Source organism: Rhinoderma darwinii, chromosome 4 (genome assembly GCF_050947455.1).
Source record: "Rhinoderma darwinii isolate aRhiDar2 chromosome 4, aRhiDar2.hap1, whole genome shotgun sequence".
Lineage (NCBI taxonomy): Eukaryota > Metazoa > Chordata > Amphibia > Anura > Rhinodermatidae > Rhinoderma > Rhinoderma darwinii.
Window position 1 is genome coordinate 225,119,970 of NC_134690.1, and position 121,896 is coordinate 225,241,865.

The window sequence follows — 121,896 nt, forward strand, 5'->3', positions numbered from 1 at the left end:
TAAGGACTTAAAATGTCAGGGGAAATAGCCCCAATACATATGTCCCCCCAAGAAAATGTGTGTGGGTGTGTATGTGTGTATAGGAGACAGCATATCTGTAGCACTATGACCCTATAAACTATGGATAGAATTAGATACAGTGGCTCAGCAGACTGTATCACACATGATAGGATTATATATAAGGCCCAGCAGAGAGTATCACACATGATAGGATTAGATATAGTGGCCCAGCAGACAGTATCACACATGATAGGATTAGATACAGTGGCTCAGCAGACAGTATCACAAATGATAGGCTTAGATACACAGCTCAGCAGACAGTATCACACATGATAGGATTAGATACAGTGGCTCAGCAGTCAGTATTACACGATAGGATTAGAGATAGGGCCCAGCAGACAGTATCATACATGATGGGATTAGATACAGTAGCTCAGCAAACAGTATCACACATGATAGGATTAGATACAGTGGCTCAGCAGACAGAATCACACATGATAGGATTAGATATAGGGCCCAGCTCACTGACATTGCGGCTCCAGCGCTGGACCCAGGAAAGGTAAGAATAATAATTGTTTTGCTTCTTTATGTGTTACTAAGTATTTTTGTGTGTTTGTGTTTTTTTACAAGTTCGGTTGTTGGACTACTTCGGATTCGAGGACTACTTCAATGACAGCGTTTTTTTAGTCTCAATAAAATGGTTAATGGTGGTAGTTTTTTTTATTTCAATAAAATATTTTTTCTATGTCCTTGACAGCCTCCATTACTAAGGTGGGGCTTAATGTTAGCAGGTGCAGAGGCTAACACTAACCCCCATTATTACCCCGGTACCCACCGCCACCAGGGGTGCCGGGAAGATCCGGGTAGGAACCAGTACCCGACCATCTGTAGTGATGGTCAGGCACCGGGGCGGCCGCAGGCTGGTAGTATTAGGCTGGGGAAGGCCAAAACCAGTGGCCCTTCCTACCCTGGTAATGCTGCCTGCTGCTGCTGTGTTGTATCTGGCTGGTTATGAAAATTGGGGGGGACCTCACATCGTTCTTTCCAATTATTTTTTATTTTATTATTTTTAAATGACGTGGGGCCCCCCCCCATTTTTCATAACCAGCCAGATAGAACATAGCAGCAGCAGTCAGCATTACCAGGACGGGAAGGGCCGCTGGTTCTGGCCTTTCCCATCCTGATAATACCAGCCTGCGGCAGCCCCATTGCCCAACCATCATTACAGATGGTCAAGTACTGTATCATACCCGGGTCTTCCAAGGAACCCTGTTGGCGGAGGGTACCGGGGTAAAAATGGGGGTTAGTGTTCGCCTCTGCCTGCACCGGCTAACACTAAGCCCCGCCTTAGCAATGGATACTGTCAATCAGCCGGCGGCCATTACTAAGGCGGTAGTAATATAGTAGAAAAAAAAACACAAAGACATAGAAAAAATATTTATTGAACTCAAATAAAAAAACACACAACCCTCATTGATAATAAAAAAGCCGTCATCGAAGTAGCCCTGGAATCCGACGTAGTCCAACGACCGAACCTGTAAGAAAACACAAAAAAAACTATTTACTACGATTTACATGTGTTAGGCTTAGATATAGGGCCCATGTGGGGCTCTGTATCTAAGCCTACTGTGTGGTGGGCTTATATACAGGGCCCATCAGACAGGATCACACATGGGCCATGTATCTAAGCCTACCATGTGATTGGCTTAGATACAGGGTCCAACAGATAGTTTCACATATGGGCCCTGTATCTAAGCTTATCATGTGGTTATGGTAAGATGCTTAGATACAGGGCCCCAGCAGAAGGTAATCTTATACAGTATAAGATTACTGTCTGCTGGGGCCCTGTATCTAAACCTACCGTGTGGTAGGCTTATATACAGAGCCCATCAGACAGGATCACAGATGGGCCATGTATCTAAGCCTGCCATGTGATTGGCTTAGATACAGGGCCCAGCATACAGCATCACACAATCTGTGATCCTGTCTCATGGGCCCTCTAAGACTGCTACATCATAGGCTTAAAGAGGTTTTCCAGTCCCTAAACATTGATGGCCTATCCTCATGATAGGCCATTAATAGCTGATGTGTCGGGGTCCGACTCCCGGGAGCCGGCCAATCAGCTGTTTTGAAGGGGCCGCAGCACTCGTACGAGAGCTGCTTCCCCTTCATTTCACTTACTCGCTCACACTGTGAATCGCCGACACGGATTCACAGTGTGAGCAAGTGACCGGAATGAAGGGGAACAGCTCTCGTACGAGTCCTGCGGCCCCTTCAAAACAGCTGATTGGCCGGCTCCCGGGAGTCGGACCCCGAAAATCAGCTTCAGCAGATAGGGATATTAATCTTACCCTCCTCTTCAGCCGCGGCGGAAGTTCTGTCCTGACTCTATCCAGGATCACGATGTTGTGCGCGGCGCATAGCGTTGTGACGTCATGCGCTGCTCTGTGACGTCAGGACCTCTGCTGCGCTCTGGAACCAGGAAGGTAAGTACTGTCAGTTACTATAGTAACAGGGTCCCGTGGCCCGAGTTACTATAAATTTTTATTGATGTGGTGCGGGGGGGCTGAGGGCCCCCTGGCTTCGGGGCCCGGTCGCAATTGCGACCGCTGTGACCCCTATAGCTACGCCACTGGTCCTGGATTACCTACATAAGGCCTCATGCACTCGACTGTAGCCATGTGCATGCCTCTGATTTTTGGATCGGCCGGCCTCGGAGTGTCACCTGCGAACCGCCCACAAATCGCGGGCCATGCACATGGCCGCGTCCATTATTTTCTATGAGCCCGTACTGCAGAACACGGCCGTAATAAGACATGTCCGTTCTTTTTGCGGTCCAGGCTTACGTTAATGCTAGCTGACATGGCGGGTTTTTGGAAAGAAGTAATTTACTTTAGTGCTAGCTGTATCAGGGTGACAGAGTTTCTTTTTAAAGGGGGCATTTACGTTAATGCCAGCTGAATCAGGGTGACATGGCGGGTTTTTGGAAAGGAGGCATTTACGTTAATGCTAGCTGTATCAGGGTGACTTGGCGTTTTTTGTTTTTTTTAAAGGGGGCATTTACGTTACCTTAAGGTGATGTTTTTCAGGAGAAATACAGCACCTCATATATGTGTCCTGAAGAGTGATTCCAGGATGCACGGCCTCCAGCCGACAATCAAAGGTGATGATTGACATATGGCAGAAATTTTTCTGGGTGCTGCCGCAGGTCACGAAACAGGGTTTGGAAATGCCCTTTAGAAGCCTGTTGGGAGACAATGGGATGAACCCAATATCTCCTGCTCCTCATTGGTTCTTCTTCAAGCACAGCAGATTGCTGTCCAAGGCACCGTGAAAGAAGCCAGCTAAAAGGACACGATCAATTGGTTTGGAGCACATGTTTTCTGTCAAAAATTCAAAGCACGCCAAGCAGAGGAATCTCAAACTGTTCTTTATGCTCTGAAAGTTACCGAAAACAGTAACAAAACGATCATGTGACATTCCTATATGTGTTCCCTGTGACATGTTCAAGTTCATTTTAATACCTTCTGCTTAAAACGGAAGCACAACGTCCATTAAAAACAGAACAATAGAATGGATGCGAAGTCACAACGAAAACCACACGGAAGACATAACGGACACATGGATCAGTTTTAAACGGATGTGAAATTGGTGAAGGATGTGTGCAGGAGGCCTAAGGGCCAGAGTTTTTCTTGTTTGGAACTTCCATGCCCGTGACACGTGAGGAGATCATCGCTGTCAATCAGAGTGCATTGATTTTAATGGTAATGCTTCCGATGCAGTTGGTTTCCGTTTGCTTCCGTTCCGTAAAGTTTCCTTTTTTTTTGCAGAAATGATAGCATAGTTGACTATATACACATATATACATATATATGTATACACATATACACACACTCATATACACTACCGTTCAAAAGTTTAGGGTCACTTAGAAATTTCCTTATTTTTGCAAGAAAAGCACAGTTTTTTTAAATGAAGATAACATTAAATTAATCAGAAATATACTCTACACATTGTTAATGTGCTAAATGACTATTCTAGCTGCAAACGTCTGGTTTTTAATGCAATATCTACATAGGTGTATAGAGGCCCATTTCCAGCAACCATCACTCCAGTGTTCTAATGGTACATTGTGTTTGCTAACTGTGTTAGAAGGCTAATGGATGATTAGAAAACACTTGAAAACCCTTGTGCAATTATGTTAGCACCGCTGTAAACAGTTTTGCTGTTTAGAGGAACTATAAAACTGACCTTCCTTTGAGCTAGTTGAGAATCTGGAGCATTACATTTGTGGGTTCGATTAAACTCCCAAAATGGCTAGAAAAAGAGAGCTTTCATGTGAAACTCGACAGTCTATTCTTGTTCTTAGAAATGAAGGCTATTCCATGTGAGAAATTGCCAAGAAACTGAAGATTTCCTACAACGGTGTGTACTACTCCCTTCAGAGGACAGCACAAACAGGCTCTCACCAGAGTAGAAAGAGAAGTGGGAGGCCCCGCTGCACAACTGAGCAACAAGACAAGTATATTAGAGTCTCTAGTTTGAGAAATAAATGCCTCACAGGTCCTCAACTGGCAGCTTCATTAAATAGTACCCGCAAAACGCCAGTGTCAACGTCTACAGTGAAGAGGCGACTCCGGGATGCTGGCCTTGAGAGCAGAGTGGCAAAGAAAAAGCCATATCTGAGATTGGCTAATAAAAGGAAAAGATTAATACGGGCAAAAGCACACAGACATTGGACAGAGGAAAAAAGTGTTATGGACAGACGAATCGAAGTTTGAGGTGTTTGGACCACACAGAAGAACATTTGTGAGACGCAGAACAACTGAAAAGATGCTGGAAGAGTGCCTGACGCCATCTGTCAAGCATGGTGGAGGTAATGTGATGGTCTGGTGTTGCTTTGGTGCTGGTAAAGTGGGAGATTTGTACAAGGTAAAAGGGATTTTGAATAAGGAAGGCTATCACTCCATTTTGCAACGCCATGCCATACCCTGTGGACAGCGCTTGATTGGAGCCAATTTCATCCTACAACAGGACAATGACGCAAAGCACACCTCCAAATTATGCAAGAACTATTTAGGGAAGAAGCAAGCAGCTGGTATTCTATCTGTAATGGAGTGGCCAGCGCAGTCACCAAATCTCAACCCCATAGAGCTGTTGTGGGAGCAGTTTGACCGTATGGTAATCAAGAAGTGCTCATCAAGCCAATCCAACTTCTGGAAGCATGGGGTGTAATTTCTCCCGTATACCTCAGCAAATTAACAGCTAGAATGCCAAAGGTCTACAATGCTGTAATTGCTGCAAATAGAGCATTCTTTGACAAAAGCAAAGTTTGAAGGAGAAAATTATTATTTCAAATAAAAATCATTATTTCTAACCTTGTCAATGTCTTGACTATATTTTCTAGTCATTTTGCAACTCATTTGATAAATATAAGTGTGAGTTTTCATGGAAAACACAAAATTGTCTGGGTGAGCCCAAACTTTTGAACGGTAGTGTATATATATATATATATATATATATATATATATATATATATACATACATACACACTCACACCATATTGTAGCAACAAATACATCCAGATAATCCAGACATGGGGTCGCTAATCATTTCTTGGAGATCACAATCGCAATAAGAGGATGTGTGGCACAGCCTACGTACATGAGGTTAATTGATAGGGGCATTAATAATCCAGACAATCTTTTATTTAAAAAAAAAAATTTGTAACACAATCTGAAGCAGTGAGCCAATTTACCTCCCATCCCCAGAACTCATGGCACTTTTCTGGTCACTGGCATATTGGGTGCCACACCAATCCTGTCTTAGCTTCCCTATGTACCAGACCACTACTTCTGTACATGGGACATCTGGTATCAATAACACCCACTGTAGTAAGGACTGAAGTATTAAGGCCGAGATGAATTATAGGGAGGACAAATGGGGCAATTGCCCCCCATAGTGCTGATCGATGACCCAGGCATATTATAGATGAATAATAATGAATAATGTACAGCATTCAGTTCAGTAGGCGCTGTCTATGGATCGGACCCCTATTGGCTGCAGAGGGCTGTCCAGAGTTTTCCACCTAACAGTTTTTTTTAGCTTGGTGCCCTGAGCTAAAGAGAAATGCTAATTTCCATTCATGGTGTGGTTTACATAATAAAAAAAAACTAAGAATGGAAAATCTAATAGGATGTACACTTTATGAATTATGTTTGAAAGTATTTGCCCATCTGATCTCTCCCTGCACAAAAATGTACTGCACATTATCCCTGATGTTCTTGTACAAGGTGAATCTATTGAGCTCTGATTTCCCTGTGGTACAGCACGAGCAATATGTCCTGGGGATACAGTTAGCAGAGGTAACAAATTCATGAAGTATTGTGGAAGGATACATTCTTACTTTCACAGTTTCACAATTTCAAGGATATGTCCCAGTGGAGAAGCTTTGGAGGTTGTACTTTCCATGAAATGCCTTTTTAGTTCCTGGATGAGAAGTGCTAATTTACACTATTTTTTTTTCTTATAAATACAGCAATGTCAGCTATCTTAGAGATCTGCCTTTACCACTTGCTATAAATAGCTAAGTAACACAGGTTTAGCAGCAAGCATGGATACTTGCCAGCACTTCTCTCTATAACAGTACATCAAACCTGCTTAACTGTCATCCTCTATGACCCTAAATAGTGTTTTCAAGAAGAATGGACACTGGCCAAAACAACTATTAACAGAGAACCCAACCAATTGATAAGCATTATGTTGGGATAAAAATAACACTTTGTTTTCTGATGTAAAAAAAACATTATGTAATTTATATTCACATCTGCGTTGGAGGCTTAGACAGAAGCCTCCATTGCAGATCCAGTCAAAAATGACTGACTATGATTTTTTGTAACACCATTACGGAAAGCCAGTGAAACCCATTAAAGTCCATGGGTTCCATTGTGCGTCATTGGTGGATCAGGAACTTCCATTTTTCTTTTTCTTTTTTCTGTTCCTAGGACAGAACAGAAAAAACAGTGCAGATGTGAACAGGGCCTAATGCCATGCATAAACCTAGTAAAATGGTAAAATGTTTTTTAACGGCCCGGATTGATATAACTCTGATCGGTCCATTTAACCCCTTAATGCCACGGTCAATATCAACAGTGGCATTTAAGTGGATTGACAGAATGAAAGACCTCTTTCTATCACTCATCGTCGGCCCGCAAACGCGATTGCTGGCCACCAATGGGTTGTCATGGCATAACAAAGGCCCACAGGCAGTATGCCTACTTGGGCATTACAGGCACGGCCTATTAGATTGTCTGTCAGTTTTACACTCACCGGTAGTAATGATTTGGTATACTGAGTGTATCAAAAACATTATTTCTGCAATCAAAAGATCGCTTTATGAAGTCCCCGATTTACTAAAAAGTCAAGTGAAATAAAGTTTAAAGAATAAAAAAATGCAAAGTAAAAGAATAGAATACAACAATTTTTTCTACATAAAAAGTTGTTTTCTTTTGTAAAGGTGTAAACCCCCCCCCCCACATATATAGGATTGCCATGATTGGAATGACCCGTTAACATGTTATTTATACCACATGGTAAACGCTATTAAAAAAAAAAGGCAAAAAACAATTTTCTTTCCACCCCCAAAACATAACAAAAGCTAATCAATAAGTCCCATGTACCCCAAAATGGTATGGCCGTAATTGTACCAACCCATAGATTAAAAGTAACCTTATTTACGCCGCACGTTGAAACAACCCCATTCAAATTAACCCCTCCCTGATCTGCCATATATATAATGTGGAGGTCATGTGGGGGAGTATGGAGCAGGTTGAGCATGTCGGCTGTGTGTCCCACTCCTTTAAACACTAAGATGCCGCAGGGGGACGGCTACCTCTGACGTGCCATCGCCCCCCCCCCCCCGCAATGAACGCCCCCAGGTCTACCATTCTTTTACTCCTTCATAGGAGACTATCAGTATAACGATATACTGCAATACATTAGTATTGCAGTATATAGTGCAAGTGATTTAACGTTCGCTGGTTGAAGTCCTCTAGAGGGACTAGTAAAAAAAAATCTTAAATTCAGTTAAATAACGTTTATTTAATATATATAAAAAATAAATAATTATTTTAAGTGCAAAGAAAAAACATTTTCCCCCAAGCACAATGTACATTTTTATTTTAACATAACTGGTAACGCCACACCCATTAATGTCTAAACTATTACAATACAACATTTGTCAACCATCACGGTGAACGTTGTGAAAACAAAAAATGTAAACGCTGGAATCGCAGGTTTTTTTGTCACTTCATCTCCCACAAAAAATGGAATAAAAAGTGATCAAAAAGTCTTATGTACCCAAAAAAATGGAACCAATATACACTACAGCTCGCCCCACAAAAAAATAAGCCCTCACACCACTCAATCGACAGAAAAAAAATCCAGTTATGGCTCTCAGAATATGGTAACAAAACACAAATTTTATTTTTAACAATTATTTTTTTCCTTGGCGATGTGGTAAAATATTAAAAAAAATATATATAAATTTGGTATAGTCATAACCGTATTGACCCGCAGAATAAAGTTAGCATGCCGTTTTTACCACATGGTGAACGCCGTAAAAAACAAAACCCCCTAAAAAAATGGAGGAATCAATGTTTTTTCCCCATTCCACCCCACAAAGATTTTTTTTCCCAGTTTCCCACTACGTTATATGGTACAATAAATGGTACCGTGAAAATTTACAACTCGTCACATAAAAACAACCCCTCATGGCTATATAGATGGATAAATAAGGTGGGGTTAAAAAAACTAAACAGAAAAGCCGAAAAATTTATTTAGGTGAAGGGGTTTATTTTTAGTTGCAGAAATTTCTGCAACAAATCAGCATATGTGAATAGATCCTTAGAATGCAGTCACACGTGGAATATTTGCCTTGTATTTACGCAGCGTAAAAATATGCTGTGGAAAACTGTACAATGCCTAATAGGAAAGATATTTTACTCATAGTCCTAAATACACGATGTGTGATTGTCCCCTTAGGCCCCATGTAGAGATGAGCGAACCGGGACAACCGAACTCTGTTTCGGTCCGAACATCGGGAAAAGTTCGGTTCGCAGCGAATCCGAACTTCACCGGGTTCGGCCGAACACGTTTTGACCGAACCCGGTCAAAAATATTATACAAATCGGCAGCCACTTGTCTCTATCAATCACTGATAGAGAAAAGAGGCTGCTGATCAAAAATAAAATAAAAAGCATTTCATACGTACCCGGTCATTGTCTTGGTGATGAGTCCCTCTTCTTCCTCCAGTCCGACCTTCTTTCCTGACGCGGCAGCCTGTGATTGGCTGCAGAGGCCGCTGCAGCCTGTGATTGGCTGCAGAGGCCGCGGCAGCCTGTGATTGGCTGCAGCGGTCACATGGGCTGTAACGTCATCCAGGAATGTAGGGCCGGATGTCGAGAGGGACATGTCACCAAGGCAACGGCCGTGAGACCAGATTGGAGGAAGCAGAAAGTTTTCGGTAAGTATGAACGTCTTTTTTTTTTACAGGTTACTCTATATTCTGGTCGGAATTCACTGTCCTGGGTGCTGAAACAGTTACTGCCGATCAGTTAACTCTTTCAGCACCCTGGACAGTGACTATTTACTGACGTCGCCTAGCAACGCTGCCGTAATGACGGGTGCACACATGTAGCCACCCGTCATTACGGGGCCTCATGCACACAACCGTAAAAACACCCGCGGGCCCATAGACTTCTGTTTTCTCACGGGAAGGTGCCCGTGCCGTTAAAAAGATAGAACATGTTCTATTTTTTTATTTTACGGGCCGTGCTCCTATACATTATAATGGGAGCACGGCTCGGAAAAACGACCGGCTGCCCGTGGCCGGCCGTGCTCATCTCCTGAAATACTCTGTGCTGCCTTAAACTCTGTGGACAGGTCAGGATCCTGTTTCTTTTAAATGCTGCTGGGGAACCCGCTTGATCCACTATATAAGGCTGCGCTACAGTGCTTGGGAATAAGTGACTGGGGCAGAAGAGGATGGAGGCGCATCCTTATATAGTGGATCGAGCGGGTTCCCCAGCAGCATTTAAAAGAAACAGGATCCTGACCTGTCCACAGAGTTTAAGGCAGCACAGAGTATTTCAGGAGATGAGCGTGCGGATCTTGTGCGGGGTGGTGACTTGCCAATCATGTGAAGGTGTTATTGAGGACAGGAGTGGAGGAGAGGTAACAGACTGAGAGCTACGTAATGGTAAGAGCAGAGTTCACAACAGCACAGAATCTGCACACTCCTCTCCTGAAATATTCTGTGCTGCTGTGAACTCTGCTCTTACCATTACGTAGCTCTCAGTCTGTTACCTCTCCTCCACTCCTGTCCTCAATAACACCTTCACATGATTGGCAAGTCACCACCCCGCACAAGATCCGCACGCTCATCTCCTGAAATACTCTGTGCTGCCTTAAACTCTGTGGACAGGTCAGGATCCTGTTTCTTTTAAATGCTGCTGGGAAACCCGCTCGATCCACTATATAAGGCTGCGCCTCCATCCTCTTCTGCCCCAGTCACTTATTCCCAAGCACTGTAGCGCAGCCTTATATAGTGGATCGAGCGGGTTCCCCAGCAGCATTTAAAAGAAACAGGATCCTGACCTGTCCACAGAGTTTAAGGCAGCACAGAGTATTTCAGGAGATGAGCGTGCGGATCTTGTGCAGGGTGGTGACTTGCCAATCATGTGAAGGTGTTATTGAGGACAGGAGTGGAAGAGAGGTAACAGACTGAGAGCTACGTAATGGTAAGAGCAAAGTTCACAGCAGCACAAAATATTTCAGGAGAGGAGCGTGTGATTGGCTGCAGAGGCCACTGCAGCCTGTGATTGGCTGCAGAGGCCGCGGCAGCCTGTGATTGGCTGCAGAGGCCGCGGCAGCCTGTGATTGGCTGCAGAGGCCGCGGCAGCCTGTGATTGGCTGCAGAGGCGGTCACGTGACGTGCGTGACCGCCACTATAGCCTGTGATTGGCTGCAGCGAGCGGCGACATGGATGAAACGTCATCGCTGGAGGCCGGACAGGAGGAATGTAAGTATGAACGTATTTATTATTTTTTTTTATTACATTAAAATTGTATTTTCCGGGCGCCGAGCATGGTACTGTCAAGGTTGCTGAAAGAGTTAGTGCAGCCCATTAACTCTTTCAGCACCCTGGACAGTACCATGCTCGGCGCACGGAAATTACAGGTTCGGTCAGAACTAGTTCGGTCCGAATCGAACTTTTTCGTGAAATTCGGCGAACTAGCCGAACCAAACTTTTCATAAGTTCGCTCATCTCTAGCCCCATGCATATGACCGTGCAGTATTTCCTATTTTTTGCGGCTCATTTCTATGCCCAGTCCAGTGGCGGACCATCATATGTGCCCAAACTTAACATAGTTTCAAAAATCACTGACAGAACTATGCAGCGTGCCAGCGCTGCTGATGAGGAGGAGGGACAGGCAGACGATTCGCATGGGCGGGATGAGATGGAATAGGGCCGCTGCTGTTGCGGAGGGACAGCAATTGATGGGCCAGGATAGGGCTAGCAGACGTGCAGGACGATAGGCACATCTGCTAGTGGTAGAACACGACTGATGCTGCACGCACCGCCAACAGGAGAGCAAGGCTGTACTCATGAAGTGAGGTTTTTGTTGGACTTGCCTCCTGCCCCAGCCAACATTAAATTGATTGGTTAATGCTAGGGGGGGGGAATAATTATACAGCAAGGGGTGGTCCATCTAACTCACTGTAGAGGGCTCTATGGGGGAATAATAATTTCCCCCCATAGAGCACTCAGCAGTCAGATGCTCAACCCCACGCTGTTGTATAATAAATTTTGAGGGCTCATAGAGTCCTCTGCAGTCACTTAGATGGTTAGACCCCCATTTCAGCAGAGGCGTAGCTGGGTTCTACTGCACCCGGGGGAAAGATTCAGATTGGTACCCCCCCCAACTTATTTCCCGACATCTCCTTCCCCCTCGCCATGTTTGCTTTCTCTACCAATCAATGAGGTGTATTTTTTTTTCACAAATTTTTTTTTAAATGTAACTCGAGCATAAAAGCATTTCTACATTTTACACAGCCCCTGTAGATAGCGCCACACGGCCCCCCCCTTGTAGATAGCGCCACACAGCCCCCTTGTAGATAGCGCTACACACAGCCCCCTTGTAGATAGTGCCACACACATCCACCTTGTAACACCTGTGTAACACCACAGATAACACAGTGATAACTCTCTGAGTACAGATAATGTAGTAGATGTTGCCTGCAGTCCTATGTAACACCACAGATAACACAGTGATAACTCTCTGAGTACAGATAATGTCGTAGATGATAACTATACCCACAGACACATATAAACGCACACACATACAGAGGCATATATATATAATTGCAGGAGAGTATATAAGTGGCAGCACGGTATATAGGGGTCAGCAGGGTATATAGGGGTCAGCAGGGTATATAAGGGGCAGCAGAGTATATAAGGGGCAGCAGGGTATATAGGAGCAGCAGCGTATATAAGGGGCAGGGGTATATAAGGGGCAGCAGGGTATATAGGAGGAAGCAGGGTATATAGAAGACAGCACAGATATCTGCATTTTATCTGTTCTACTTTAATATTGAACACACACTTTTACAAAGAGACATAAACACATGCATAGACATATACATACACACACACACACACACACACACACACACACACTGTAACATATACACATACAGAAACACATACTGTATACCCACTACACACACATATACACACACACACACACACACACACACACATAGACACTCACCATGTCTCCTTGCTGACAGGATCACAGGTTTCTTGCAGGACGGGCTGTGGGCGGAGCTTCCTCCTTTGCTTCTCGGCTGTTATTTACTCTGTGTGTATAACAGCAGAGCACAGAGTAAAGGAAGAGCCCAGTGGCGCCCTCTACATGCCGGGAGGGTGCAGCACCCTGTGCGCTCGCACACCCCTAAGGCCAGCCCTGGTGACAGTCCGGGAGTGGACCTGTCCAGTCACCTGACCTCAGTCATCTGACCTCATGTCGCTGACGTGAGGTCAGGTGACAGGTCAGGTGACTGGACTGGTCCACTCCCTGGCCGTCACAGACCCCAGTCAGAACACCGCTGCATGATCACCTGGTTCTTCCTAAAGCTGATCGCTGCTGCAGGTATCCGACATACAGGGCGCCTATCAGCAGCTCCCCCCTTTCCTACCACCTAGTTGCACCCGGGGCACATGCCCCGCCTGCCCCCTAGCTATGCCCCTGCCTTTCAGTATAATCTCCCTTCCCATAGAGCCTTCAGTAGTTACTAGATTGCAAGGAGAGGTCAGATTGTCTGACTGACTACTCGGGGCTCTATAGGGGGGTTTTTGCGACTAACTGCTGAGGGCTCTATTGGAGGGATATCCCCCCACAGGAACATCAGAGTCAGACACACAGACCCCCCTATAGAGCCCTCAGCAGTCAGTCAGACAATCTAACCTCTCCTTGCAATATAATCCCCCCATACAGCCCTCAGTAGTGATTTTACTACCAGGGGAGGGGTGTCTGACTACTTAAAGGGGTTTTCCCATGAGGGACATTTATGACATATCCACAGTCATAAATATCAGATAGATGCGAGTCCCACCTCTGGGAGCCACACCTATCTCTAGAACGGGGCACCCTAAACCCCGTTCTGCAGCTCTGTGTTCCCGGCCACTTCCTGACTATAAGGTCGGGAGTTACAAAAACAGCTTAGCTCGCTGAGCTACGCTGTTTCCGTAAGTCCCATAGAACTGAATAGTAATTACGGAAACAGGAAACAACATAGCTCGCATGCTACACTGCTTCTGTAACTGCCATTCACTACTATGAGAGTTACGGAAACAGCGTAGCTCAGCAAGCTATGGTGTTTTCGTAACTCCCGACCATATAGTCAGGAAGTTGCCAGGAGGCAGCGGTAACACTGAGCGGCACAACAGGGTTTAGGGGGCCCCGTTTTAGAGATAGGTGCGGGTCCTAGCGGTGGGACTCGCATTTATCTGACATTTATAACATATTCTGTGGATATGTCATAAATGTCCCTCATGGGAAAAATTTAAAATGCAACTACACTTCTACAAAACTTCTGACATGTCATAAGGAAATTTCAGAAGTTTACGTGTCAGGGGGAAAGAGGGGGCACAAGTTGTGTCAATAGCCCGGGGTCCATGTACACTTACTATCTGCCACTGGCTGGGACACACACCCATAAATATACGGGAAGATGTCCGTGGCCGATAGAAATGAATGTGTCCATAATTGCGGATAAAAACTTCAGTCGTGTTCATGGGCAGTGGCGTAACTACCGCTATAGCAGCTGTAGCGACTGCTACGGGGCCCGCAGCATGAGGCTGCGCTAGCAGCTACTATGGCTGCTACAGCGCAACGCCACTGAAGGGGTTGTTCCTACAAAAGACATGCATCCCCTATCCACAGGATAGGGGATACATGCGTGATCGCGGGGACGCCCAGCAATAAGGAGAACGGGGGACCGAAAGTCCCCCGAAGTTCTCCATGACAAACCTCGGACTTCTGGGGTCTGTCTGCAGCTCCATAGAAATGACTTGCGTACCGGTCGCGCTTGTGCGCATGCGTGACCAGCGCTCCTTTCATTTTTATTGAACTGCGCAGACGCCGGAAGTCCGAGGTTTGTCATGGAGCACTTCGGGGGACTTTCGGTTCCCAGTTCTCGTTATCGCTGCCAGCGATCACACATGTATCCCCTTTCCTGTGGATAGGGGATACATCTCTTTTGTAGGACAAACTATAGGCCGTTTTTTTTTTGGGGGGGGGGGTATATGGCGTTATCTAAAGGGGGGGTCTGTATGGCGTTATCTACGGGGGGGTTCTGTACGGTGTTATCTACAGGGGGTCTGTATGGCGTTATCTACAGGGGGGACTCTGTATGGCGTTATCTACGGGGGGACTCTGTATGGCGTTATCTACAGGGGGGACTCTGTATGGCATTATCTACAGGGGGGACTCTGTATGGCGTTATCTACAGGGGGGTCTGTATGGCGTTATCTACAGGGGGTCTGTATGGCGTTATCTACAGGGGGTGTCTGTATGTCGTTCTCTATGGGGGGTCTGTGTGGCGTTATCTACAGGGGGCTGTATGGCGTTATTTACAGGGGGGATTTGGGGCTGTAAGACGTTATCTACAGGGGGGATGTATGGCGTTATCTACAGGGGGGCTGTATGGCGTTATCTACAGGGGTGCTGTATGGCGTTATCTACAGGGGGATTTGGGGCTGTAAGATGTTATCTACAGAGGGCTTTGGGTCTGTGTATGGTGTTATCTACAGGGGGCTATGTATGGTGCTATCTATAGGGGGCGTTGTGTGGTGGAATCTATAGGGAGGCACTATCTACAAGGGGGGGGGTTGTGTGATACCCAGCGGAGGCGGGGCCTCAGTCAAAAGTTTGCTATGGGGCCCAGTCTTTCCTAGTTACGCCCCTGTTCATGGGGCCTTATAGTCCAGAGCTACATTCACATTTTTCAGGCTTACTGGCTTAAAGGGGTTTCCGGGATTTTATTCAGGACAGGCTATGTATTATTGGGGGTTTGTCCCTATCGATTAGCAGAAAAATGCTAGAGCAGCGTGGCAAATTCATTGAAGTACCTGAAACAGCAACTTCAGACAAATGTGGCTGTGCCTGGTAGAGCAGCTGAGCCCTGCTGAGCCCCGTTTATTTGAATGGGCTGAAATACAGTACCTGACACAGCCATACGCATATGAAAGCCCTAGTGTTGGGTTCTGCAGTTAAGGGGCCTAGGTGTTCCAGTGAGTGTCACTGCCCCTTATTCTGAAAATCAATGTAGGTTCTGGGTATCAAAAACGCAGATCCATACATTGATAGACTATCCTAAGGATAGGCCACTAACGTGAAACCCCAGAAAACAACTTTAAATCTGCAAGCACACCTTGTTTGCTCAGTATCTCCATGGTGTATGTGCTCAACTTGTTTGCAAGCTGATAAATGTAATATTTACACCAGTAACTGCATTTATAAGAGCTAAGGCGCGGCTGAGCATTTATGCCCCATCGTTTAAGCAAACAGTCGGGGTCTCAGTACAAAGACCCGCACCGATCAAAACTTCTGACATACACTATTAAGACACTGGGGCACAGTTGTGCTGGAACAGAAAAGTGCCTTCCCCAAACTGTTCTTACAAAGTTGAAAGCATAAAATTGTCGAAAATGTATGCTGAAGCATTAGGATTTCTCTTCACTGAAGAAAGGGGCCTAGGCCAACCCCTGAAAAAAATCCAAATTTTTACCCCAGATAACGCTCTCCCGGCATTTACCAAACCCAGACTTATCCATCAGACTGCCAGAGAGGGGTAATTCATCATTCCACAGAACTCCTTTCCACTGCTCCAGAGACCAGTGGCGGCGTGCTTTACACCACTCCATCCGATGCTTGGCATTGTACTTGGTGCTGTAAGGCCTGCATGCAGCTGCTCGGCCAGGGAAACAGTCATGAATTTCCCGTGGCACAGTTTTTGTGTGGATATTAATGCAAGAGGTTTGGAACTCTGCAGTTATTGAGTCAGCAAAGCATTGGCGACTTTTATGCACTATGCACCACAGGACTCCGCTCTGTAACGTTACGTGGTTTGCCACTTTGCGGCTGAGTTGCTGTGGCTTCTAAATGCTTCCACGCGATGAGAACAATGGTGAGGGAAACAGAAGCTGAGGTTTCAGTTTGCCTTTCTGTTGAGGGGTTACCCGATGGAGACCTCCTACGGAACCCCTCAACAGAAGGGCTACGGTGATGTGAACAGGCCCTTACTAATGTTTTATTTTTGTGTTTGTGTATTTTTACAGGTTCGATCGTTGGACTACGTCGAATTCGAGGACTACTTCAATGACGGCTTTTTTTATTCTCAATAAAATGGGTTAACCTATTTTTTCTATGTCTTTGTATGTTTTTTAAACTTTATCACTACCGCCTTAGTAATGGCCGCTGACTGATATACAGCATCCATTACTAAGGCGGGGCTTAGTGTTAGACGGTGAAAAGGCTGGTTATGAAAAATGGGGAGAACCCCACGTCATTTAAAACTATTTTTATAACCAGCCAGATACAACACAGCAGCAGCAGACTAGCATTGCCAGGGTGGGAAAGGCCACTGTTTTTGGGCTTTCCCAGCCTGATGATAACAACCTGCGGCCGCGCCTGTGCGCCTCCGTCACTACAGATGGTCGGGTACTGGATAGTACCTGGCTCTTCCCGGTACCGGTGGGTGCCGGGGTAATAATGTTAGCATCTTCATGTCTAATACGGTTTATTAATGCACATTGTCATTCAGCCAGCAGCTATTACTAAGGCCCCATGCACACGACCGTAAAACCGCGGACCGTAGTATGATCCAGGGTTTTACGGACCTATTCGGTTCTATTGGCCGTGGAGACCTTGCTGTAGTGCTACGGATGGGTGTCCGTGTTGTAGAACCGTGCCGGGAATTATGGAACATGTCCTATTTTTCGGGCTGTGCTCCCATACTTTGTATGACAGCCGGCCGTGCCCGCAATTACAGACACGGCGGGCTGTGATTACAGACACGGCTGTGTGCATGGGGCCTTAGGCGGTAGTTCTAAAGTTTTAAAAAATACAAAGACATAGAAAAAATATTTTATTGAAATAAAAATCCCACACAACCCTCATTAACCCCTTAGTGACCACCAATACGCCTCTTTACGGTGATCACTAAGGGGCCTTAGGCTAGGCCATCGCCTTTTCATGGCGACCCAGTCTAAGTCCTGCATGGGTGTCCCGTGCAGGCTGGAGCGAGTGCTCGGCTGTCTGATGACAGCCGGGTTCCTGCTTTAACAGCCGCGATCTAAGTTTACTTAGATTACGGCAGTTTAACCCGTTAAATGCCGCGGTCAATAGCGACCGCAGAATTTAACTTGTTTACAGAGGGAGGGAGCTAACTCTGTCACCCATCGGCGGCACGCAAATGCAATCGCGGGCCTCCGATGGGGTGTCATGGCAGCCGGGGGCCTCATAAAAGCCCCCAGGTCGGCCCTGGGCATACGCCTATTAGGACGCACCAGAGGCACGTCCTAATAGATTGCCTGTCAGTTTTACACTGACAGGCAATAATGCTTTGGTATACTAAGTATACCAAAGCATTATAGCAGCGATCTAAAGATCGCATAGTAAAGTTCCCTAGTGGGACTAAAAAAAATAAGTAATGTGAGATAAAAATTACAGTAAAAAAATAAATAAAAACATTATTTCCCATAAAAAGTGGTTTTATTTTGTAAAAGTGTATAAAATAAATAAAAGTACACATATACGGTACCGCCACGACCGTAATGACTCAAACAATAAAGTTAATATGTAATTTAAACCGCAAGGTGAACACCGTAAAAAACCCTGCAAAAAACAATGGCGAAATTGCTCTTTTTTTCCTTTGCCCCCCAAAAAACTTATAATAAAAGTTAATTAATATACCCCAAAACAGTACCCATCAAAACTACGTCTTGTCCCGCAAAAAAACAAGCCGACGTATCACTAGATTGACGGAAAAATAAAAAAATGACGGCTCTTGGAAAGCGACGATGCAAAAACAAATAATTTTAGTTCCAAAGTGCTTTTATTGTGCAAAAGTAGTAAAATATAAAAAACCTATACATATGTGGTATTGTCGTAATCATACCGACCGATAGAATAAAAGTAAGTTGTTATTTATGTCGTACAGTGAAAGGCGTGAATTTAAAACGCAGAGAACAATGTCGGAATTTCAGGGTTTTTTCTATTTCCCCCCAAAAAAGTTAATAAAAGTTAATCAAAAAATGATATGTGCCCCAAAATGGTGCCATTAAAAAGTACAACTAATCCCGCAAAAAACAAGTCCTCATACAGCTATGTCGACGGAAAAATAAAAAAGTTATAGCTCTTTGAATGCGACTATAGAAAAATGAAAAAAAATAAATAAATAGCTTGGTCATTATGGCCTAAAATAGGCTGGTTTCTAAGGGGTTAACCATTTTATTGAGAATTAAAAAAACGCGGTTATCGAAGTAGTCCTCGAATCTGAAGTAGTCCAACAACCGAACTTGTAAAAAAACACACAAAAATAATTAGTAACACATAAAAAAGCAAAACAATTCTTAGGGTATGTGCACACACACTAATTACGTCCGTAATTGACGGACATATTTCGGCCGCAAGTACCGGACCGAACACCGTGCAGGGAGCCGGGCTCCTAGCATCATACTTATGTACGATGCTAGGAGTCCCTGCCTCACAACTGTCCCGTACTGTAATCATGTTTTCAGTACGGGACAGTAGTTCCACGGAGAGGCAGGGACTCCTAGCATCGTACATTATTATGATGCTAGGAGCCCGGCTCCCTGCACTGTGTTCGGTCCGGTACTTGCGGCCGAAATACGTCCGTCAATTACGGACGTAATTAGTGTGTGTGCACATACCCTTATACTTACCTTTCCTGGGTCCAGCACTGGAGCCGCAATGTCAGCGAGCTGGGCCCTATATCTAATTCTATCATGTGTGATACTGTCTGCTCAGCCACTGTATCTAATCCTATCTATAGCTATGGGGTCGTAGTGCTATAGATATGATATATATATATATACACATATATTTACACAAACATATGTATTGGGGCTATTTCTCCTGATGTTTTAAGACCTTAGTGACGCCCCTGGCTGCTAGTGCTGCATTGCTTGGTCACTTGGGAGACCCAGCAATGCAACTGGGGCCCATGAACCTTTAGCTACGCTCCTGTGTACATGGCAATCTGCTGCTTTGGCTTTCAAATTGTCAGGCTCCTAGCTAGGGGAAATGTCTCACCCTTATCCCTCTCCTAATGCCCAGGCTCCCAGCCTCTTTAATCACCAACACACACACAAAAAGGGCAAGAAATTATAAATAATTCAAATTTTATTTTAGAATTTTAGAATTCTGGCCACAGAAGTAACGATCAGGCAGCCTGGATGTCCCACAGAGACAGATGTAGAGACAGCCAGGCACCAGAGGCAAGCAATTGATGGGTTGTTCTAGAGTTCAGAGTAGTGAAGTGGCCACCATTCCAGTCCCCAGCAGCTTGGTCAGTCTCCTCAGTTGAATAATACAGCGGATTTCTCCGGACTGAGGTGCTCTGTGTATGGGGTGGCTGCCGCAGCAATCACCTGTTGGTAATAAGCTTCTCCAGTTCTGTGTGCCGAGCCAACTGGGTGGGCCGCTGTGGCCCTGTGACTGTTTGTCTAGGCTGGCACCACACGCCCTGATTGTGCCCGGCGCACATGCTCCGCCTGCCCCCCTAGATAGGCCTCTGGATTCATATATCTAAATCTGAACACACAATATGTACCTGTACTTCTTGCCAGTGTCAGACATAATGTAAATCAAAAGTAAATTGTGCTTTTCTCTGTCTCCAATTTTTTTTTAACTGTGTACAAAATGTGATATCTGCATATGTTTCAAAGTGAAGATACTATATTTCATATACGAAAATAAACACAGATTTTTTTTAGTTTTTATGATCATTTACTTTCCAAGAAACATTTTCCTCAAGGACTTTGGTCACTTCTGATCTTATGGCAGCCTTTGGAATTTAGTTGCAAGTGGATATGCTGGCTGAAACACATCATCCTCAACGCCTTCTTCAATTGGCTTCATCTTAGTGGACGTTCTCATGCAGGGGGATTGACCTATCAAGATGGTCAAAGAAACATTATTTCTTTACACATTTCATGTATTGTGCAAACACTCAGTTTGGAGTTTTACTAGTTAAAAAATTGCTCTTCTTGGACACACCTATAGATGAGCCTTCTCAAATTCCTATATACAAAACATTACGCACATGATTGGTATTTGTCAACATTGTAAAATGAATGTACTTTTATAGATTGCGTAAATTTGGGAAAAGAAAATGTAATAGTGTATATAATAAAGGGTCAAAACAGCATATTCTATAAATCAGCCTGAGCCAAAGTACCTTCTAAACAGGCAAAAAAAATAGTCTACGATTTTTTTTATTAAGCGCAGATAGGGTCGGGACTAGGGAGAAAAAAAATAGTGAAAGGTCATTTGTGTGAATTTGATATAACATATTCTATGATATAAACGCATTATTGTGTGGGGTGTGACTCGTTTAAGGAGGGGTTGAATTTGTTTCAACAGGCTTTTTATTTATTTTCATTGTTTCCATTTTTATTTATTTATTTTTGCTTTACATTTACTTTTTTTCCCCCTGGGGCTGGAGGAGGCTGTGATAACATGATCTGTATTATCCCGACATTCCTGCTGGCCATTAGATCACTACAAGCAGTTATCAGCATACAAAGGAATGCTCATAGGACACACAACATGTCATATACATACTGTAGAAAGTTAAGTACCAGAAGAGCAACATTTACATTTACCAATACCTCTAACTACAATAATGTGCTTTTTTTCTGTACGCTAAGGCTAGGCAATGTTGGAATGTTGGATTTCAAACACAAGCATGCTCGGCCAAGCATGCAGGTGTTTTTAATGGGGACAGGTATATGAGTGGCGGACAGACACCTTCAACATTCCATTCCCTCTTTGTCGGGACACCCCAAAACACATTAGATTGTCGGCCGGACCCGCCGAAATCTGGGGGTTCGGCCAACTTTTATCTAAAGTGTATGGGCATCATAATAGAGCTACTGCAGAAGAGAACACAGATGTAAGGATATAATCCACATACAGCCCCATATTAGGCACTTATTATACCATGTAAAGGCCCCAATTTATCACTTAACTGAAGGTTTGTTTTAAACGGAACAAATTCCCTGGCACTAATTGCAATGTACAATATGCTGATATAGGAATCTGTTGTTTGCCAGTATGACCTATTGAAGGAAAAAATAATAATTAACTTCTAGATGGTCTCAATAAGTACTGCACATTTTAGCCAGGAAATATATATATTTCTCTTTAATAGCTTACAGTTACACATGTAGCAGTGTAGATTATACACGCTCTCGGACAACTCAATACTTTATTAATTCTGCTTTATTCTGGTTATCAATATGTAAATTGAAGTCGATAATGGTAATTCAATCTCAAAGTCAGCTTCTGTTAATGGCATGAATAGGAAAATGCAGTAAATGTGAACTCTCTTCCTGGCAAGTCTAATTGATTCCTAGTCCCATATATATGCCACTTAGAAATCTAACTAAATCCATTTTGTTTGTAATAGGTCCACCTTTTCTATTTTAATATGCTATGCAAACAAGCTCTTCCTGTTGGTTTTCCCTGTTCTAGAATACGTTGTTCAATTAAACTGCAGATCTGTTCTTTGACAAATATACACATGGATGACTACAAGTACATTTTCGTTTTTTCAGGTACAGCTAATAAAATGACAAAATTACCTTAAATCTGTCACAGAGAGGAGTTTGCTACAAAGTTGTCCAATCTAGACTAAAAATATTAGGAGCACAAATCTATCTTCTGTCTTTATAGTCTGCAACAAAGTATCAGTTAAGGATAATATGTATCTGTCGACAATCCAGCTCATGGAAGATTGTCTAGACTCGATACAATTGTAGTAACCTCTCCGCTATAGAAGTATCAATTGTGTGTGTTAATTTTATAAAAGGGCCCAAATTGGAGGCTATGTACACCTTTGTAAGCAATTTTTTTAAAATTAAATCAATGTGTTTCGTGTTTAAGAATGCAGCTTCTATGTATCTTGTAGCTACTTAGAAGCTGTATCATTCTCTCTCAGTCGATTCTGTCTGTTCAGGTCCTGTGTTGTCTCCAGCTAATATCGATCTCCTCGAAGTTCATAAAATTCTGTCCAGGATTAGAAAAACATGGCTGCTTTCTCTCAGGAACAATGGCACACCTGTTCATGGGTTGTTGGTGTTATTGCAGCTCAGCTCCATTAGGGTATGTTCACACGATGAGAGGCATTTACGTGTGAAAAGACAGACTGTTAACAGCTGCCTCGTTTCACATGTAAATGCTCCTCCTCGCATTTTGCGAGCCGTCTGAGACGCTCGTAAATCTTGAGCTGTGCTTCATTGAGTTCAATGAAGAACAGCTCAAATTACGTGGCAAAGAAGTGCCCTGCACTTCTTTGCCGAGGCAGTCCATTTACGCGTCGTCTTTTGACAGCTGTCAAACGACGACGCGTAAATTACAGGTCGTCTGCACAATACGTCGGCAAACCCATTCAAATGAATGGGCAGATGTTTGCCGACGTATTGTAGCCCTATTTTCAGACGTAAAACGAGGCATAATACGCTTCGTTTACGCCTGAAAATAGGTCGTGTGAACCCAGCCTTAAAGTGAACATGTGTGGTGCTGTTTTTGGAAGAAAGCAGTCGTTAAGGACTTAACGCAACACAACGTACTGATATGTTGTGTTGCTGATGCGGGCTCAGAAGCTGAGCCCGCACCATCGCCAGCGGGTGTCAGATGTATATTACAGCTGACACCCTGCTGCATGGCCAGGACCGGAGCTAGCCTCCGATCCGGGCGATTAATCCCTTAGATGAAGCGCTCAAAAGCGAGAGCTGCATCTATGGTCTTTCCTAGCAGATCGGAACCCCGCAATGCCAATCGTGGGGTTCCGATGGCTGTTCTGGCAGACCGGAGGCCTAACAATGGCCTCCTGTCTGCAAAGTATGGAAGCCTGCTGGTCCCGCCCGGAGGTGGAGCCTAAAAGGCATCCGGTCGCAAAAGAAACATGGCGCAGGCTCAGAAGCTGAGCCTGTGACATCAGCCGCCGGTGTCAGCTGTTTGTTGCTTCTTCCCTTCAAATGGTGCTTCTTCCCTTCTGAGCTCTGCCGTGGGTCCAAACAGCAGTTTACTACCACATATGGGGTATTGCCGTAATCAGGAGAAATTGCTTTTCAAATTTTGGGGTGCTTTTTCTCCATTAGGCCTTGTAAATATTGAAGATTTCTAAATTTTATTGGAAAAAAATGTAGATTTTCATTTTTACATCCTAATTCCACTAAATTCAGCAAAAAACCTGCTGGGTTAAAATGCTCACTTTACCTCTCCTTGATAAATTCCTTGTGGGGTGTAGTTTGCAAAATGGTGTCTTTTTGGGGGGGTTTACCACTGTTTTGGCACCACAAAACCTCTTCAAACCTGACATGGTGCCTAAAATATATTCTAATAAAATGGAGGCCCAAAATCCACTAGGTGGTCCTTTGCTTCCTAGGCTGATGCTTCCGTCCAGTAGCACATTAGGGCCACATGTGGGATATTTCTAAAAACTGCAGAATCTGGGCAGTTTCGTTTCTCTGGTAAAACTTTGTGTTACAGAATTTTTGTTATTAAAACAGATTTTCTGAAAAAAAAATTAATTAGTACATTTCACCTCCACATTGCTTTTATTCCTGTGAAACACCAAAAGCGTTAAGAAACTTTCTAAATGCTGCTCTGAATACATTGAGGGGTGCAGTTTTTAAAAAGGGATGTTTTATAGGTGTTTCTAATATATAAAGCCCTCAAAGCCACTTCAGAACTGAACTGGTCCCTGAAAAAATAGCCTTTTGAAATTTCTTTAAAATGTGAGAAATTGCTGCTATAGTTCTAAGCCTTGTAACGTCCTTGAAAAATAAAAGAATGTTCAAAAAACAATGCGAACATAAAGTAGATATATGGGAAATGTTAACTAGTAACTATTTTGTGGTATTACTATCTGTTTCACAAGTAGATACATATATTTTGGTATTTTTCACAAATAAACACTGAATGTATCAACCAAATTTTACCACTAACCTAAAGTACAATATGTCACGAGAAAACAATCTCAGAATCATTTGAAAAAATAAAAACATTCCAAAGCTATTATCACATAAAGTGACACGTCAGATTTGAAAAAAATGGCCTGGTCCATTAGGTGAAGACAGGCTGTGTCCTTAAGGGGTTAAAGAGCTGTAAGATGCAAAGCTGCCAAATCATCCATTGCAGTTTTTACTAAATCAAAACCTAGATACATGTCTGTAAGCTAAATTTAAAAAGTTGATTCCAACCTAACAATATATGCATTTGTTAACTAAAAATCATTTTTCCTTAATTGTTGCATATTCCAGACATGAAGTCTAGTAAGCATCTTTCAAACAAATATTGCAACAATGCGACATCAGCGATTTGACAAATCTAAGGCCCCATGCACACGAACGTGCTTTTGCGGCCGCAATTCCCCCGAAAATCCACAGGAGAATTGCGGCCCCATTCATTTCTATGGGGCCATGCACACGACCGTAGTTTTTACGGTCTGTGCATGGCCCGGAAGCCCCCACCGCAGAAAGAACGGACATGTCTTATTACGGCCGTCTTCAGCGGTCCGGGCTCATTGAAAATAATGGCCGCGGCCATGTGCATTGCCCGCGATTTGCGGGCGGCTTGCGGCTGACAGTCCGCTGCCGGCCGACCCAAAAATCACGGCCGTGCACATGGCTACGGTCGTGTGCATGAGGCCTAAGACTTTTCATCTTTCTGTAGATAAAAAATAACAATAAAACATGGGAAGAAACATATTATAAACACCAAGCCATCAGAAGTGAATAAAGCCAGCATCTCTAGGTGTATAATACCGATTAACCATATTCTATAATCAAAATCCAATCTAAACACACTACTTTATAAAGAAAATCAAAGTCTGTGTCAGAAGGTGATTAGAGGCATTCAACATCCATTTAAAGGGAAGGTGTCATGATTTTTTTTTTATCATATTGCTTTTAATATGATATTAAAATAAATTTTATTTATTTGTGTTCTCATGTTCTACTTTTTACTGTGTTCTTACTTTTACTTCTCTATGGGTCTGCCATTTTTTTCATCTCTGTATGTGTCGATTAACGACACATACAGAGATGGAATACGGCACATACAACCCCATAGAGAATGCGAACGGGAGCCATTCCATTCTCAGAAGCATACACCGTCTGTGTGGGAACGTCGCATGCGCAGCTCCCACACAGACCAATACGAAGCTCGTTCGCAGAGTGAAATCCGGCGCCATTTTCCTGTGGACTGGAAACCGCTGCCGGACAGTCAGATGACGACTTCCGGCCGCGGCTTCTGGGCCATATGTTCAGGCGCAAGGAATAGGAGCGTAGACCAGCGGAGGCGGCAGGTAATTTATGTTTGTGTATGTGATGTGTGTATTATGTTCGTGTGATACTGTCTGCTGAGTCCTGTATCTAATCCTCCTACACTGTGCAGTCGCTCAGAAAATGGCGGCACACAGTGTAGAAGGTTTGAAGATTCATACCCTTCCTTCTCCTGGCACAGAAGAAGGGAGGGGGGATTGTGTGAGGACACTAGAGCGAGTGTGTCCACCCCAAATTTGCAGCATAAATCAATGAGGTTGCTTTACCACATTGACCATACTGCAATTTTGGGAACTGCTCCCTCTAGTGCCCAGCACATGGAAATGTTATAAATTTGAATCTAATTTATAATATTTCCTGACTTGTGAAAAAATGTAAAAAAATTAAAACAATGTGTAATCACTTAAATAATAATTGTTTAACTGAAAAAAGAAAATTCTAGCGAAACATTCCCTTTAAGTACATTTTTAGATACAATTATCAATGATAATAAGAATTGTTATTTTATTTGACGTGCGTTGTATTCTAAGAAGGTAGCATTGAAGTACAGCTGTGAATAAATGATTGATACATACAATGCGATCTAGTGCATTACCTGCACATAGTAATCTGTCTGCAAGGAATATGATTTTCCATATTGATATATAGATTATTATTACACAAAATATTTATAGATCATCTGGTGGTAAGACTAAATAATACACTTTTCCTAGTGAAATTGAATAAGAAAAAATACTGGTGGTCTATTTAGTTGATCAGTTCAGTCTAAAATCTGGTTTCTATTAGCAGATCCAATAATTTTTGGCGGGCTCTTAGGGCAATGTAATATCTATGAGTGCTGCCAGATAGTCATTCAATATCTAGGAAAACAAGTGTCAGACATAATGGATGTTTCCTCCAGTAAAAAGTGGTGCCAGAAGTGTCACTCTCCTCTGCTGAAATAAAGCTTGATTCACACATGCCTTTTTTGGAGCCAAAGCCAGGAGCAGATACAAAAGAAAAAAAGTTTAGAGGAAAGACAGTGTATGTTCACACGCAGTGACCAAAAACGTCTCAAAATACGGAGCTGTTTTCAAGAGTAAACAGCTCCTGATTTTCAGACGTTTTTTGTGCCACTCGCGATTTTCATAGTGTTTTTCACTGCATTTTTTACGGCCATTTTTGGAGCTTTTTTCAATAGAGTCTATGGAAAACGGCTCCGAAAACGTCCCAAGAAATGTCCTGCAATTCTTTTTCGCGGCCGTTTTTTTAAACACAAAAAAAAGCTGCGAAAAATGCTCTGTCGGAACAGAACACCGTTTTCCCATTGAAATCAATGAGCAGATGTTTGGAGGAGTTCTGCTTCCGATTTTTCGGGCGTTTACGGGCCGAAAAACGGCCGAAAATAGGCCTTGTGAACATACCCTAATACTTAACCGCTCTTTTGTATTCACTACTGGATTTAGAGGGGAAAAAAACAGCATCAAAAACTGCACAAAAAAATTGAAACAAAACTGATTATGTGAATCTAGCCTAACATGTGCATGCAGCTAAGCCAAACAGGCATGTTAATAGGAGAGTTGGGACTGAAGGCTGTTCAGCCACCTGCTATCTAATGTCAATGGATAACATTCGAACACTATATGAGTTCAGTTATTTGCACACCTTGTATACAAAAAAGGCATATAATCTATTCAAATTTGTACATTGTAATACAATAGATCTATTCCTTTCAGACAGTGAGCGGGCAGTTTTTTTGTGATAGCTATGAATTTTGTGATAGCTGATGAATAGTCCATCATATATAGAATAATTAGAAAATCACAAGTGGAAAAGTAGTTAGCAACATGAAGCACACTGTTCACACACAACTGGAAATAGTAAAAATCAGAAATAAAAAGTTTTAAAGTGGAAGATCAAGTACAATGAGTTACAGTTAGCTTTTTTTTGTACTCCATACATGCTGAAAATAAGAAACATAACATGTTTTCCTTAACATTCACTTTACACAAAGGGTATGTTCACACACCCTATTTACGGACGTAATTAGGGCGTTTTACGCCTCGAATTACGTCCGAAAATACGGCTCCAAACATCTGCCCATTGAAATCAATGGGGTTACGATGTTCTGTGCACACAGGTTTTTTTTTTACGCGCCGCTGTCAAAAGACAGCGCGCAAAAAGACGCCCGCGTCAAAGAAGTGCCTGTCACTTCTTGAGAATAGGAGCCGTTTTTCATTGACTCCATAGAAAAACAGCTCCAATTACGTCCGTAATTGACGCCGCCAAAAATGCGAGTACGAGCAATTACGTCTGAAATTCAGGAGCTGTTTTCGCCTTAAAACAGCTCCGTAATTTCATGCGTACTGGACGCTGCCGTGTGAACATACCCTTACTCGGTTATCTTAGTACTTTGGAATTAACGGACTTAACGGATTTGTACTCTTGCAGCAATGGACTAGTATGGTAACTCCACTACTTAAAAGCCCCATAAACAATGTTCTAAGATGTACCCATTAGTACCTTGTGAGTAGTTCTTGTATTTTTTTAATGAAGTTATCAACAGAAAACATCATGCGCCACACGACCCATTCCATATGAAATATAGAACTCTTGGTGGTTATTTCCTTAATGTAAAAGCAAAATGTTAGTATTCCTTAGTCAGCAAACACTTAAAGAAGCACTCCTCCTGCTAACTACTGTATTATTTATGGCACCTCAATTACAAACAGGGGGACCCAAAACATTTAGCTGGGAGTGCTTCTTTAATACACATTAGTCTTGGCATTACAACACTTAAAATAGCAACCTGTAAAAAAAAGAAAATGTATGAATTAGCTCTAATTGATTAATCATAGTATGTGAGCATGTGGCAGCTAAATAAGATCTAAATGAATAATTTAGAACCCTTACCTGACGTAGGCACTTTATAAACTATATGAAGATGGGGGTAGGGAAACAGACAAGTGAGCCCTAATCTACACGCCACTCAGTCCCTGCCTACTTGCAACGACCCGCCCTAGGCGACGGGGTAAAACTGGGCGACGGTCCCTACGCTCAATAAGTGCATGACAGACAAACATACAAGGGTACACAGAAGCTAAGGGAAATGGGGCAGTTGCCCACGGCAACACCATGAGCAACAAGAGTGGTGAACGAGCCGAGTCAAACCAGGAGTGTACGATGTACCAAACGCAGAGCAGCAGAGTAGTGAACAAGCCGAGTCAAACCAGGAGTGTACGAGGTACCAAACGCAGAGCAGGAGAGTAGTCAGTAAGCCGGGGTCAATATGAAGCAGGGTCAAATCGTTCAGAAGCTGCAGCAGCGCCAGGAAACCAAACGAGAAGGATCACAAGCAAGGAGGAACAGGAAAGGCAGGTATAAATAGACAGAGGGCGAGAGCTAGCTCCGTCTGGCCAGGCTGTGATAGGCTCTCCCACTCCTAAGCCTGCCATCCTGAGTGGTGGAAGATGGAGTCAGTTTCACAGACATAGAAGCAGGTGCAGACTGATTACCTATGGGCGTTGACACAGAAGCTGTACCTGGCAGATCCTTTACAGAAGTTATGCATTTTTTCATAGTCTAAGTTGTTGTTCTAAAACATTGGCGGTACACAGGACATATTGTGGAGGCCTCAAATATTCCCCCTGACTACATCAAAGGTTTTCACATCATAGTTAGCCATCGCTGGGTCAAGGGGTAGACATGTACACAAACACCTCATCCAACCCCCTAAATAAAGTTTTGGAAAAATTCTGGGTTGAAGTAGACCGAAATAGATTAAAGTATTTTGTCATTTGGGATTCAAATGTTGGAGCACCTGTATGATTTTTTTGTGATAAGCGTTTTACCTTATATTTAATGTCGTTTAAAACAGGTTGGACAAATAAAAGTCTCAAAATATATTAAGGGTCCTGAGTGCTGGAAAACGAAGTACAGGAGCAGGTCTCATTTTTGGTTGCAGGGTGTGTATGGTATGTGGGTAAGTGTTAGCACATGCCTGTAAAATTCAAAAGTCCATCATTGCTGAGATTTGCCACATAACATTAGGGGGTAAAATATTAGAAGTTTTGATCGGTGGGGGTCTGAGCACTGAGACCCCCACTGATCGCTAAAATTAAGCGGTACAAGTGCTCGTGTATGCGATGAGTCGCCTCGTTTATGATCTTTTTTTTTTTTTGGGGAAGTTGGAGTTGGTGTACGGGCTCATAGACTTTCTATTGAGTCCGTACACTGTTACCTCGGCTTTCCGAAAAAAGCCGATCAGAAACCAAGCGGCTCAGCGCTCACCCGAGCATTTGTGCCGCTTCATTTTAGCGATCGGTGGGGGTCTCAGTGCTCAGACCCCTATTGATAAAAACTTCTGACATGTCACTATGACCTGTCAGAAGTTTTCTGAAAGTTTAGTTACCCTTTAAAAATTCTCAGTGCTGGAGTTCAGAATCTGACTGCAGACTGCCACTTTCTCACCATGTGTTTTCTAATAATAATAATCTTTATTTATATAGCGCCAACATATTACGAAGCACTTTACAATTTAGAGGGAACATGAAACAAACAATATCAAACATTACATAGTGACAAAGCTAATTTACAATTATTATGTCATGTGAGGGGGCAGTTTGTAGTCAGATTCTAAGCTCCTACAATCAGAATTTTTATTGCCATGTGGCAAAGTTCATTGAAGTTGGACTTGCACTTTAAAGACTAACTTCAAATGGTTAAATAAACATAGAGCTGAATTTAAGGGGGTTTTAAGAAAAAGGTGTTTTTTCCTCCAGAAAAAGTGCCAGTCTTTTCCTTGAGCTATGTCTAGTATTAGAGCTTAGTAACATTCAAGTGAAGAATTATGTGAACCATATGGCATGCTAACATGAATAGTCTTTATGTATGTAGAAAATAACTCAGTATCACATGTGACATGAACGTTGGGTACAGTTGCACAAACAGAATGCTGCTATAAGCCTCTAGAAGACTATTTTCTATGTCCCATAGATGTATTCATCATGGATCACAAAGCAGTATTATCTATTCTTAACCAATTCAGAACTTAACAATGTCCATCAAGCTGCTTAATAAGCCTTACAATGTGCAGTTATTCATTGCATGACCATCTGTTCACAAACATGAAGACAGATGCTGACATGAAGATTTTTTCTACCGGGGCACTTACGCAAAGAAGAAGCTGTTGATGTTCCTCGAAGAAAGTTATGCAAACCATCCTCACTGTCACTTGAGCTAGCCATGCTGTTTCTCATCTGCATGACAGACAATTGGGAGGAGAGACTATGCTGGCGGTCGATTTTCTTTGCTACCTAAAAGTAGATAGGACATTTTTTCCATCACTTCTATTTTACAGCCATGCAATCTTCATAAACAAACAAGAACTCAGGCACATTACGTTCTATAGCATGACAGCATACACGGCCTTATACAGTCGGATTGAGGATTGTCCGATAGAGCGATGTCATACTTGTCTGGTGTCATGGTGTTAGTGCTGCTCCACAACGTTTATTTTTAAATGGGACACTGTCGTAGGATGCCACCTTTGCCACAAGTCAGTTTGTGAAATTTCTGGTCTGCTGATCTCTCCTGTAATTACTAGAGGAAGCGTCTAAAAGTAACAACAGCTCAGCCACGAAGCGGTAGACCACGCAGACTCACCGTGCTGGGCTGTCGAGTGCCAAAGCGCGTGGCGTGTAAAAATTGCCTATCCCCTGTTAACTCACTACAAAGTTCCAACCTGCCTCTGGGAGGTGACATCAGCACGAGAACTGTGTGTCGGGAACAACATGAAATAGGTTTCCAGCTGCATACAAGACTATGTTTGAAATGGTGTAAAGCACGCCGCCACTAGACTCTGGAATAGTTGAAACGAGTTCTCTGAAGTGATGAATCACGTTTCCCTATCTGACAGTCTAATGGATGAATCTTGGTTTGGCGGATGCCAAGAGAACAATAGCTACGGAAATGCATAGGGCCTACTGTACAATTTAAAGGAGGGATAATGGTTTTGAGCTATTTTTCAGGATTTTGGCTAGGATCCATATATCCAGGGAAGGGTAATGTTAATGCTGCAGCATACAAAGACATTTTAGAAAATTGTATGCTTCCAACTTTGTGACAATAGTTTGGGGAAGGCCCTTTTCTGTTCCAGAAGGAGTGTGGCCCTGTGTGTCACCGTAAAAAGGCGACACTGTGGCATAAGTGCACTTGATGTCTGCCGTGAATAGGCGTATGGATGGTCATTAATGGGTTAAACACTAATGTTTTGCTTGAGACAACTCCTGTAATGTCAGTCAAGTCGAGCCATAAGTGTATGTTAATGACGGAATCAGGGCTGATCAGCCAACAGACAAATGACAGAAGATTTACTTTGTTTAACCCTAACATTATAGATACACTTCAGTATAAATTAGTAAAAATATTCCAATGTTAATTATTAATACTTAAAATCATATTGCTCCAATATTATGTAATAAAGTTCATACCTTGTCACTTAATGTTGGGTCATTTAAGGAGTACAACTTGTTTGTAATGTCTTTACCAATCAAATATTTAAATATTTCATACAAGAAAGGTTCAGACTCCAGGAAATATGTTAGCCTTTCCCGAGACCAGCACAGAAACACGCAGTTATCATCTGCAGTTATTGTAACCTAAGAATGCAAAAAAAAGAGCAAAGACATGGTTAAAGAAAAAAGGTTTTTCTTACATAGGATTTCGATTTAACAATCCCCCCCAGTCTCGCAATCTCTTTTGTACCCCATTTTTGAACCTTTTAATTTTTTAGTCAAGTGGGGCCTGCTCATATTTGATACATACAGAAATTATTTTGTACTGACTGGGGTGCTTTATCACAACGCACATTTTGGATGTTATATATTTGCTGCCTGAGCATGTGACTAGATTAAAACGTACAAATATATGCATATTTTTCGACCTCAAATTCCTAAGATGATCATAACTTTTTTTTGTCATGTTTAATTAATCATATTTAATTTGTTAAAAATCCTTTATTTGTAAAAGTTTGCAATATAAAAGCAAAACCAAAGATAACCCGCTACCCAGTCTAAATTCCTAGACAGAGTGAGACAATACCAGAGCAGAGTATACAAATGTGCTGGTCTCTCTCCAGTGCAGTGTGCATCAGATTCATCATCTGGGCGCACAACTTGTTTATGACTCTGCCATTGCCTTAAATAAACACCAGGTCGGTGTTCCCAAAAATCACGTTTTTTAAAGACACTTTTCTAATTTGAAAAGTGTCAAATCTCTGATAAATTAGTTGCGCTTTGTGTGACTAAAGCCCTGCCCACTTTTATGACACATTCGAATGTGTCGGAAATAGTGGTGCAGGTTCTTCACAAATATGGCATTTGTCCCAAATGCCATACTATTCAATGGATTAATGCCAGAAACTGGCCTAAAGACAATGATAAATCTAATAAACATTAGTCTCACTAGGCATAACAACTCCAGGGGTGACAAAAGAGAAACTCCAAAATATCACAAAAAAAGAGAACAAGGAGTCATATACTATTTATAGTATGAAAATAGAAAATCTGAATCTTTATTATTACACATAAACAATGAAAAAACTAGAGAGGATCCAAAACAGGATTTAACTGTATACTGTATGAGCCCTATGGAATATATTGGTCTCCAGATGGTAACATATCTAGTGCATCGGTATCGCACAGTGCTAGATATATGATGTTCAATTGTGCAATGAATCTGTGTAGAAGATACCCTATTTGGGACAAATGGATTGCTTAATAATAAACACTGAATTTGAGCTATAGCATGCTAGTATGCAGGGCCGCACCGTCCATGAGGCAAGATCAGCATCTCGCCTCAGGCGGCGCCCGGCTGCGTCTCTGAGGGGGCGGCAGCACCACTGAAACCAGCTGCCGCCACCCCCTCCTGCACTATAATTGTACCTGCGTCTATAGGATGCAAATACAATTACATGCATACGCACTGAATGGCGGGACACGTTTCACGCCCCACTATTTAGCGTCTTTCACAGACGTAAGCGGCGTAATGACGTGCCGCTTGCGTCATTGAATGACAGGGCAAAGCAGCCTGCCAATCAGCGACTTTCAACGACGCAACGATAAAAGGCGCTGATTGGCGGGGCAGAATTACTTGCCCTGCAACTCAGCGCCTTTTGACGACGCAAGCGGTGCGATGACATAATCGCGCTGCTTGCGTTGTTCAATGACCGGGCAAGGCAGCCTGCCAATCAGCGCCTTTCAACGATACAACGATGAAAGACGCTGATTAGCGGGGCAGAATGACATGCCCTGCCACTCAGCGCCGCTCAGCCCCAGCAGAGCTGCATTGCAAGAAGACGGCAGGGGAACGGGTTTAGGTGAGTATGTAATGTGTTGTTTTTTTTTGCTAAAAGTGTGAGGGGCTATATGTGCAGCACTATATACAGGGCGTAGGGCTGTATGTGGTGGCTATATGAGGAGCACTATCTACAGGGGGGGCTATATGTGCAGCACTATCTATAGGGGGTAGGGCTGTATGTGGTGGCTATACGAGGAGCACTATCTATAGGAGGGGCTATATGTGCAGAACTATCTTCAAGGGGTAGGGCTGTATGTGGGGGCTATATGTGCAGCACTATCTACAGGGGGTAGGTCTGTATGTGGGGGCTATTTGAGGAGCACTATCTACAGGCGGGCTACATGTGGAGCACTATCTACGGGGGGTGGGGGCTATATGTGGAGCACTATCTACAGAGGGTGGGGGGATATATATGTGGAGTACTATCTATAGGAGGTGGGGGCTATATGTGGAGCACTATCTACAGGGGTTCTATGTGGGGCAATTACTACAGGGGGCTATATGGGGGCACTATCTACAGGTGGCACTGTGTGGGTGATAGTTTATGGTGCTATTATAATCAGGGACACAGTGTTATTATAATTAGAGGTGCAGTGTATGGCGCTATTATATTTAGGGGCGTAGCGTGTGGCACCATAAGAATTGTATCTTCGTTTATAGGTGCAGAAATGTTTGAAAAGTGAGAAGCTGAAGACAGCTGAGCGGAAAACTGCTGAAATGTGCCATGGCCGGGAAAAGTAGTCATAGAGAGCGGGACCGGATGATGAGTCACTTAATGTAAATGTTTATTATGCCTCTAAGCAGTAATGTAGTCACTGTATGATCTGCAGCGAGATGATTTTATTTTTTTGTGAGGCTGCTTGTGTTGTAGAACAGCATGGGGAGGGTGCCATTTCAATTTTCGCCTCAAGCAGCAAAAAAGCTAGAATCGGCCCTGTTACTATGGAATATATGAATAATACAAGATTATCTATAGCATATCCACAGAAGAAAGGGGTATACACTTATACATATGGTTGAGGTAAAAATTACACATGAATGGAAAAGTCTAAAATAGTCTGCCAATGGTGCAGTTCCCCAAATAAGAGTACCTATAAACAAAGTCCCATCGGGATACCAAAAAGCAAAGTGCCTTACCCATAAGTGGAGTACAGTCAAGTGGCTCAGAAAAGCGCCTCGCGCTGTATAAATATGTTGGGTCTTAAAGGGAATCACCACTTTGCAGAGTTTTACAGATTTATTCTGTACAGATACGTTATGTACAGTATACTCTGCATAAAAAAACAACAGATGCCCCCTCAGTTACTCTAGATATCCTTCCTGTTTAGGCAACAGGTAGTCAGTTTGCTAAATCCTATATTGTAAGGTGGCTGGACAATGGTGGCACCCCTAATGAATATTTATGAGTAGCCATTTCATTAAGATACATAGATAACATTCGGGCCAGCTTCAGGGTAAGTTACTGAAAAAAACAAACTCTTAGTCTTGTAGTGTAGAACATATTTATCATATGATTCTATAATTATTGTTCCAGAAATATAGAAAAATTGAATTTTGGGGACAGACTCTCAATAAAAGGGGTTGTCTGGTTTAGGCAAATAATTTTCAAATACACTATTAGCAAATTCTGAGCTAATTAAGGTTGGTCTGCCATTTAGGGGCCCCATTAATTACCCAGAGCAGAGAGTGACTGCAAGGAGAGTCTCTCTCTCTCTGGAGGACCCAATGTGTCTGTGCATTACATTGAAACGGGTGGATTACAATAAGCACCATAGGGGTAAAACAAAGTTCTATCATTTCTCCCATCCCTTCCCTTTTTCCCATCCTGTACTAACTATGTAACCATTTAATGCTTCATTTGCCCTGTGGTGGCACTGCAGGAAATTGCTATTCCGATTTCCAGCGATCAGCTGCAGTTCCAGCAGCAGGAAGCCCTGTAATCAACCTATAGTTGGAAGGTCCTCCTAAGAAAAAAAAAAAAAGATTGTCCAAAGTGGAAAGCCACTTTCGATACCAGAATTTTTATGCTACGAACACTCATTTATATAATATCCTATAAGATTTGCCAAACCAGTAGAATATGAATAACCCTGCTCACAAATAATTTTAAACTTTTATTGACCAGGCCATTTTTCATTTTAGTTTTTCCCTCCTCGCCTTCCAAGAGATGTACATTTTTTCAATTTTTCTGTTGATATCACTGTATGAAAGCTTGTTTTCTGCGGACGGGTTGTGTTTTTAAATGGCATTATTTAATGCACAATAAGATGTACTGAAAAAAATAAATACATTTGTGGAGTGGAATGGAAAAAATACAGCAACTCCCGCATTGTTCTTTGGGTCTTAATATTATAGCATTGACCTTTTTATTTAAAAAATGCCATTCAAAGGTTTACATAGCCTTTAAAACACAGCACAGTTCTAAAAGACATAATAAATTTCGTATCAAATTTTACCTACCGTTACATTTATTTTTCACCAGCATAAATTTTGGGAGTGTTTTCTTAATACACTAGACAAGTCTATGATTTTCATTTTCTTTAGAACAGAGAACTGCATGCGCTTTACAAAACTGAGCATCATAGCTTTATTGAGTAGATTAGATAGATAGATAGATAGATAGATAGATAGATAGATAGATAGATAGATAGATAGATAGATAGATAGATATATCATAAGATGTGTGGCGTGTGATAACTAGATTAGAAAAAAAACAAACAAGATTTTCTGATACTCTGTCACATAATGTCTATGCTATATGTGTCTTTGTGTGCTCACCCAGTGGTTGTGATATTGATTGGAATCTGTCAAGGGTTTTCTAGCAAGTTGCGATATTGTATTGAATTTGTTTAATGAAAAATTAGAGTTCTTAACCAAATTTAAGAAAAGGTAAGTGTGGACAGGTTGATAGATAGAAGTTTTGGTGCACAAATTTACCTGAAATGTTTCCCCTCTGTCCATTTCCGTTGATCTGAATTCCGGAGAATCAATATAAGCATTTGGATAAATGTTATGTAGAAAATGACCTCTATAGGAAACCTTCATCCTGATATTGCATGAATAAAACAAAACAGAATTTAATGTTCATTTTGTATTTCTGATTTGGTTGGTATTCACTTTTTTATTCCCCTAATAAGGGAGTGAGGAGAAACCTGTAACGCAGTTCTAGAAGTGTCCAACCATCAGATAATTAACGTTAACCCCTTCACGACCAGCCCACGTAGATTAACGGGCTGCCGTGCTGGGCTTTTCTCCTGCAGCCCGTTAATTCACGTGGTGCCAGAACAGAGTGCACAGCGCTCTCCCTGTGCTCTGAATCTCTCAGCACACGCTGCTACTAGCAGCCTAAGTGCTGAGAGAAGACATCAGGACCGGATTTGTGTCGGTCCTGATGACATGATCACCATGATAAACTTATCATGGTGTTCACAGCAAAGTTTGTTGCAGCAACAAACTTTCTGTGCTGTTCGTTACAATGTTTCTCCTCCCTCCCTGTCAGATCGTTCTGAGACAGTGGGGGAGAAGAAGCTGTGCCGAGCAGCTGCTGTGTGTCTCATATAAAGACACACCGACTGTAAAAACACACAAAAACACCTCCACATAGATAGTTTAGTGTAGGCAGCTAGTTATACACACGTCTATATTATATATATATACACACACACGTAATATATATATTATATATAGACATATATTTGAAATTTGTTAATACTAAAAATTAATAATTAGGGATGTTATATATCTATAACATCATATAGATATATACGTACATGTAATATATACGTATACACACATATACTTATATAAATCTCTTCATATATTTTACACGTCAAAAAATTAAATTGTATGTAAATTCTAAATACATTGATTCATTGTTAGGCTGTGTTCACACAGAGTTTTTTGCAGGAGGAAAATTCCTCTTGCAAAAACTGCTCCAGACGTTTTTTGCACAGTGGTTTGACAAAAACTCGCCATTTTTTACCCTTCTGACTGATTGAAATGGGGTTTTGGAGGCGGAAACCGCCTCAAGATAGGTCATGTCGCTTCTTTTTACCGCGATGCGTTTTTTTTGCTCACGGTAAAATAGCTTGTCCAACTCCCATTGAAATCAATGGGAGACATTTTTGGGCGGTTTTTGACGAGTTTTGCGGAGCGGTTTCCGCGCCGAAAAACTCGTAAAAAAACTGTGTGAACAGGGCCTTAGGGTTATTCATAAATTTATTGATCAATGGATTAGTGGACTTTTTCTTTGTTACTTTTATTAAAACTGTTACAAAAAATAAGTAAAAAAAAAAATACGTAAAAAATGGCACGCAAGTTATATACCACTGAAGAGGCATTTGCTCTCTTGGATTCTGATAGTGAATGGGGTCACTTTTGGGGGGTTTCTGCTGTTTTCGTCCCTCCAGGGCGTTGCAAATGGGACATGGCACCGAAAACCATTATAGCAAAATTTGAGCTCAAAAACCCAAATGGCACTCCTTCCCTTCTGAGGGCTGTAATGTGTTCAGATATAAGTTTATGACCACATATGGGGTATTGCCATAATCAGGATAAATTTCTTTACAAATGTTGGGGTGCTTTTTCTCCTTTATTCCTTGCAAAAATTAAAAATGTCTATGTTTCTTCAGAAGAAATGTAGATTTTCATTTTCACAGACTAACGCCAATAAATTCAGCAAAAAACCGGTGGGGTTAAAATGCTCACTATACAACTAAATAAATTCCTTGAGGGGTGTAGTTTCCAAAATGGGGTCACTTTTTGGGGGTTTCCACTGTTTAGGTACCACAAGACCTCTTCAAACCTGACATGGTGCCTAAAATATATTGTAATAAAAAGGAGGCTTCAAAATCCACTAGGTACTCCTTTGCTTCTGAGGCCTGTATTTCAGTCCATTAGCACACTAGGGCCACATGTGGGATATTTCTAAAAACTGCAGAATCTGGGCAATAAGTATTGAGTTATGTTTCTCGGGTAAAACCTTCTGTGTTACAGAAATGTTTCTATTACAAATTAATTTCTGCAAAAAAAATTACATTTGTAAATCACACCTCTACATTGCTTTAATTCCTGTGAAACGCCTAAAGGGTTAAGAAACTTTCTGAATGCTCTTTTGAATACTTTGAGGGGTGAAGTTTTTAAAATGGGGTGATTTATGGGGAGTTTCTAATATATAAGGCCCTCAAAGCCACTTCAGAACTGAACTGGTCCATGAGAAAATAGGTTTTGGAAATTTCTTGAAAATGTGAGAAATTGCTGCTAAAGTTCTAAGCCTTGTAACGTCCTAGAAAAATAAGAGGACGTTCAAAAAACGATGCAAACATAAAGTAGACATATGGGAAATGTTAACTAGTAACTATTGTGTGTGGTATTACTATCTGTCTTACAAGCAGATACATTCAAATTTAGAAAAATGCAATTTTTTGCAAATTTTCTCTACATTTTGGTGTTTTTTATAAATAAATACTGAATTTATCGACCAAATTTTTTCAGAGACGTAAAGTACAATATGTCACGAGAAAACAATCTCAGAATCGCTTGGATAGGTAAAAGCATTCCGGAGTTATTACCACATAAAGTGACACATGTCAGATTTGAAAAAATCGCCTGCGTCCACAAGGCCAAAACAGGCTCAGTCCTGAAGGGGTTAAATTAGTGGTTAACAAATACATTTTTTATAAATTGGCGCATCTATTTTTATTAATTTTTACTAGTTTTTCATGCGTGCCAAAATGGAAACTCCTCTCTGTGTACCATGGACAGAGGTCCTGCAGTCAGAAAGATAATTTTTTTCAGCTGGATGTTATCACTTACATACAGTTTCAAGCATTTATGCTAGAAAAACTTTATACAAACAGGCCCACCAGCACACTGCTCCTCTCTGTACACATCTTACCTGTCCCTCAGCCTGATGCCTGTGCATCTTTATAGCACGGTAGTCACCCAGTTATAATACTGTATGTACATATACTCCGATCAAGTTAAAACCTGGCAACATTGTTCGGCCATTGATCACCGCAAGTGAAAATGGTATGGTCTTATGGGGTTGTTGGTGACAGGGTTATGGGCGCCCAAGGTATATTGATGCATGGGCGCGAAGACTACTTTGTCTGGTCCGATCCGACAAGGGATCCACTGTAGCACAAATTGCTAAAAAAAACGTTAATGCTGGATAAGATAGAAAGGTGTCAGAACACACAGTGCATCGCAGCTTGCTGCGTTTGGGGCTGAGTAGCCATGGACCTGTGAAAGTGCCCATGCTGACCCCTGGCCACCGCCGAAAAGCACCTATAATGGGAAATTGAGCATCAGAATTGGACCATGGTGCAAAGGTAGAATGCAATGGTCTGAAGAATCACATTTTCTTTTACATCAAGTGGACAACCTGGGGAAGAGATGGCACCAGGATGCATGATGGGAATAAAACAAGGCAGTGTGGTGCTCTGAGCAATGTTATGCTTGGAAACCTTGGATCCTGACATTCATGTGGAGGTTAAGTTGACATGTACCACCTAACAAAAAATTGCTGCACATGTACACCCCTTTAAGGCAATGGTATTATCTCATGGCATTGACTTCTTTCCGCAGGATAATTTTCCCTGCTACACTACAAAAATTGTTAAGGAATGGTTTGGGAAACATGACAAAGGGTTCAAGGTGTTAAAAGCCTCCAAATTCCCCAGATCTCAATCCAATTGAGCATCTGTGGGATGTGCTGGAAAAACAAGTCAAATCCAAGAAGGCCACACTTCGTAAGTTAAAGAATCTGTTGCTAACATCTTGGTGCCAGATACACAGTACACTTTCAGGAGGTCTTGTGGAGTCCATGCCTCTGTGGGTCAGAGCTGTTTTGGCAGCATGAGGGGGACCTACAGAATATTAGGTAGGTGGTTTTAATGTTATGGCTTGAACGGTGTATAATTCCTGGAGTAAATACCAAATAGCCTACAATGTGTTTCTAAGTAAATGCACATATATGTACCTTTGAAAATATTCACCCAATTGGGCTTTTTCATAATTTATATTGTAAAAATAATGGGACAGATTTACTATTGGTGTTGCGCCAGAATGCTGGCCTAAGTTACACCTTTCTTTTGGCGCAAATAGTTTTTAGACAAATTCATCACTGAAATGCATCAAAAATAACAGATGTTTGCAAATCATTTGACAAAGTATGTGGCTAAGCAGGAAAGGGGCGTGACAAATTTTGGCAGACACAGCCAAGGTGTGCTATGAAGTTTAAAAGAAGTCTCTAAAAGTTTGCTAAATTTATCATTCAGCATGAGCCACTGTGATAAATGGCGCATCTAGTCTAAGTATAAGCTGTCTGAATTTAAGACAGCATTAGTAAATCTGCTACATTGAATGAAAAACAAATGGATTTAAATAGACACTGCACTTTGAACAAACTTTTGATAAATCAATAATACAAGCGAATATAAGAAGATTTGTAATATATGTTATTAGAGAAAAATGCCTCTTTCTCCACTGATCAGGCTACCCACTCCACCTTCTAACTGTTTGCTCACTCTGAATTTACTGCTTTTTCCGTCTCCTCAAGACAAGACAATCAGCTCATCGAGGGATCATGTAACAGCTGACCATGATGTCTATGGAGAAAGGAGGGGGAGTAGGTAGCAGGAGCAAAGGGAGAGAGAAGCAGAGAGAGACACAGACACAGAGGCTGCAGCTATCTTTTAGGTGTTATATTTCACCCCAGTGCTAAAATCACAGCTACACAACTCAATACTGATGTATGATGTCTTTCATGCTGCTGCTTCTTTATGTGATAGAGATAGGGGAGAAGGATTGTCCTCTACTCTGTGTGCAGTCCATAGAAGACACTTGGAAATTAGGTAGCCTTTGTTTGATGATCAATGTGAAAAAGCAGAGTGGATCTACATGGGAATACAAAAGAGGTTGGGTGTATATCTCCCCTGCATTGTGCACGCAGAAAATATATACATAACTATTCTAATATATAGAAATCAAAAATCAGGCAGCACTCCAAGGTATAAGCAAGGTAGAAAAAGGTGCTTTATTGGTCCATATACACACACGACGTTTCAGCTCAACACAGGAGCCTTTCTCAAGTGATGTGAGAAAGACTCCTGTGTTGAGCTGAAACGTCGTGTGTATATGGACCAATAAAGCACCTTTTTCTACCTTGCTTATACCTTGGAGTGCTGCCTGATTTTTGGATTCTACTACAGCAGGTCTGTTAGCCCTGACCTGGGCAGGTCGGCACCCACCTACGATTTACAAGGCTGTGCGGCTGACATTGTATTTGGACTATTCTAATATATATATATATTATATATATATATACACACGCTACCGTTCAAGTTTGGGGTCACCCAGACAATTTTGTGTTTTCCATGAAAACTCACACTTATATTTATCAAATGAGTTGCAAAATGACTAGAAAATATAGTCAAGACATTGACAAGGTTAGAAATAATGATTTTTATTTGAAATAATAATTTTATCCTTCAAACTTTGCTTTCGTCAAAGAATGCTCCATTTGCAGCAATTACAGCATTGCAGACCTTTGGCATTCTAGCTGTTAATTTGCTGAGGTAATCAGGAGAAATATCACCCCATGCTTCCAGAAGCCCCTCCCACAAGTTGGATTGGCTTGATGGGCACTTCTTGCGTACCATACGGTCAAGCTGCTCCCACAACAGCTTTATGGGGTTGAGATCTGGTGACTGCGCTGGCCACTCCATTACAGATAGAATACCAGCTGCCTGCTTCTTCCCTAAATAGTTCTTGCATAATTTGGAGGTGTGCTTTGGGTCATTGTCCTGTTGTAGGATGAAATTGGCTCCAATCAAGCGCTGTCCACAGGGTATGGCATGGCGTTGCAAAATGGAGTGATAGCCTTCTTTATTCAAAATCCCTTTTACCTTGTACAAATCTCCCACTTTACCAGCACCAAAGCAACCCCAGACCATCACATTACCTCCACCATGCTTGACAGATGACCTCAGGCACTCTTCCAGCATCTTTTCAGTTGTTCTGCGTCTCACAAATGTTCTTCTGTGTGATCCAAACACCTCAAACTTTGATTCGTCTGTCCATAACACTTTTTTCCAATCTTCCTCTGTCCAATGTCTGTGTGCTTTTGCCCATATTAATCTTTTCCTTTTATTAGCCAGTCTCAGATATGGCTTTTTCTTTGCCACTCTGCGCTGAAGGCCAGCATCCCGGAGTCGCCTCTTCACTGTAGACGTTGACACTGGCGTTTTGCGGGTACTATTTAATGAAGCTGCCAGTTGAGGACCTGTGAGGCATCTATTTCTCAAACTAGAGACTCTAATGTACTTGTCTTGTTGCTCAGTTGTGCAGCGGGGCCTCCCACTTCTCTTTCTACTCTGGTTAGAGCCTGTGTGTGCTGTCTTCTGAAGGGAGTAGTACACACCGTTGTAGGAAATCTTCAGTTTCTTGGCAATTTCTCGCATGGAATAGTCTTAATTTCTAAGCCATTTTTCTAGCCATTTTGAGAGTTTAATCGAACCCACAAATATAATGCTCCAGATTCTCAACTAGCTCAAAGGAAGGTCAGTTTTATAGCTCCTCTAAACAGCAAAACTGTTTATAGCGGTGCTAACATAATTGCACAAGGGTTTTCAAGTGTTTTCTAATCATCCATTAGCCTTCTAACACAGTTAGCAAACACAATGTACCATTAGAACACTGGAGTGATGGTTGCTGGAAATGGGCCTCTATACACCTATGTAGATATTGCATTAAAAACCAGACGTTTGCAGCTAGAATAGTCATTTAGCACATTAACAATGTATAGAGTGTATTTTTGAATAATTTAATGTTATCTTCATTGATACATATATACACATACATACATACACATACATTAGTGTATTAAATCGGCAATTAATCAGAAAAAATGCCAAAACTGAAATTCAGTGCAGATAACCGAGGTCATCGTGCGCATTTCGTGTTTTGTTTGTCTTTTTGCCCGGTATCTGCATCCTAAGGATGCAGATACAGTTGAATCCTATAGTAAAGCAGGGGAACGTTCATTTCCTGCTCACTATTCACTGTATAAACACCGGCCGCTCACGTCTCAGCGCTGACAGGCACGATGACATCACTTCCTCCCGCCTTTCTGTGCTGAGCCGTGACCGGTTCATCACAAATGTATGCACTTCTGCCATATACTGGCATTTCAGACAGCTTATTGGTCCACGGAGTCCTCAATCCCTGCCACATTTATTTCATGTTTAGCCTCAACGCCCGCCCCAATGGTATATACACGGATGATGGGGGTTATATACAGTGTTGATGGGGTCCCTGTACCTTACTCCCATCATCCTAGTATATAACCCCCATCATCCCTGTATGTAACCCCCATCAACGCTGTATACAGAGATGATGGGGGTTATGTACAGGAATGATGAAGGTAATATAAAGGGATGATGGGGGTTATATACAGGGATAATGGGGGGTAATATACAGGTATGATGGGGGTTATATACAGGGACCCCCATCATCCCTGTATATACCATTGGGGCAGGCACTGTTCGCTCGCCATGGCGCATGGTCATTAAGGCTAAATAATAAGTAAATAGGGTGGGCATTGAGGACAACGTGGGCCAATAGGATGCCTGAAATGCAGGCATATGCCAAAAGTGCAGTGGAAGCGGAAAATATGCGCCAAGCCACACAGGTCTCCTCCACTCGTTGTTGGAACAGGGTTAGGGGAGTATGTATTTTATTATTTTTATTAGACACTATTGGGGCTGTACGAAGGCATCACCGCGTGGGGGCAGGTATAGGGAAATTATACTGTGTGAGGGACAGTGTCAGGGGGTATATTATATACAGTAGTATACAGCAGGCTCATGAGATCTATATTAATTAAATGGCGTGGCATGCAAAAAGGGGTGTGGTTTATTAATCGTAATTGAGGTTACATATTCAATTAACCGTGATTTTGATTTAGGTCTGATTCGCCCAGTCTTATATATATATATACACACACACACATGTACATACATACACACACACACACACACACACACACTAGTCCTTGTCAATGAATTAGAGTATAATCAAAAAGTACATTTATTTCAGTAATTCAATTCAAAAAGTGAAACTCATATTATATAGATTAATTACACACAGAGTGATCTATTTCCAGCATTTTTTTCTTTTAATGTTGAAGATTATGGCTAACAGTTAATGAAAACCCAAAAGTTTGTCTCACAAAATTAGAATATTAAATAAGTCAATTTCAAAAATGATTTTTAAAACCAAAATGTTGGCGCCTACTGAAAAGTAAGCACAGTATATGCACTCAATACTTGGTCAGGGCTCCTTTTGCATGAATTACCGCATCAACGCGGTGTGGCATGGAGGCGATCAGCCTGTAGCACTGCTGAGGTGTTATGGAAGCCCAGGTTGCTTTGATAGCAGCCTTCAGCTCACCTGAATTGTTGGGACTGGTGTCTCTCATCTTCCTCTTGACAATACCCCTTAATTCTCTAAGGGGTTTAGGTCAGGCGAGTTTGCTGGCCAATCAAGCGCAGTGATACTGTTGTTATTAAACCAAGTATTGGTACTTGTGGCAGTGTGGGCAGGTGCCAAGTCCTGCTGGAAAATGAAATCAGCATCTCCATAAAGCTTGTCAGCAGAGGGAAGCATGAAGTTCTCTAAAAATTCCTGGTAGACGGCTGCGTTGACTCAGGACTTGATATAACACAGTGAACCAACACTGTTGCTCAGTGGTCCAAAGTCATGTTTCAAATTGAGAAGATGCTGGCTTTAAAATTTAGTGACCGCAAGGACGACTACATGATCAGCACTATCCATTCAAGTGCAACAGAAACTGTCTGCAAATAGACAAAAGCCTGTGTGTGTCATCGGTTATAACAAATTCATGGGTGGGGTAGATTTGTGCGACCAGCTGTTACAACCTTATCTGGTTAATAGGAAAACCAGAACATGGTATAAAAAAGTGGCAATATCAGGGCGCAGGGCAACATTCTTTGAATTTCATGAGAAAGTGATAGAAGATCTCCTATTTCAATCTGCAGACCAGAGAGTAGTCCATGAGTCAGAGGATCTATGCCGACTTGTTGAAAAACATTCCCATCCCTTCAACCCTGAACCAAAAATACCCCAAAATAAGGTGCCGGGTCTGCAGCAAACGAGGACAGCGAAGTGAGTCACGATATTATTATTCCGCTTGACCTTCCAACCCTGGTCTATGCATAAGTCCCTGTTGTGAAATATATTATACTGTCGCACATTACAACTTTTTTTTCTGAATTATAAGTTAAAATGCAGGATTTATTTAGGATTTTATTTTTCAGTACACCTCTTTTTTTCTTTTAGGGAAGCAACTGCGCTGTATATATAGGGGAGGCCAAAATGTATGGTTCTTTTAGGGATTTCTTTTTCTTATTACTTTTTTTTGGGGAGGGAGGGAAGTCTACTTTTCTAGATTGAGTCATTTTGGGATATCACCCAGTTATAGAGTGGTATAGGGCCTGAAATACATTCAAGATAAAATTGTGCCCTGAAAGCTTTTTTTTTTCTTTTCTGTTATGACTATGTCCTGCCATAAAAAGCTGTTTACTGGGGATACGGCATCATTTTTCTTTTTATTCGGAGGATTTCTAATAAGCGAGCTGTTCCTTATCAATACTCTATGGGCTTTATTAGGACACATTCACACGTGGCGGAATTGCTGTTGAATTCCGCTGCGGACGGTCCGCAGTGGAATTCTGCAGCAGCCGTTTTTTACATTTCTTTCTATACATTTTTAGGAAAGTTAATTCAGACGTTGCAGAAAATAACTGTGCGGAAATCAGACTGCGGTGCAGAATTTTCCCTCCGCAGCATGCTCATAATGTTGCGAAGAAGAAGCGGAATTTCACTGCAGATTCCAGCCTTTGCAATGCAAAAACTGAAATCTGTGGCAAGTCCACTGTGATATCTGCAACGTCTGAATTACCTGTCAAATATGCAAATGTTGGTGCAGATTCGTTGCGTAATTGCCCCAAATCGACACCAACATTTGCAGTGGAAAAATTCCACCCCGTCTGAACGTGCCCTTACAGTTTTGTTCGGGTTTTTGGTGGACCTCTTACACACGACAATCATTCTAGAAATACCGACATTAATTTGGAGAGTAGTGTTTCTTTACTGTCCCTCTAGACGGTGTTGGACACTGCCCCTTTATATATTCTGCAGATGATCTATTGTTTTGCGGACATTTCAGTTCCTACATTGCTGGGCAGGGACCTGTTATGGTGTATGTGTCGCTTGGCACGTTTGTCCCTTATATAGGGATTGCTGGCGCTAAAGAGACGTTGTATGACCAGTCACTTTGAATAATAAAGCCATTACAGCCCTACAAGTGCTCTTTCATCCAGTGAACATGCTCGAGTTTTCCACATAGCTGGATACATTCTTCCTCCTTTTTTTTTTTATATATTGCCTTTTTCCTCCAACACAGTTTAATTATTTTTCCCACTCTAACTTACTATATATCAGAGCGGGTTGATATACACAATGTCTATGGACAGACATGATTGCAGGCCAGCTGCTTTGTTAGTACGACATAGTCATATGGTGTAGGCAGTGTTAGGGACATATATTTCTCAATCTAGAAAAGTAGAATCCTCTCCTTTCCAACAAAAAGTTATAAAAACATTAAATCCACTTCACTCCTCCTTCTGTTTGTGCCCCAATGATAAGTATGCAGTATATTTATATACTACGGCATACAATAGTAATACGTTTAAGGCATACCTCACCAGTTTCATGCACTGTGTATGATAAATACATCCTAAAAATGAACTATTTGTTAAAAATATATTTATATTTATTTCTTTTTTACACCTTATCTCATGCTATAAAAACTTTGCAATCAACATGCCCACAACACCCCTAGATGAATACCATAAGGGGTCTAGTTTACAAAGTGGGGTAATTTATATGGGATTTCTATAGTTTTAGCAGTTCAATGCTTCTATAAATGTGTAATGGGGCCTGAAACATTTTCAAGCAAAATTTGTGTCCTGAAAGCCTACGGGTGCTCCCTTCCTTTTGGGCCCTGCCGTGTATCCAGGCAGCATATTAGGGCCACAATGGGGATGCTTTTGAACACAGGAGAAACAGGGTGATACATTTTGTGGTGTATTTCCTTGTTATCATGTTTTCTGTACGAGAAATCTGTCCTTAAAATGACGCATTTGTGAAAAAAAGTTAATTTTTATTCTCACCTGCTTGGCATTAGTTGCTGGGAAAACTGTGGGGTCAAAATACTCACTACACCGCTAGATGAATACCTTAAGGCGTCTAGTTTTCAAAATGCGGTCATTTATGGTTTTCTTTATCATCCTGACACCTATGAGCCTCTGCAAACTTGGCTTGGTGCAGGAAAGCAAAGTGTACGTTAAAATGTAAAAAAGTATTGTTAGATTTATAAGTGTCCTATATCGCTCAAAAAAAAAACAAAAAAACAACAAAAGTGCTGCTAAAATAAAGTAAGAGATGGAAATATATATTTGATAAAATATTTGTACAGTTTGTATGTACATATGTGACATATTGCTGTTGAATATAGGAAAGGAAGACAATTTTTAACATTTTATCAGTTTTTATTTTTTTATAATTTTTTAATAAATATTCGCAAATTTTATAGGTCTACTTTTACCACCAAAATAAAGTTAAATATGTGACGAAAAAACAATATCACAATTACTTGGATATGCAAAACTATTACAGAGTTATTCTCTGATAAAGTTACACATGCCAGATTTCCAAAATCTGGCTTGGTCATTAGGGCGCTTTCAGGCCTGGTCACTAAGGGGTTAAAAGAAAACAATTCTTGAAATATACTCTGTGTGTAATGAATCTATATAATATATGAGTTTCACTTTTTGAATTTAATTACTGAAATAAATTAACTTTTTGATTCTAATTCATTGAGAGGGACTAGTATAATATAATCTGGTACCTTGTAGTTTTGGAGGTAACCCAGAACAGCACACAGGACCCCCAGCTGGAATTTTGTAACGTCAGATACACAGCCTTTGTTAAAGGGGTTATCCAAGTTTATGAAAAATACAGAAAAGTACCTGTTTGTGTTTGAACAGCCACAAGGTGATGCAACCATAGCTCAGAAGTAATTATTTTCCATTTTTATTATGTTACCCAGCTCTGTGCAGCACTGCTGTTTTGATGCTGGCAAGAGCCTGTAGGTGGGATGATCATGTAAAGTACTAACAGTTTCCATAAAACTTCCTATCTCCTCTCACAGACATTGCCTCTATTAACAGCTGCCTGATTGCCCCTCTATTACAAGAAGCAAGGTAGTGCTATTTTTACTTACAGACTTCACACACAACACAGGCTCAGCTACTGACACTGCACGATCTGCTGCCCAGCATGTGAAATACACCAGGGAGGGAGGGGGGAGCAGAGTAGATTAAAGTCATGGGATATGTAATGTATTGTTCTTCAGAGGGGGTGAGAGGGCAGATACCCACGTGTTTAGAATGAGAAGCCTCACACCAGCAGGGGATAACAGCCAGGAGCCCGGTCATGTGACTGCATGTGAGACGTCTCATCTACAGCCACTATGGGACATTAATACATGATAGATCTTTCTGCATGTAAACCATCTGCACATAATTTAAAAAACCTGGATAACCCCTTTATTTTACAAACAAAATCTGTTGCCTCTAGAGAACATATACTTGCACTTCTTCACATAAACAGAAACGTAGGGCAACACAACTCAAATATATAACAAGAGAAAGGGTTGACTTTCACTAAAATTAGAAATGATATAGTTTGTCTGCTTATACAGTCCCTTTCTAGCACCACTTGGTGCCACATGCCATACAATTACAGGGCTGGAAGCCTGCTATTAACCCTTTCCCATCGCTGATCTGTAGATTTTCGTCGAGAAAGGGTCTTTAAATATGGCGCCCACTCAGAAGCAGAGCGGGCGCCATAGCTTTTAACCAAGCATTTAACCCCTTAGATGCCGGTGCAAGATATGACCTCCGGCATCTGAGGGGTTTTTACTGCCTCTTTTGCTTTGGGGCCGGTCACTGGCTCCCAAACGGCGAGATCGCGGGAGCCGGTGTACGCCAATAGCAACTGGGAGCCTTGTGAATGCTCCCATGCCTGCTATAGGAAGATTGCTATTGAGACCTGCCTGTGGCAGGTCTCACTAGCAATGAACTGATTTTGCCATAGACTGTAATATTGTGATCTAATCATCGCAGGTTCAAAAGTTTTTGAAAAAATATATAAAATCACCCCCCTTTCCCCAGATCACATATAAAAATAAATAAACATAAACACATTAGTTATCCCCACGTCCGAAAATGCCCAAACTATAAAAAAAATATTAATCCAATATGGTGAACGTCGTAGCGGGAAAAAAGTTAAAAATGGCCGAATCAGTTTTTTTGCCACTTGAACCCCCCAAAAAATTGAATAAAAAGTGATCGAAATGCCCAACATTCCCCAAAATAGTATTAATAAAAACTACATATTTCCACGTACAAAAAGACGACTTACACAGCTCTGTACACAGAAATATAAAAAAGTTACTAAAACATAAAAAAACTATATAAATTTGATATCACCGTGATCGTACAAATCCGAAGAATAAAGATAACATGTCATTTTCACTGTACATTGAACACCTTAAAAAAGAAAACTCTAAGAAGATGGCGGAACTGCTGTTTGTTTCCAGTTCCACCTCATTCTGAATTTTTTTCCTGCTTCCCAGTACATCACACATAATATTAAATAGCATTATTAGAAAGTACAACTTGTCCCGTAAAAATTAAGCCCTCATATGGCTGTGTCAACGAAAATATAAAAGGAGTTATGTTTTTTTGAAGGTGGAGAGGAAAAAAAGCATAAAAACGAAAATTAGTCTGGTCCTGAAAGGATTAAAGACCAGCAGCATAAATGTACAACAGAGTAAAAGGGTGATCTGTGACCATGCCTTCACTCTGCGGGAGGACGCTGTGATTAACAGCCGGCCTCCTGGGGTAACAGCCGGGATTGGAGAGGTCTCTGATCTCAGCCATTTAAGCCCTTAGATACCTTTTTCGATGAAAAAAAAAAGAAAAAAAGTCAAACCACGATAGTTTTGGGGCCTTTTTTATGCCATGCACCTTGTAGTAAAAATAATGTTACCTTTATTTTACAGGTCTTTACGATTCTGAAAATACCATGTATTAAATTTTTTATGGTTTACTATTTTTAAACCGTAAAATAATGTTTCATTAAAAAAAAAGTTTTGTTTTTTTATAACAAGTGTATATTGTTAAAATGTTCATGGTTTTTGAGGTTCGTTATTATTTTGTTTGTTTTATTTTGTTTTATATTGTTTTATGACGGAAACCTAGCTAAGGGTTTCTGTCTGTCACCATTGTGACAGAGTTCCGTCGTTTTGACTGAATCAATAGCGCAGTCGAAAACAACGGAACCCTGTCACAACGGTAAGGGCAGATACAGACGGACGTTGCGTTTTTGCGCGCGCAAACAACGCGCCATTTTGCACGCGCAAAAACCATTTGACAGCTGCGTGTGTCATCCGTGTATAATGCGCGGCTGCGTGATTTTCGCGCAGCCGCCATCATAGAGATGAGGCTAGTCGACGCCCGTCACTGTCCAAGGTGCTGAAAGAGCTAACTCTTTCAGCACCCTTGACAGTGAATGCCGAACACAATATCGAAAAACCTGTTGAAAAAAAAGAAAAAGTTCGTACTTACCGAGAACTTCCCGACCGTTGCCTTGGTGACGCGTCCTTGGTGACGCGCCTCTCGACATCGGGCCCCACCTCCCTGGATGACGCGCCAGTCCATGTGACCGCTGCAGCCTGTGCTTGGCCTGTGATTGGCTGGAGCTGTCACTTAGACTGAATTGTCATCCCGGGAGGTCAGACTGGAGGAAGAAGACGGGAGTTATCGGTAAGTCAGAACTTCGTTTTTTTTTTTACAGGTTTATGTATATTGGGATCGGAAGTCACTGTCCATGGTGCTGAAACAGTTTAACTCTTTCAGCACCATGGACAGTGACTATCTCCTGACGTCGCGTACCGATAATTTTTTTGCCGGGTTCGGCCAAAACGAGTTCGGCCGAACCCGGTGAAGTTCGGTTCGGTTGTCTGGGTTCACTCATCTCAAAGACACTCCGTTTGGATGTTTGGAAACAGAAAAGCACGTGGTGCTTTTCTGTTTACATTCATCCTTTTGACAGCTGGTGCGCTGTTTTAGACGGTTCGCACGGAAGTGCTTCCGTGTGACCTGCGTGGTTTTCACGCACCCATTGACTTCAATGGGTGCGTGATGCGCGAAATACGCGGAGATATTGAGCATGTCGCGCTTTTTGCGCAGCAGACAAACGCTGCGCAAAAAGCACGGACTGTCTGTACTGCCCCATAGACTTGTATTGGTCCATGCGTGCCGCGTGAAAACCACGCGGCCCGCACGGACCGAATACACGCTCGTGTGAATCCCCCCTAACAAACGGAAACCATTACCTAGGTTTCCCTCACCATTGCGTTCAATGGTGATGCAAACAGAAGCTAAGGTTTCCATTTGCCTTTCCGTTAAGGGGTTCCCCCGATGGAAACCTCAGACGGAACTCTTTAACGGAAAGACAACGCTGATGTGAACACAGCCTTTGTTTAAAAGGAAAGTTCCAATCTTCTATAATTAGCTGCTGAGACTGTTACAAGGCTGAGGTAGAAAAACCCAGGAATTGGAAATTCTTGGCTACAGGACTCCAATTCACTGGAGTGCTTTTTTAAAGGAAGTATCAATGTAATAAGCAAAATCAGCTATCCAGACACCAGGCAATGAAGTAAACGTTATTTGCATTTTCATAACTTACTTCCCTCTCAGAAGTATACTTAAACGGTCATCAACAGAAGTCTTGTCTTCTACTGCATATGTCTGTCCTTTTTGTAAAGTCTGAATATTACAGAATTGCCCAGTGAGTCTCTTAAATAGCTCAGGAGGCACATGAAGAGGTTCGAACATTTTATGGTAGATGCCTTTCAGTTCCTTTTCTATTTTGATCTAGAATGCAAAGAAAAGTTTATTTCCATAAAATACAATAAAAAAAACATCCATTGTTAGGGTCCTCAGATTGACTCATTACTAATAAAAGTAATAGGTCATACTTACTGAAACAAAGGCTAGTTACATTACCCTATCCCAGACAGGATGCAGACAAGCCACAGGTGTAAAAAAAAAAAAAAAAAAAAATTATGAACCATCAATTATATGTCTGCTATTTAACCTCTTAAAGGCTATGTACAAATGGGAGCTCAACATTTTTTTTTATTTATTTGCTTCCTAAATGCAAAATTAAGCAACTTTCTAAATAGACTTCATTAGAAATGTCCTACCATTTGGCTGCTGTAGAGCCTGTGTAACATCTGTAGACAGGTGGTTGCCTGCAATTTTAATTCAAATCCGTCAAGTCTACTGCTACTGACGGCTGTCTCAACTGCTCTCCCCACCCCTCAGTGTTATAGATAGCAGCAGGGAGGGGGAGGAGGTTGTACACAGCAGATCAGTGTGTAGAGAGGGAGGAAATTTCTGTATTAATACAGAAATTATCGATCAATACAATGTTGTGTATTAGCTAACCTGGATCTTCACTTTACACGTAGCTGTACCGTTCCAGGCCTCCCGGGTGTCACGTGATCTCCACGTCTGCTGTAGAAACCGGAGGTCAGGCTCTCAAAGCATATGAAACTCACATCGAGGCTCTTATAGACTTGCATTGAGACGCTGACTTCCGGACCTTACCGCAAACGCTGTAGGATTCAGGGAGTCAGAATGAAGATCACGTGACTCCTGGGTGTCCAGGAACGGAGCAACTACGGTTAAAATAGTGAACTAGGTTAGTGGATATCACACTTTAAAATGGAGGGGGGGATCACTGGAGTGTTTCTTAAAGTGTAGATAAACGTTTGACAAACTTCTGACATGTCATAGTGACATGTCAGAAGTTTGGATTGGTGGGGGTCCGAGCACTGAGACCCCCACCAATCTCTAGATCGAAGCAGCTGAAGTACTCGTGAGAGCGCTCAGCCGCTTCGTGTCTGTTCGGCTTTTTCCGGAAAGCCGATGTATCGGAGTACGGGCTCATAGACTTTCTATTGAGTCCGTACACCAATACATTTATTTCTGGAAACAGCCGAACAGACACGAAGCGGCTGAGCGCTCTCACGAGCACTTCAGCTGCTTCGATCTAGAGATTGGTGGGGGTCTCAGTGCTCGGACATGTCAGAAGTTTGTCAAACGTTTAGCTACACTATACATTTATAGTGCATTTGTTTAAAAGGGGAATGGCTACTGTGTACTACAATTGCCCTTGGCTACCTTCACCAACATGTACTGTGTAGCGTGCATTCCTTAATTGGCTAGAGAAAATGTATAACCTATAATGCCAGGGGCAAATAAGGAGTTATTAAATGGGGGTTTCCAAGTACATTGGTGCCCACAATGATGAAAACAAAATGCATTGCATTATACACTTTTACATGAGATAGTTTCGGTGTTAGTAATAGTATTCGGGTCATACACCTGCTAGTAGTTTAGCAGGTGATATTTAATGTCTCTGGTGGTTTAAGGTGAAGAAGGGGTATAGATAAAAATTATACATGGTAATTATGCATAATGTGTTTCTAATAACCCTGTAGGTCAGAGGTTAACTATTTGTCATAATTATATTATTAAATAATATTATTATATTGGTTAGGATGGTCTCGGGCAGGAAAACATTCTTATAAAAGGTCAGGGTTCTATTTTTTGGCTAAAGAGCTCCAAATCCCCTGGTTTCCTTCATATATCCATAGTGTAACACAGTGGTTGCAAACAGGGGTGCTGTGAGAACCCTCCAATCCACTGCCACCACATAAAAAAAGCTTGTGCTTGTAGCAGACGTGATGCACGTACGTCTGCTACAATAGCCCCCCCCCCCGACACTTACTTGTTCATCCTATGCTTGTAGCAGACGTGATGCACGCACGTCTGCTACAAGTCCTGCCCATCGCTTCCCGCCAAAACAGCCTGACTGAGAGGAGCCATTAACGCTGCGGTCCTGGGCAGCATAAGTATGTGATTCCTTCTCCTGCAGTAAGCACACTTTTGTGCCATTACAATTACATCTCTATGATGTGATTGCAGCAGTGATATAGCGTGCTTACTGCAGAAAAAGGAATTAACTTCTGTCTGTGGCTGTGACTGGGTGAAGCTCAAAGGGAGAGCCGCCGGTGAGGACATCTTTTTTTGCCTACCCTTGTGCTCAGAGGTAGGGTGGGGATAGTGATGGTTATTTTACTGGTGGGGGCTGATGGTCACTTTACTGGTGGGGGGCTGATGGTCACTTTACTGGGGGGGCTGATGGTCACTTTACTGGGGGGGGGGCTGATAGGCACTTTACTGGGGAGGCTGATGGGCGTGAGAGTGGAGGCTGATGGGCGTGAGAGTGGAGCTGATGGTCGTTTCCTCATTGCTGAAAGTGTTTTGTTTGGGGGTGTGGTGTAATGTAAAGATGTAGCAAAGTATAAAGTGCATCTTATTTTTCAGACCAAGCTTGCTGGCCAACCTCGGTAAATCTACATTTCTTTCTCCTCCCACAAACATTTGTCCATGTGATACCTCAGCTGCAAAGGACCTGTCTCCAGTCTCATAAGGGTCAGTTCGCACTGCATTTTTTGGTGCTAATTTTGACACGGAAACTGCGTTGGAATCAGCGGCAAGAAACGCCACAAAGCCCCCCCCCCCTATTGATTTAAATGGGGTGAAGAGGCGTTATTTTTCCCAGGAGGCTTTTGGCTGCTTGCGGAAAGAAAAACGGCAGGCTCTTTCTTCAAGTGGTTTCCACCTCTGACCTCCCATTGAAATCAATAGGAGGCAAAAAAAAACCTGCGGTACTCGTTTGGAAAGTTTTTTTGCCAGCAGTTTTTGCATTAGCTTCAATGGCTTAAAAAACGCAGGCAAAAAAACACTGCAAAAACACGGGAAAAAGACGTCAGACAACGCTGGCAAGTTTTTTCTGCCTTACAAAAAACGCTGCGTAAACTTACCCTTAGAGTGTACTGCTTGTTTTTAGCAAATTTTTTTTGTCTTATTGTAAAGAATTTTTGGTAGGGGTGCCTTGAGGAAAAAATAATATTTCAGAGGTGCTTCGAGCCTGAAAAGGTTGGGAAACTTTGGTGTAACATGATAAAATTATGTCTTCCTGTAGCTGCCACTAGAGGGAGCTCACTGTATAAGGATTTTTACAGCTCTCATTGAACTCAATATTAAATTCATAAGCAGTGAGTTGGAAGAGGGAGTTACAGACTTTAGCTGGATATTTTTCGCTGCTCAGAGGGGGGTTTCCAGATACAAAAAAATGCCCACCTCAAGTGCGTCCCTGAAAGCATAACCAAATCCTGCACAATTTTCTTGTGCCTTTTATAATTTTGCCAAAATCAGCAGTTTTATGCAGGTAAAGTAATTAAGGAATAAATATGTTAAACACATATGTTGGTGCAGTATGGATCCCTACATTCTACACAGACAATGATTTTAAATTAAATAGTGGATATTAAATTGTATAAATGATATGCATGTAGCTGCAGATGTAATATAGTTTCTGCATTACCTTTATTGAAATTACTTATTTTATTTTTACTTAATTTAATGGACACATTTAGAAGCTTAAAAATCTTCATTGATTCAACCTACATTTCTGTAAATACGAACTTAAATAGATCTGAAAAGTAGAGCGCAAATTGAAATTTTGTTCATTACCTACCTCTGGGACTTTTTCTAATTCTATTTTGACATGAGGGGTTGACAGCAAGGACACTGAAGTGAAACTATGTGTTACTTGCCTTTTGAGAAAAATGCAGCATTAAATATTTATGTAATCTGCTGCATTTTAAACAAAAATATTATAGTAATAGAAATGTTACATAGTAAGAAATGTTCAGTATTAAAATAACCAAAACAAGTAGATTTTCACAATGTTATCCGGGGACCAAAATTTGCTTTGGATTTATATTTTATTCTGAAAAGAAGTCACTTACTAATGTACTTTAATTTTTAATTCTGTACTAAATCGTTCAATTCAAACCCGGTGAATTGGTGCCTGAAGTCATGAAGTTTTCCTAATATTGATTACACACAGACACGGCCCCACATGACTGAGGGCATGTTATCAAGCGCAAGACCACAAGAATCTGGCACAATGCCTATAGCTTGAGTCCCCAACAGAGCATCAGCTAGCGCTCTGCCCGGGACTCCAGCACTGCTCCCGACAGTGACGTCGGAAGCAGTGCTGAAGTCCAGGGCAGAGCGCTAGCTGATGTTCTGCTCTTCGACTCCAGCGATAGGCAATGTGACAGCCCCTTGAAGTTATGCGCTTAACACGCCGACACGAACAGCACAGGAAGCAAGCCCTCAGTCATGTGGGGCCATGTCGGCGCGTCAGCAATATTAGGAAAACTACAGGACTTCCGGCACCAATTTGAACTGAATGATTCAGTACAGAATTAAAAATGAAAGTACATTAGTAAGTGACTTCTTTTCACAATAAAATATAAATCCAAAGCAATTTTTGTTCCCCAGATAACCCCTTTTTCCCAGAATCATAGGATAGATACGTTTCTGATCGCTGGGGGCCCTATGCTGGGACCCCCAATGGTCGTGGGAACGCAGCTCCCGAACACCCTGTTCCTCCTCAATGCTCGACCGCAGAGAGGACATTAAATGAAGCGGCAGTCGAGAATGTTTCCATCATTCTCATAGACATTGAATGGAGCGGCGGCCGCATGCTCAACTGCCGCTCCATTCAAGCTCCTTCTCACTGGAGGGGGTGCAGTGAGGAGGATCTGGGCGTTCAGGACACCCGTTCTCACGATCGATGGGGGTCCCACCAGACAATGATCACCTGTCCAGTGTATAGATGATAATTTATGATTTCTGGAAAAACCCCTTTAACAACCAGGCTATAGAAATGTATTTTGTTTTATATGACGATCTATATTTTGCATCCCATTTGCTTCCTCATGGGATCACAAGAAAACCTTAAGGAATTTTTAGATCTGTTGGCTGTCCTGCTTTATTAAGGAGTTATTGCTTATGCACTTTCCCTAACATGTTGTACAGAGTACATCAAAACCAAAAATATTCTTTAAGCCACCAATTTAGATTTTATTATTTTTTGTTTTGTCAGAAATTTTTATTTAACTGGTTACAGTAGTGTTTTCCTTTAATTGACTTTATATTATGTAATAGGTTTATTTTGCTTCATGTAACTCAGTCAGTCATTCTCTCTAGGATTTCTACCCTCATATTGTTGAATATTTGTTTTTTTGGTGGGGCAGCTGGGAAAATACCTTGTTGTTTTACCCTCCTATGCCCCCTTTCCTTAATTGTTATTTTGTACTCGTGTGTTTTACAATAAAGCTAAACACTGATTAAACAAACAATATTTTGTTCATTTAAAGATATTACTTACGGGTCTTTTTTTATATACCAGGTAAATAAAATGCATAAAATTGATAACCAGAAAAACTGAGTTCCATATCGTTACATCAAAAGCACATCGGAAAAGAGTTGCCCAAATGATGAAAAAAGAACAACCTATAGAAAACAAAAACAGGAAATTAGTTTTTTGTTCTTTCTTAGGATAGGTCATCAACGTCAGATCAGTTGAGGTCAGATTTCCGGCACCCCTACTGGGAAATCGGCAGTCCCGTGAGTGATGTGGCCTCTCCATTGCTTACCAGCATTGGCTGCGGCTGGCATTGCCGCTCAGTCCCATTCACTAAAAGAGTTGCAGTACCAGGCACAGCCACTACCAGATGTATTCAGCTGTGCATGGTAAGCAATAAAAAGACCGCAGCACTCACCGTAGTGCTGCAGCTGATTTAATCAGCTGATTGGTGGGTGGGCCCCATTGGTCTGACATTGATATCAAGGTCCTAGAAAACCCCTTTAAATACATTTTCTCAAATAGAACATACACAGAACAAGAAATAATTAATATGAACAAATCAACGTAATTATCTACAAAACATATCAAGTATAATACAGAAGAAATAGTCCATCAATCAGCAGGAAAATCTCAGCAATCCCTCCTTGGAAAAAGAAAACTAAGGGTTAGTCCACACATTGCATAATATTAAGGATTTTCTGTAACGGCATTTGTTGCAGGAAAATCCGCAGCAAATACAGTAGCAGCAAAGTCGATGAGAGAAAACAAATCTCATCCACACCCTTGCAGTTGTTGCCTTTTTTGTGTGGCGGGTTCGTAGCATTTCCACCGCAACAAAACGCAACTCTGGAAAAATAAAATTAAAAAAATTATATACTTACCCAGGAGTCTGTGTTTTTTCCTCCAGGCCGGCCTTCTGGGTTGACGCTTCATCCCATGTGACCTACGCTGCAGCCAATCACAGGCTGCAGTGGTCTCCTGGGATGAAACGTCACCCCAGGAGGACGGCCTGCTAGCAGGCTGGTTAAGTGCTACAGTTTTCCCGCGAAAAACTGCACCACAGTTTGGTGCGTTTTTTCGTTCGAAAACCACTTTTACGCAGCGTATCCGCCCCATGTGAATTCTGCCTAACAGTGAGAGAGATATAAAGACATACGAGTAAAATAATGTAATACATATAAATCACATTTTAAACATATATATATATATATATATATATATATATATACCGCTTTCCAAAATATTATGCAAATGTTATTTTTCGCTGATTTTCCTAAATAGTCGATGCAAATGACAGTCAGTATAATCTTCAAGCCATCAACCGTTGGAGTATAATGCGAATTTTATTGAACAAATCTCCTAATGATAACAGATTTTTTTTGAGAAGTAAAAAACTCAAAGTGCACTGTTTCAAACTATTATGCACAACAGAGATCAAAACATTTTAAAGGTTGTAAAGAGAACTAAAATGGTAATTTGTTGAATTTGCAGCCTCAGGAGGTCATATTTACAGAAATCAAAAGCTCTTTCAATAAAAAAAAACTTAACAGGCTAAGTTACATTATAACATAGGACCCCTTCTTTGATATCACCTTCACAATTCTTGCATCCATTGAATTTGTGAGTATTTGGACAGTTTCTGCTTGAATATCTTTGCAGGATGTCAGAATAGCCTCCCAGAACTTCTGTTTTGATGTGAACTGCCTCCCACCCTCATAGATATTTTGCTTGAGGATGCTCCAAAGGTTCTCAATAGGGTTGAGGTCAGGGGAACATGGGGGCCACACCATGAGTTTCTCTCCTTTTATGCCCATAGCAGCCAATGACACAGAGGTATTCTTTGCAGCATGAGATAATTTTGCTACGGAAGGCACGGTTCTTCTTTTTGTACCACGGAAGAAAGTGGTCAGTCATAAACTCTACGTACTTTACAGAGGTCATTTTCACACCGTCAGGGACCCTAAAGGGGCCTACCTGCTCTCTCCCCATGATTCCAGCCCAAAACATGACTCCGCCACCTCCTTGCTGACGTCGCAGCCTTGTTGGGACATGGTGGCCATTCACCAACCATCCACTACTCCATCCATCTGGACCGTCCAGGGTTGCACGGCACTCATCAGTAAACAACACGGTTTGAAAATTAGTCTTCATGTATTTCTGAGCCCACTGCAACCGTTTCTGCTTGTGAGCATTGTTTAGGGGTGGCCAAATAATAGCTTTATGCACACTTGTAAACCTCTGGAAGATCCTACACCTTGAGGTTCGCGGGACTCCAAAGGCACCAGCGGCTTCAAATACCTATTTGCTGCTTTGCAATGGCATTTTAGCAGCTGCTCTCCTAATCCTATTAATTTGTCTAGCAGAAACCTTCATCATTATGCCTTTATCTGAACGAACCCGTCTGTGCTCTGAATCAGCCACAAATCTTTTCACAGTACGATGATCACGCTTAAGTTTTCTTGAAATATCCAATGTTTTCATACCTTGTCCAAGGTATTGCACTATTTCACGCTTTTCGGCAGCAGAGAAATCCTTTTTCTTTCCCATATTGCTTGAAACCTGTGGCCTGCTTAATAATGTGGAACGTCCTTCTTAAGTAGTTTTCCTTTGATTGGGCACACCTGGCAAACTAATTATCACAGGTGTCTGAGATTGATTACAATGATCCAAAGAGCCCTAAGACACAATACCATCCATGAGTTTAATTGAAAAACTAATAATTCAATGTTTATGACACTTAAATCCAATGTGCATAATAATTTGGAACACAGTTTATATATATATATATTTTGTATATACACACACTGTATGGACAAAGTATTGGGACACCTACACATTACACCTACAGGAGATTTTAGGACATCCCATTTAAAATCCATAGGCATTAATAGGAGGTTGGCCTAACCTTTGCTGTAAAAACAGTTTCCACTCTTCTGGGAAGGCTTTCTACAAGATTTCGGAGTGTGACTGTGGGAATTTTTGCCCATTCATCCAAAAGAGAATTAGTGAGGTCAGACACAGATGTTGGATGAGAGGGCCTGGCTCGCAATCAACATTATACAGTAGTTCATCCCAAAGGTGTTTGATGGGGTTGAGTGAAGGGCTCTGTGGGGGCCAGTCAAGTTCTTCCACACCAAACTCCCAACAATACCTTTATGGACCTTGCTTTGTGCACTGGGGCACAGTCATGCTGGAACAGAAAAAGGCCTTCCCTAAAGTGATACCACAGAGTTGAAAGAATACGATTGTCCAAAATGTCTTATATGCTGAAGAATTACATTTTCCCTTCACTGGAACTAAGGGGCCTAGGCCAACTCCTGGAAAACAAACCAGCAGAATTAATTCTCCTCCACCAAACTTTACAGGTGGCACAATGCAGTCAGGCAGGTAATGCTCTCCTGGCATTCACGAAACCCAGACTCATTCATCAGACTGCCAGATAGAGAAGCATGATGCGTCACTCCACAGAACACGTTTCCACTACTCCAGAGTCCAGTGGTGACATGCTTTACACCAACTCCATCTGACGCTTGGCATTGTGCTTGGTGATGTAAGGCTTGCATTCAGCTGCTCGCCCATGGGAATCCATGCCATGAAGCTCCCAGGGCACAGTTTTTGTGTGGATGTTAATGCTAGAGGAAGCAGTTATTGAGTCCACAGAGCATTGTCGACTTTCATGCACTATGGACCTCAGCGCTCGGCGACCCCGCTCTGTAACTTTACGTGGTCTGCCACTTCGTGGCTGAGTTGTTGTGGTTCCTAAACGCTTCCACTTTGCAATAATATCACTCACAGTTGATCGTGGAATATCTAGGAGGGAAGAAATTTCACAAACTAACTTTTACAACGGTGACATCCTATTACTGTACCACTCTCAAATTCAGTGAGCTCTTTAGAACAACCCAGTCTTTCACAAATGTCTGTAAAGGCAGACTGCATGGCTAGGTGCTGAATGTTATACACCTGTGGCAATGGGACTGAATGAAACACCTGAATTTAATAATTAAGAGGTGTGCCCCAATACTTTTGTCCATATAGTGTATACTCACATGTAAGAGAAATACATATGGAAAAAAGGCTATAGGGGGATGGCTTCAAGATTGGGAAGTAAAAGAGAACCAACAGGGGAAGGCAACAAAATCATGTAACATAGGCTCTTATGGAGAGTTGAAGCCAGGCTCAGAACCTGTCAAAGTCATTAAAGAGCATCTAGGGTTGCCAGGTACTAAAAACAGCAGCAATTTATGAGCATCAATTCCTCTATTCTCAACATATACAAGACAATTTAAAGAGATTTTTCCATCAACATCTATGGAATATGAATGGGATCCCTACCGATCATGAAAACGGGAGTCCCAAGCCCTGCCTGCTTAGGACAGAGCTGAGCGGAGAGGACTGAAGAGCTGGCAGCACATCTGCTGACTCTCTTCATCATAGCCTATGGGAGTTATAAAAACAACTGTTTTCTATAGCCTATGTATATGCCATAAGTGTCATTGAAAAAACTCTTTAAAGAGAACCTTTAGCTTTTACATGTGCACACTCTCCTCTCTCTAGCTCTTTCTGTGGCACTGTCCATAGCTGATTGGACAGTGTCACAGCCATGTTACATGCCCCCTTGCCATTACACGCCCCATTGACAGTTCAGAGGGTTATTTAAATATTGGGCGCCAAATATAACAGCACCGATATCTAAATAACGGAGGAGGGTAGGAAAAAAATGTAAAGTGCTCCAGGGTTTGTGCAGCCCTGCCTCTAACATGCTGCACTCATCTGCACATGTATGGGTAGGTGAAAGGTTCTCTTTGAAGAGTGTATTTTTACATCCCCATTGCCAATTGCATATAGTATGTAGCGGAGAATATTCTTGAATCCGGATACAAAAATAGTTCGATGTGAACATTTTAGAAATCAGCAATCAAATTTTTGCCTGGGCCATAAGCAGTGAGCAATAACATCCTGTAGGAACAAGAAGAGCAACCAGGATCTGAAAAGGAAGGAGATAAACAAGTAATCCTGAAGTGGAACAATTTACTTGGAAGGGACCTTGGGCACAATTGATATAAAATAGGCTACTTTTTAATAAATATTATATTTCCTTAACTTAATTAATATATAATCTGCCTGAACACTACAGAAATATACCACATACTAAGTATCACTAAATAGCTTTCACTTAAATCACTCATAGCTGTCAAATGTCCTAAATATCAACAGAGAAATATGTCACTTCTGAAGGGCCCTCTGATCTATGGTTTATAATTTTCAGGATTTCTACCAAGCCACAAATCTTGTGTCAAGCCCTGGCATTTAATCCGGCAAATATAATTTTCTGACCTATTTATATTTTCTCACTGCAATCTGAAAGTTTGGAATGCAAAGTCACTAAACACAGATCAAAGTGAATGACATATAATTAAAGGAAAAAGAATAATCTGTATTTAAGAGAGAAAGGATAAGGTCGCTGAAGTGGAGAGCATGATATAATTTTCACCACACATACATTTATAGATATAAGAAACGCAAATTTATTGTAAAATATATTTAGGAATATCTTTTAATAGGGAACTTTTAGCATTGGTTATATAGTAAATATAAAACCTACCATTTTCAGCATGTTGCTGTTGACGGATCTGTTATTTTTATACTGTGACGGATTGCATAATGGTGTCCTGCTGTAAACGGGCTGTGCGTTTCATTGACTCCTTAAAAGTGCCTGTACATAGTGTCAGTGCTGCGGTAGTGTGCCACACAGTTTTACCGCAGCCGCGGCTTGTACAGGTGAAGCACATTGAAATCAATTTGCAATAAAACTACGTTAAATTTTTCCACGCGATTCTCAACCGCAAGGTACAGGCACCCAAACATTATAACACTCCCTGCTTGCTCAGTTATTACCACATGAATACCATTGGAAGCATTTATCTATTAATCAGACTATTTGTTAATAAATTAATCTGTATATATAAACAAAATAGGTAGGGAAGCAGCACGCCAAAAAAATGTGAGATTTATTCATCAAACTCCACAACGTTTCACCCTCTCCATGAGAGCTGTTTCATAGAGAGGGTGAAACGTTGTGGTGGTGTTTGGTGAATAAATCTCTAATTTTTTTGGAGTGCTGTTTCCCTGCCTATTTTGTTTATAACCTTGAGGAAAAGGGTCGTTTCTCTGAACGTGAGGTATTTCATTCTACTGTGCTGCTCCATTTTTACATATATATATATACACTACCGTTCAAAAGATTAGGGTCACTTAGAAATGTACTTATTTTTGCAAGAAAAGCACAGTTTTTTCAATGAAGATAACATTAAATTAATCAGAAATACACTCTATACATTGTTAATGTGCTAAATGACTATTCTAGCTGCAAACGTCTGGTTTTTAATGCAATATCTACATAGGTGTATAGAGGCCCATTTCCAAAAACAATCACTCCAGTGTTCTAATGGTACATTGTGTTTGCTAACTGTGTTAGAAGGCTAATGGATGATTAGAAAACACTTGAAAACCCTTGTGCAATTATGTTAGCACCGCTGTAAACAGTTTTGCTGTTTAGAGGAGCTATAAAACTGACCTTCCTTTGAGCTAGTTGAGATTCTGGAGCATTACATTTGTGGGTTCGATTAAACTCTCAAAATGGCTAAAAAAAGAGAGCTTTCATGTGAAACTCGACAGTCTATTCTTGTTCTTAGAAATGAAGGCTATTCCATGCGAGAAATTGCCAAGAAACTGAAGATTTCCTACAACGGTGTGTACTACTCCCTTCAGAGGACAGCACAAACAGGCTCTAACCAGAGTAGAAAGAGAAGTGGGAGGCCCTGCTGCACAACTGAGCAACAAGACAAGTACATTAGAGTCTCTAGTTTGAGAAATAGACGCCTCACAGGTCCTCAACTGGCAGCTTCATTAAATAGTACCCGCAAAACGCCAGTGTCAACGTCTACAGTGAAGAGGCGACTCCGGGATGCTGGCCTTCAAGGCAGAGTGGCAAAGAAAAAGCCATATCTGAGACTGGCTAATAAAAGGAAAAGATTAGTATGGGCAAAAGCACACAGACATTGGACAGAGGAAGATTGGAAAAAAGTGTTATGGACAGACGAATCGAAGTTTGAGGTGTTTGGATCACACAGAAGAACATTTGTGAGACGCAGAACAACTGAAAAGATGCTGGAAGAGTGCCTGACGCCATCTGTCAAGCATGGTGGAGATAATGTGATGGTCTGGGGTTGATTTGGTGCTGATAAAGTGGGAGATTTGTACAAGGTAAAAGGGATTTTGAATAAGGAAGGCTATCACTCCATTTTGCAACGCCATGCCATACCCTGTGGACAGCGCTTGATTGGAGCCAATTTCATCCTACAACAGGACAATGACCCAAAGCACACCTCCAAATTATGCAAGAACTATTTAGGGAAGAAGCAGGCAGCTGGTATTCTATCTGTAATGGAGTGGCCAGCGCAGTCACCAGATCTCAACCCCATAGAGCTGTTGTGGGAGCAGCTTGACCGTATGGTACGCAAAAATTGCCCATCAAGCCAATCCAACTTGTGGGAGGGGCTTCTGGAAGCATGGGGTGAAATTTCTCCCGATTACCTCAGCAAATTAACAGCTAGAATGCCAAAGGTCTGCAATGCTGCAAATGGAGCATTCTTTGACGAAAGCAAATTTTGAAGGAGAAAATTATTATTTGAAATAAAAATCATTATTTCTAACCTCGTCAATGTCTTGACTATATTTTCTAGTCATTTTGCAACTCATTTGATAAATATAAGTGTGAGTTTTCATGGAAAACACAAAATTATCCGGGTGACCCCAAACTTTTGAACGGTAGTGTATATATATATATATATATATATATATATATATATATATATATATATATATATAAGTATATGTATATTTATACACACACACACATACATATATATATATACACACGCATATATGTATGTAAAGTAACAAATACAGGAGAAAAAATAGGAAACAAATACTATATATTACATTTGCTGATAGTGCAGCCCACCTTATTTAAAAGGTGTTGCTTTAGTTTAAAGGGAACCTGTCACCAGCATTTCACCTATTAAACCTGTGATTGGCTGCAGCCGTCACTTAGACTGAAACGTCATCCTGGGAAGCTGGACTGGAGACAGAAGCAGGGAGTTCTCGGTAAGTATGAACTTCTATTTTTTTTACAGGTTGCTGTATATTGTGATCGGTAGTCACTATCCAGGGTGCAGAAACAGTTACTGCCTATCGCTTAACTCTTTCAGCACCCTGGACAGTGACTATTTACTGACGTCTCCTAGCAACGCTCCCGTAATTCCGGGAGCCCCATTGACTTCCTCAGTCTGGCTGTAGACCTAGAAATACATAGGTCCAGCCAGAATGAAGAAATGTCATGTTAAAAAAGCAAGACGCATCCGCAGCACACATAACATGTGCATGACAGCTGCGGACTTCATTGCGGAATTTAGAATCTCCATTGAAGTCAATGGAGAAATTCCGCCATGAGTCCGCAACCAGTCCGCCACTGCTCCGCAACAGACAGAGCATGCTGCGGACACCAAATTCCGCTCCGCAGCCTATGCTCCGCAGCGGAATTTTACGCATCGTCTAAACGAACACTTCTAAATTTAAGTGGAAGTCAATGGAGAAACGGCTCCGCTGCGGATTAACGCTGCGGAGTGTCCGCAGCGGAATTCAAGTGAAATTCCGCCACGTGTGAACCCAGCCTTAGTCTTCAGACTGAAACTTACCTAGACATAGAAAAGCACGAAGGAAAATCATATGAAGGTTCAGTGTTGTAGGAATAACCAGTCCTAAGGCAAAACATACATTTGCCAAATGAAAAACCAAGTGGTGAATTTCTTTCCAGTTTTCACACACCTCATCCTGTGTAGTGTTCTGGATGCCAGCTGTAGAATTCATTGGTAGCATGATGGTTATTATGCTTTGAGTAGTCATTTTTAAAAACCCTGGCAGATAAACAGAAAGCACATATTTAGTATCTGGCAATAAGAGACACATTTTCAAGGGTGAATCGCATAATGTCCTCACAAGAAGAATTGCACTCCTTCCCACTGTATAAGACACCTTGTTTACTGTTCTGTATCCTCACTTTAAAAACGACTTCCATGTGGGTGGGATGAGGGAATGAAGCTGCTAAAAAAACCAATTGCATTCAACCAGAAAAATTCAAATGCGCAGATGGATATTTCACTCTAAAAGCTGGGTTCACATGTTGCATTTTTAAACAGTTGGGTAGAAAAAAGCATCTAAACACTGCATGCATTTTTTAATCACCCATGCGTTTTACAAGGTATTTCAGCTGTAAGCCTATGACTACTCAATTTTAAACCAGATTACAGCTGAAATACTTTGCAAAATGTTCGGGCAATTAAAGAAGGCATTTGTTTTTTAGATGCGTTTTTCTCCCGAACAGTTCAAAAATGCAACATAAATGCAACATAAATGCAACATGTGAACCTGGCCTAAGAAATGTTGACAGGTGGCACCTGTTGAAGCCTGACTGCAACCATAAATGGACAGATCAGGTACTGACTAAAGTCTAATGTCTATGATCAGCTAACTAAATGGTTATTAAAAGTTACAATTTTTAAGAAGCTAAAAAATATGCCGATATCAGATTTTACCTTTATTATCAGGATCATTAAGAATTTTGCGATACCAAATGTATTTTTTTTTTACATTTCACTAGTTGCACTGTAAGTGTATTATTTAAGGAAATATTCAGGCGTAAGCGGTCATTCCGCTTTTTTTTCCGCGGCTGCCGAAAAATTGTGGCAAAATTCTGCGATCTTTCACTTATAATGTGACAGGTGCCTCCTGTACTATAAGAAAGGTATGTGAACAGCATTTCTAATACATGTATATTAGAAAAAACTGTATGATTTCCTATTCTACAAATAAGAAAAAAAACAAAAAAAACTGGACAACCCTTTTTACTTTTATCGGCCTCCAAGTATAAATATCGGCTTGGTCAGTGATATACAGGCCTGGTGGCACCCTAGATGGGAAGAGGTTAATATCCTAGTAGTAACACAGCACACTTTTGCTTATGAGTCCTCTGTATTCATGAAGTGATATACATTAAATGGCTTTTCCCAAAAAGACAAGCCCTTTCAATGTGTCCTATTACAGTACATGAATATCATAGAGGGGCTAACAGAGTGTCTCTTTCTCCCGCATAGGGCAAGTGTATGGGTAGCTGCAACTTCAGCAGTTTGTAAGGCTATGTTCTCATCTGCATCAGGACTCAGTCCGTCGGAACAGAGCCCTGACTGACACAAACTCAAACCGTAGGTTTCCGTTTCCATCACAATTTATTTAAATGGTGACAGATCCGGTGCCACTATTGAAATCAATGGTGATGGAAATGGAAACCTACGGTTTCAGTTTGTGTCAGTCAGGGCTCTGTTCCGATGGAAAGCTTCGACGGAACGCAGCCCTGACCTAGGTGTGAACGAAGCCCAATAGGTTTCAGTAGCTGGACTTGCAATGCTTATCTGATCGCCAGGCCCATAGACAGAAGGTCATTGCTGAATAAATCAATTGTATCAAGTTTGTTCTATTCAAATTTTATTATAACATTGTTTCTACAACAGTGCCAGTGACTCCTCAGCCTCAGTTAAACAGCATATAGGGAATTCTGAATCTTTCCAGCGTCACAACTATCACAGACTATAAATCACTGTGCTGTCCATGGTGCTGAATTAAATAAAAGCTATAGGAAAATCTACAATACATACATATAAATATATATTAACCCCTTCAGGACGCAGCCAATTTTTTCAAATCTGATATGTTTCACTTTATGTGGTAATAACTTCGGAATGCTTTTACCTATCCAAGCGATTCTGAGATTGTTTTCTCGTGAGACATTGGACTTTATGATACTGGCAAAATTTGCTCGATACATTAAGTATTTAATCGTGAAAAAGACCAAAATTTAGCGAAAAATTGCAAAAATTAGCATTTTTCTAAATTTATATGTATCTGCTTGTAAGACAGATGGTAATACCACACAAAATTGTTGCTAATTAACATCCCCCACATGTCTACTTTAGATTGGCATTGTTTTTTGAACATCCTTTTATTTTTCTATGACATCACAAGGCTTAGAACTTTAGCAGCAATTTCTCACATTTTCAAGAAAATTTCAAAAGGCTATTTTTACAGGGGGCAGATCAGTTGTGAAGTGGATTTTAGGGCCTTATATATTAGAAACCCTTGATAAGTCACCCCATTTTAAAAACTTCACCCCTCAAAGTATTCAAAACAGCATTTAGAAAGTTTCTTAACCCTTTAGATGTTTCACAGGAATTAAGGCAAAGTAGATGTGAAATTTTCAAATTTCTTTTTTTTTTTGCAGAAATTAATTTTTCATCTATTTTTTTTGTAACACAGAAAGTTTTACCAGAGAAACGCAACTCAATATCTATTTCCCAGATTCTGCCGTTTTTAGAAATACCCCACATGTGGCCCTAGTGCACTTATTGACTGCAGCACCAGCCACAGAAGCAAAGGAGCACCTAGAGGATTTTGGGGCCTCCTTTTTTATTAGAGAATATTTTAGGCACCATGTCGGGTCTGAAAGGCTCTTGCGGCGCTAAAACAGTGGAAATCCCCCAAAAGTGACCCCATTTTGGAAACTATACCCCTTGAGGAAATTATCTAGGGGTATAGTGAGCATTTTGACCCCGCAGATTTTTTGGAGAAATTATTGGAAGTAGGCCGTGAAAATGAAAATCTACATTCTTTCAAAGAAAATGTAGGTTTAGCTAATTTTTTCTAATTTCCACAAGGGCTAAAAGGAGAAAATGCACCACTACATTTGTAAAGCAATTTCTCCCGAGTAAAACAGTACCCCACATGTGGTAATAAATGGTTGTTTGGACACACGGCAGGGCTTAGAAGGGAAAGAGCGACATTTGGTTTTTGCAGCACAAATTTAGCAGGAATGGTTTGCGGAGACCACGTCGCATTTGCAAAGCCCCTAAGGGACCAAAACAGTGAAAACACCAAAAAAGTGACTCCATTTAGGAAACTACACCCCTTGAAGAATCCATCTAGGGGTGTAGTGAGCATTTTGAACCCACAGGGGTTTCATAGATTTTATTAGAATTGGGCAGTGAAGATAAAAAAAAAATTTTTTTTCCAATAAGATATAGCTTTGGCTCAAAATTTTTCATTTTCTCAACAAATAAAGGAATAAAAAAAAAAAACATTTGTAAAGCAACTTCTCTGGAGTACGGCAATACCCCATTTGTGGTCATAAACTGCTGTTTGGGCACACGGCAAGGATCTGAAGAGAAGGAGCGCCATTTGGCTTTTGGAGCACAGATTTTGCTGGATTGGTTTCTTGACACCATGTCACTATTGCAAAGCTCCTAAGGTGTCAGTACAGTGGAAACTCCCCAAAAGTGATTCCATTCACAAAACTACACCCCTTGAGGAATTCATCTAGGGGTGTAGTGAGCATTTTGACCCCACAGGTGTTTCATAGATTTTATTAGAATTGGGCAGTGAAAATTAAAAAAAATCCTTTTTCTTCAATAAGACGTAGTTTTAGCTGAAAATGTTTCATTTTCTCAACAAATAAATGAAAAAAAGCACCACAACACTTGTAAAGCAACTTCTCCTGTGTACGGCAATACCACATATGTGGTCGTAAACTGCTGTTTGGGCACACAGTAGGGCTCAAAAGGGAAGGAGCGCCATTTGGCTTTTGGAGTACAGATTTTGCTGGATTGGTTTCTGGGCGCTATGTCGCATTTGCAAAGTCCCTGTGGGACCAAAACAGTGGATCCCCCCCAGAAGTGACCCCATTTTGGAAACTACACCCCTCAAGGTATTCACTTAGGGGTGTAGTGAGCATATTAACACCACAGGTGATTGGCAGAAATTGGTGTGCACTCGATTTTGCAGAGTGAAAATGGGATTTTTTTTCTATAGATATGCCAATATGTGGTGCCCAGCTTGTGCCACTGGAGACACACACCCCAAAAATTGTTAAAAGGGTTCTCCCGGGTATGGCGATGCCATATATGTGGAAGTAAACTGCTGTTTGGGCACACTGTAGGGTTCAGAAGGGAGGTAGCGCCATTTGGCTTTTGGAGTGTGGATTTTGCTTGTAGTAGTCTTGTATTGAGTTTTACTGGTGTTTCCGTTTATAATGTGGGGGTACATGTAAGCCGGGCGGAGTATATAAGGGGCATAGTCAGGTGGTATAATAATGGGGTAAACAAAAACAATAAAATGATCCATAGATGTGTGTTACGCTGTGACACAATCCTTTCTGCACAGGCCGGTGTTGCACTGATAAATTGTGTCCTTTCTTATCCCCCTTTTGGTCCACACTCCGCACCTTTGCAGTTTGAGGAATTTTGCTGAGAAGTGTTGTCCTGGTATAATACGGGCACCCTCGCTTTCAGCAGATATGTTTGGGCCCTCCCCTTCCTGGTTCCCTAATTTTAGGGGCCTTGATAATTCGCCACTTGAAACAGAAGAAATGTTTCCCTCGGGCCGGCACAACTGCATATTTTTATTTCCTGGCTTATTGGAGCCTTAACTAATTTAATTTTTTCATAGACGTAGTGGTATGAGGGCTGTTTTTTTTGCGGGACGAGCTGTAGTTATTATTGGTACCATTTTGGGGTACATGCGACTTTTTGATCACATGTTATCCTTTTTTTTTTGGGAGGCAAGGTGACCAAAAAACAGCAATTCTGACATTATTTTTTTAATTCTTTTTATACAGCGTTCACCATGCGTTATAAATTACACGTTACCTTTATTCTGCAGGTCAGTCCGATTCCGGTGATACCTAATTTATAGCACTTTTTATGTTTTACAACTTTTTGCACAATAAAATAACCTTTGGAAAGAGAATGGATTTTTTCTGTTGCCAAGTTGTGAGAGCCATAACGGTTTTAATTTTTTCGTTGACGGAGGTGCATGAGGGCTTATTTTTAGCGAGACGAGTTATAGTTTTTATAGGTACCATTTTTAGGTACATGCGACTTTTTGATCACTTTTTATTTCAATTTTTGGAAGACAAAGTGACCAAAAAATAGCAATTATGTCAGTATTTTTAGTTTTTTTTTTACGGCGTTCACTGTGCGGAATAAATAACATAATATTTTTATAGTTACGGTCGTTACGGTCGCAGCGATACCAAATATGTATGGCTTTATTATTTTTTTCAATTATAAATGACTTGATAAAGGAAAAAGGGCGATTGTGTTTTGTGTTATTATTTGAAACTTTTATTGTATTTTTAGAACTTTTATTTTTACTTTTTTTACACTTTTTTTTTACACTTTTCTTTAGTCCCACTAGGGGACTTGAAGGTCCAACTGTTTGTTTGATGTTCTAATACATTGCACTACCCATGTAGTGCAATGTATTAGAATTGTCAGTTGTTCACTGACAGCAAGCCGATCAGGCTCCGCCTCCGGGCGGGGCCTAATCGGCTAACGTAATGGCAGATAGGAAGCCTTTGTTAGGCTTCCATTTGCCATAGCAATTGCCCCCCCCCCCCCCCGCAACAATCGGCCCCCGCAATCGCGTAGCGGGGTGCCGATGTTGCTATAAGAACTTAAATGCGGCGGTCACTATTGACTGCCGCAATTAAGGGGTTAATCGGTTCGGATCACCGCTGTGATCCGACCCGATGTTTTCCCCCAGTACTAAGGCTGCTAGTAGCAGCCTGTACTGGGAGATGCCGGGCTGCGGGGAGCGTCTGTGTGCTCTGTTAGGAGCACACGTGGATTAACGGGCTGCAGGCACAACGACCAGCTTTGCAACCCGTTAATCTACCTGGGGTGGTCGTGAAGGGGTTAATAGATTACGTAATAGATTTATAATTTTTAAGCTTGTATTCAATATTTGTGGAATTAAAATAAATAAATAAATAGGTTCATTCTAAGTGGAAGAGAAGTCTACTTTATCAGATGTCATTTGATTTTGGGAATATTTCTTCCCTAACGTTTTGCTGCACAAACAGTCAAGATTTTGAATGGATGCTTTTATGACTAAAGCAAATTACCCAAACATAAGACATCCTAGCGACAAATGTTTTATGGTTAAAGGGGTTGTACCAGACTCATCAATTATTACCAATCCACAAGATAGGTGATAATTGTCTGATCACTGGGGGGCCACCTGAGACCCCCACCGATCACAAAGACGGGGGTCATGAACCTTCCATTCCTCCTTACTGCACCCCCCGCAGTGAGGAAGAGCTTGAATAAAGCGCTGGACGAGCAAGCGCCCACTGCTCCATTTAATGTCTATGGGACTGACAGAAGCAGCCGAGTGCTGTACTTGTCAGTTTCCGTAATTTCCATAGACTGCCACTCCCATTAACGTCCTCCTCACTGCGGTTGAGCAGTGGGGATCAACAGGGGGTTTGGGTCCTGTTCTCGCGATCAGTAGGGGTCTCGGCAGTGGGGCCCCAGCGATCAGACTTTTATCACCTATCCTGTGAATAAGTGACAATTGTTGCTTCTGGGAATACCTTTTAAAAGGGTTATGTGGGGACGGAAAAGTATTAGCAGTGTAATCACTTCTCGTAGTCGTGCCGATTATGATATTTTAATAGATTTTTGCAGCGCTGACGAGGGACTACGGTATTGCTTTCGTCAAAACGACGGAACCCTTGCACAACGAAGACAAACGGAAACCATATGCACCGGATCCATCACCATTGAAATCAATGGTGATGCAAACGGAAATCTAAGGTTTCCATTTGTTTCAGTCAGGGTTCCGTTCACGGGTTCCCGACGGAAAGCGCAGACAGCCCTGACACAGATATAAACGAAGCCTTGAGAGGGTTTTACACTGGGCAATTATCGGGCAAACGGTCGTTCATAGAACGCTTGTTGCCGATAAGTGCCCTGTCTAAATAGGGCAGCGATTAGCAGATGAACTGGCAAACAATCATTCATCTGCTGGTCGTATCGTTTTAAAAAACTGAAATATTATGGTTGTCGGCAGGACATCTTCCTGTGTAAAGAGGGAGACGCGTTGTAGACATGATAATGTATGGGGACAAGCAATCGGAGTAAGGACCGCCGATCAATGATGTCTCATTGATCTGTGCTCGTTGCACCGGCCAAAATAGGGCCTATAGGATGAAGACATCTACCAGCTATCTTAGAGGATAAGAAAACTACTTAAATAATCATTTCAGAGGAGGTCTACACTGTACAGAAAAAGGAATGTATTATCTACCCTGAAGCTGCAAATAAAATTTTACGATTGTGGCTGTACTTGCTATCAAAATGGAGTACAGACTTATTATACATAATGACATTTATAAATTATACTTTCTAGGTTAGCACTTCATATGCATGTCACTGAAAAGCAATACTACTTTTTAATGTAACAGGATAGATGAAGCATATACACTGGAATTTCAAATTTGATGAGAGTAGATCCAAATATACACCATAATCATGAAATGGCCATCACAGTGCAATTTACATAACTCACTGGCAATCCCTACACTATATAGCTTTGTGACCTTCAAAACAAGCTCGAACGAGTCCTCAATTCAGTCCTGCTATAATGAATCAACGATCAGTCTTAATAGTCACATTAGAGCTCAGAGCGCTTTTCACTTTCATACCTTTAAAACGATAGTAAAATAGTGGTCACACATAAAATAGCTTGGTATAATGCATTGAATTCTAACAGCTCTGTGTTTATTCAGAAAAGATTAAAGGGTTATTCCCATCTCAGACATTTATGGCATATTCACAGGATATGCTATAAATGTGTGATAGGTATGGGTCTCAGCTCTGAGAACCGCACATATTTGGAGAACAGGTTTCCCCTAACACTTATCCCTCCTGGTAAGGCTGCCTCATCCAGTCAGAGAATGAATGGACAGGGGGTCACGAACGGTAGTTCTCCATTCTGTTCTATGAGAGTTGTGGAAACAGCCGATAATGCCCTGCTCGACTGTTTTGGTAACTCCTATTTAACAGAATGGAGAGAGCCATGCACATGCCTGACCACTTCTCCACGTAGTCTCCATCATAATTCTGAGGACAGCTGCCACTTCACCAGCCAGCTTGTGGGTCGGATGACTCCTTTTCTCAATATAGATGTGGGCCCCAGAGCTGGTACTCTAATCTATTAGACATTTATAGCATATCCTGAAGATATGACAATAAATGTCCATGATGGGAATAACCCTTTACATTCTCCGGCCCGCGACCCACTCTGGCTTTCTGGGTAATTGCTCCTTGTCTCTGCCTCTGCTTTTACAGGTGTCATTGATTGACAAACTTAATTTTGCCTTGGTCAACTGATCAGTTGATATCCAGGCAATAGCCACGTACCAGCAACTGGTTAAGTTTACAAACACATCGGCAGCCCTGTTCAGAGAATTTTAGGACAGAGAACACAAAAGTCTGTGTGGAACTAGACTTAAAACTGTTTCCTCATCCTTTATTGTCACACTACAAGATAAAAGCTTGCCCTGTTGGACTTGACGACAGAACCCATCTTATGTCAATAGGGTCTGTTGGGTGTTTGTGGTATTCGTCATACAACGGATCCGGCACTGAGTCTCGATTTCTATTTCCAGTCGTAGGATTGTCAAATTAGAACAGCAGAGGACTGAGTAGTCAAGCAGCACAGGAACATATTCTAAACAGTTATTAAAGGGATACAATATGATTAGGCCCCAATACATCTTGTTTTTTTAACTACATTTATCACATATGTAGTAAAAGCTCTCGAAGTACATGATAAATGTGTCCATAGCGCTCCATTAGCCCGACGGAGGTCAAAAGAGTGTTCTTTTTGCTGGCCGTTTGGCCTGTACATGTATAGCTTTTTCAGTAGACTACGCTACTCCATCCTGAGGGAACCCGCAAAAAAAACTAGACCGAGCTGTATAAGTTTTTGTTTTTATAAGTATGGGTTAGGCATCTGTCACAGGTATATGTTAAACTTATAGGTCGGGAAGCTCCAGTGATATAACTGTCCATATATGGATACTTATGTAGATGGAGCTCCCTGCACAGCCGCTATACCTAGGCGACTCCGGCCCAGGGCAAGCTCATGATGTCACTGTCTATATATCGACAGTCATGTCAGGAGCTTCCAAAGGGCCAGAGTCCACAAGCAGAGCTTCAGGAATCGTTCTTCCTGGGGATGCTCCTGTAGGCACTGTCCATATATAAAAACAGACTTCAGAAGCTTCCCCAGGGCCGAGATCCCCAGCCGACGTATCCTACCGCATTCCTTACAGTGGGATACATTGCAGCCCTCTATCAAAGGTATACGTCGGGACTCCTCCAGACGTATAAGTCTGATGGTAGGCCAAAATGCGATGAGAAGAGGGGCTTATAAAATAAGTAGCAATGTACAAAGAAGAAAGTTACTTTTGGCTACGATTTACATTGTAATGTTATTTTTAGGATTGACACCTTGTTAGAGGAGATATTTCTTGTAAGTATTGACTGATAAGTGCATGTCCTGGACATTCTCCCAGAATTTCCCTCTGCTGCCAACAAGATAAAGAGGACAATGATAAGGGCTGATTCCTTCACATTCTGTCAGCATATGGCTCCCCTTCAGGATCTATTTTTAGCCTCTCACCTCTAGCCTCATAAGAATTCATATGGAACACCTGGATAACATACGATAGCTGCAACTGAGATATAGCACAGTTAATGTTTATAATGTGTAAGAGACAGTATTGGACACAGTATTGTCTTTATGAGCTACTTACAAACACACACTTTAACAACAATCACTGACAAAAGGGCAATATGTCTAAAAATGGTTTCAGATATAACAAAATAAAATTTGATGTTAAACAGCAGAGTGTATCTGACAAATGCCAAAGACGACGCAGTATTTTATAGGTGCACGCTAAAATTAAATTAAAAGGAGCAAAAAAGGAAGAGTTTACAAATGTAGGTCTAGTTTAGTACCTTCCAGACTGCCCACTGTCTTTTCATGGTAGGAGGCGCAGGTCCAGAATATGCAGGAACGTCTTTTGGCGTCGCTGTCAAAGGCTCAACCCTTTAATCACCGTGATCTGTGAACATGGCATGATCAAAGGGGACTCCCCTCTTCAATCGCGTCACCGTAAATCGGTCCCATAATTGAAGACTGGGGAAAGCCTCTGCAGTAAGCCCTGGGTTCCTAGAAAGGACACCGGGGCTGTCTGTTTAGTATGCCTGCTGTTAGGGCTCACTATGTGCTGCCCTAAAAGCAGCCTGTGTCAAAGTGACACAGTGTAATGTATTAGTATACAGGAGTATGCTAATACATTCTAAGTGAAAAAAAAAAAAGTTGTAAATAAAGTTCTCTCTTCATGGGATTTTTTTTTTTTTTAACAAAACAATAACTAAAAAAAGGTTGCATACATTTATTTATTAATAGAGTTTATTGCCCATACATTACATAAAAACAAAATAAGTACACTTTTTTTTAGGTATCTATGCAACAGTAACAACCTGAATAATTAATGTAACAGGTTATTTAGTGTAAGACGTGAACGGGATAAAAAATAAACACAAAATAATTGCAGAAAATAGCTTTTTCCTATATTCAAGCTGCAAAAATTTAATATTATGTGACTTACACAGTACATTTTACAAACATCAAACAGCGCAAAAAAAATAAATTCTCCCACATAAAACAAAACCTTATACAGCCACATCAATGAAAAAATAAAAAAGTTATGGCTGCTGAAAAGCAGAGAAGCAAAAAATGGAAAAATGTAGCTGGTCATTAAGGCCTATTCAGGTACGGTCAATAAGGGGCTAAAAAATAGGGTGGCTGACATGTTTAACCCCTTAACGACAAGTACTTAACGCAATCCAACGTATGGGTACGTTGGAGCGTTTAGTGGTCACCGTGTCTAAAGACATGGTGACCAGGTAAAGATTGGCGCTGCTGTCATCTTTACTCGTGGCCCAGGGGCCTGGTGCATCCCCCCCCCACATTGGCGATAGACCGACCAATCACAGTCATGGTGGTTGTTTAACCCCTTCCCGTCGCAGCCCTTTTCAGATTTTCATTTTCGTTTTTTCCTCCCCACCTTCCAAAAGCCATAACGTCTTTATTTTTCCGTCGATATAGTACTATGAGGGCTTGATTTTTGCGGGACGAGTTGTAGTTTTTCGTAGCACCATTTATTTTGCCATATAATGTACTAGGAAACGGGGAAAAAATTATTTGTGGGGTAGAAAATGAAAAAAAAAAGCAATTCCTCCACGGTTTTTTGCGCACCGTTTTTACGGAATTCACTGTGCAATTAAAACAACATGTTAAATTTATTCTGTGGGTCAATACGATTACGGCGATATGAAATATATATAGTTTTTTCTATATTTTACTACTTTTACAAGTAAAAACCGAAGTGTAAAAAAGAAAATTTATTTTGTGTCGCCAAATTCCGAGAGCCACAACTTTTTTATTTTTCCGTCGATTAAGTGGTATGAGGGCTTATTTTTTGCGGGATAAGCTGTAGTTTTTAATGATACCATGTTGGTGTAAATGCGACGGTTTGATCACTTTTTATTTCATTTTTTGTGGGAGATTAGGTGACCAAAAAATAGATTCTGGCGTTTACAATTATTTTATTTTTTACGGCGTTCACCGTGCGGGTTAAATAATGACATATTGTAATACTTCAGACTTTTACGGACCCGGCGATACCAATTATGTTTATTTATTTATTTTTGTACTATGCTCTAGGGGGAAAATGTATTGCAGTATATCGTGATTCTGACAGGCACCTATTAAGGCCTGCCGGAGGTGTACAAAGGTGTACAAAGATGGCGGACCTTCATTAGGCCCCCAAGCAACTGTAGCAACCATCACCCCCCCCCCCCGCGCGATTGCGTTGCGGGGGGCGCAATGAGCTGTTAGAGGGGATCACCCCCTCTTTAGAAAGATTTAAATGCTGCGGTCTCTGTTGACCGCGGCATTTAACGAGTTAAACTAGCGAGATCGCGCTCAAGCGCGATGCCGCTAGTTACTCTGAGGTGTCGGCTGTAACAAATAGCCAACACCGGCATCGTATGATGGAGCCCGCTCCATACTTCCCCTACCCGACTTTGGCGTATGGATACGTCAAATGTCGGGAAGGGGTTGATATACCCTGCACCAGCTCTGCCTGCCTCATTCCGCTTAGGAACGATAAACAGAGCAGGTGTAACTGTCTGTCTGCTGATACTTAGGCTGGGCTCACACAACCTATTTTCAGGCGTAAACGAGGCGTTTTACGCCTCGAATTACGCCTGAAAACACGGCTCCAATACATCGGCAAACATCTGCCCATTCATTTCAATGGGTTTCCGATGTACTGTGCCGACGACCTGTAATTTTACGTGTCGCTGTCAAAAGACGGCGCGTAAAATGACAGCCTCGTCAAAGAAGTACACTTCTTGGGACGTAATTGGAGGCGTTTTTCATTGAATCCAATGAAGAACGGCTCCAAATTACGACCGTAATTGACACCTCGCAAAACGCGAGTACGAGCAATTACGTCTGAAATGCAGGAGTTGTTTTCTCCTGAAAACAGCTCTGTAATTTCATCCGTAATTGACGTTATCATGTGCACATACCCTTAGGCTGGGTTCACACGACCTATTTTCAGGCGTAATGGAGGCGTTTTACGCCTCGAATTACGCCTGAAAATACGGCTCCAATACGTCGGCAAACATCTGCCCATTGCTTTCAATGGGTTTGCCGATGTACTGTGCCAACGACCTGTTATTTTACGCGTCGCTGTCAAAAGACGAGGCATAAAATTACAGCCTCGTCAAAAGAAGTGCAGGACACTTCTTGGGACGTTTTTGGAGCCGTTTTCTCGCTCCAAAAACAGCCGAAAAGACGCCCCGAAAACGGAGCGAAAAACGCCGCAAAAAACGCGAGTTCCTAAAAAAATGTCTGAAAATCAGGTGCTGTTTTCCCTTGAAAACAGCTCCGTATTTTCAGACGTTTTTGGCTCAGCGTGTGCACATACCCTTAGGCTGGGTTCACACGACCTATTTTCAGGCGTAAACGAGGCGCATTATGCCTCGATTTACGCCTGAAAATAAGGCTCCAATACGTCGGCAAACATCTGCCCATTCATTTGAATGGGTTTGCCGACGTACTGTGCCGACGACCTGTAATTTACGCGTCGTCGTTTGACAGCTGTCAAACGACGACGCGTAAAATGACTGCCTCGTCAAAGAAGCGCAGGACACTTCTTTGGACGTTTTTGGAGCCGTTTTCTCATAAACTCCAATGAAAACAGCTCCAAAAACGGACGTAAAAAACGCCGCGAAAACGCAGCGAAAAACGCGAGTTGCTCAAAAAACTTCTGAAAATCAGGGGCTGTTTTCCCTTGAAAACAGCTCCGTATTTTCAGACTTTTTGGTCACTACGTGTGCACATACCCTTAGGGTATGTTCAAACGACAGCGTCCGTAACGGCTGAAATTACGGGGATGTTTTCAGCAGGAAACATCCCCGTAACGGCATGTGCAGGCGCTTGAACGCCGCGTCAGTTACGGACGTAATTGGCGCTGCTAATCATTGGAGTCAATGAATAATGGCTCTAATTACGCCCAAAGAAGTGACAGGTCACTTCTTTGACGCGGGCGTCTATTTACGCGCCGTCATTTGACAGCGGCGCGTAAATAGACGCCTCGTGTGAACAGACAAACGTCAGCCCATTGCTTTCAATGGGCAGATGTTTGTCAACGCTATCGAGGCGCTTTTTTCGGACGTAATTCGGGGCAAAAACGCCCGAATTACGTCCGTAATTAGTGCGTGTGAACATACCCTCAGGGTATGTGCACACACACTAATTACGTCCGTAATTGACGGACGTATTTCGGCCGCAAGTCCCGGACCGAACACAGTGCAGGGAGCCGGGCTCCTAGCATCATACTTATGTACGATGCTAGGAGTCCCTGCCTCTCCGTGGAACTACTGTCCCGTACTGAAAACATGATTACAGTACGGGACAGTTGTCCTGCAGAGAGGCAGGGACTCCTAGCATCGTATATAACTATGATGCTAGGAGCCCAGCTCCCTGCACTGTGTTCGGTCCGGGACTTGCGGCCGACATACGTCCGTCAATTACGGACGTAATTAGTGTGTGTGCACATACCCTCACCGTTACTGAGGCCTTCTGTGCAGCCAATCATCCTCTTCTGCATCCTGCTGTGTGATCACTCACTGATCATCATCACCTGTGCTGTTGCTTAGTTATTTTTTTTTAGCAGCAGCACTAGTGATTCCTAAATTTCCCTTTCCAAGTCCCTGTTCACGACATTCAGTTTTGTTTTCACTGAAGTTCATTCACTAAATTTTACATAGTGTAGTTTTATACTTTTAGTCTAAATTTACTGCAGTATAATTTTTATACTACAGTTTTTTTAGCACTAATATATAGTGTTAGATATTTAGCATCAGTTAGCGACGAACGTTCAGTTTCTTTTTTACTGAAGCTCGTTCACTAAATTTTACATAGCGTATTTATGCATCCAAGTAACACCTGACTTTCCCATCTTTGCAAAGATAGGATATGTCCTATCTTTCCACGGATCACTAACGGGACCCGGCTGGCACACACGGTCGTGTGCATGAGGCATTAAAGTTTTAGTGTAAAACTTACTGCAGTATAATTTTTATACTACAGGTTTTTTTAGCACTAATATATGGCATTACAGATTCAGCGTCACTAAATTTTAGTTAGGGCTTATTTAGACGAACGTATAATACATCCGTGCTACGCGTGTGATTTTCACGCGCGTCGCACGGACCTATGTTAATGAATGGGGCCGTTCAGACTGTCAGTGAATTTCACGCAGCGTATGTCCGGTGCGTAAAACGCATGACATGTCCCATATTTGGTCGTGCTTTGCGCAGCACGCACCCATTGAAGTCAATGGGTGCGTGCAAATCGCGCTCGGCACACGGAAGTACTTCCGGGTGCCGCGCGTGATTCGCGCAACAGTAGTAACATGAATGAATGAAAACAGAAAAGCACCACGTTCTTTTCTGTTTACAAACATAAAAACAGAGTGTCATAATGATGCCGGCTGCCGGAAAATCACGCAGCCACGCATCATATGCTGATGACACATGGGCTCATGTGAATCCGGCCTTAGTGTCAGTTACAGTTATATATTGGCGTAAATTTTATTTTACTGAAGTTTGTTCAATACATTTTTTTATACTTAATAAAGACAGCATTAGGCCTGATTCAGACAAACATGTCAGTTTTGCATCCGCAAAAAATGGACCGCATTTAATACTTTACAGTTCCGTGTGCCATCAGTGTGCGTTCCGTGTGGCAACAGTTTTTAATGTCCGTGTTGGTGCATATTTTTTTATTTTTTCTAAGCATTTCTTTAGCAAATGTTGGGTGAAACACGGACAAGACACGGATGATGTCCGCGTGCTGTCCATGATTTTCACGCACCCATGGACTTCAATAGGTGAAGTGGTCTGCAAAAACAAACCAGAATAGGACATGCAGTGAGTTTCATGCAATAGAAACATGCTGTGTGAAAAATCACGGATGTCTGAATAGCCCCATTGAATTGCATAGGTCCGTGTGCTGTCCGTTTTTTTAACGGACAGAACACTGACGTATACAACGTTCATCTGAATAAGGCCTTACGCGTGTTCAAGCACTACACACCCCCCTAATAAAAATGTGGCAATCATCCCAAAGAGTCTATTCGGCAGAGGAGGCATACGTTACAGCGGACATCCCACTGTAAAGACAGGAACCGGAGCTAGCTCCGATTCCTGCCATTAACCCCTTCAATGCAGCAATTCAATGCAATCGCTGCATCAAAGTGGTTTGTATGAAATCGGCAGCCTGCCATGCGATGGCAAGGCTGGCAACTGCTACCATGGCAACAGGAGGCCTAACAATAGCTTCCTATCTGCCATTACGGAAGCCGATTAGGCCCCGTCCGGAGGCGGAGCCTGATCGGCTTGCGGTCAGTGAACAACTGACAGTTCTAATACATTGCTCAATACAATACAATACGTGTCTGAGTTTTCCCATCGCTTTAGCGCTGGACCCAGGAAATGGAAGTATAATATTTGTTTTTCTTTTTTTATCACAGGTTTGACTACTTCGGATAAGAGGAATACTGCGACTACAGCGTTTTCTCTCTCTCAATACAATACGTGTCTGTTTTTTTTAACTATATTCCTACTGTCCCAGCAATGGCCACTGTCTGATTGAAATTGTCCATTACTAAGGAGGGGCTTAGTGTTAGCTGGTGAAAAGACTAAGGCCTTATTCACACGACAGTGAAAAAAAATGTCCATTTAAAACTGATCAACTGTCAGTTTTTCATTGCCATTTTGCATCAGTGTGTCTCTAAATTTTCATCCATTTCAAGTCCATCTGTCCGTTTTTAATGGCCGTTTGACATCCATTTTTCATCAGTTTTTCATGGCCGTTAAAAAAACTGATGAATTTCATTGGTCAGGCTTTTTTTGTCCCAACCCCCTGAAAACAACCAAAGGAAGGTCACATGTTCACCTAGACACTATTTACAGCCTCCCTGTATATGATGCCACACGCCTCCCTGTATATGATGCCACACACCTCCCTGTATATGATGCCACACGCCTCCCTGTATATGATGCCACACGCCTCCCTGTAGATGATGCCACATGCCTCCCTGTATATGATGCCACATGCCTCCCTGTATATGATGCCACACGCCTCCCTGTATATGATGCCACAGGCCTCCCTGTATATGATGCCACACCAGCCTCCCTGTAGATGATGCCACACACCTCCCTGTAGATGATGCCACACCAGCCTCCATGTAGATGATGCCACACCAGCCTCCCTGCAGATCATGCAACACCTGCCTCCCTGTAGATGATGCCACACCAGCCTCCCTGCAGATCATGCAACACCTGCCTCCCTGTAGATGATGCCACACCTGCCTCCCTGTAGATGATGCCACACCTGCCTCCCTGTAGATGCCACACCAGTCTCCCTGTAGATTATGCCACACCAGCCTCGCTGCAGATCATGCCACACCAGCCTCCCAGCAGATCATGCCACACCTGCCTCCCTGTAGATGATGCCACACCTGCCTCCCTGTAGATGATGCCACACCTGCCTCCCTGTAGATCGTGCCACACCTGCCTCCCTGTAGATCGTGCCACATCAGACTCCCTGTAGATCGTGCCACACAAGCCTCCCTGTAGATGCCACACCAGCCTCCTTGTAGATGCCACACCAGCCTCTTTGTAGATGCCACACCAGCCTCCCTGTAGATGCCACACCAGCCTCCCTGTAGATGCTACACCAGCCTCCTTGTAGATGCCACACCAGCCTCTTTGTAGATGCCACAGCAGCCTCCCTGTAGATGCCACACCAGCCTGCCTTTAGATGCCACACCAGCCTGTCTGTAGATGCCACACCAGCCTCCCTGTGGATGCCACACCAGCCTGCCTGTAAATCGTGCCACATACTCATGAGAGCAGCGCCGTCTCTTGTCTTCTTCAGGTGTGGTCACTCGTCTGCACGGGATCTGGCAAGGCAGCGCGACGGGGCGATGACGTCATCGAGGCGCTTTCAAACCCGTGAAGAAGAATGAACACACCAGAAGAAGCGCCGCAAACGTGAGTATGCCAACGATAGCCAGCAAGGGAACTAGTAGTTCCCTTGCCAATCCCCATATAACAGATCCGTTTTTAACGGTTGTTACATGTATTGACAGCCGTTAAAAACGGATCCAATGACTTCTATGGGGGCCGTCAGGCCGTTAAAACGGCCAAAAATAGGACATGTCCTATTTTTTGACGCCCATTATTCACGGACCGTTAAAAAAACGGCCGTGTGAATGCACCCATAGAATATCATTGTTCTGAAAACGGCCATGTGAAAGCCGTTAAAAGGACGGCCATCACACGGCCGTTTTTCACTGTCGTGTGAATGAGGCCTTACACTAACCAACCAACCATTACCGGGAAGAGCCGGGGACGAACCAGTTCCCGACCATCCGTAATGATGGTCAGCTACTGGGGTGACTGCATACTGGTATTATTAGGTTGGGAAAGCTCAAAAAACAGAAACCAATGCTAAAGCAGAGGGATCAGACCAAGCTCTCTATACTCTGAAAGCAAGAGAAAATAGAGAAGAGGCGATCACGTGACCTTCCTGTGGGTGTTTTTAGTGTTTTGGGACAAAAAAAAAAAGTTAAATTCATCCGGTTTTAAAACGAACAGTGAAAATCGAATGCAAAACGGGTGACAATTGGGTGTCAAAAACGTTAACACGGCCCAGAACGGACATGGATCGGATGCAAAACGGCCGTGAAAAACAGACCAAGTCGGCAGTTTTTTTTACGGCCGACACCTGGACCCGGTTGTGTGAACAAGCCTAAGGGTATGTGCACACACACTAATTACGTCCGTAATTGACGGACGTATTTCGGCCGCAAGTCCCGGACCGAACACAGTGCAAGGAGCCGGGCTCCTAGCATCATACTTATGTACGATGCTAGAAGTCCCTGCCTCGCTGCAGGACAACTGTCCCGTACTGTAAACATGATAATACTACGGGACAGTTGTCCTGCAGCAAGGCAGGGACTCCTAGCGTCGTACATAAGTATGATGCTAGGAGCCCGGCTCCTTGCACTGTGTTCGGTCCGGGACTTGCGGCCGAAATACGTCCGTCAATTACGGACGTAATTAGTGTGTGTGCACATACCCTAAAGGCTCTTGCACACGACCGAGATCAGGCCATGAAAAACAGTCCGTGTGTCGGCTGGATTTCCCAGCCTGACCACGGTACAGGTGAACGGGACTCCTGGCATCATAGACATTTATGATGCTAGGAGTGCCTGGAAACGACACAGGGACAGTTTTTCACGGCCCGACCTCCGTAGTGTGCCAGAGCTGTTAGTGTGCAGAATGTCCAAATTACAAACAAAAAACAGTCTTCTATTTATTTTCAGTCTTTTTTCAGTCTGCAGTTTCCACAGCACTCCCTGTGCTCTCTAAGTAACAAAACAATAAATCTTACACACAGCTCAGACATATGTAGGTAAAATAGAATATACAAGTATTTTAGCAAGTGATTACTCCAGTCAGCCTGGTGTACGCACTAAGGCTTTGTTTATATCTGTGTAGGAGGCTCCGTTAGGGGCCTCCATCAAAGATCTGGTCAAAAACGGCAAACAAAATAGCTCAACATGCTTTATAAAGCAATTCACAGTCATGATTTATCAAGCCATGCACAATAAATTACTAATAATAAGAAAAACTGCTGGGGATGATGACAAAATCTATTTCCATTTACTTCAATGGCATGAAAAACATCACTTTTTCCAGAATTAAAGCCATTGGTAAGTTTTTTCATCCGTGAATTTTCATATTAAAATCAAAGGGACAATGGACAGAACAAAAAGTCATCCTAGACCATTATTATTCCATTTAAAAAATAAAAAATAGAAACTGGATGGGATGACCGACATTGTTTGCACCAGACAGTAAAGTAGCCTTTCCGTCTTAAAATCACCTTAATCTCCACAACAACAACTTTGATCAAAAGGGAACATCATTGAAATCGGTGTCATCCATTTAAATGTTTTTAAAAAAATATTTTGCTCAAAAAGATTACCTAAAAGAACAGGTAAAACAGATATTTGTATTGATACTGTATGCCTAATTGACCATTTACAACGTGTGGGAAAAATCCTAGTTTGCACGTCTATTACCTTATAATTCCAACATATACTATATGGTTACTAAATATATGGTCTTGTGAGAAATGGCTGTTTGCATACGGTAATGTATTTATGTCAGGGATTAGGGCTTTACACACACACTTTCCTCTGTTTCATCTTTGGTAAAGTCTATAAATCCTACAATGTTAGGCACGAGACAAATTGCCAGAAATAAAAAGGTAGCACTTTTCTTAGTGCTTTAAAGGGGTTGTCCAGTCCCTAAAAATTAATGACCTATCCTCAGGATAGGCCATCAACATCCGATTGGTCGGAGTCCGACTGTTGGGACCCACGCCCATCATCTGTTTTATGCGTGACGAACTGTAGTTTCTATTGGTACCATTCTGCGTTACTTGCAACTTTTTGATCTCTTTTTATTAAAAAAATTTTGAGAGAAGATGACCAAAAAATAAAATGCTGTCATTGTTTTTTATAAAAAAAAATTGCGGTGTTCACCGTGCGGTAAAAATAATGTGATATTCTTATAGATCAGGCCGTTCCGAACGCGGTGATACCTATTATGTATCGTTTTTTTCATGTTTTAATTTTTTTTCTAATTATAAAGGAGTTGAATGATGAACGATGATGCAGTGCAGTGATAAAGTCCACCATCCAGACTTCTTTTATGTGATTCTCCGTAGTATTTATGGAAAGAAAATGTAGATCCGGAGTTATATAAAATATAACTTTTACTAATTTTTCGTATAAAATTGCTTTAGAAAAAATGAACATGTACAGACAATGCATATGAATATAAAACATAGTAGTATAAGGGTATGTGCACACGACCTCTTTTCAGACGTAATGGAGGCGGCTCCAATACATGCTTGCAATGGGTCTTACGATGTTCTGTGCAGACGAGCTGTAATTTTACGCGTCGCAGTCAAAAGACGGCGTGTAAAATTACGCCCGCATCAAAGAAGTGCAGGACACTTCTTGGGGCGTAATTGGAGCTGTTTTTCATTGACTCCATTGAAAAACAGCTCCAATTACGTCCGGAATGGACAACGCAAAAAACGCGTGCACTTGTAAAAACTTCTGAAATTCAGGAGCTGTTTTCTCCTGAAATCAGCTCCGTCATTTCAGACGTATTTGGCATTGTCGTGTGCACATACCCTAATGGATTTTCAGCATTTGTTCATAGAATATATCCAATATAATTAAATTAATTGATTAGATATTGACAGCAGTCCATGCGTATTTGTAATAAATGGAGAGTGTTCATCAAGCTTTATAGAGATCCTTCCTTATAAGTAACCAACAGGTGTAAAAGAACGGGGCTCAACGTCCCCCTACCCGTATAGATATAATCCGTTTCTTTGCAACTTTTAGGCTTAATGTCGGGTGGATCAGGAAGCCTCTCTTAGTATAGATAAAGGATCTCCTATGGAACCTCTCACAAAGTAGAATAATCCTCCCAACGCGTTTCCTCACGGACAAGCGATTCTTCAGGGAGATAGGCGGTATTACAGCTGACAGCCGCTCAAGATGAAGCACGCACAGCTCCTGTGCCCGCTTTATCTACAGGGCGGTGACTGTACGCCCTTGTGCAGGAATGTACTGTGCATCAGGACGTACAGTCACGCCCAATAGCGGGAAGGGGTTAATATGGCTTTCCAATAGTTTGGGGAAGGCTCCTTCCTGTTCCAGCATGACCGCATCTGTGCACAAAGCGAGGTTTATAAAGGCATGGTCTGATGAGTTTGGTGTAGAGGAACTCGAGTGGCCTGCATAGAGCCCTGAGCTCAAACACATCGAACATCTTTGGAATTTATTGGAACGCCGATTGCAAGCCAGACGTTTTCTTGCTGACCTCACAAGCACTTTTTTAGCTGAATGGACAAATTCTCACAGACACACCCAATGGTGGCTGTTCTAGCTGCAAAAGGGGTCTAATTCCTCATTAACGCCGATTGTTTTGGAATGGGATATCCAAAAACCTCATAGGTGTGATGGTCAGGTTTCACAAAAAGAAAACCTTGGCATCCTATTCTTCAAGACTTGTAAATTAGTGGCCGGTAGTTGGCGAGGATGCGCCACAGGACTGACAATAACATCGCTGTGTGTAGCTTCTGCATACAGCTCCTGTACATCTGCAACCCTCTGCTGGATTAGGCAGCTTGTACATCTTGACCTCCTGGCAAGAGGAGACACAAGGGGATTACCAAAAAATACAGCTCCACGTCAGGGAGGTTAACCGGAATAATTTGTCACTACATCTTGCTATTCGCTCTCCATCATGACACCAGACTGCCTGTTGAGCCCGCACCAATCCTCTTCTCTGAGTCAAATTACTTTCTTAAAGGCATATCTGTCCTCATTGGCTCACTTTGGGCTCCACAAGTTGCAGAGGGAAATCAAACTCCTGGTCCACTCCTAATAAACGATAGGACTATCGGACCAGTCCTGATCTGCAATCTCCACCCAGCCGTATGTTGGACCCGAAGTGGTCAGTGTGCTAGAATGATTGTAGTGGCACGGCTAGCCACTGCATGGTGCTTGATGCTTCTTAGTTAAACCCAGACCTTTTTCCCCTCTTGCTTCAGAGACGCCACCTATCACACCAGCAGCACCCTCCTCACCAGTCCACAGCAAAATGAGCAGCGAACAGTATTCCCTTACAGCTGTATCACTTCTCCCAGTCACATATGCTTTCAGCACTCCGCTTATCTCTACAAAAAGATTTTTAAAAAATGTTCAACACTGTTAAAACGGAGATGATATTCATAGAGGAACATACCACTCACTTGGAGAAAAAAATTAATTAATTTGCTAGGTCTCATGACAAACTTACTGATAAAGTTAAACACTCCATGAGGAGCTGGACAGTCTAAGGGTATGTTCACACGGCGAGGGTCCGTAACGGCTGAAATTACGGGGATGTTTCAGCCTGAAAACATCCCCGTAATTTCAGCCGTAACGGCATGTGCAGGCGCTTGAACGCCGCGTCAATTACGGCCGTAATTAGCGCTGCTATTCATTGGAGTCAATGAATAGCGGCTCCAATTACGGCCAAAGAAGTGACAGGTCACTTCTTCTACGCGGGCGTCTATTTACGCGCCGTCATTTGACAGCGGCGCGTAAATATACGCCTCGTGTGAACAGACAAACGTCTGCCCATTGCTTTCAATGGGCAGATGTTTGTCAGCGCTATTGAGGCGCTATTTTCGGGCGTAATTCGGGGCAAAAACGCCCGATTTACGTCCGTAAATAGGCCGTGTGAACATACCCTAACTCTGAGGGTATGTTCACACGGCAGCGTCCGTAACGGCCGAAATTACGGGGCTGTTTCCAGGAGAAAACAGCCCCGTCATTTCAGCCGTAACGGCATGTGCAGGCGCTTGAATGCCGCTTCCATTACGGACGTAACTGGAGCTGGTTTTCCATGGAGTCCATGGAAAACGGCTACATTTACGTCTGAAGAAGTGACATGACACTTCTTTGGCGCGGGCGTCTATTTACGCACCGTCTTTTGACAGCGACGCGTAAATATACGCCTCGTGTGAACAGACAAACGTCAGCCCATTGCTTTCAATGGGCAGATGTTTGTCAACGCTTTCAAGCCGTATTTTCGTACGTAATTCCAGGCGTGAAACGCCCGAATTACGTCCGTAAATAAGCCGTGTGAACATACCCTAAAGGCCATGGATGCAGAAGAGAATTAACATCTCAGAGGTATTCATGAGACAATTACTAATAAAGCAGCTATACGCTCACGTTACATAAATAGTGAGGCGCTATTTTACCCTTCACTATGACTGTGTCCACAGACAAAATCTGTTCACAAGGTTTCACTTTTTTCCATGTTAAAGAATCTTTTCTTCAATGCTTCCGTGAGTCTTCATCCTTGTCGGAAGCGTAATGCTCTTTGACTGTGTTCTATGACTTCTCGTGGCGACCCTGGCTAGAATACGGACATTTTGTACTGTCAAAGTGCTCAAAGAACACCACGCAGTGCTCCAGACTAAAAAAAATTACATAGGAGCCATTGGCTTCTAAACTGAAAAATTCACGCATCGTCTGCACTGCCCCATAGAGTAATATAGGTGCGTACGACACGCGTGAAAAGCACGCGCGTCGCACGCGCGTATATTACGCTCGTGTAAATGAGGCCTAACAGTGTCTGTCACTACTTTATGCTACGCTCAGTGAGAGCACATGCCTTACCACTGGGGATTCCTTGTGAAACTTCTAGTCTCTAAAAATGGAGAACACTACATCTAATTAACCCCCAGAGGCCCTACATGCACTTGAAGGGGTTTTCTAGCTAATACTATGTTTTTGCACATTTGAATGCAAAGAAAGAGTTACTTACATATAGATCTACGCCCCAATCCACCGCTATTCTTTACTTATATAGCACCAACATATTCCACAGCGCTGTACAGAGGTTGTTCTTACTTAATGTCCCCATTGGGGCACACAATCTAAATTCCTTATGGTGTGCTTTTGGCGTTATAAGCGCCAGTCACGTGATAATGCCACTCCATTCTTCTTTCAGATGGCATTCCAATGGGAAGGTCAATTACATCACATGCAGCCTGAACCCCGCCCTCTCCTCCTCTACATCTTGCCGCTCACAAGCAGGAAGATATATTTGGTATGGTCTAATGCGCCGACCACTGTGGGTGTGCTTAGTACAGAGACGGGTGGTCGGAACCACTGACTACCAATGAAGAGGCGGAGCTAATCCAATCACGTGACTGGTGCTGAAAACAGGGAACAGAGCGGAACAGCGCATCTGATAACCAGAGCGGCCATCTATACGTAAGTAACTTTCTCCTTACATTTAAATGAGCAAAAGCATGTTATTAGCTGGAAAAGCCCTTTAGGCTGGGTTCACACTGAGTTTTTGCAGGCAGAAAATCTGCCTCAAAATTCTGTTTGGAGTTTTGAGGCAGATTTTGCTCTGCCTGCACGCCGATTTTCGCCTGCGGCCATTGAGCGGCGCGGGCAAAAAACGCCACCAAATACGCTTTCTCTGCCTCCCATTGATGTCAATGGGAGGTCAGAGACATAAACACCTGAAGATAGGGCATGTCGCTTCTTTTTCCCGCGAGGCGTTTTTTCCGCTCGAGGGAAAAAACTCCTCTGCCTCCCATTGAAATCAATGGGAGGCATTTTCGGCCGTTTTTGGGCGCGTTTTCCGACGCGGTTTACATGTCAAAAAACATGTAAAACAACTCAGTGTGAACTTACTCTTAAAGAGGCTCTGTCACCAGATTTTGCAACCCCTATCTGCTATTGCAGCAGATCGGCGCTGCAATGTAGATTACAGTAACGTTTTTATTTTTTTTAAAACGAGCATTTTTGGTCAAGTTATGACCATTTTTGTATTTATGCAAATGAGGCTTGCTAAGTCCAACTGGACGTGTTTAACCCCTTCCCCCTGCTTGCATTCTGGGCCCTAATGTCCAAGCCATTTTTTACATTTTTACATTGTCACATTCGAAGAGCTATAACTTTTTTATTTTTGCGTCGGCATAGCTGTATAAGGTCTTGTTTTTTTGCGGGACGACTTGCAGTTTTTATTGGTACCATTTGAGAGTAGATGCGACTTTTTGATCACTTTTTATCACATTTTTTTTAAGTCAGGATTAACAGAAAGCAGCAATTTTTCCATTGTTTTTTATTTTATTTTTTACGGCGTTCACAGTGCGGGTTAAATAATGTAACAGCTTTATAGTCGGGGTCGTTACGATACCAAATATGTGTAACTTTTTTGCTTTATTGTAGTTTTTTTTAATAGTAAAGCATTTTGTAAGGGGAAAAAGCGGGTTTTTCATTATTTTTTTTTCACTTTTTTTTTTTTAAATTAACTTTATTAAACTTTTTTTATTTTTATACTAGTCCCACTAGGGGACTTCACTATCCTCCGATCGCTATTATAATACACTGCAATACTTTTGTATTGCAGTGTATTACTGCCTGTCCGTTTAAAACGGACAGGCATCTGCTAGGTCATGCCTGCGGCATGATCTAGCAGGCATTCGCTCCAGGCAGACCTGGGGGCCTTTATTAGACCCCCGGCTGCCATAGAAGACACAGACACTCGGCGATTTTATCGCCGGGTGTCGGTGGGATGAGAGGGAGCTCCCTCCCTCTCTCCAAAACCACTCAGATGCGGTGCACGCTATTGTGCACCGCATCTGAAGGGTTAAACGGGTGAGATCGATACTAATATCGATCTCACCCGGCAGAGCAGGGACGCCCCCAGCCCTCAGCTGCCTCTGGCAGCTGAGAGCAGGGAGATTTCACGGCTCCCTGCTCTGTTTATTTTATTCTACAGCAGCGCCGTGGAATAGCGGCGCTGTAGAATAAAGCCCATTAATGACCGCTGTGAAAAGGCTAATCGGCGGTCATTAAGGGGTTAAAGTAAAAGTCCAACTGGGCGTGTATTATGTGTGTTACATCTGGGCGTGTTTACTACTTTTACTAGCTGGGCGTTCTGACGAGAAGTATCATCCACTTCTCTTCAGAACGCCCAGCTTCTGGCAGTGCAGACACACAGCGTGTTCTCGAGAGATCACGCTGTGACGTCACTCACTTCCTGCCCCAGGTCCTGCATCGTGTCAGACGAGCGAGGACACATCGGCACCAGAGGCTACAGTTGATTCTGCAGCAGCATCGGCGTTTGCAGGTAAGTCGATGTAGCTACTTACCTGCAAACGCTGATGCTGCTACAGAATCAACTGTAGCCTCTGGTGCCGATGTGGCCGACATGATGCAGGACCTGGGGCAGGAAGTGAGTGACGTCACAGCGTGATCTCTCGAGAACACGCTGTGTATCTGCACTGCCAGAAGCTGGGTGTTAACGAACAGAAGTGGATGATGCTGATTCGTCAGCATCATACACTCCCATTCCTAACGCCCAGCTAGTAAAAGTAGTAAACACGCCCCGATGTACGCACATAATACACGCCCAGTTGTACTTTTACTTTTCAACACGCCCAGTTGTACTTTTGCAAGCCTCATTTGCATAAATACAAAAATGGTCATAACTTGGCCAAAAATGCTCGTTTTTTAAAAATAAAAACGTTACTGTAATCTACATTGCAGCGCCTATCTGCTGCAATAGCAGATAGGGGTTGCAAAATCTGGTGACAGAGCCTCTTTAAGCTCTGGTTTGTTTTTACTCCATCCTCAGATAGAGAGACTTCAACTACTCCAACTTCTCAAAACCCACCTCACATAGATTCCTGCGTTAAAACATCTTTGGTACAAATTTTGTGCTTAACCCCTTAACGCACCATGACGTAACTGTACGTCATGGTGAGCAGTGAGTTCGCGCACCTTGACGTACAGTTACGTCATTGCTTTGACAGTTAACCGCCGCGCGGCGCTACACCGCAGCGGCGGTTAACTGTGCAGGGTGTTAGCCCTGCTCTCCCCGTTGCCGATCAGCGGCCTGTCGCCGCTGATATCGGCAGTTAACCCCTTAATTGCGGCGCTCGATTTTGAACGCCACAATTAAGGTCTTTAGTGCCGATCGGCAGCCCCCATGTGAAATCACGGGGGCTGGCGATGGTACCCATGGCAACCGGACGCCAGACAATGGCTTCCGGGTTGCCATGTACAGAAGCCTATGAGGACCACCCCGAGGGTGGTCGTCGTAGGCTTCCGGTCAGTGTGACTGTCACGTCACAATGACAGTTGAAATGCATTACACTACGTGTGTAGTGTAATGTATTCCAGAAGCGATCAAAGCTGCTAGTCTAAGTGTCCCCTAGTGGGACAAGTGAAAAAAGTAAAAAAAAGAATAAAAATGTTTTAAAAAAAGTGTAAAAATAAAAGTTATAAGTGATATAAACAAGAACTGCTTTTTTTTCCTATAATAAGTCTTTCATTATAGGAAAAAAAATGAGCACGTAAAAAAAAAGTACACATATTTGGTATCACCGCGTTCGTAACGACCCCAACTATAAAACTATAATATTATTTTTCCCGCACAGTGAACGCCGCAAAAAAAACAAACGAAAAACAATGCCAGAATCACTATTTTTTGGTCACCACCCCTCACAAAATATGTAATAAAAAGTGATCAAAAAGTCGCATGTACGCCAAAATTGTACCGATACAAACTACAACCCGTCCCTCAAAAAACAAGCCCTTACACAGCTTTTTTGACTGAAAAATAAAAAAGTTATGGCTCTCAGAATATGGTGACACAGAAAAGACATTATTTTCTAAATAAGTTATTTTATTGCGCAAACGCTGCAAAACATAAAAAAACGTATATACAAATGGTATCGCCGTAATCGTACCGACCCGCAGAATAAAGTATAATAGTCATTTATAGCCCAGGGTAAACGCTGTCAAAAATAAATAAAAATCATTGTCAGAATTGATGGTTTTTGGTCACCTTGCTTGCCGAAAAATTGAATAAAAAGTGATCAACAAAATCGCATGTACCCCAAAATGGTACCAATGAAAATTACAGATTTTCCCGCAACAAATAAGCCCTCACACGGCTCCGGTGGTGAAAAAATAAAAAAAGTTCCGGCTCCCAGATTATGGCGATGCAAAATGTGCAGAGTGTTCCAAAAGTGGATAAGATCGGGCGCCATTTATAAGTGCGACACCGGCCACAGATCTGTGGATTATTATTTATTTACCCCATTATTATACCCTCTTATTATGCCATGATGTACTCTGCCCAGCCTACATGTGCCCCAACATTATAAACTGAAATACCAGCAAAACGCCAGAGCTACTACCAAGCAAAATATGCGCTCCAAAAGCCAAATGGCGTCCCTCCCTTCTGAGCCCTACAGTGTGCCCAAACAGCCGTTTATGTCCACCGATATGGCATCGTACCAAAAAATGGTACCAATAAAAACGACAACTCGTCCCGCAAAAAATAAGCCCCCACACCGCTCTATTGACAGAAAAATAAAAAAGTAGTGGCTCTTGGAAAGCGGAGAGGAAAAACGAAAAAGCAAAACATGAATCAGTTCGTAAAGGGTTAATTACTTTCTAATGAAAAAACATTTATGACCACATGTGGGGTATTGCCGTACTCGGGAGAAATTGCTTTACAAACGTTGGGGTGCATTTTCTCGTTTATCCTTTGTGAAATTGAAAAAATTCAACATTTTAGTGGAAATAATGTTGATATTAATTTTCACGGCCTAATTCTAATAAATTCTGCAAAAGACGTGTGGGGCCTAAATGCTCACTATACCCCTAGATAGATTCCTTAAGTGGTGTAGTTTCCCAAATGGGGTTACTTTTGTGGGGCTTCCACTGTTTCAGTCTCTCAGGGGCAAATTCGACATGACACCCAAAAACATTCCAGCTAAATTTGAGCTCCAAAAGCCAAATAGCGCTCCTTCCCTTCTAAGCCCCGGTGTGGGTCCAAACAGTAGTTTATTACCACATATGGGGTATTTACGTAATCAGGAGAAATTGTTTTACAAATGTTGGGGCGCTTTTTCTCCTTTATTCCTTGTAAAAATTAAAAATGGCTACCTTTTTTCAGAAAAAAAGTAGATTTTCATCTTCACATACTAATTCAAATAAATTTAGCAAAAAAACTGTGGGTTCAAAATGCTAACTATACCCATAGATAAATTCCTTGAGGGGTATCGTTTCCAAAATGGGGTCACTATTGGGGGGTTTCCACGGTTTTCTTCCCTCCAGTGCATTGCAAACGCGACACGGCACTGAAAACTATTCCAGCAAAATCAGAAATCCAAAATCCAAATGGTGCTCCTTCTCTTCTGAGGCCTGCTGTGGGTCCAAACAGCAATTTATTACCACATATGGGGTATTGCTATAATCGGAAGACATTGCTTTACATATGTTGGGGTGTTTTTTCTACTTTATTCCTTGTAAAAATTTAAAATTTCCTAATTTTTTCACAAAAAAAGTAGATTTTCACCTTCACATACTAATTCAAATAAATTTAGCAAAAAAACTGTGGGTTCAAAATGCTAACTATACCCATAGATAAATTCCTTGAGGGGTATCGTTTCCAAAATGGGGTCACTATTGGGGGGTTTCCACGGTTTTCTTCCCTCCAGTGCATTGCAAACGCGACACGGCACTGAAAACTATTCCAGCAAAATCAGAAATCCAAAATCCAAATGGTGCTCCTTCTCTTCTGAGGCCTGCTGTGGGTCCAAACAGCAATTTATTACCACATATGGGGTATTGCTATAATCGGAAGACATTGCTTTACATATGTTGGGGTGTTTTTTCTACTTTATTCCTTGTAAAAATTTAAAATTTCCTAATTTTTTCACAAAAAAAGTAGATTTTCACCTTCACATACTAATTCAAATAAATTTAGCAAAAAAACTGTGGGTTCAAAATGCTAACTATACCCATAGATAAATTCCTTGAGGGGTATAGTTTCCAAAATGGGGTCACTTTTGGGGTGTTTCCACTGTTTTGGCAGCACAAGGCCTCCTCACACCTGACATGGTACCTAAAATATATTCTAATAAAATAGAGGCCCAAAATCCACTAGGTGCTCCTTTGCTTCGGAGGCCTGTGTTCCAGTCCATGACCGCGCTAGGGCCACATGTGGGGTATTTCTAAAAACTGCAGAATCTGGGCAATAAATCTTGAGTTGCATTTCTTGGGTAAAACCTTCTGTGGTACAGAAAAAATTTATTACAAATGAATTTTTGAAGAAAAAAAATGAAATTTGTAAATTTCACCTCTACTTTGCTTTAATTCCTGTGAAACGCCTAAAGGGTTAAAATACTTTCTGAATGTGGTTTTGAATACTTTGATGGGTGCAGTTTTGAAAATGGGGTGATTTATGGGGACTTTCTAATATATAAGGCCCTCAAAGCCATTTCAGAACTGAACTGGTCCCTGAAAAAATAGCCTTTTGAAATTTTCTTGAAAATATGAGAAATTGCTGCTAAAGTTCTAAGCCTTGTAACGTCCTAGAAAAATAAAAGAATGTTCAAAAAACGACGCAAACATAAAGTAGACATATGGGAAATATAAACTAGTATGTATTTTGTGTGGTATTACTATCTGTTTTACAAGTAAATACATTAAAATTTAGAAAAATGCTAATTTTTGCTAATTTTCTCTAAATCTTGGCGTTTCTTACAAATAAATATTGAATTTAATGACAAAATTTTTTCAGTATCATAAAGTACAACATGTCACGAGAAAACAATCCCAGAATCGCTTGGATAGGTAAAAGCATTCTGGAGTTATTACCACATAAAGTGACACATGTCAGATTTTCAAAAATGGGGCTGGTCCTGAAGGCCAAAACAGGCTTAGTCACTAAGGGGTTAATGCCTTAACTGACTGTTCGTAGCAAGATAAACGCTCATATTTGCCCACTGTTGGATCCACATTTCATCCTATTCGCATCCTCTATGTGATATAAAAAAAAAAACACATTATTAAATTGTGATATTACTTGCACCAGCCTGTATAGATTTTGCCCCTCTCGACTTTTAAGGCCTGTTCACATCAGCGTCGCCCTTCCGTTCGGAGGTTTCGGTCAGGTTAACCCCTCAACGGAGCTTAGCTTCCGTTTCCCTCACTATTGATCTAAATGGTGACGGAAAAGTTGTTAATAATTTTCGTTGGCCACCGTTGTGACAGGATGCCGTTGTTTTGAATAGCGCAGTCGACTAATACCAGAACATAAATACCAATAACATAAGAGGCAGAACTTTTGTATTTTTCTGCAGACATTGTATGAGGGCTTATTTTTTGTGGGACGACTTAGTTCTTATTGGTACCATTTTGGGGTACATAAAACTTTTTGATCGCTTTTATTGAATTTTTTTAAAGGTAGGATGAACAGAAAACATCAATTCTGCCATTTCCTATTTCATTATTTATGTTGTTCACCGGGCAGGTAAAATAAAACAACACTTTTATGATTCGGGTCATAAGGAAACGGCGATACTAATTATGTGTAGTTTTTTTATTTTTTTTCATAATAAAGCATTTTGTAAGAGGATAAAGTGTGTTTTTATTTGTTTAACCTGAGATTTAGTATTTATTTATTAGTAACTTTATTAAACTATTTTGTCGTTTTTTTGTTCCACTATAGGACTTTACTATTTGATCAATTCTGTATTGTAGTGTATTATGCCTGAAGGCATACACTTTGTTAGGCCCCAGCTGGCACGGTATCCATCAGCAACCAGCGATCACATCGCGGGGATACCGATGGAGTGACAGAGTTAAACCACTTAGGTGCCGCAGTCACTATTGACCATGGCATCTAAGGGTTTAAGTGTCCAGGATTGGAGGTAACTCCGATCCCAGCCGTTAGAGCATGAGCCCGGCTGTCTTTAGACAGCCCAGCACCCACACCGGGCTTATGATAGAGCGCAGTGAAAACGCAAGTTTGTGCCATTAGTACTCTTAATGACTGACTTTTTTTTTTTTTTTTTCTTTTAAAAGTGTTTCTTCAGAAATTATATGTGAAGTACAGCATCTAAAAATGAACAACATGGATTTTAGGACGTTTTGGTAAAATTTGGAAATATTATAAAGTGTAAATGTTGTCATCACAAAAGTGACAAAACCCCACACAACCCCTGTATCCTGAGCATCAGTCCTGGCACACATCTTCAGCGCAGGCTCTTCATGGAAAGTTTACAGAAGGTGCCCCACATCTCATGAAATATTCACCATATTCTCCTATTACTGAGTGCTATTGAGCCCCTGCCCGCAGTGCACTTGTCGCTGTGCCCTACTACTGTACGTACTAAGAGCGCGGTCTTGTACGGAGCCCAGGAGAAACAACATCGGCTCCGGGGGATTGACACCAGTGTCATGACAGCGGATTACAGCAGTCATTCGGACGCTCTGGTGTGAGGTGACACCTGGAGAGTGTGAGGGGAAGTTTAGTGCTGAGCCCCGCCGTCCTCCCCGCTTCTTACCTGGCTCTGCAGAGCGGCCGTCCTGGGAAAGTTTGTCTCTGAGGAGCTGACGAGTGGCCGGGAAGACGTGACTAAAATAGGCATGAAGAGGGGAGGCTGCAGCCTGAGCCGCGCACACTCCCTTTCTAGCAGCGCCGGCTGCTCCCTCACTACTGGGGGGAGGAGGAGGAGGAGAGACGGACAGGGACAGCGGGAGGGAGGGGACGTGTAGCACTAGTAGATAAATGACGGCAGCCTGGGAGCTGCAGAAGTTTGCGGTATATTACTCTGAGGGGGCATACTAGGCTTTGCTAGCATAATGCAGTGTTGGTGCAATTTCTGTGAATTTTTACCTCAGGTTATGTTCACATCTGCGTTGTGACATTCCGTTGTTTTACCCAGTCTGAGGAGCAGAACAACGGAATGCCGGTAGTCAGGGGCGTAACTAGGAAAGACTGGGCCCCATAGCAAACTTTTGACTGGGGCCCCCCCTCCCCTGGGTGTCACACAACCCCACCCCCCTTGTAGATAGTGCCTTTTTTACAGCCCCCCCTGTAGATAACGCCATACAGCCCCCCCTCTGTAGATAGCGCCATACATCCCCCCCTGTAGGGAATGCCATACAGCCCCCCCCCCTGTAGAGAACGCCATACAGCTCCCCCCCTGTAGGGAACGCCATACAGCCACCCCCCCCCCCCCTTGTAGGGAACGCCATACAGCATCCCCCCTCCCAACAAAAATGCGACCTACAGTGTGTCCTACAAAAGACATGTATCCCCTCTCCACAGGATCTCCACAGGACAGGGGATACATGTGTGATCGCTGGCAGCGACGCTGGCAGCGATAGGGAGAACGGGGGACTGAAAGTCCCCTGAAGTTCTCCATGACAAACCTCTGACTTCCGGCGTCTGCGCAGCTCAATAAAAATGAAAGGAGCGCTGGTCACGCATGCGCACAAGCACGACCGGCGCTCCATTCATTTCTACGGAGCTGCCGACACAGACCCCGGAAGTCCGAGGTTTGTGTTGGAGAACTTCAGGGGACTTTCAGTCCCCCGTTCTCCCTATCAATGCCAGCGATCACACATGTATCCCTGATCCTGTGAAGATCCTGTGGAGAGGGGATACATGTCCTGTGGAGAGGGGGGGGGGGATACATGTCCTGTGGAGAGGGGATACATGTCCTGTGGAGGTCCTGTGGAGAGGGGATACATGTCCTGTGGAGATCCTGTGGAGAGGGGATACATGTCCTGTGGAGATCCTGTGGAGAGGAGGGGGATACATGTCCTTTGCTCTATTTTGTGCCTTCAGGACCAGACACCGTTTAGCCATTTTTAGCACGTGTTAGTTAAATGGCTATAGCTTTTTTATTTGTTGGGCTCACGATGTGATTTTTGCGACGTTTTTTCCGTAGACAATGCAGGTTTCATTTTTTATCGTTTTTATACACACCTTTTTTGCTATTTTAGAATTTTTATTCATAAAGTTTGAAAATAATAGTCAAAAAATAAGCTTTTTTAAGTTTCAGCTATTTTTTTTGGTAATAACATAGTTTTACCCTAAAATAGACCTTTTATTTGTGATTGTCATTGTCTACCGTAAATTTTTAGATATTACATGTCTACATTAGGGTAATTGGGTCAGCGCTAGCGTTACAACAATGTTTGGCGGGGGGGGGGGGCGTTTTTTTTTTTGGGGTGGGTATGTTATGTGTAATTATTATTAAATTTTTTTTTGCACTTTACGTTTTTATTTTTTTATTACTATGGTCTGTCCCCCAAAGGTCAAAAAAGACCTTTGGGGAACTTTATATATTTTTTTTCTTTTTTTTACACCATGTTTTTCCACTGTAACTGGAGCTGCACAGCAGCCCCAGTTACAGTGGAAATCAGCCCTCTCACAGTGACGATTGTCACTAACAGGGCTGTGCAGGGTCTAGTAAGACCCAGCAACAGTCTGCCACTAACGGCACCCGGCGATCATGTGACCAGTCACATGATCACCGGGAGGAATAGAGACAGCGCCGCTGCTGCTGTCTCTATTGCTGTACACAGCGCGCATTCAGCACTGTGTACAAGTGATCAGAGAAGACAGAAGCAGCGAAAGCTGCTTCTATCTTCTCCTCAGGGTCCCCGGCAGTCACTGACAGCCGGAGACCCGACATTCAGCTGCCCGATCGCGCGGGCAGCAAGTTAAAACCCGAGCCGTAGAAAGTCTATGGCTCGGGTTTTAAGGAGCCCGACCGCTGGCCGTAAAAATACAGCCAGCGGTCGGGAACCAGTTAATGGCAGAGCGGGGAGATACCTCCATGCTCTGCCGTAGTGTTCAGTGGCGTCCCGCTGTAGCAGCCATAGCGGCTGCTAGCGGTGCCTCCGGCCATGGTGGGGGCCCGTGCCGGCGGGCGACATGGGCCCCCTCTGGCCGCGGGCCCCGTAGCAGCCGCTACTGCTGCTACGGCGGTAGTTACGCCACTGCCGGTAGTAACAATTCCGTTGCACAATGGAACCCATTGACATTAAGTTGGCTTTCCGTCGGGGTGTCGTGGTTTTATCATAGAGAATAGCGCATCACGCTGAACTATTGTTTCCGTTAATCTCGGCCAGATCTGCGAAGAGGTCCCTTATGGAGCCTACAACGCAGATGTGAACGAGGCCTTACGCGCTCTTTTCACATCACATTTTTGCGCTCCATCTAGCTTGTATGCCAGGGAAGCTGCCAACGTACATGAAAAATGTGTCTATAGGGCTCCGTTAGCGCAACGGAGGTCAAAAGTGTGTCCTTTGGGCCTCCATCGAGCTGGTACACTTTTGAGCTATAGAATAGCGTAGTAGACTCCCGCATAAAAAGCATACAGTGCGGTATACATTTATTTAACGTGGGAGCTTAGGGGTGATGTATGACAGTATAGTATACATCACAGGAATCCATTAAAAGTATACGCCATGAGCTTTCAATAGCTTTTCATGACGTATACGTCAAATCAATTCCATATTATCCTATAGACGGCAGATGCCAAACAGTGGCATCCCTCACCCCTGGTCTATTATGGGATCCGTTTAAGGCAGGGGTGGGGAGCCTTTTTTCTGCCAAGGGCCATTTGTATATTTATAACAGCATTCGTGGGCCATACAAAATGATCAACTTAAAAATGAGCCTGCTATATTTTGTCAAACATTTCCTTAACTCACCCCTAATGTGATGGCTGGAGCTGCTTCTCTTTGGTGCGGCGTGTGATGTTAGCCGGTATTGATGATGTTACTACTGCGTCGGTCAGTCTGGAGCGCAGTCGACTCTTAACAATGGTAAGTTTTGAAAAGAACTCGCAGCAGTAAGTTGTTCCGACTCAGGGCCTGTTTACATGAGCGTTGGCTTTCCGTTCCGGGGTTCCCTCTGAGGTTTCCGTTGGGTGAACCCTCGCAACAGAAAGTCAAACTGAAACCACAGCTTCTGTTTCCGTCACCATTGATATCCCCACCCCAGGTTTAAGATATACGTCATATATATACGTCATGTAAGGTTATGAGAATTCATGACATATTTGTTATGTATCCCATATGTATCCCATAATTGACTGGTTTATAAATGCCACTGTTGGGCATCTGTCACAGCCTACGATTAACGTATATGTAAAACACACAAAAAAAATAATAATTTCCCATTAACCCCTTCTCCGCTGTGGCCAATTTTGACGTTCCTGACAGAGCTTTATTATTCAAATCTGCCATGCGTCACTTTATGTGGTAATAACTTTGGAATGCTCTATCCAAGCGATTCTGAGATTGTTTTCTCGTGACATATTGGACTTTATGTTAGTGAAAAAATGTAGTTGATAAATTCAATATTTATTTGTGAGAAACACCAAAATGTAGAGAAAATTTGAAAAAATTGGCCTTTTTCTAAATTTAAATGTATCTGCTTGTAAAATTGATAGTAAGGGTATGTTCACACGCTGAGAGGCAGTTACGTGTGAAAAGACAGACTGTTAACAGCTGCCTCGTTTCACACGTAAAAGCTCCTCCTCGTAATTTACGAGGCATCTGAGACGCTCGTAAACCTTGAGCCGTGCTTCATTGATTTCAATGAAGAACGGCTCAACTTACGTGGCAAAGAAGTGCCCTGCACTTCTTTGCCGAGGCAGTAAATTTACGGGTCGTCGTTTGACAGCTGTCAAACGACGACTCGTAAATAACAGGTCGTCTGCACAGTACGTCGGCAAACCCATTCAAATGAATGGGCAGATGTTTGCCGACGTATTGCAGCCCTATTTTCAGACGTAAAACGAGGCATTATACGCCTCGTATACGTCTGAAATTTGGCCGTGTGAACATACCCTAATACCACACAAAATAGTTACTAGTTAACATTTCCCACATGTCTACTTTATGTTTGCATCGTTTTTTGGAACGTGCTTTTATTTTTCTAGGACGATACACGGTTTAGAACTTTAGCATCAAGTTAAAGAAAATTTCAAAAGGCTATTTTTTCAGGGACCAGTTCAGTTCTGAAGTGATTTTGAGGGCTTATAAATTATAAATCCACCATAAATCACCCCATTTTAAAAACTGCACCCCTCAAAGTATTCAAAACATCATTTAGAAAGTTTCTTAACCCTTTAGGCATTTCACAAGAATTAAAGCAAAGTAGAGGTGAAATTTACAAATTTCATTATTTTTGCAGAAATTCATTTTTAATTATTTTTTTCTGTAAGGGCATGGCCCCACGTGGCGTATTTCTTCCGCAACTGTCCGCATCAATGCTGCACAGAATCTGCATTGCAGATTACGGCTGCGGATCTGCCCAAAATGTGCAGAAAGTTGATGCGGACTGGCCGTTGCGTATTGAGGTGAAAGTACTTCCCTTCTCTCTATCAGTGCAGGATAGAGAGAAGGGACAGCACTTTCCCTAGTGAAAGTAAAAGAATTTCATACTTATCGGCCGTTGTCTTGGTGACGCGTCCCTCTTTCGGCATCCAGCCCGACCTCCCTGGATGACGCGGCAGTCCATGTGACCGCTGCAGCCTGTGATTGGCTGCAGCCGTCACTTAGACTGAAACGTCATCCTGGGAAGCCGGACTAGAGAAAGAAGCAGGGAGTTCTCGGTAAGTATGAACTTCTATTTTTTTTACAGGTTGATGTATATTGTGATCGGTAGTCACTGTCCAGGGTGCTGAAACAGTTACTGCCGATCGCTTAACTCTTTCAGCACCCTGGACAGTGACTATTTACTGACGTCGCCTAGCAACACTCCCATAATTACGGGTGCACACACCTAGTCACCCGTAATTATGGGTGCACACACGTAGTCACCCGTAATTACGGGAGCCCCATTGACTTCCTCAGTCTGGCTGTAGACCTAGAAATACATAGGTCCAGCCAGAATGAAGAAATGTCATGTTAATAAAACAAATACGCTCCGCAGCACACATAACATGTACATGACATCTGCGGACTTCATTGCGGAATTTAGAATCTCCATTGAAGTCAATGGAGAACTTCCGCAATGAGTCCGCAACCAGTCCGCCACACGTCCGCAACATCCATTGTATGTTGCGGACACCAAATTCCGCACCGCAGCCTATGCTCCGCAGCGGAATTTTCCGCATCGTCTAAACGAACCCTACTAAAAAGCAGTGGAAGGCAATGGAGAAACGGGTCCGCTGCGGATTATTACTTCCCTTATTATTAAGGGAAAAAGGGTCTATTGTGTTTTATTTTATTACTTGAAACTTTTATATTATTTTTTAAAACTTTTATTTTTACATGTTTTTTTTGTTCCACAAGGGGACTTGAAGGTCAAACTTTTTGATTGATGTTCTAATACATTGCACTACCTATGTAGCGCAATGTATTCGAACTGTCAGTTGTTCACTGACAGCAAGGCGATCAGGCTCTGCCTCCAGGCGGGGCCTTATCAGCTTCCTTAATGGCAGACAGGAGGCCATTGTTAGGCCTCCTGTTGCCATAGTAGCATTTGCTATAAACCACTAAGATGCAGCAATCGCTTTTGATCGCTGCATCTAAGGGGCTAATGGTAGGGTTCAGAGGTAGGGATCAGACACCCACTGCTGATGACGCGGCTCAGCTTCTGAACTGGAAGCTGAGCCGGAGCCATTTTGCCGATGGTAACGGAAGCCTTTTGTTAGCCAGTGTTAGGCCTCCTGTTGCCATTGCAGCCACTGACAACCCAGTGATCACGTTGCTGGGGTTCCGGCGTCTAAAAACCCCTCAGATACTGCGATCTCTATAGAACGCAGCATTTGAGGGGTTAATCAGCCAGATCGGAGGCTATCTCCGGTCCTGGCCGTTACATGAGGGTGCCAGCTGTAACATACAGCTGGCACACGGCAATGATGGTGCGGGCTCAGCTCCTGAGCCTGCACTATCACCGCGACGTAATGGTACTGCGCTTTGCGGGAAGCCCTGCCCGATAGCTCCGTATATATATACGGCGGATGTCGGGAAGGGATTAAAAAATCTTTTATTATGTAAAAATATATATATAAAAAAGTACACATATTTGGTATCACCGCATCTGTGGGTGGAGTTTTGATCATTCACGAGCCCGTGTCGTCCGAGTGACTGAAACACAGAAAAAAACTACATTTCTGGCCAAGCGGCGCTACTTACCATAATCATATAAGCATACTGAATTGCAAAAGATGAAATATTAGTAAGTTACATACTCTAAGTAGTTTTACTGCTAAATATTTTCTGTTCCTGGAAAACCTCTTTAAAAGCCACAATTTCCCTAGAAGCAGTTTATCTATTTGTGATGTAGTAGTGTGGCCATACATTCATGTTCATGCATCGGAACCTAATGTGTATTATATTAAACTGTTTAATCGCACATCGCAAAAACCGCAATATGACTGCGACACGTGAATAGACCCAAACGCTGTAGAATTTGTAGAATCTGATTACTATGGCTATAGTTATGCCGATGATGGTGACTATAGTATTTACCATCACATTTCAGTTATAAGTGACTGGTCCACTTCTTATGCAGCACTGTTGCCTTTATGCAGTAGATGGCCACCATAAGACTGACTTTACATAAGAATAGTACTATGACTAACCGTTCTGTTTATGCATAACCAAGGTATTGTAAAAGCGAAGCGAATAATGAAAGCTTCTATACCTGGCGTTGGAACATAATTTAGCGCATGCCAGCAACTTACTGGCTTTGCTGATGTTTATACATAACATCCACCCTTAGTGGAGGCAGGTCCTCAATTGCATACACATAAGATTCATCCACAGTGAATTTTTAAGCACCGCCCTCCAACTAACACGTGGAACGCCAACCAGTGCGCCAGATGAACACCACTATCACCATGAGCATCAACTAATAGAGATGCTCCCACCTACTGGTATCATGAGGGATATTATCAAGACCAGGGAGGGAGAGGAGTATCAGTTTCTCTTACTGCTTTTTGCTGCCACTTTATTTTCTATTGGAGTGTGGAGATAATTGATGTTATTATCCTTGTTGTTGACTTTTTATTATTTTTGGTGGCATAAACATATTGATCATCAGCTACACACATTCTTTCCTATGTTGATACCCATTGACTTTTAGTTCCCTGATGAACCAAAGTTCGAGGAAACACTTCAGGGCAGTTTATGGAATGTTTCATTGTTGTATGCCCTCATTGCATGGATTTTAGGGTGCTGCAGGTAAAGGTTCATCCGAGGGGCTGCCCCTTTCGGGGTGATTACTCCCTGCTAGAGTAAAGTATTTAAAGGCATTTTAGGCTTAAAGAGGCTCTGTCACCAGATTTTGCAACCCCTATCTGCTATTGCAGCAGATAGGCGCTGCAATGTAGATTACAGTAACGTTTTTATTTTTAAAAAACAAGCATTTTTGGCCAAGTTATGACCATTTTTGTATTTATGCAAATGAGGCTTGCAAAAGTACAACTGGGTGTGTTGAAAAGTAAAAGTACAACTGGGCGTGTATTATGTGCGTACATCGGGGCGTGTTTACTACTTTTACTAGCTGGGCTTTCTGATGAGAAGTATCATCCACTTCTCTTCAGAACGCCCAGCTTCTGGCAGTGCAGATCTGTGACGTCACTCACAGGTCCTGCATCGTGTCGGCACCAGAGGCTACAGTTGATTCTGCAGCAGCATCAGCATTTGCAGGTAAGCAGCTACATCGACTTACCTGCAAACGCCGATGCTGCTGCAGAATCATCTGTAGCCTCTGGTGTCGATGTGTCCTCGCTCGTCTGACACGATGCAGGACCTGTGAGTGACGACACAGCGTGATCTCTGGAGAACACGGCTGTGTCTGCACTGCCAGAAGCTGGGCGTTGTGAAGAGAAGTGGATGATACTTCTATACACAACGCCCAGCTAGTAAAAGTAGTAAACACGCCCCGATGTACGCACATAATACACGCCCAGTTGGACTTTTACTTTTCAACACGCCCAGTTGTACTTTTGCAAGCCTCATTTGCATAAATACGAAAATGGTCATAACTTGGCCAAAAATGCTCGTTTTTTAAAAATAAAAACGTCACTGTAATCTACATTGCAGCGCCTATCTGCTGCAATAGCAGATAGGGGTTGCAAAATCTGGTGACAGAGCCTCTTTAAGCGAGGAAGCAATTCCCCCTGTCTCTTCATTTTAGTACTGGTGGTTGCTATCTGTGACACCAATATTTGGTTATGTACTGTAAGAATTGATTTGGGAGTTTTTTTTTTCTTTTGGAATAAAGACTTTATCTTGGTCTATTTTTTAAATGCATAATAAAGGTTATTAGCTATTTCTTTCTAACCAATCTCCATTCTCATGGATACTTAATGTTTCACGATTTCAATAAAACATAATATAAAGTTCAATATACATGTATGTTATTTTAAGGGCTAGGTGTCCACACCCCTTTAAGGAATCTTAAGGCCTACTGTAGCTCACACAGGAGAAAAAAATTACCTGTCTCCACTTTCTTTCACAGGGTTTTTCGCTGTGTTTTTTGCAATGGAGCGGAAAATGCTTTTTCTGTTTCGCATTGATTTCGATAAGATGTCAGAGGCGGAATCACGGCAAGAAAGGATATGCCGCTTTTTTCTCCCGCGAGCAGCTAAAAACCGCATGGGAAAAAAACGCCTCTGCCTCCCATTGAAATCAATGGGAGGTGATTTCTGCTATTTTTTGGCGCTGATTCGGACCCAGTGTCCGCGTCCAAATCAGTGCCAAAAAAAACTGTATGAACTGGGCCTAAGGGCGGGTTCACACATGGCGGATTTTCACTTAAATTCCGCTGCGGACACTCCGCAGCGTTAATCCGCAGCGGAGCCGTTTCTCCATTGACTTTCACTTTAATTTCGCAGTGTTCGTTTACACGATGCGTACAATTCCGCTGCGGAGCATAGGCTGCGGAGCGGAATGTGGTGTCCGCAGCATGCTCTGTCTGTTGCGGAGCAGTGGCGGACTGGTTGCGGACTCATGGCGGAATTTCTCCATTGACTTCAATGGAGATTCTAAGTTCCGCAATGAAGTCCGCAGCTGTCATGCACATGTTATGTGTGGTGCGGAGCGTATTGGTTTTTTAACATGACATTTCTTCATTCTGGCTGGACCTATGTATTTCTAGGTCTACAGCCAGACTGAGGAAGTCAATGGGGCTCCCGTAATGACGGGAGCGTTGCTAGGAGACGTCTGTAAATAGTCACTGTCCAGGGTGCTGAAAGAGTTAAGCGATCGGCAGTAACTGTTTCTGCACCCGGGACAGTGACTATCGATCTCAATATACATGTATCTGTAAAAAAACATATAAGTTCATACTTACCGAGAACTCCCTGTTTCTGTCTCCAGTCCGGCCTCCCAGGATGACGTTTCAGTGGAAGTGACGGCTGCAGCCAATCACAGGCCAAGCACAGGCTGCAGCGGTCACATGGACTGGCGCGTCATCCAGGGAGGTCGGGCTGGATGCCGAAGGAGGGACGCGTCATCAAGACAACGGGCGGTAAGTATGAATTTCTTTTACTTTCACTAGGGAAAGTGCTGTCCCTTCTCTCTATCCTGCACTGATAGGGAGAAGGGAAGCACTTTTCCTGCAGTCCGCAGCGGCCAGTCCGCATCAATTTTCTGCACATTTTGTGCAGATCCGCAGCCGTAATCCGCAACCCGGATTAGGTGCGGCATTGATGCGGACAGTTGCGGAGGAATTCCGCCATGTGTGGTCATGCCCTAAGTCTTCCCAGCGAGTCTGCTATGTCAGATTTAAAGTCTTCCATTTTCTAAGGGCTCATGCACACTTCAGTGAAATTCTTCACTGTTACCAGTCTTTTTTTTAACAGATAGCACACTGACCCATTCATTTCTATGGGGCCATGCACATATCTGTTTTGTTTTTTTTGCGAATCCGTTTCTCCTTTCCGCAAATTGTAGAACAGGTCCTATTCCTGTCAGTTTTTCCAGACCATTCTCGGCCATTCTATTCGTTGGTCTGTTAAAAATATGGACCACACACAGAAGCCATCCATGTGCGGTCCGTTTTTTGCGGATCCGTGTTTTGCAGCCGTATAAAAGGTCACGGTTGTGTGCATGAGCCCTAAAGAGACTGGCAGAGCAAGATTATAAAGGTTATTTTTTAGGTTTGACATATTCATTGATTTAAGGTTGTGGGGATACTGTAGCTGATTATTCAGTTGGTACAAATAACTGGATGAAAAGCATCTACAGTGAAAAACAGCTATGTACACATAATTGATTTCATATGTTTTACATCTAACAAACAAGTATTAATTAATTAAATTTAATTTTCTTTGATTCCTAACAGAAATGTATGAAAAGTGACTAGAGGTAATGTATAAAGATGATACATTGCCCTAAGATGTCTTATTGAACTTTATAATGGAAAATGTAGCAGAAAAAAATCAAGAGAAGCTCTGGTGTAGGTTAGTAAAGATACAATGCTCCCTCAAGTTACAATATTAATTAGTTTGTTGAAAATATTATAACTTGAGTGAAGAGAACAGATACAGACAAGGTCCTGTTAACTTCATGTTAAGAGCTTACGTTAGAGGTATACGTTGGGAGGACCTGCATCTTACAGCAAATTGCATGTGCCACATGCCATACTGTAAGGGATTCCAAGTCATGACGTAAATATTGTAACTTGCAACCCTATGGTCTTGGGACAACATTTTAAATATGATGATGTAAATGGAGCATTATTACCTGGTGCCCTCCAGTTGTGCCCCTCTGCCATGGCTCAGCCATTTTAGGGTCCCCTGTGTGTTGTCCCAAAATAGCTGCATCGCTTCTTAGACTACAAGTCAGAGACAATCCCACTGTTCCCAGATTGGCCAGAGATGCTCAAGTGAGTATTTCTGTACAATCTGTGAACAGACGGAGTGTCTTAGACTGTTAAAAGGGAGTGTCTAGGTGGTTAAAATTACAGCCAGTTCGATGAACTGGGGTGAAGCAGGAACCCGGAATCGGTCCCCTGCACTCAATTGCATCTGCATCCTAAGGAATTGATTTGTCTAGCGCTGCCTGGCGAGGGAGGACGCCTCATCATTCGGCGCTTCAAAAAGGATACAGTCGGCACAATGACGTCATCACACCGCTGCGTAATTCCGCTGGATAAGGCCTGGCATCGCTTGATGATGGCGTGGGAATGGGAACAGATGAGCATGTAATGTTTTTGGTTTTGCTATTCAAGTGGGCAGTGTTGAGGACACTATCTACAGGGGACTCTATGTAGTGGCCTATCTACAGTGGCCTTATCTACAGGGAACTCTACAGGGGGCCCTGTCTACACGGGACTGTACAGGGGGCACTATCTACATGGGACACTATCTACAATGGACTCTATTGAGGGCCTTATATACAGGGGGCACTATCTACAGTGGGCACTATCTACAGGGGGCACTATCTACAGGAGACTATGGGGGCCCTATCTCTACATGGTGCACTATCTACAGGAGGCACTATCTACAGGGGGCTCTATCGGGGACCCTATCCGCAGGGGCCCTATCTACAGAGGGCACTATTTACAGCCTGTGGACTACAGGGGGCACTATAGGACTACAAGGGGCACTATCTACAGGGGGGCACTATGTACATGGAACTCTATGGGGGCACTACCTATAGGGGCCTCTAAGGAGGCACTATCTACAGGAGGCTCTATGGGGAGCGTTATCTACAGATGGCTCTATGAGGGGCACTATCTACAGGGGACACTGTTAGGGGCACGATCTACAGGGAGCTCTATGAGGGGCATAATCTACAGGAGGCATTGTGAGTGGCACTATCTACAGGGGGCACTGTGTGTGTTTGGCAATTTTGTTCATGGGCACAGTGTATGGTATTATTATATTCAGTGGCACAGTGTATCGTGCTATTATATTCTGGGGTACAGTGTATGATACATGGGAGGCGTCATCATGGAGGTTTGGACCGGATGGAAAAGAAAAGAGAAAAAGAACGACTCCAATCTGAGAAGACATCACCTGTCAGTCACTAAATGTCAATGTTTATTCACCATGTGACTAATCTGTTCTGTAGTCACTGTATGATCTGCAGGGAATTGATGGGTGTATTATTTTTTTTTTATGGAACAGCAACTCCCAGCATATCCTTACCATTGATCATGCTAGTGGGAGCTGTAGTTTTATGTTGTACAAACTTATATAGCAGGGGTTACACTGAATTTGAAAATAATCTCTTTACTGAGCTGTATTTATGCTTGTGCTGTTTACAGTTAGAATTATTTGGACAGTGACACAATCTTCATGATTTTGGCTCTGCAGGCCACCACATTGGATTTGAAATGAAACAACTGAGATGCAATTGAAGTGTAGACTTTCAGGTTTAATTCAAGGGGTAGAACAAAAATATCCGGTGAAACGTTTAGGAATTTCAACCATTTTTCTACACAGCCTCCTCATTTAAGGGGCTCAAAAGTAATTGTACAAATTAACATTACCATAAATAAAATGGTTGTTTTTTTTAATACTTTGTAGAAAATCCTTTGCAGGCAATGACTGCCTGAAGTCTGGAACCCATGGACATCACCAAACGCCGGGTTTCCTCCTTTGTGATGCTTTGCTAGGCCATTACTGCAGCTGTCTTCAGTTGTTGCTTTTTTGTGGGTCTTTCTACCTTTAAGTTTTGTCTTTAGCAAGTGAAATGCATGCTCGATCGGGTTGAGATCTTTTGATTGACTTGGCCATTGCAGAATATTCCACTCCTTTGCCTTAAAAAACTCCTGGGTTTGTTTCGCAGTATGTTTTGGGTCATTGTCCATCTGTACTGTAAAGCGACGGCCAATCAATCTTGCTGAATTTGGTTGAATCAGGGTAGAAAGTATATCCCTGAACACTTCAGAATTCATCCGGCTGCTTCTGTCTTCAGTTACATCATCAATAAACACTAGTGATCCAGTGCCTTTGGCAGCCACTGCCTCCACCATGTTTTCCAGAGGATGTGGTGTGCTTTGGATTATGAGCCGCTCCAAGCTTTCTCCATACTTTCTTCCTCCCGTCAATCTGGTACAGGTTGATCTTAGTTTCATCTGTCCAAAGAATGTTGTTCCAGTACTGTGCTGGCTTCTTTAGATGTTGTTTGGCAAAGTCTAATCTGGCCTTTCTATTTTTGAGGCTGATTAATGGTTTGCACCTTGTGGTGAACCCTCTGTATTTACTTTCATGAAGACTTCTCTTTATGGTAGACTTAGATACTGATACGCCTACTTCCAGGGGAGTGTTCTTCACTTGGGTAGATGTTGTGAAGGGGTTTTTCTTCACCATGGAAGGATTCTGCGATCACCCACCACTGGTGTCTTCCGTGGATGTGCAGGCCTTTTGGAGTTCACAAGATCACCAGTGCGCTCTTTTTTTTTTTTCAAGAATGTACCAAACTGTTGATCTAGCCGCTTCTAACATTTGTGCTGTCTCTCTGATGGATTTCTTCATTTTTTTCAGCCTAACGATGGTCTGTTTCACTTGCATTAAGAGCTCCTTTGACCTCATGTTGTGGGTTCACAGCAATAGCTTCCAAATGCAAATTCCATACCTGGAATAAACTCCAGACCTTTTAGCTGCTTAATTGATTAAGGGATTAATGAGGGAATAGCCCATGCAGCTCATTAAATAGCTTTTGAGATAATTGTCCAATTACCTTTGGTCCCTTGAAAAAGAGGCAGCTACATAGTGAGTGAGCCTGATGGCCTTCGGCCATGGGCATGACATTATCCCCCCTCTTACGCCCCCTCTTCTTGGGACCATTGCGAGAGAGCTACTTCTTCAGAAGGGTAGGAGCATTGAGGTTCTCCTCTGGCTCCCAGGACCTCTCTTCAGGACCAAACCCCCTCCAATCCACCAAATAAAAAGTCTTTCCTCTCACCTTCTTGGTGTCCAAGATCTCCTTAACCTCGAAGGTGTCTGAAGGGCCGCTGGAGGAAACCGCAGGGCTAGGAGTCCTGGTAAAGCGATTCAGGACCACCGGTTTTAGGAGAGAGACATGAAAGGAATTGGGGATCTTGAGGGCAGGAGGCAGCTGAAGCTTTTAGGTGACAGGGTTGATCTGTTGCAGGATCTCAAAGGGTCCGAGGAACCTAAGAGCAAACTTGCATGACGGCACCATCAGTCGAATGTTCCTGGAGGACAGCCAGACCTTTGTGCCAGCAAGAAACTGGGGAGGTTCTCTTCTCCTTGTGTCCGCCTTCCGTTTCATGGGGTCAACCACCAGCAGGATGGAGGATCGAGTCTGTTGCCAGATCTGTAGAAAGTCCCTAAAGGCCGTGTCAGCAGCTGGTACCTCGGACGTATCAGGCACCGGGAGAGGTATTCGTGGGTGTTGACCAAGGACAATGAAGAACGGTGTGTTCCTTGTGGACTCGCTGGTATGATTGTTAGAAGAGAACTCAGCCCACGGAAGCAACTGCACCCAGTCATCATGCTGCTTAGAGACGAAATGGCGTAGGTAGTTCTCCAAGATCTGATTGATCCTCATTACCTGACCATTAGACTGAGGATGGTAGGCCGAGGAAAAGTCCAACTTCACATCTAGGAGTCCCCAGAGGGCTCTCCAGAACTTCGAGGTGAACTGAACCCCCAGATCAGACACAATATGCTGCGGCAAGCCATGCAGGCGGAAGATGTGTTGGATAAACAGCTTGGTTGAGCAGAAGGAAGACCGGTCAGAGGAACCAAGTGGGCCATCTTCGAAAATCGAACCACCACCACCCAGACAGTACTACATCTGGCAGAGAGAGGCAGGTCAGTAATAAGGTCCGTAGCTATATGCTGCCAGGGAGCATCAGACACAGGCAATGGCTGGAGAAGGCCAGCAGGTCTGGAGTGAGCGACCTTGTTAGCTGCACACACAGAGCAGGAGGAAACAAAGACCATAATGTCCTTGGGCAGCGTGGGCCACCAGAAATGACGGGCAATCAGATCCCGGGTCTTACGGGTTCACGCATGACCTGCCAGGCTAGAGGAGTGTCCCCAGCGGAGAATTCTCCCTCGGTCAGCCAGGCGCACAAAAGTTCCCACTGGAGGAATGTCCCCAACTTGCAGTGGATTGCCGTCTGGAGGTAGGTGAGGTTCTTGTGGTCCGTAAAAATCAGGATGGGATGAGCTGCACCATCTAGTAGATGTCTCCACTCTTCCAGGGCCAATTTGATGGCAGTCCCGATCCCCAATCGAGTAGTTGCGTTCTGCGGATTAGAAGAGTTTAGAGAAATATCCACATACCATTGACTTGCCCTTGGAACCTCTTTGGAACAGGAGTGCACCAGTACCGACAGAGGAGGCGTCCACCTCCAACGAGAACTGTAGAGAAACATCTGGATGATGGAGCATAGAGGCTGACGTGAAGGCACTCTTCAGGCTATTGAATGCGGACTCTGCCTCAGGAGTCCACACCTTGGCGTTCATGCCCTTCTTGGTGAGGTTAGAGATAGGAGATGTCGGTGAGGAGAAGTTTGGGATGAACTGTCTGTAAAAATTGGTGAATCGCAGAAAGCGCTGTATGGCCCTCAAGCCTTGAGTACGTGGCCATTCCAGGACGGACTTTACCTTTTCAGTATCCATCTTGGGACCTCTATTCGAGATGATGTAGCACAGGAAGGGTAGAGCATCTCTCTCAAACACGCACTTCTCCAACTTGGCGTACAGATGATTCTCCCTTAACCGCAGCAAGACTTGACGGACATGTCTCTGATGAGTCATAGGATCCGGAGAAAAAATCAACATGTCATCAAGATAGACTACTACACAAACATAGAGGAGGTCACGGAAGATGTAATTAACGGACTCCTGGAAGACCGCGGGGGAATTACACAGGCCGAAGGGCATTACTAGATATTCATAGTGTCCGTCACGGGTGTTAAATGCTGTCTTCCATTCGTCACCCTGGCGAATCCGGATTAGGTTGTAAGCCCCACGCAGGTCTAGCTTGGAAAAAATCTTGGCACCACATATACGGTCAAATAATTCTGAGATCAATGGCAATGGATAGTTATTTTTCACCGTGATCTGCTTGAGACCCCGGTAGTCGATACAGGGACATAGAGAACCATCTTTCTTCTTGACAAAGAAGAACCCGGCTCCTGCCAGGGAGGAAGACTTCCGTATGAAGCCCCGCTCCAAGTTCTCTTTGACATAGGCGGACATGGACAGAGTCTCTGGCAAAGAGAGAGGATATACCCTACCACGGGGAAGAGCTGCACCAGGAATCTGCTCGATAGGACAGTCATACGCCTGGTGTGGGGGCATCGTCTCCGCCTCACTCTTGCTGAAGACATCCGAAAATGCAGCATAATGGCCAGGCAATCCTGCCAATGACTGAGGCAGAGGAGGCTGAACCAAACTAATCTGTCCCAGGCAACAGTTGTGACATTCGGGGCCCCACTGGAGAACCTCTCTAGAGTTCCAATCCAGGACTGGGGCATGAAGTCGGAGCCAAGGCAGGCCCAGCAGCACGGGGTTAATGGCCTTGGACAAGACAAAAAATGATAGCAACTCGGAGTGGAGAGCTCCCACTTGGAGCCTCAGCGGCTTGGTCACATCAGTAACTGGATCTGGCAGAGGAAGTCCATTTACCGATGCCACCATCAACGGCCTCTCCAGAGGGGTAGTGGGCAATTGAAGAAGATCCACCAGGTCTCTACAAATGAAATTACACCGCATTCCAAATTATTATGCAAATGTTATTTTTCGCTGATTTTCCTAAATAGTCGATGCAAATGACAGTCAGTATAATCTTCAAATCTAATGATAACTGATTTTTTTTGAGAAGTAAAAAACTCAAAGTGCACTGTTTCAAATTATTATGCACAACAGAGATCAAAACATTTTAAAGGTTCTAAAGAGAACTAAAATGGTAATTTGTTGAATTTGCAGCATCAGGAGGTCATATTTACAGAAATCAAAAGCTCTTTCAATCCAAAAAAACTTAGCAGGCCAAGTTACATGTTAACATAGGACCCCTTCTTTGATATCACCTTCACAATTCCTGCATCCATTGAATTTGTGAGTATTTGGACAGTTTCTGCTTGAATATCTTTGCAGGAATGTCAGAATAGCCTCCCAGAGCTTCTGTTTTGATGTGAACTGCCTCCCACCCTCATAGATATTTTGCTTGAGGATGCGCCAAAGGTTCTCAATAGGGTTGAGGTCAGGGGAACATGGGGGCCACACCATGAGTTTCTCTCCTTTTATGCCCATAGCAGCCAATGACACAGAGGTATTCTTGGCAGCATGAGATGGTGCATTGTCATGCATGAAGATAATTTTGCTACGGAAGGCACGGTTCTTGTTTTTGTACCACGGAAGAAAGTGGTAAGTCATAAACTCTACGTACTTTGCAGAGGTCATTTTCACACCGTCAGGGACCCTAAAGGGGCCTACCAGCTCTCTCCCCATGATTCCAGCCCAAAACATGACTCCGCCACCTCCTTGATGACGTCGCAGCCTTGTTGGGACATGGTGGTCATTCACCAACCATTCACTACTCCATCCATCTGGACCATCCAGGGTTGAACGGCACTCATCAGTAAACAACACGGTTTGAAGATTAGTCTTCATGTATTTCTGAGCCCACTGCAACCGTTTCTGCTTGTGAGCATTGTTTAGGGGTGGCCGAATAATAGCTTTATGCACACTTGCAAACCTCTGGAGGATCCTACACCTTGAGGTTCGCGGGACTCCAAAGGCACCAGCGGCTTCAAATACCTGTTTGCTGCTTTGCAATGGCATTTTAGCAGCTGCTCTCCTAATCCTATTAATTTTTCTAGCAGAAACCTTCCTCAGTATGCCTTTATCTGAACGAACCCGTCTGTGCTCTGAATCAGCCACAAATCTTTTCACAGTACGATGATCACGCTTAAGTTTTCTTGAAATATCCAATGTTTTCATACCTTGTCCAAGTTATTGCTCTATTTCACGCTTTTCGGCAGCAGAGAGATCCTTTTTCTTTCCCATATTGCTTGAAACCTGTGGCCTGCTTAATAATGTGGAATGTCCTTCTTAAGTAGTTTTACTTTGATTGGGCACACCTGGCAAACTAATTATCACAGGTGTCTGAGATTGATTACAATGATCCAAAAAGCCTTAAGACACAATACCATCCATGAGTTTAATTGAAAAACGAATAATTAAATGTTTATGACACTTAAATCCAATCTGCATAATAATTTGGAACATGGTGTAGCAGCGGATCCAGAGTCCAGATACGCAGAGACCTGATGCGTTCTCTCGCCGGACACTATGGTCACGGTTAAGGACAATTTGGACGGAAGTCCTTTTTTACCCAAGGTTGTCTCTCCTGCCAACCCTAGACTTTGTGGCTTTTGGGGACGCAGGCGCACAAGATGGCCTCAGAGGCCGCAATATATGTACAGAAACCCGAAGTGCGTCTGCGTTGTCTCTCCTGAGAAGACAGCTTACACCGGTCCATGCTCACAGACTCCATATGAGGATCGGCATCAGAGGATAACAGAGGTTGCTGCAAGGATAGGACCGGACAAGGGAGGCCTCCCTCCCAACGAGTTTCTTGGAACCGTTCTCAGATCCTCATATCAATCCGGGTGGACAGAAGGATAAGATCATCCAAAGTAGATGGCAGATCTCTTAATTCTAGGAGACAGTCCATGCCAGAATTTAGCCACCAGGGCCTCATTGTGCCACAACAGTTCTCCTGCCAGGTTGCGGAAGTGGATGGTGAACTCGCCCACGGAGTTGTCTCCTTGGCGTAGGTTCATCAAGGAGGCTGCTGCAGACGAGACTCATCCAGGCTCCTCAAACACCATGCGAAAAGTCAGGAGGAAGCCCTGGAAGTCACGGGTCTCTGGTCCTTGTCTCTCCCAGATAGGGTTCGCCTATGCAAGGGCCTTGCTAGTGAGGAGAGAGATGATGAAAGCGACCCTTGCGTTGTCAGACGAAAATGCACTTGCATACAGACGGAGGTGTAGTAGGAGGAACGGCAGCTTGTGACGTCATCTTGGTCTTGGATCGACCAGCGGGGTCCGTGGCCTGAGCGTACTGTCACGTTGGGTTCGTGGACCCACTGGGCCGTACCGCCTTGGTGGTATGGCAGCTAGCCAACAGGGCGCAGGTTACAGTCTATAGTTCTTATGGGGTACCTGTGGCAGCTCGGACACTAGCAAGGCAGGCTCGGCTGGGACTAGGAAGCAGGTAGACTTCAGGCGTGGTGAAGCAGGACAGGCATGGTATACATCACAGTACTACTTCAGCTCAGCACAGCACTCGACCAGTATAGCATGGGATACAGGTAACAGGATACAGGAACAGGGAACACTGGGAACTGGGAAACACTAGGAGACCATTTGCTTAGACAAATTTAGGGTACGACAACAACGCTCAGGCGTGGGAGGAAGGGGATGTTCCCTTCTTATAGTCCAGGGTGCTATGGGCTAATAAAACATAAAAGTTTGGTACGCCTTTAAGAGCGGGCACGAGCGTGCGCACACACCCTACGGGAAATTAAAATGCACGGACCTCAAGTAAAGACCACACTGTACCGTAAAGAAACAGCCACCAATAATCTGCTCCATTACCGAAGTTTTCATCCTCCACACTTGAAAAATGGTATTCCAACAGGACAATTCCTGAGGATCAGGAGAAACTGTAGCGAGGAACAAGATTTCAAATTTCATGCAAAGGACCTAAGTGAAAGCTTTAAATCAAGAGGATATCCACAAAAAGTCATTTCGAAAGCTTTTTCAAAAGCAGCAAAGAGCAATAGAATCCAGACATTCACACTCAAACATCGGATAAAAGACAACAAGCCAAGGATCATAACAGCCTACAACAGTCAATGGCAAGACATCACCAAAATATTGAATAGAAATTGGAACATTCTATTATGTGAACCCAAACTTATACCACACATCACTGAGAGACCTCTCCTAACAGCAAGAAGAGCCCGCAATCTTGGGGACAGAGTAACAAGAAGTCATTTTTCAAGACCGACGATACGACTAGGTAGAGGAACTAAACTTATAGGTTCATATGCATGTGGGGATTGCAACATATGTCAATTTGTTAAATCCAGTGACACTTTCACAGATCCAGTTGACAAAAAGCAATACCCACTTAAGTCATACATTAACTGTCGAACTAAAAATATCATTTATGCGATAACCTGTTCTTGTCCCAAGGTTTATATAGGTCAGACAAGTCAAGAACTACGAAAACGAATACAACATCACCTATCAACCATCAGATTGGCAGAAAGAGATATTAAACAAAATAAGATTCTGACCTCGGCTTCACACTTTTTACAAGTACACAAAGGTAAGACTTCTAGTCTTAAAGTGACCGGCCTGGAACACATACAGACAAACATTAGAGGGGGCAATATAGTCCCCAGACTTCTGCAACATGAAGCAAGGTGGATCTTCAATGTAAAATGCATGTCCCCTAGGGGCATAAATGAAGAACTACTATTTACCGGTTTCTATAAAACATAACGAGTCATTTTTTATTTTTACATATACATTTTTCTTATGTTTAACTTGCACAGATCACATATTTTCGTTCACGTTTATTATGACCTTCATATTTATTATGATTTATTCAGGTCTCTTACATTTCACATAATAATTTTTATATCCTTTCCCTTATTTATTTTTCACGTTTTAATGATCTAAGTCACTTATGATTATTTTATTATTATCACATAGCACGTAATTTATTGGCATCGTTATATGACAGGCATAGTAGTTCATCTTGAAGCCATAGGTCTGAGATCAATTATTCAGCATGTTCTCTCCTTC

General features: G+C 42.6%; 1 protein-coding gene across 4 annotated transcripts; it reads right to left on the reverse strand.

Moving 5' to 3' along the window:
- Window positions 1-19,973: 19,973 nt before the first annotated feature.
- POPDC1 (popeye domain cAMP effector 1) lies at window positions 19,974-101,072 on the reverse strand. 4 transcript variants are annotated; one of them, XM_075862217.1, is made up of 8 exons: window positions 100,996-101,072; window positions 67,774-67,992; window positions 59,036-59,160; window positions 53,402-53,589; window positions 37,436-37,544; window positions 32,632-32,799; window positions 31,314-31,455; window positions 19,974-20,761 (listed from the first exon to the last, which is right to left on the reverse strand). In XM_075862217.1, the coding sequence occupies exons 2-8, from the start codon at window positions 67,979-67,981 to the stop codon at window positions 20,646-20,648; spliced, it is 1,056 nt and encodes a 351-aa protein (XP_075718332.1). In that variant the 5' UTR covers window positions 67,982-67,992; window positions 100,996-101,072; the 3' UTR covers window positions 19,974-20,645. The 4 variants fall into 4 exon arrangements, with proteins under 4 accessions (XP_075718332.1, XP_075718331.1, XP_075718333.1 ...); XM_075862216.1 differs by lacking the exon at window positions 100,996-101,072 and adding an exon at window positions 100,664-100,952; XM_075862218.1 differs by lacking the exon at window positions 100,996-101,072 and adding an exon at window positions 99,181-99,274.
- Between the last annotated feature and the right edge of the window lie 20,824 nt (window positions 101,073-121,896).

What these genes read in the sequence shown, in the direction of transcription:
- POPDC1 (XM_075862217.1), bottom strand. Translation starts at nt 67,981, where the DNA reads ATGACTACTCAAAGCATAATAACCATCATGCTACCAATGAATTCTACA. An exon ending in TGGTATATAAAAAAAGACCC is followed by an intron (nt 53,590 to 59,035) that starts GTAAGTAATATC and finishes TTTGCATTCTAG; the next exon opens with ATCAAAATAGAAAAGGAACT. An exon ending in ACCCAACATTAAGTGACAAG is followed by an intron (nt 31,456 to 32,631) that starts GTATGAACTTTA and finishes ATCTACTTTTAG; the next exon opens with GTAGCAAAGAAAATCGACCG.